The sequence below is a fragment of the Ovis canadensis genome, chromosome 21 (genome assembly GCF_042477335.2).
Source record: "Ovis canadensis isolate MfBH-ARS-UI-01 breed Bighorn chromosome 21, ARS-UI_OviCan_v2, whole genome shotgun sequence".
Lineage (NCBI taxonomy): Eukaryota > Metazoa > Chordata > Mammalia > Artiodactyla > Bovidae > Ovis > Ovis canadensis.
Window position 1 is genome coordinate 57,053,711 of NC_091265.1, and position 113,811 is coordinate 57,167,521.

A 113,811-nucleotide genomic window follows, 5' to 3' on the forward strand; every position below is an offset into this window, starting at 1 on the left:
AAAGCAAAATAAACCATGAGGCTGTCCGTGACTGCCCTGCTGGTTACTCTGGCCCTTTGCTACTACGAGGGTGAGTATCCTTTCTAAAAGTTCTTGGTGAGAACTTTTCCCTTGGTATTTTCACTGGGTGAACTTATCTGGGGAGTTGGGGAGCAACATATCAGAATCCAAACCTCTTCCTCTACTTAACAGTGAGTCCTCCACAAGCCCAGGCCCCATTTGATCAATTTCCAATATATTCTAGAACTCTTACCAAAAACTCATTGCAGGCAAATTTTAAAAGCTTTCTACCCAAAGTCTCACTCCTCATCTGTGATCTGTGTTTCAGAAGCAGTGTGACATAGTAAGATTTGGATGTGAATCACAGCGCTTTGACCTTGAACAAAATGCTTAGTCTCTCCAGATAATCCTCTTATCATTCCGTTTTTCAGGGTCCACCAAGAGTAGTTTACGACAATAAAGTCAGATTAAATGTGTCAAGAGTCTAGATATTTAGTAGTTACTGCTGTTCTTGTTCCTAGAGTTTCTTAGGTGACAGCTGAGTTGACAGTCTTTTTAACGAATATCCTCAGACTCAGAAAACGTTACAGCTGGAAGGGTTTGGGGGAGAGATTTTTACTTCAAGAAGAGTCAGCGTTCTCTGAATCTCTGAATATAAGATCTTCAAATGGGGTCTGCAAATAAGCAGCACTCAGTATATCTACAAATGCCACTTGTTTCCTAGGAGTCTTTCCACTAACGGTGGTAGAACTACTGTGCTCATTAGAGTCAGACTTCATTTTTCTATGATTAATTCCAGCCATTTGTTCATCCATACTTTTGCTCTGCTTCATGCCCTCAATACTGATGCAAGTCTCTTTTGAGTGTTTCTCTTTTATTGAACTTTCTAAACATCCTTCTCTTTCCCTCTGCTACCCTTTCAAATTCCCTGCACAATTTGATGTCTGACCAGGGGGCAGATCAGAGCCTTGACAGAATACATCCCAGGCTGCCAGTGGTTCAAGAGTTGGTGGGGATGGACAATCCAGACCAGGAAAAGGTGATCACTTCTGGCCTCAGCACCCTTCTGGTGGGGTCAGGAATAAGCACCCATTGCCACCTCTCAGCTTCTCTAGGAATTCTGTACATCACTACAGAATACAAGAATCAATCATCACTTTGTGTATAAGCTTCAAATGTGTTCAAATTGATTAGATTTTTTTTAGCTATATCTGCATCCAATGATAGAAACCTATGCTTTAATTTAGTCTCAAAATAACATATAGTTTACATGCACTTCTCCAGGTTTATTCTTCCCCCCTGCTGTGATCTCTCGTAAGATCTGATTCTACCATTCACTTGAAAACTCAATTCCTAAAATCTCCTCTTCCCCAGTATCCAAGACAAAATACAGTGTCACTCAACTGATAGGCAAAACTTGATTTTTTTTTTTTTTAATCAAAGGAAAGTGAATTTCAGCAAAGCGAGGGAGCTTTGGAAAGTTGTGGGTATGCATTAAAAAGGAAAAAACTGAACTCAGGGAAACTGATTTCTAGTCCTGACTCAGCCGCTTGCTCTGGGGTCTTGAGGAAGTCACAGCCCTAGGGTCCTGCCCTGTTATTGGTGCAATTACCAGATGAGATTGTAAAACCCTTGGGGTTCCTGTCTAGTTCTAATTCAGAGAACCACCGGGGAAAGTGACTTTCCCCACATCAATTGTGTCTCTTTTCCTTCTGCTCCAGCCAATGCAGTTGTCTGTCCAACATTTGCTCTGGATCTGAAAGAGTACTTCTATAGTCCTGACCCATTGTACAAGCTGTCACTCGCGAAGTACATTGCACCTCGAGAAGCCGTGGCTGCCAAGATGCAAGTGAAGCAATGCACGAATGAATTCTCAGTCCAAAACAGACTAGTCATTACAAAGATACTGGTAATGTCTTTCTTCTTGCTGCACAGAAGCTTCTGCTCAGCTGCACATGCCAGGAGCGGGGTCAGCGGGCTGCTCCGAAGGGGCAGCTGTCACTGCTAACTTCTAACCCTCGGCCACTGGCTGGATGGTGACATCCCACCTGCCGAGCTCCCCTAGGGTAGATTGCACAGGGCCTCTGGACATGTTCCTCCTTCTGGGGTCACTTCCCTGGGTGCCAGGTGGTCCAGAGTGTCCTAAGGAGGAGGACGTGTGCTGTCCTGGCCCCATCGTAAGGCTGAGAGCAGCAGGAAATTGTCCTACTTCACCTCACTCCTGCCCCTATCCTGTAACCCTTGTCCCTTTTGGACTGAATGTGTGGAGTTCCTGGGAGATCAGAGAAAAGAATGCCTGGACTGCCCCCTCCAAACTTCATCCTCCTCCTTCCTTTGGAAACCTGCCCATGATGACCACCTCACGGTTTATCTGCTTGTCTATGGAAAGGATTCTTTCCTGACTTGCATGGTTTGTTGTGATTGTACCAGGCCTATGTCATTGAGCGTACACTCTGGCTTCCTGCTGTGGGCCCTCCCGCTTGCCTTTGGCTGGTCGAAATTTCATCGACCACGTAGTTGTGAATGAGAGTCTGTGTTAATGTGTCATCTCCAGCAGCAAGAATGATTCCTCCTTTGTTTCTTTTTCTGTTTCAGGGGAAAATACTGGTGAATTGTACTGCTACAGATGTGAAAGGTTTACTAGATCCTTCTGCGTGATCACCTGATCGTCCGTGGAAAATGTAGAGGTTTCAACATCTTGCTCAATAAATGATTTGCCCTGCACTTCTCTCCTTGTCCTGTTATTATTCAGCTGTTTCTGGCTTTGAGTAGGGGTGGTTTTCATCATGAAGTGACCACTGGGTGTCATCACTAGTAAATTTTAGAGGCCCAATATCCAGTTATCCACAGAAACCTGAGGTGCAGGGCTCTCAAGAAGAAATATTTGGTTATGTATCAGCCTGCATTTCTCTACAGGTTTTCCACTCATGGTGCCATGATGAAGTCTCTCAGTCTTGTCTGACTCTTTGCGACCTCATGGACTATAGCCCACCAGGCTTCTCTGCCCATGGGATTTCGCAGGCAAGAATACTGGAATGCATTACCATTTCCTTCTCCAGGGGATCTTCCCAACCCAGGGATCAAACCCACGGCTCCTCCATTGGCAGGCATATTCTTCACCACTGAGCCACCAGAGGATGAAGGCATACTTAAGGGTAAAAAGCAGTTAAACATTCCTGTTACTGGTCTTGATTTGAGGGATATCACTTCATGGCAACCCACTCCAGTGTTCTTGCCTAGAGAATCCCGAGGATGGGGGAGCCCCGTGGGCTGCTCTCTATGGGGTCGCACAGAGTTGGACATGACTGAAGCGACTTAGTAGCAGCAGCAGCAGCAGCAGCAGCAGCAGCAGCAGCAGCAGCACATCATATCTGGGGCTTCCCAGTGGCTCAGGGGTAAAGAATAGCCTGCAGTGCAGGAGATACAGGAGATGTGGGTTTGATCCCTGGGTCAGGAAGATCCCCTACAGAAGGGCATGGCAACCCACTCCAGTATTCTTGCCTGGTGATCCCATGGACAGAGGAGCCTGGAGGGCTACAGTCCATGGGATCGCAAAGAATCAGACACGACTGAAGTGGCTGAGCACGCACGCAGTGTGCGCAACATAACTGGCCAGTCATGTGACCTCCAACCAGCAGCATCATTCATGCTTTGTCCTCATATTAACCATAACCAAACTGCTTGGTCCTTTTACCTTCAATGTGGTTTCAAACCTATGATTTGTCCAGTGCAATTTGTTCTCCATTTTCTTCTCAATTTTTAGTGAACACTCAGGGCTCAGCCATCGGTTAACTCCTTCTCATTCTGCACAACCACACTGATCATCTCTACCCTCACCAACATCTTGAGTTAATGCTTCCTCTCTCCAGTTGTCCCAAGAACTCCAGAAGCAAGCATCCAGCTGCCACCTGGACAACACCTTTCAAGGACTCCACAGTCACAGCTGAAGGAAAGTATAAAATTGAAAACACCATCTGCCCATAACCTACTCCTCTTCCAGGTGCCCTTACCCTCTCCCGGCTACTGGACCCACTATCTAGTGAAAACCGGCAGATACCATAGGCTTCTGGACCAGTTTCCAGTGGCTGCTGTAACACACGATCCTACACGTGGTGACTTCAGTCAAATTCTTTTCTAAAATTGGGATGCGAATCTGAGACCACTTCTGTAAATCCAAGATACTAGAGGGCATGTGTTTCCAAATGCTTCAAGTAACAGAACTTATTATTCATCTGAAAACACTCAAATTACATGGGGTATATTTATACAATCACTTAATTGAGAAACAGAAGACAATGATTATCTACCATTATCAATGAATAACAATGTTTTTATAAGTGTATTTTTAATCACATCAGGAAATACATGTGCTTAATTTAGTCCCTATTTTGTGAAATACATTACATATTCAGTCCACACACAATGCTTCATGGACACAGGGATTCATGGAGCTCTTGCAACACTCTGAGAAACCCAAATTGGAATCATTGCTGGGAGGATCAGGCCCACCTTGGACATTACACATGAGGACTTCCACAACTCAGTCCCTGGGTGTCAATCCAAGAAACCCAACTAGTAGAATTCCAGAATGGAAGAGATCATGATGATAAGGAAATCTCCAAAGAAATACTGTGAGAAAATTTCCTATAAATGAAGAATATGAAATTAATAACCCACTCACTCCCCACAACCAAACACATTTTGTGACTTTCTGTGACTTTAACTTACTCTAAAGAAAGATGCTGTTTTCAGAAAGAAACACTAAGTCATACCTTAAGATAGAAAATAAAAACGGAATCAGCTCAAGAGGGAAGGGATAGATGCATACTGATAACGTGTTCACGTTGGTGTACAGCAGAAACTAACACAATATATAAAACAGTTATCCTCCAATTAACAATAAGCTGCAAAAAAATGGAGTCCACACAAGACTAGAAGACACAGAAGTAAAACTAAAAATTCAAAGGCTCTAACCTACAGCTATCAGTTCAGTCGCTCAGTCATGTCCAACTTTTTGCAACCCTGTGGACTGCAGTACACCAGGCCTTCTGGTCCATCACCAATTCCTGGAGGTTGCTCAAACTCATGTCCATCAAGTCGGTGATGCCATCCAACCATCTCATCCTCTGTCATCCCCTTCTTCTCTGGTCTTCGATCCCTCCCAGCATCAGGGTCTTTTCCAACAAGTCAGTTCTTCACCTCGGGTGGCCAAAGTATTGGAGTTTTGGCTTCAGCATCAGTCCTTCCAATGAATATTCAGAACTGATTTCCTTTAGGATGGACTGGTTTGATCTCCTTGCAGTCCAAGGGACTCTCAAGAGTCTTGTTCAACACCACAGTTCAAAAATGTCAGTTCTTTGGCACTCAGCTTTCTTTATCTGAAGCTAAAGACAGATATAATTCTATATGCAATCAACTAGCATTTAAACATGAAAATAAAAATATTTCAGAAGTATAAGTCTTCAAAAGTTTTGTCTCCAATGAGCTTTTTGTCAAAAGGTATTAGAGGGTGTGCGTTACAAAAAAGAGGAAATAGATGAAGAAAGAAACATGCTGCTGTTTAGTCATGTCTGACCCTTTTGCAACCCCATGGACTGTAGCCCACCAGGCTCCTCTGTCCCCGGGACCTTCCAAGCAAACATACTGGAATGGTTTGCCATTACCTTCTCCAGGGTATCTTCCGGACCCAGGGACCAAACCCACATCTTCTGCATTGGAAGGCGTATTCTTCCCCACTGAGCCACCAGGGAAGCCTGTAGAAAGAAGCATGCAATCCCATATATACAGGAAATGACACGGATTTTTATATATTAACCAGTGGAGAACAGAAAAAATATTGAGAACGTGTCGATACCAGGAGACAGTGAAGAAAGTGGTAGATGAGAATGAGAGTACACGGTGACGATGGGAATGGAAGGTGTCTAGTGCTCTTCCTTGGGAACTGTTTTTCTCTTTAAGTTTTAAATATTCTTTTTCTTTTCTTTTGCCCTGTTGTGCAAATTTCAGAATCTTCGTTTCCTGACCAGGGATTGAACCAGTGCCAAAACAGTGAAAATGCTGATTCCCAACCACCGCACCACCAGGGAATTCACTCTTGTTTTTTACATTGAAGTATAATTGATTTACAATGTTGTGTTAGTGTCTTGTATACAGCAAAGCGATTCAATTATCTATCTATATCTATTCTTTTTCAGATCGTTTTCCATTATAGTTCATTATAAGATACTGAATACAGTTTCCTGTGCTATGCAGTGAGGCCTTGTTATTTATCTCTTTTTTTGCATCATAGTTTGTATCTGCTAATCCTAAACTCCTAATTCATTCCTCCCCCATCCTCTTCACCCCCTTTTCCCCTTGGTAACCATAACTCTGCTCTCTGTATCTGTGAATCTGTTTCTGTTTTGTAAAGGAGTTTATTTGTATCATTCATTAGATTCTGAATAGAAGTGATTGTCTTTCCCTGTCTGACTTACCTCTCATAGTATGATAATCTCTTGGTCCATCATGTTGCTATAATTGGCATTATAGCATTCTTTCTTATGGCTCAGTAATATTCCTTTGTGCGTATATATCACACCTTCTTTATCGATTTATCTGTGGGTGGACATTTAGATTGCTTCCATGTCTTGGCTACTATAAATAGTGCTGCTATGAACATCGGAGTGCACGTACTTTTCAAATTAGAGTTTTCTTCAGATATACGCTCAGGAGTGGGATCGCGGGATCATATGGCAACTCTATTTTTAGTTTTTTTAAGGAACCTCCCTACTGTTTCCACAGTGGCTGCACCAATTTACACTCCCACCGACAGTGTAGAAGAGTTCCTTTTATTCCACAGCCTCTTCAGTGTATGTTATTTGTAGACTTTTTGATGATAGCCATTCTGACCAGTGTGAAGTGGTGCCTCATTGTAGTTTTGATTTGTACTTCTTTCATAATAAGCAATATTAATCATCTTTCCGCTTGCCTATTGGCCATCTGTATGTCTTCTTTGGAAAGATATCTATTTAGGCCTTCTGCCTATTTATTTTTATTGGATTGCTTGTGTTTTCTGAATATTGAGTTGTATGTTTATATATTTTGGAAATTAAGCCTTTGCTGAATGCACTGTTCACAAATACTTTCTCCCAGCCCATAGACTATCTTTTAATTTAGTTTATGGTTTCCTTTACTGTGCAAAAGCTTTTAAGTTTAATTAGGTCCCATTAGTTTTGTTGTTGTTGAGTCCCTAAGCTGTATCTGACCAAGTTTTTTGCAACACTGTGGACTGTAGCCCACCAGACTCCTCTGTCCATGGGATTTTCCCAGGCAAGAATATTGAAGTGGGTTGCCCTTCCCTTCTCCAGGGGATCTTCCTGACCCAGGGATTGAACTTGCACTTCCTGCGTTGGCAGGCAGATTCTTTACCATCAAGCAGCCAGAGAAGCTCCCCCATTAGTTTACTTCATTTTTATTCCTCTTGTCTTGGGAGATGACCTAAGAAGACATTGCTATGATTTATGTCAGAGATTGTTACACCTGTGTTCTCATCTAGGAATTTCATGGTGTCATGTCTACATTTAACCTTTAAGCCATTTGGAGTCTATTTTTCTGGCTAGCGTAAGGGTGTGCTCTAACTTCATCAGTTTACATACAGCTGTCCAGCTTCCCCAACATCACTTGCTGAAGAAGTCATCTCTTCTCCATCATATATCCTTCCCTCCTTTGTTGAAGATGAATTGATTGTAGGAGTGTGGGTTTTTTCCTGGGCTCTCTATTCTGTGAAAACTGTTTTTCAATGTTTTTGTTATTGAACAATCTTCCTATATTGTTATTTTAAACAAAAATTCTGTAAACTACAGGAAGGTGTAAGACAAATGAAAAACACAGCCTAGATAGAAGAAAGGGGGCTGAAAAAAATGGTTTGCAGCAAAGTCTGACCCCAAAAGTTGGTTACGATGCTTGAAAGTATCTCTGGTCAACTTGGAATCTATGCTACACCAAACTTAGGAGAAACTGGATGTGTTCTATTGAAAGAATTACTGAATTTCCTTAAGGAATTATCATTAAGTGACAAGACATGAGTGAGAACTGAAGAAAACTAGGAAGTATATCACTGAGAATGAGAGTCAATTATAGAAATGAGCAGCCTCTAGATATTCAAGGATGAACAAAGCTCCTAAGAGTTTGCATCCTCTGGGAAGAAAGACTTGCTTAGGGAGGTGGTGGCTGAGTCAGATCTTGAAAGACAAAGTGGATGAGGATAACAAAGGAGAAAGGAACCCCAGCCCCACCCCTCCCACCCCCCGCCCCACCCCTCCCACCCCCCGCCCCCCAGGAGTGAGGACAAGCCTGGGAAAAGGCATGGATATGAAACTGAACATCCCTGTACTGGAGGCTACAGATGCCCACACTCCTGCCAGCATCTGTCTGCCCTGAGGCTGCACTTACAGCCCCGGAGTAGGTAGCTACCTCCTCACAAGGACAAACAACTTCGATGTTTCCCTATTCTTGAATTTCTCAACCGTGGCTTTACTGACAGTTGAGGCTGAAGAAGTCTTCTTTGAGTAGATGCCCGGGCATTGCAGGTTGTCCAGCAGCATCCCTGGTCTCTACCCACTTGATACAAACAGCATGCCACCCACCCTGTGCAGGCACCCAAAACATCTCCAGACACTGACAAATGTCCACAGTGTTGGAGGAAGGAGCATGGATACCAGCCGTAGTAGAGAATCACTGTTCTAGCAATGGAAATACTTCATTCAAGTTCTTCCATATACCCTTCATAATGTCCCTAAGGACCGGAGGTTCACAACCGCGGATGTCAATGATTATCAACAAAAAGTGGCCATGAAGTGAGGGAAAAGTTACCAACTGAACAGAGAAGAGAATGGCGTAAATATCTAATTAGCCATGTAGCTGTCACATGGGTATGGGGATTAAAAGCTTAACCACATAGTTTTTGGAAATGTCAGTTGTGTAAAGTGCAGGATTTTGGTGGATGAGCCAAAGAGAATTAGCAGGAGGTGACTCTTGACCCTGGCTCAGCTTCCAAATCCGGCTCACCACTCTAAGTCAGTGGATGGATCCAGGTTAGATTGGATCAAGATAATGCTTACTTCTTGGAAACAGGAGGTGACACAGTCCTCTGATGGCTTGGGTTCCAACTTCCTTCTCTCTTGACCTGTCCTCTCCTTATTTTGACTCCAAAGTCCTCATCCAGAGCATAAAGAAGATAGTGTTAGCACCAGGATGTCAGGCTAATGCCTGCTTTTAATGTTGGGTTTGATCCTTTAGTAGAGAGTCAAGTTTAAATAAGCTTCTCTTTCTAAATAGACTTAGTAGTAAAAGTAGGTATTATCATCAATGAAGTCTTTTTATCAATTCAAGATCTATCTCAAAGAAAACACTGACACAATGATTATTTAAGCACTTACCATAGTTCCCTTCACACAAAGATCAGAGGTGCACCAGCCATGCCCTCAAGGAACAGAACAGGGAGGAAAGGGCCACCGATTCAGGTTCTGCAGACATCAAAAGAGAGCTCACCATGGAGTGCCAAAAGGACCTTGGAAGGGAGATCTCCATAGATTGAGGGGCCAGGAAAGGGCATGAAAACACGCGGCTGTCCTTGATGTGGCCTCAGGAATGAATAAGGATTTTCAACTCAGATGGACTGAGACAAGAACAGTGAGGAAGGAGGGCTCACAGGCAGCAAAGGGCTGGAGAAGAAAATTACCAGACCCCCATGGGGGTCAGTCTGGAGTTCACACGAGGCAGTTGTGTAAGTCCAGGTCACAAGAATCCCTCTGACTTACTTCACTTAGTAAAATAATCTCCAGGTCCATCCATGTTGCCACAAATGGCATAATTTCATTCTTTGTAATGTCTTTGCTTTGAGAACCCCATGAACACAATGAACAGGCAAAAAGATATGACCCCAGAAGATGAGTCCTCCAGGTCAGTAGGTGTCCAATATGCTACAGAGGAAGGAAGGAGAGACAGCTCCATAAAGAAAGAAGAGGCTGGGCTAAAGCAGAAGTGTCACTCAGTCTGGTGATGAAAATAAAGTCCAATGCTGTAAAACAATGCGTAGGATTGATGCTAAAGCCGAAGCTCCGATACTTTGGCCACCTGATGTGAAGAGCTGACTCACTGGGAAAGACCCTGATGCTGGGAAAGATGGCAGGCAAGAGGAGAAGGGTACGACAGATGAAATCCTTGGATGGCATCACTGACTCCATGCACATGAGTTTGAGCAAACTCTGGGAGAGAGTGAAGGACAGGGAAGCTTGTTGTGCTGCAGTCCACGGGGTTGCAAAGAGTCAGACACGACTGAGCAACTGAACTAAACTGAACTAACTCTGGAGCGCAGTACGGAGATTTCTTAAAAAATTAAAAAGAGTTGTATTATCAGCTAGCAATCCCATTCCTGGGCATATAACCAGACAAAACCGTAATTCATTCCTTCCGATGAATATCCAATACTGATTTCCTTTAGGATGGACTGATCTCCTTGCAGTCCAACATTCCTACACTGTTGGTGAGAATGTAAATTCGTGTAGCCACTGTGGAATGTTGGGATCAAGATAGAGTGCATTAGGAACTTCCCTGGTATTGGCGTGCTTAGTTGCTCAGTCGTGACTGACTCTTACGACCCCAAAGACTGTAGCCTGCCAGGCTCCTCTGTCCATGGGATTCTCCAGGCAAGAACACTGGAGTGGGTTGCCATCTGGTGGTAGATCCAGTGGCTAAAACTGTGTTCTCAATGCAGGCCGACCAGGTTCAATCCCTGGTCAGGGAATTAGATCCCACATGCCCGACTAAAGATCCTATGCGCCGCAACTAAGACCCAGTGCAGCCAAATAAAAAAGCAAAAGGGATTGTAGTTAATTCATTGCTAAGTCGTATCCTACTCTTTTGTGACACCATGGACTGTAGCCCACCAGGCTCCTTTGTTCCTGAAATTTCCCAGGCAAGAATACTAGGGTGGGTTGCCATGTCCTTCTCCAGGGAATCTTCCTGACCCAGGGATTGAACCCACATGTCCTGCTTTAGCAGGCAGGTTCTTTACCACTGAGCGACCAGGGAAGTCCAATTAAAAAAGGTACAATGCTTTATTTTCAAACTCATTACCTTTCACCTCGGATCTGACCATAAGGCTTCCGTGGGTATTTTAGAGAAGGTAAAGTTGAAGCAGAGAGTTCAGTAGTCTCGAAAGGTCCTAGTAGTCTTTCCAAGCTGATCATAACGCATTTCTCCACTTTATAAAATTAATCACTAGCAGCTGACATGTAGGCTCTTCCTGCTCTGTGCCCAGTCCTATTCTAAGCACTTACACGTTGTAACATGCTAGGACCGCACAACATTCCTAAGACTATTCCCATCGTGCACAGAGGCACAGCTGTGAAATCCTGACAGTGGGCTGAGCCCAAGGCAAGGTGGGGGCATCCGGTCTAGGAAAGGCCTGATGACTTGAACAACAGACAACTCACTGACAACAAAAATGTCTCCCAAACCAGGGCCTCTCCTGAAGTTTCTGGCTTGGTTCAGTGTGTCTCCACCAGAAAAACATCCTTGTTTACTGACATGACAGGTGACATTTTAGTTCTCAAGACTTTTAGACTTTGGCATGATCTTAAGGAGGAAGAGACTCACCTCCAAAGAACATGCCCCGGGTTAATGTTCCCACAGCCCTGGAGGTGGGAGGCAGAACCAGTTTTACCGAAGGAATGAAAATAAAGAAATAGGGGTGTTATCTTGTCCCCAGAATATTGTGGAGCTGATTCATCTGGGTCACTTACAATTAAAAAAAAAAAACTTTATGATCATCTAAATTTTAAAACGTGGTGCAGTGGTGAAAAATCCACCTGCCAGTGCAGGAGACATAAGAGATGTGGGTTTGATCCCTGGGTCAGGAAGATCCCCTGGAGTAGGATATGACAACCCACTCCAGTATTCTTGCCTGGAGAATCCCATGGACAGAGGAGCCTGGCGGGCTACAGTCCATGAGGTCACAAGAGTCAGACACACCTGAGCATAGAGCACACAAACTTCAAAATAATTTTGGTACACTTTTGGATCAATGGATGAATCCCTGAGAGGGGACAAAATGGTTGTCACTAAATGTTATTACTTGCATTAAATATGTCGTGGCCTCCAATATGACCAAAATATGAGTATGAGCATATCTCAGGTCTTCTGTGAGTTCAATACCAGACCAAATATAGTACTCCCTTACCAAATGCTTTCTTCCCCCAAACACAAGGTAGTCAGGGAAAAAGTGTGTGTTAGTTGCTCAGTCGTGTCTGACTCTTTTCGACCCTTTGGACTATAGCCCATCAGGCTCCTCAGTCCATGGAATTTCCCAGGCAAGGATGCTAGAGTGGATTGCCATGCCCTCCTCCAGGGGATCTTTCTGACCCAAAAATCGAACCCACATCTCCTGTGTCTCCTGCAGTCAGGGTAAAATTTGTGAATAATTCACCCCTACCCTGGGGTTTATCATAGTAGGTGGCCAATAAATGTCACTCAAACACAGAAACTGAAGGTCCCTCACGCCTCTAGTGTCAGGACTTAATTTGGGGACCTGAGTCAAACTCCCTTTGGGAAAGAAAACAAAATCAAGCCAAGAACACAAGCATCCTGACCTTTTGATTTTTTCTATTTCTCCTTGTAAATGCTGGCTTGCAAAGTAGTCTTTTGCAAGGCAAGCTGTTATTTAATTCACCTAAGAACAATCATACCTTGCTATGGAGAACACCCCTCTTTATTGTGGGAACCACATACATGATGTGGGATTTGTTTCAGAGTAATAAACATCTGAGGGGGGCCAGGGTCCCTGCAGGTAACAGGCAGGTCCAAACAACTGGGTGACCAGCCAGAGTCTCCATTAAGTCCTGGTCAGGGATACCATCTCCTATTTCATTACCAATGTCCTTCACTTGCCTTTGGAAAGCAGATCACCAGCAATGGTCACCTGAGGGAAAATGCATATGTAAGAACATAGCCTTCTTCCTTATTTCTTACCTCTTGCTAAATCAGTAGTGTTCTTGGCAACTGTTCCAAACTGAATGATGGAAAGGGATGAGTTCCAAATAATCCAGAGAGCAAATAATACATTCATGGGTAGTTAACTATTGACTCTTTTCTCTGACTCTCTAGTCCTTGAACCTAAGCTGACCTTGTTTCCCTTGTTCCTATTCCCTTTCTATCACCCCTATTTCAACTGGTGTGTGTTCTCTCTTAGGAGGCTAGCCTGTCCCCGCTGTGACATCAAGAGATACACTTTCCTTGCTTTCCTTGTCATGACAAGCACAATCTGCTCCTCAGGGCCTCTGTACTTGCTGTTCCCTCCGCATAGAACACTCTTCCCAGAACTTCCCTTGGATGTCATTGTCCACTCATCCAAGCTTAAAAGGCCTTCTTCCTACAACTCGCCTGGACCTCCCTGCAGGACGCTGTGTCCTTAGTGGTTGTTTAGTCTTTAGAGCTGTTGCTTTGTGATATCACTCATTCAGTTGAAGGCTTGTCTGTTGCCTGCCCCGTAAGCACCACAAGGGCAAGGTCCGGGTCTAATTTATCCTTGCAAATGGGTGTGTGACGCATAGCAGAGGGCCCGTCAGAGCAGAAGCTCCTGGTACTGCTAAATGATGAGTGGATGGATGGGTGGTCGGATAGATAAATGAAGTGGATGGATGGGTGGACGGATGGATGGAAAGATGAATGGGTGGGTGCATAGATAAATGAAGTGGATGGATGGGTGGACGGATGGATGAATGAAGTGGATGGATGGTGTGGACGGATGGATAAATGAAGTGGATGGATGGGTGGACGGTTGGATGGAAAGATGAATGGGTGGTTGGATGGATGGATAGATGAATGGATGGGTGCATGGATGAATCAACCTCCCACTAATCCATGATACCCTGTTTTAAGCCCTGTGATAGGCTCTTTACATAGAGTCTCATCTTGACAAAACCAAGCATGGCATCATTTATGCCCCTTTTAGCAGTGAAGAAAAGGAAGCTCAGAATGACCACGAGTTTGTCCAAGGACCCTTCATGATTAGGTGTTGCCTCCATGCTTCAAATCCACATCTGTATGAACCCAGATCCCATCGCCATTCCACCATTCAGCTTTGCCTCCCCTAAGCAATCAGCTTTTCTACTTCACAACATCCTTTGTGTCAGTGGAAGAAAAACCCTCAAAACCTAACAAAAAGTAGATGAAAATTCATTCATAGATTTATAATAGAAGAAATTGATGAAACTGAATGAACTAAGTGAGATAGTCTTTGATAAAACAAACTTCACAGAGGTGGGACATTTTTAATTTTTCAGTTCAGTTCAGTCTCTCAGCCATGTTTTACTCTTTACCACCCCATGGACTGCAGCATGCCACACTTCCCTGTCCATCACCAACTCCTGCAGCTTGCTCAAACTCATGTCCAACCAGACGGTGATGCTATCCAACCATCTCATCCTCTGTCGTCCTCTTCTCTTCCTGTCTTCAATCTTTCCCAGCATCAGGGTCTTTTCCAGTGAATGAGTTCTTCGCATCAGTCCTTCCAATGAATATTCAGGACTGATTTCCTTTAGGATTGACTGGTTTGATCTCCTTGTAGATTTTTAGTTTTTTTAATTTTTAACATTTCCCAAATTTTAAACACCTTACTGAAAAAAAGCTTCTATAGGCAAGAGAACTCTGCCTCCCAGAGGAGGTATGTGGTATCACACTCAGCTCTTGTGCTTGGTAAACCTGCAGAACAGACCCACAGCATATGCTACTTGCACTTTGAAGAAGAAGAGAGTAGAAACAAGAGGAGGAGGAAGGGGAGGAGGAGGAAGAAGAGATAATGATGATCACAATAATAATAAAAAACAAGGAGGACAACACAGGCTTGCAATGCTGGGCTTTGCTTCATTCAGAAAGCAGACTTGCATTCATTTTACTTAAAAAGTCATATAATGTGGCCGTGAAATTGAAAGAGGCTTGCTCCTTGGAAGAAAAGTTATGACCAACCTAGACAGCATATTAAAAAGCAGAGACATTACTTTGCCAATAAAGGTCTGTCTGGTCAAAGCTATGGTTTTTCCAGTAGTCATGTATGGATGTGAGAGTTGGACTATAAAGAAAGCTGAGCACCGAAGAACTGATGCTTTTGAACTGTGGTGTTGGAGAAGACTCTTGAGAGTCCCTTGGACTGCAAGGAGATCCAACCAGTCCATCCTAAAGGAAATCAGTCCTGAATATTTATTGGAAGGACTGATGCTGAAGCTGTAAGTCTAATACTCTGGCCACCTGATGCGAAGAACTAACTCATTTATAAAGACCCTGATACTGGGAAAGATTGAAGGTGAGAGGAGAAGGGAATGACAGAGGATGAGATGGTTGGATGGCATCACTGACTCAATGGACGTGAGTTTGAGTAGACTCTGGGAGTTGGTGATGGACAGGGAGGCCTGGCGTGCTGCAGTCCATCGGGTAGCAAAGAGTCGGACACGGCTGAGTGGCTGAACTGAACTAAAAGTCATATATCATGATGGCAGTTACGAAATTGTTTGGGGCCCCAAAGACTCTGTCTCCTCAGTTTTCTACCAACAGAAACACAGGCTGTCTGGGTTCTTGTTGGTTCCTGCTGTTGTTTCCTGGTCCAATGCCAGGTTTATCCTGTGACTCATTTCCTCATTTGTGGGAAGGATTAGCGTGGTGACCTGGAGAATAAAAGGAGGTGTTCTGGGCACTCACCTCTAAAGTGAGTTCCTTCTTCTCTGACACATTAGACTGACTTGTCAGCAGCAGCTGCCTCCAACATGAAGCTGGTGACGGTCCTCATGCTGGTCGCCCTCCCCCTGTACTGCTATGCAGGTGAGTACTGACGGGTACACAGATGTGGGGCTAAGGTTGCTGTCTGGTTCCCTGTGCAAGAGCTCCCAACCCCCAAGCACCAGTACAGGACAGGCCTGCCCACCAGAGACGTAAGCATCATCACTCATTCCAGAACATCTGAAAGAAGGCCCTTTGTAAGCTTTGCCTCTGCCCTGGGGCTGCACAAGTGTCTCACGACATGCAGGGTGTCCCACCATTGTCACAGGTGCCATGAAATCGGGATGAGGCTAGTGACTGACTACTAGAATTAGGCATTTCAGCAGGGCAAGGGGAAGAGATGCTCTGATGATTCCTGATTTTATACCAGATGGGTTTCCTGAAAAATGCACCCTTGGAGTCTCCTTAAATATGAAAAGAAACAGGAAATCTTCCAGGAGGTGAAGTTCAGGCTGTGGTGGGCGACCCAGCGTCCTGCACCCAGTTGGGGGTTCCAACTCTTCACAAGTTTTCACAGCTGATTTGAGCCCTTCTGGAATGCCTTTCCTCCCAGTCCCTCCCTGCTCAGTGTTGCCTGAAGAGGGGAGCTCACACCTCCTTGGAGGTCTCCTTCCCCAGTGAAGATCCAGTTAGAGACTAATGCCCTGGCAGCTAGTCTAGTCTTCGGTCATAAGTCACAGACACAGTTTACTTTATTCAACTTACAAAGCTCTTTTCTTCTTTTTTCATTTCTGTTTATTTATTCCTAGTTGCGCTATGTCTTTGTTACTTTGCCCAGGCTTTCTCCAGTTGTGGCGAGTGGGGGCAACTCTTCACTGGGGTATGAGGGCCTCTCCTTGCGATGGCTTCTCTTGTTGCAAAGCAAGGGCTGTAGAGCGTGGGCACAGCAGCTGTAGCACGTAGGGTTAGCTCCCCTAAGGCTTGTGGAATCTTCCCCAATAGAGGTCGAACTCACGTCCCCCACATTGGCAGGCGGATTCTTATCTGCTGTGCCTCCAAAGAAGTCCTACAGAGCTCTTTTAAATATCCTCCCCTCGTTTGTTCCTCAAGTACTTGCAGATGTGTTCAAGGTGACAGGCTCAAGGTCAACTAAACAAAAAATTACAGACCCAAGAATAAAAGCCAGTTCTCTCTAATCCAGTTCCAGAGCTCTTTCTCCTACCCAACCGAGGTCGCCACAACAGGTCACTTCACAAACAAGAATTTCATTTGTACATTATTTTGTTTGTTTTTGTTTGTTTCAGAAAATCATGAACACCAACAGAGCTAATGGACAACATTCTAGAACCAGTACATGTACAATCCTGGGAAATTTTACTTGTTACTTGAAATGATAATGGTGAAGCATCATATGACTCTGAACAAAGAAAGACCAGATAAAGTTTAATATGTTGCCCTGAGTCAGAACGTCTCACTTCCTCAACGCCCTCCTTAGTCAAGGTTACGTAAGGTTTGGCTTCTAGAGGCTAGCAAGAGGAAGCACAGGTGTTTTAGGTCTTAGAAAAATCCCAGGTCCCAAGTTTACTCTCGTAGAATAGAGAACTGAAGACCATTTGCCACAATCTTTCTGAATAGACATCTCTGCAGGGATGTGAACGAATGACAACCATCATGGTTCTGCCCTCCAAAGACGTTCATGTGCACACAATGGAGCCCATTGTTTGCTTCTTTCTTCCCAGGGTCTTCTGGCTGCTCCCTTCTTGACAATGTGATCGATAAAGCAGTTGATCCCACTGTGTCCAAGGATGAATACAGAGCATATCTTAAAGATTTCCTACACACTGAAAATGAGGAAAATGCTGTAGATGAATTAAAGCAATGTTTTCTCCAGCAGTCAAATGAAACTCTGGCCAATTTCAAACAGATGTTGGTAATTTCAGCTTATTCTGATGTGCTTTTACAACCAAGGGACAGGGACAAATAGACTCTACGTTTGTTATTCGTTACACCAAAGCAAGTGATGAATGTGGTATATTTCCGTTTATTTCATTGTGTGGTGAGTCTGATGAGTTTGACATCAGGAAAGATGTCCAAGGCTACAGGGCTGAAATCTTTAGTGAATAATAAATTTAAAAGACAATAGAGGGAAAAGCAAAGGGTCTACCTAACCCTCAATTCCCCAGTAGGCACAGAGGCACACACACACACACACACACACACATTATGGTCAGTGAAATAAACCAGTCACAAAAAGACAAAGGTAGCCTAACTCTTACACCAGGTTTCAGGAGTAGCCAATCTCATAGAGACACAGGGTGGAATAGTGGCTTTCAGAAGTCGGATATTGAGGGAAAATGGGAGTTATTTGACAGGTATTTAGTTTCATTTTTGTAACCTGAAGACAGTCTGGAGATTGGTCGTACTGACTGCAGAGGGAATATGGTGTTAGGTATATTTGAAACAGTGAAAATGGTAAATTACATCATTTACTATGATCCTTACAATGCAGGATGCTAGGCTTTTTTTCTTGAAAAGCCTAACTCAGATGGCTCTTTCTGAGTCACAGCCTCAAGATTTTGTGGGCTACAAAGTCAAAGATAAAGGTCCAGGCTATTTTCTATATTTCTGACAGAAAGTCTGCACAAGAATTCAAAAATGTCTTGGGTCCTTGTATTGAAGCTGAGATTGTCACGATTCTATGGAAAACTGATAATATACGTAGCATCATTATAGATAAGTTATTACAGCAAGAAATGTGCAGAAAAGAACTTACTCAAGGGACCTCTTGTGGGGATTAGATCTGGAAGCACCAGCAGTTCTTTGGGATTAATAAATGTCTCCTGAATGATAGGATAAATGGGATCATTCTGATTTAACTTCCAGCACTAATTCTCTTGAATGTCAGATGTGTGTGAATGCATTCAAGATAACAATTAGAAGAAACGTTTATTGTGCAAGATTTTATTTTGCAAGAGGGAGCTAAAAATCTAAGTGATTTTTGTTTGTTTGTTTTTCAGGAAGTCATGTACAACAGTATATACTGTAAAGCATTCTAACTTTCTGCAAGAACTTTGGCTCAGAAATGTCGACTGGCGATGAGTATATACCACAAGCTGTCTGTCTTTTTTGTCTTTTAATCTACACACTGCAAGACAATTGTTGAAACCTCAAATACATTTTCATTTCAATAAAGTATCTGCATATCAGAAGTTCTTTTTTATTATCTGATTCAAATGGATACTTTAGAGAGCTCTGCATATAACACACACAGAGAATTATTCAGTAAATAACTTAGGGGTGAAGGATAGAGGTGTCTGAAAGGCACTTTGTCCCTTACCGTTTCTAAGCCCAACATTAATTGTCTCTCTGGAAAAGCGGGTTTTCCTCCCCTCCTCATCCCCATCTCCCCAGGAACTAGAGGGGAGTTTCTGGTGACTGGGTCATACACAAGTTCCCTGACCTGTGTCAGTCTTCATCTTCATTCTGAACCCTGCTGGCCATGGGGGGGGGGGTGCCTTTCTCAGCTCTCCCTGTCTCTGCCCCAAGTGTGCAGGGCTGGGAACAGAGCCACTGAGAGAGATGATTCAGGCAAAGCCAGGGTGAATCCTGTCCTGATTTTAAAATCTGATATATGGCACTAATCTTAACTTTTAACATTAGTGCACAAAAATATTATTTACTCTAATTCCTGAGATGTTTGAGTGAGTGTAAGCCTCTTGGTCCTGAGCGACTCTTTGCAATCCAGTGGACTGTAGCCCGCCAGGCTCCTCTGTCCGTGGAATCCTCCAGGCAAGAATACTAGAGTGGGTAGCCACTCCGTTCAGAGAAGGCAATGGCACCCCACTCCAGTACTCTTGCCTGGAAAATCCCATGGACGGAGGAGCCTGGTGGGCTGCAGTCCATGGGGTCGTTAGGAGTCGAACACGACTGAGCGACTTCACTTTCACTTTTCACTTTCATGCATTGGCAAAGGAAATGGCAGCCCACTCCAGTGTTCTTGCCTGGAGAATCCCAGGGACGAGGGAGCCTGGTGGGCTGCCGTCTCTGGGTTCGCACAGAGTCGCACACGACTGAAGCGACTTAGCAGCAGCAGCAGCCGCCACTCCATTCTCCAGGGGAATCTTCCCAACCCAGGGGTCCACCCCGGGTCTCCTGCATTACAAGGAGATTCTTTACTGTCTGAGCCACTGGATGTTTGATGCTGCCTCATAGAACTGGAGGACTCTCCCCAAATGTGTCCCTTGAGTGGCAGCGTAACTCATCCCCTCATTCACACAACGACCTACGAAGTCAGGAAAATCAGGGGGAAGTGTGCACTACATTGGAACAAAGCAAAACAAGAGATTTTAAAATCGAGCCCTAGCTCCCCTTACTTCTACCAGTCCCCACAATCCTCTCACCAAAGGTAAGTTACTGCCCCTCTGCTCACACCTTCCAGGGTCCTGTTTCCTTCCGGGACCATCCTTTCTACCAGGAAGACCTCTGGCCCTTTCTTGGGACAATTCAGCTCCCCGAAGTTTTGACTCTTCCCTCCTGTATAATGTATACAGGAAAGAGGCACAAGATGGGGGTCCTGCGATGGGGAGCCATTCTCTGGTCAGACCAGTCTCAGCCTCGAAGGGAGGTGGTCTCAGGATTGCAAGTAAGGGCAGCTCCTAGCTGCAAGCAAGTCTCTCCTCAGCCCCAGTCTCAGCACTCAGACAGCTTTGGCCTCCATCTGCCCCAGGACATCATAGAGCTGTCCCAGCGGAGTGAAGGTTCCCATTCAACACAGTCACGCGTTTGCCAGGCACACCACCCGGCCAAGGATACAACCAAACAATGTCTGCTGGAGGGGCTAATGCCTGCAAAGCCGTGCAGAGCCCAAGAGGATTACGGAGGCCCTTGCTGGCAACACCAGCAACTGTCAGACATCCAGCAGATGGGAGTGTTGGAAGAAACACCAAAGTTTGGAACAAATGGAAGCAGCTTTCTGGAATGTCCATGTCAGCACGTCGCTCAACTGACTCTGGCCACAGCAAAAGACACAGTATGCTTTCTGACCACCGTGGAATCAAACTGAAAACCGAGAACAGAATGATCATAGGAAAACCTCTAACCACTTGGCTAAAAGAAACACACAAACACACACACTCCTTTAAAAATCAATAAATCATCAAATACTTCCTAAATATTTTTTTAAAGTGTCTGTCCCCAGCACTGACCTGTCACTCTCTGGTGGAAAAGAGTGGTCTAGTTCAAACCGCAGTCTTCATTACCTAACATGTAGCATCAGCACTAAGGGGATAAGGAACGGGGAGCAGATGGTAGGTACATAAGAGCTAAATTCCTACAGAAAATGCACTGGTAACAAACTCTGGTGGAAACAGGAATCCTGGAGACCAGTGAGGAGGCTGGAATCATGAGTGTCATGGTCAAGATTTATGGCAAGGTAAACATACAGAAGGCAATGGCATCCACTCCAGTACCCTTGCCTGGAAAATCCCATGGATGGAGGAGCCTGGTAGGCTGCAGTCCATGGGGTCGCTAAGAGTCGGACATGACTGAGCAACTTCATTTTGACTTTTCACTTTCATGCACTGGAGAAGGAAATGGCAACCCACTCCAGTGTTCTTGCCTAGAGAATCCCAGGGATGGGGGAGCCTGGTGGGCTGCCGTCTATGGGGTCGCACAGAGCCGGACACAACTGAAGCGACTTAGCAGCAGCAGCAGCAAACGTACAGAAAACACCTCGCAGAACTGTTTCTCCTATTTTTTCTTCTAACTACACTCTGTAGGACTCTTACTGCCTAGAGTTGGAGACAGGACAGTGACATCTGTCCAGGCAGAAATGCATCATTCTTGCTATACTTCTAACACATGTCTTGGACTTAAGCAAATATTACATCTCTTGGAAGTTAACACTCAAGTTAAACCACTTCTCACAAAATGCATGGACAGCATTGAAAATCATCTGAGATAGATAGATAGATACAGATATGAATCACTTTTCTGTACACCTGAAACAAACACAACATTATAAATCAACTATATTTCAGTAAAAAAAAAAAAATACACAAACCGGATGGCAATTGCCTGGGAATGGTAATAAAAATAAATGTGCTTTATGAGTTTCTGTCTAAAAGGGCTCAGTGAAGACTAAGATCGATGAAAAAGACTCACAGCTGAATAAATCCTAGTTTCCATGAATAAAATTCAGGGTTGAAAAGAGAAACCTACATGTTTCCCACAAAATAAGTAAAACTCACACCAGGCTTTTCAACAGCAGCGTGAAAAGAGAATGGAAACAGAAAGCTGAGTGTGTGCGTGTGTGCTCTGGTGCTCATTCGTGCCTGACTCTTTGAGACCCCATGACTGTAGCCTGCCAGGCTCCCCTGTCCATGGGATTTTCCAAGCAAGAATACTGGAGCAGGTTGCCATTTCCTTTTCCAGGGGATCTTCCCAACCCACGGACTGAACCCACATCTCCTGTGTCTCCTGCATTGGTAGGCAGATTCCTTACCACTGAGTCACCTGGGAAGCCCAGAAAGTTGATCACTTACTGCCTAAGGCTGAAGGGGTCATGGGAATGGGGAATGACTGCTGTCTGGAAGGTTCTTTTTGGGGGGTGATGAAAATGTTCTACAATGGACTGTGGGGATGATTGCACAACTCTGAATATATTTTAAAACCACTGAAGGGTACCCTTTAAGTGCATGCATTCTGTGATGTGTGAGTTACATCTCAATAAAGCTGTTGAAAAAAAAATGTGCTTTTGTTAACAGGTCTTCCTGAGGGTGACGGGATTAGAAATGAAACATAGGGATTTTCATGGTGGTCCTGTCATTAAGACTCATCTTCTGGAGGGGATGTGCGTTCCATCCCTGGTGAGGGAACTAGGATCTCTCATGCAGCGGGGCATGGTCAACAAATTTTAAACATAATAATAATTTTTAAAGTTATTTTTCTAAAAAGGAATAAAGAAATTAAATACAGTGTTTGCCTACCAGGATCAACGACTTACAAAGTAGTTTATGCTCTTTTTTTGTTGCTCAGCCACTCAGTCGTGTCCAACTCTTTGCCACCCCATGGACTGCAATGCATCAGGCTTCCCCGTCCATCACTATCTCCCGGAGCTTGCTCAAATTCATGTCCATTAAGTCGGTGATGCCATCCAGCCATCTCATCCTCTGTCGTCCCCTTCTCCTCCTGCCCTCAATCTTGCCCAGCATCAGGGTCTTTTCCAACAAGTCAGCTCTTCACATCAGGTGGCCAAAGTATTGGAGCTTCAGCCTCAGCATCAGTACCTCCAATGAATATTTAGGACTGATTTCCCTTAGGATGGACTGGTTGGATCTCCTTGCAGTCCAAGGGACTCTCAAGAGTCTTCTCCAACACCACAGTTCAAAAGCATCAATTCTTTGCTGCTCAGACTTCTTTACGGTCCAGCTCTCACATCCATACATGACCACTGAAAAAACCATAGCTTTGACTATCAACAATTTACAAAATAGTTTGTGCTCTAAATAGTAACGATATTAAAAACAGATATTAGAGAGCTATTTACCAAGCCATTCTCCTCTGGAGCAAGGACACATGGCTGATCTTCTTTTCCCAAGATGGTGCTATGTCACTAAGTTCAGGCCAGTGGAATATGGGGGTCATGAGAAACATCTCCTGCAGGCCTGTCCCAGAAAGCTCCCCTCCTTATTCCCTCATCTTCCACCAAGATCCAGGAGAGTCCTAAGGCTCTATCAGATGCTCCAGTGGTAAAACCTGGGTGCCTGAATGACTGCATGAAGTTGGGAGAGTTTCAAGGACAGGGTGCTAGGAGTGATCTGCTCCAGGGCAAAGGAACATTGAACAAGTATTGAACCTACACCTATAGCTCTTCAGGGAGGTGTACTTTATGCGATTTAGAAAAGTAGGTTCCAGGGTGGTTCACTTCTACCCATCACTTTCAAATGCTCCACAGGCACAGCATCTCTGTATGCCCACACACCCAGGGCAAATACTCCCACTGCCCTACCTCAGCACCCACTGGGTTCTGAGGAGCATCCATTTGTCTGTTAGTGTCCAATCAAGAAACAGAAAACCTTCTAGGTATATTGAGCAGAGCAAATTTCATACAGGAGTTGATAATGAAGGTGAAAGGCTGGAATACGGATACGGGAGCATAAAGGATCCATAAGGATTGATAATTACAGAAGATAATACTGCCTCTCAAACTGGAGTTGAAAACTAAAAGGTCTTGCCCATCCCATGGGTGCAGGTGACGGTGAAGTTGCTGTTGTCGAAACTGAGCTACCTGAGCAAGAACCAAAGGACCAAGGACCAAGACATGAAGCCACCGCTGTAAACACTGCCACAGCTGGGCTGCTGGTCTACTGTACCCACTGCTGCCACAACCGCTGCAAGAGGCGACATCAGAAGCTCAGAACACACAACTGCTGTCCCCTACACCCTTCCGATCTTCATCAGTGCCCTTCCCTGGAGAGCCTAACGAGAAGGCGGCTGGCAAGAGAGCCTGGGATGTGTCGCACACGAGTCTTCAGTTCCGGCAGATGAGAGATGGGTAGGAAAAAGGAACTAACTCAGCAACTAAATAAAAAGAGACCCTACCAGGCACACAGTGATTGCAATCTACAGTCTTGGCCTCATCTTTGATACAGTGAAGGCGACCATCTGACCTATAACAAAATTAACAGCTTGTAAGTTTTTGCCCATGACATGACAAAAAGGCTTAATTCGCATAGGAAGTGTATCAACTAACCAACACATATGCTCAAAATTCCTGTAAGATCTGTTTTAAATTTTTAATTCTTTGTTCACTTAGTTTCCTTTGCACTGGTCTTCGCTGCTGCACACAGGCTTGCTCTGGTTTGGTGAGCGGGGCTACTCTTCATCGTGGTGCGTGGCCTTCTCATTGCAGTGGCTCCTCTTTTGCAGAGCGCAGGCTCTAGGGCACTCGGGTTTCGGTAGTCGCAGCACTTGGGCTCAGTGGCTGTGGCACACGAGCTCAGTTGCTCCACAGCGTGCGGGATCTTCCTGGACCAGGCCCTGAACTTGTGTCCCCTGCATTCACTGGTGGATTCTTATCCATTGAGCCACCAGGGAAGCCCCTGTAAGATCTTATGTCTTTTGTCTTACACCCAAAGAGTAGCCCTGGAGAAGGCAATGGCACCCCACTCCAGTACTCTTGCCTGGAAAATCCCATGGACGGAGGAGCCTGGTAGGCTACAGTCCTTGGGGTCACGAAGAGTCGAACATGACTGCTCGACTCCACTTTTACTTTTCTCTTTCGTGCATTGGAGAAGGAAATGGCAACCCACTCCAGCATTCTTGCCTGGAGAATCCCAGGGACAGAGGAGCCTGGTGGGCTGCCATCTATGGGGTCACACAGAGTCGGACACGACTGAAGCAACTAGGCAGCAGCAGCAGCAAAAAGTAGCAAATCTACAATGAGAAGCATTTGGGGAAGGACGCGAAGGCTACACGTATGTAAGTGTTAGATGATAATGGAGATGAATGAGGGCCAAGAAACAAGAAACAAAAAACTTTCAATATCCCCTCCACTACAAAAGACTGCTGGGAGCAGAAAGTCCTGCCAGCGATCAAAGCCAACAGCCTTGGGGCTCCTACGGTGACTGTGGGCTCAACAGTTCCCTGGTCCTGAGGTTGTTTGGCTTCCTTCTCCACACTGTTCTTTCAGAACTCATTAAAAAAAATATATATACTTTCAACATGTCATGAATGCCACAGCATTATTCTTTTTATTTCCTCAAAGGGAAAGATTGAAAAAAAATGCTAGTTTCATCATCATAAATGGCACCTGTGTTTGCAGAGGACTCAGACTCCCCTATTTGGAAGGGACCTGTGATGGGGTTGGGATTTGCTGTCCCCAGAGGCCTCCTGCACCTGTAGGGCTGACCTACAATGACGAGCATGTACCTCGAGGACCTGGCAGCTCACCTTATCAACTGTGGAAGGGGCAGGAAGAGTCTTTAGCACCTGGCTCCACTCCTGCAAGGCAGCTTGCCCTCTGGAATTGCTTCAGGTGACATCCGATCCCCAGGAAGAACAGACGTATTTGAGCAGTGCCTCACGTTGGTCTGGTAATCCTGACTTCTGCAGAAAACAGCTTAGAATGGAGGGAGAGTCCTTGACATTCAAGTGTCCTCTACTTGGTAGAGGAAACTTCTGGAACTCTGCCTGGAAATCAAGAGCCCTTGATAGTTTCAATATGCCCCACTCCTCAGATCTTTCTAAATGCAGCCTACATGTTCTTGACCTGGGAGGGTTCACAGCCACACAAGATCTGCTTATTGTAGTTTCTTTAGCCCTTACTTTGTCCCTGGTTTTATGTATGTACAGCCCTGCTACAGCTCTGGGGTAGATGGAATATATGGGTATAATTTCATATTTGAAGCTGGGCATGTCTGTTGGAATTTTCAGCCCATGTATTGAAAGCTTAGGACTGTGTCTTTGTGAGAAGTCTCCAAAAGAATAAAGTAAATGAAGTCGTACATCAACAGTAAGTGCATCTGGTATATATCTATATAATGGAATTATACTCAGCCATAGAAAAGAAGGAACTTTTGCCATCTGCAACCCCATGTATGGACTTGGAGGGCATTATGCTAAGTGAAAGGTCAGACAGAGAAATTCAAATACTGTGTGATATCACTTATATGTGGAATCTAAAAAATACAAAGAAACAAATTAGTGAATATAACAAAAAAGAAATATTCACAGGTATAGAAAACAGGCTAGTGTTTACCAGTGAGGAGGGGGAGAGCAGGAGGGGCAAAGTAGGGGTAGGGGATTAAAAGGCACAAATTACGAGGTATAAAATAAGCTACAAGGGATATATTGTACAACACAGTGAATATAGCCAAAGTATTATAATAACTATAAATGGGATAAAAACCTTTAAAAATTGCGAATCCACTATATCATATACTTGCAACTTAAAAAATGGTGCACATCAACTATATTTCAATTTTTAAAAAAATGTGTCTGGGTAATGGTATGCCGGTATTCTACTATACATATCATTACAATGTTTCTGCATGTTTGAAGCTAATTCCAAATACAAAATGTACTGTGATAAACGCAGCTTCTGCCTTCTCAGGAAAGGAGGTCTTACGGCATCCGAAGAGTGTACCTGATATCCCTGGGTCATGGGGGTACCCCACTGATGCTTCATGGTGTATGATGTCAATTTACAGGTGGACAAATGGTCCCCAAAGTCTAGGCAGTGTCTCAACTGACACCTGGCTGGATACCCAGCTATGTGAACAGCACAGTAGCTCGGGGCGCACAATGAGTAGGTGTTACAGGGAATTCAGGAGCAAATCAAGCACTTCTAATATTCTCCATCTCCTTCTGCCTAGGGTATGACGCAGACGAGAGATTCAGACATCACAGGACCATCACTACATGGCAGGAGTTGATGAACAAGGAGACGGCAACAATCTCTGGTGCTCCACGGCCTTTCCCACGTCACACACCTCTGCAGCTCACAGCCGTGGCCCCAACTCTGAGCTGCTTTAGGCGTAGGAGAGCGGTCGACAGGTGGTCTGCAGGAGTAGGAAGGAGTGACTACCTCACTCACCTGTTTCCCTGGGGAACCTCAGGATATACATCTCATAGTTTCCACAGTGCAGAAGCGCAAGGGAAGCAGGAATCAAATGGCTTCGAGGAGTTTGTAAGACAAGGTGCATCGGCGATTTGGGGACCAGCCAAGATGTTTGCAGCTTTGGACAAAGACCAGATATTTATTTCAATTGTTGATACTTTTTAAATGCATGAAGTGAAATGTTATTGATAAATATATCTCTTCATGAGCTGAATGAGGACTCTTTTTGATTTTATATATGCATAGATATTGTGGAAAAAGAAAGCAAAACGGAGTCACTCAGTCACGTGCGACTCTTTGCGACCCCATGGACTGTAGCCCTGACAGTTTCCTCGGTCCATGGAATTTTCCAGGCAAGAATACTGGAGTAGGTTGCCATTTCCTTCCCCAAGGGGATCTTCCCATCCCAGGGATTGAACCTGGGTCTCTCACATTGCAGGCAGACTCTCTTTACCGTCTGAGCCACCAGGGAATTATTGCCAAAGTGAGGCACTTTCATTCATGTATTTCATCTTCATGGATGTAAACTCTGAAAACACTTGTCGCATGATTTGCAGTTGTAGAATAAATGATTTTTGTGATAGCAATGCTGTTTACATCTTTAAGTCATTCTGAGCTACAGTCTAAAAATGGTGTGGTAATTTATCACTCAAAATGATTTTTAATAATTTTATCAGTCACAGCTAAATTAAGTCCTCTTTGGATTTTATTAAGGCAAAGAAGTAGAAATCACTTGATAGAGACAATTTTTCCTTGGAGAAGGAAATAGCAACCCACTCCAGTATTTTTGCCTGGGAAATCACATGGATGGAGGAGCCTGGCAGGCTACAGCCCAAAGGGTTGCAAAGAGTCCAACACTACTTAGCCACTAAATTACAACAGCAGCACTTTGTTATGTTGTAATGTATTTCATTTTTGTTTCCCTACTGTAGTATAGCGTCAGGAATATTAAATGTTATTATTGTTATTTTGGTGAGTGATATTTGAGTTGGAGATCTAGAGATCTGGACTTCTAGAATCCTGACTTATGTTATCAGCACTTTTACTAGCAAAAGGTCCAGTGAATAGTTTTGAAGTTTCTCTCTCTCCTCTCTCTATAGCATTTATTCAGCCAAATTCCAACACAATTATTCAAATCATCCAATAAAAATATATATTGGCATTTAAAAAAAATTTTTGTTCTGTATCACCAAATAGGACTTTAAACTGTTTCTTTGAGGTCTAGGAATTTCTAAAGGCAGGGTCAAGGCTCCGTGTTAAGATTCTGGTGGATGATGCAGAGACCTACTGTCTTTGGTAAGTTGGAACAAGAGGGATTGTGAAAGGGGAGATGGGAGGTATATTCATCAGTTTCAAGATGTGGAATTAAAAAAAAGCACAATGTGAGAGTTGTGAGTTAAGTTTTATTTGGGACAAAATGAGCACTATAACCCAGGAGACAGCACCTCAGAGAGCTCTGAGACATTGCTCCAAAAAGGCAGGTGGGGGAAGGTCAGCATACATGTAATTTTGGTGAAGGAGGAATACATGCAATCAAGCACATACTTTTTCAGAAGGTTTCTACTAGTCATAAGGAGCAGTCGTCACCATGAAGGATTTTGGTGCCTTTCTAGATATGCAAAGATATAAGAATTGGGCTCACAAAATCCTGAAAGCATCTAACTATCCGAAGACTGCCAGGTCCCCCCCTCCCCCCAACCCCAAGCACAGAATGCCTCGTTTCTGCTCTCCACCCTAAACTCTTTTTAGGGGGTGTTGAAAATCATAAGCTGCGCAGCATACCACTCAATCCTTGTAGAGGCAGATGGCAAGTGCCAATTTGTAGTTGACAGAATCCCTGGGATTTCAACCTCAGCCAAAAGGATGTGAGTGCCCAGAACATTCTGTTGAGGACTTGAGTCCCAGAGTCCCTGTGTGTCTTGGGATAAATAATCTTTCTCCACCTACCACTTCCTATAACCTTCCTTCCCATAGTCAGTATTAAGGATATTAAAACCACAGTGACAGGTACTTGGAACTGGCCATAAAAAAGTAAATAAAAGTGATTGAAAAGTAATGGCCTTTTCTTTACTGAGAGAAATCCTAATGGAACCAGAGACAAATTCTGAAGCACACTTTGCTAGCATTTAGGATAAATAAACATTTTTCATTGGCAGAGTCAGGTAAACTCGCCTTGACACTGGGCTTTGGAAATGCGGTGATTTATTTTGTTTGACTTAGTAGTTAGATTCTTTTCCCCCTTTGTTATGGAAGTGTCATAGCTGACATTTACCACCAGATACTGTGCTGGACATTTCACCCCTATTAATTTATTTATCTTAAAATAAATCCCATGAGGCAGGCAATATTTTATTGACTTATTTTACAGATGCGGAAACTGAGGCTGGGAGGGTGAGCACCTTTGCTGGCGTCCCCACAAGTAGAAAGTGCCAGAGCTGGACTTGAACCCAGGGAGTCTGGGACCAAAATCAGGCCCTCCTCTCAACTTAGCAAGTGAGTCCATGCTGAATTTTGAGACATTCAAACAGCACTTTAGATCTCAAAACCAACCCACAGCTATCCCATGAAGATTCTAATGGGGGCTGCATTGAATTTGCAGAGCAATTGGAAAGCAGTTGACATCATTAGATGTTTTCTCATTTCCTTGAAAACAAGGTGGGTATTTATTAGGTCCTTTTTGGGCCACAACTAGAAACAAAATTATGAAATGGAAAAGCTCACCAGTAAAGACAAACATACATTAGAAGTGGGAAACCATCCACATACAAAGCTAGGAGAGAGGGTAAAAGACAAAAGTAGTCAACTCATCTGTATCCGCAGTAAGTAGGTAGGGGATACACAAACAGTTAGATGCAAAATATGATGTCAAAAACAGTAATTACTGGGAATTCCCTGGTGGTCCAGGGGTCAGGACTCCGTTCTTTCACTGCTGTGGGCCCAGGTTCAATTCCAGGTCAGGGAACTAAGATCCCACATGCTGTGTGCAACCAAAAAAAACGAAACAAAACAAAACAGTCATTGCAATGGGAGGGGAATACAAATGCAGGGCTTTTAAAAGACCAGCTGCTTAAAATAGCCATATATAAATATGTATAATACACACACATATATAAAAATATCTGTTTAGACTACTGCACAAAACCTCAAGGCAGACCCCTTTTTAATCCAGAAGTAGAGTTTCATGACATTATCTTTAAAGGTCTGCTCATTTCCGATTAAATGTATTTCAGCACATTTTTGCTGTTGCTATCGTTACCTTTGTCCATTTATCATTATTTCCACTGAGTTATATGCCCATAGCAGTTGGTTTATCAATTGTGCTTGATGTTTGTATGCTGATCTTGATCTTGTATTCAGCTAATCTGATGAATTCTCATGAGTTCTAATAGTGTTTTCAATAGGAAGTCTTTAATTCCCTGGTAGTTTTGATCAGCTGTCTGTAAGGGGCAACAGATTCCTTGATTTTTCTTTTCCCATGGATTTTTTCCACCCCCCTTGTTTGAAGAGAGTATTTTAACAACACATTGTCCCTCTTTTTTTTTTTTAAAGTAGACGTTATTTATTGGAGCAATTTTAGGTCCACAGCAAAACTGAGTAGCAAGTTTCAATATAGTCCCTGCCCCCACACAGGCACAGCCTCTCCCACTATCAACAGATCTCATCAGATGGTTCAACTGTTCCGATGATGAATCTACATTTATAACTTGTGTGTGTGTGTGTGTGCACGCGTGTGCTGCACTCAGTCACATCTGACTCTGTGCAACCCCTTGGACTGTAGCCCACCAGGCTCCTCTGTCCATGGAATTTTCCAGACAAGAATACTGCAGTGGGTTGCCATTTGCTATAGGAAAGATTAAATCTGACTCCACATTGGACCTGCTTCTTTTACTTTAACCTTTGTATTCTGTTGCTTTTGCTCCAGGTTGTCATAAAGGGATATTGCCTACAAGCTTAAATTATACATAACGGTCCATCTCTGGGAACACAGCCTCCCATGTCATGAGAATTAAGCTAAAATACCTTTCATTGTTAGAGGAGGACTGACGTATATACACCGTCAAGTGTAAAATAGAGAGTTAGTGGGAAGCGGCTATGTAGCATAGAGAGCTCACCTCCGTGCTCTGTGATGACCTAGAGGGCTGGGATGGCACCCCGCTCCAGTACTCTTGCCTGGAAGATCCCATGGACGGAGGGTCCTGGTAGGCTACCGTCCATGGAGTCACAAAGAGCTGGACACAACTGAGCGACTCCACTTTCCCTTTTCACTTTCAGAGAGATGGGATGGGGGTGGGTGGGAGGGAGGCTAAAGAGGGAGGGGATGTATGTATACATACAGCTGATTCACCTGGTTGTACAGCAAAAACTAACGCAACACGGTGAAGCAATTATCCTCCAGTAAAGAAAAATAAAAGCTAAAATACCTTTGTTTAGCTCCCGAGAAACCTTCTGAGAAAGCCCACCCGTGAACGGCTACAGGAAGGAAGAAATTAACCCATCCCCTTCGGAGTCTGACTGGAGCCGGGGAATGCTTGCCTTTTCCACCCCGCTCTCCGCCTTAGCGTAAAGGAAGCCTGTATTCTAACTCAGGGAAGACGGTTCTTTGAGACAGGAGCTCACCATCTTCTCAACCTGCTGGTTTGCTAAGTAAAGTCACTATGCTTTGTCCCAACAACTCCTCTCTCAATTGATTGGCCTGTCGTACAGCGAGCAGTATTGGTAGTCAATTCCAAAAGGATGGGAAAACTGATAAAGGAAAACAACCCCGAATATTCACTGGAAGTACTGATGCTGAAGCTCCGATACTTTGGCTACCTAATGCAAAGAGCCGACTCATTGGAAAAGACCCTGATGCTGGGAAAAATTGAAAGCAAAAAGAGAAGAGGGTGGCACAGGATGAGATGGTTGTTAGATAGCATCACCGACTCAGTGGACATGAATCTGAGCAAACTCCAGGAGACAGTGGAGGACAGAGGAGCCTGGCGTGAGGCAGTCCATGGGCTCTCAAGTCAGCTAAGCAGAGAGGAAGACAGACATGAAAAAAACATAAACTATGCACTTTAAAAATAAAAAGTCCTTAGCAAGTGGCAAGAGCTTGCGGAGTAATAAAATGTATGTGTCAACAATCTTCTCTGAGAGCTACCCACCCTCGTGACGGAATACACCTGTGCCTACACCAGCCCTGTTCTTGGATACAGAGATTTCCTCACAGCTCCACGGGCTATAAGAGAGCTGCCTAGATGTCCACTGGCAGATGAATGGATAAGAAAGCTGTGGTACATAAACACAGTGGAGTATTACTCAGCCATTAAAAATAATGCGTTTGAATCAGTTCTAATGAGGTGGATGAAACTGGAGCCTATTATACAGAGTGAAGTAAGTCAGAAAGAAAAACACCAATACAGTATACTAACGCATATATATGGAATTTAGAAAGATAGTAACAATAACCCTGTATGCAAGACAGCAAGAGACACAGATGTATAGAACAGACTTTTGGACTCTGCGGGAGAGGGCGAGGGTGGGATGATTTGAGAGAATAGCACTGAAACACGTATATTACCATATGTGAAACAGATCGCCAGTGCAGGTTTGATGTATGAGACAGGGTGCTCAGGGCTGGTGCACTGGGATGACCCTGAGGGATGGGATGGGCAGGGAGGTGGGAGGGGGGTTCAGGATGGGGAACACAGGTACACCCATGGCTGATTCATGTCAGTGTATGACAAAAACCACTACAATATTGTAAAGTAATTAGCCTTCGATTAAAATAAATAAATAAAATTTTAAAAAAGAGGGCAGGAAACAAGAATATGCTTTTTGAACAAAACACAAAAAAGGAATAAAAAATTTTGCTTGATTAGCATATGTTAATGAAAAAAATTCAGTGTTCTCTCACAGAAGATATCTCAAATGAGATTGCATATATATCTCCAAAATAAAACATTAAAAATTTGCAACTTATACTTTTTTTATCAAAACAACGTATGAGACATGATGATAGCCTCCTTCTATTTTGGAAATGAAGAATGGGATCTGTAACTCCATTTATATCCATATACTTTGTGTTTTCTTTAATAGCTTTAAAAAGTCCAAACAATTTGTTCTTTGCTGTGTTTCCATAATAAAGGGAAACAGTTCTCGGAAAAAAAAGAGAGAGAGAGCCCTGACTACCTACCCGGGACCCTGGATCTACAGACTCAGAGACCATGAGGTGGGTTTCCTTCTCCGTCTATTTTAGACACAGGAAGTGAATCTAGGTTTCCTTTCTAGTTCTAAAAATTGGTGATTATATGGTTTTCACTGGTGCTCTAAACCAGGAACTGTTGACAACCTATGACTCATTTGACAGAGAGGACAGGAAAATAGTGGTCAGTGTTTATTGAGAGTTTAGTTTGTGTCAGACCCTGGTAAATGTTACACACACACACGAGTATACACCCATACATTTATTCATCATATAAAACCTATGATGTGGCAGTTTTATTAGCCGCCTTTTACAAATGAGAAAATTGCATTAAATTATAACAGAGTAATTATCCTAAGATCTGAGACCCTAAGATCTGAGAGTGCAAACTATCTGAACCCCAGGCTCCGTGATCCTCATCACGGTGCCCCTGGCTCCTTGGGGACAAAAGCAGAGCTAGTTAAAGGATCTCCTCAACCATCCTGCGGGAGTAAGGGAGTACCACGGTTGCCTCCAATTGGGATTTATCCAAACCCTGCTAATGTGCTCACTGATAACACAGCTCATAAATGTGTCTCTCATTAGTTAAGGATTTTCGTGTTGGTTCTCAGCCCTGCTGCCCCCATAGAGTCACTGGTGGGGTTTAAATATTAATGAATGGAATTTATCTGGAATTTATCTCAAATTTACTGAGCCAAAATCTCCAGAGAGGGGAGCATGGGGAATTTTTTAAAAGCTCCCACCTGATTTGATTGCATGAGCAAGTGGGCAAACCTCTGGCCAGAACTCTCAAATAGACGTTCATTTCAGGGGATCAGTTGTGATTCTAAAAAAGTGTCTCACTCACACAGAGCAGTGTTAACAAAGACAGACAAAGAGTGTTGCTCACCACCCAGTCTCACAAGGATTAAGTTGTAACCCGGTTCATTGCGGCATTATTCACAGTAGCCAAGATATGCGAACAACCTAAGTGCCCATCAGTGGACGACTGGATAAAGAAGATGAGGGGTGTGTGTGTGTGTGTGTGTGTGTGTGTGTGTGTGTGTGTATGAAGTGAAGTGAAAGTCGCTCAGTCGTGTCCGACTCTTTGCAACCCCACAGACTGTACAGTCCATGGGATTCTCCAGGCCAGAATACTGGAGTGGGTAGCCTATTCTTTCTCCAGGGGATCTTTCTGACCCAGGACTTGAACCGGTGTCTCCTGCATTGCAGGCGGATTCTTTACCATCTGAGCTATCAGGGAAGTCCTATATATATAAAACACAGAATATTACCCTCCCATGAGAAAGGACATCCTGTCATTGTGACAATATAGATGACGACCTTGGGGACACTACGCTAAGTGAGGTAAGTCAGACAGAGAAAGACAAATGCTGTATGATATCCTCATATGTTAAATCTAAAAAAGCCAAACTTGTAGAATCAGAAAGTAAATGGTGGCTAGCAGGGGATGGTGCTGAACGGTATAACACGACGTTGTTTACAGATACAAACCTGCGGCTAATAGTAAATAAGTCCTGGTGAACTGAGGCACCGTGTAGGGAAGATAGACCACAGTGTTCTGTGATAATATTGCTAAGAGGCTGGAGACGAGAACGCACCCATTCCAGCCACTAAGAAGAAATGATAAGGGCTTCCCTGGTGGCTCAGTGGGAAAGAACCTGCCTGCCAGTACAGGAGACACAGATTCATCCTTGATTCAGGAAGATCCCACGTGCCTGCCGGGCAGTTAAGCCCGGGCACCACAACTACTGCACCTGCGCTCCAGAGCCCAGGAGCCGAACCTGCCGAGCCCGTGCTTTCTGGAGCCCGCGCTCCACGAGAAGGACCACCGCAACGAGAAGCTTGAGCCCTGCAGCTAGACCGTGGCCCTGCTGGCTGCAACTAGAGAAAAGCCCATGCAAGACAAAGACCCCACACAGCCACAGCTATATCAATAAATAAAAATAAATACTAAAAAAATGATAATTGTGTGGTGTGACAGAGGTGCTAATTCTTACTATCCTGGCCATCATACTACAGCCTATAAATGGATCAAATCAGCCTGTTGTACACCTTAACTTTACATAAGGTCAGGAAGATCCCCTGGAGGAGGGCATGGCGACCCACTCCAGTATTCCCTCTGAGGAAATTTCATGGACAGAGGAGGCTGGGGGGCTGTGGTACACAGGGGCGCAGAGTCCAACGTGACTGAAGCAGCTGAGCATGCACACACAAACATATGTCAACGTGCTACATTTTTTCAATAAAAATAATGTTTCTAAGATAAAAATATATACTAATATTCTTCCTTTGATCTTTTTCAATAATATAAAAGCATAAAATCCATTCTTAGCTTTCAAGCCATGCAAAAACAGGTGGAAGGCCAGATTTGACCCATGGGCCATAGTTTCCTGACCCCTGACCTAACTCACAAAAAGCCCCCAGCCCAAATGGATTTACTAAATGATTTTCACTAACCTGCAAGAATCAGATAATGTCTATGACATTTAAACTGTTTTTGAGCATAGGTCAAACTAATGAACATTTACAGAGCATCCAATGTGTCAAGAAATGTATCAAGCTCACTATACCCACTATTTAAACAGCTCCAATTAGTATGCTTCCCATGTTCTAGATGAGTAAACTGAGGTTCAGAGAGAGTAACTTGCCAAAGATCACAAAGCTAGGGAATGAAAGGACTGGTTTTTGAGCCTGGATCTCCTGTCTCTGGACTCCATACTGTTGTTTGTGAGAGTGTTGAATAATTACATCCCTTTGTGATTCATTCCGAGCTCTGAATCAAATGAAAAATATCCACAGGCGTAAAATATCAATAGCTGTCAAAAGATCAGCTCCAGAAAGCTGAATTCTAGGGCAAAATGAACTTTCCCAAGCATAACTGAGTAGCTTCTGTCTTCTGGCTCCATCCCCTGGCCTGCCCCAGTGAGCTTAAACACAAGGTGGGAGCAGAAAGAAAAAAGAAAACAATCGAAGAAAGAGAAAAGAAAGAAAAAATAAACAAAAAAGATGGCAGAAGCAGAGCAGCAATGAACAAACAAGGAGAATGATCAACACCTACATTCCAGAGCGTTGTAAGAACTGCAGACAATTATACCCCAGAACAGGGCTTCCCTGGTGGTTCAGACGGTAAAGAAACTGCCTGCAATGTGGGAGACCCAGGTTCCATCCCTGTATGGAGAAGGTCCCCTGGAGAAGGAAATGGCAACCCACTTCGATATTCTTGTCTGGAGAATTCCATGGATACGAGAGCCTGGTGGTTTATATTCCGACTCTCGCAGAGAGTTGGACAAGACTGAGCAGCTAACACACACACACACACACACACACACACACACACACACACACACACACACACAGCCCAGAATAACCTCCAAGCGAAGGAACGAGTAGAGGTGAGAAAAGAGCCTGCAGCCAGACTGGATCCTAAAGGAGCCAAGGAGGGTTGTGGCTCACAAACTCAACAATCCATTGCCCAATTTCACAGCCAGCTCTTGCGAGGACTTCCCTGGTGGCTCAGACGGTAAAGCGTCTGCCTACAATGAGAGAGACCCGGGTTCGATCCCTAAGATGTGGAGAAGGAAATAGCAACCCGCTCCAGTACTCTTGCCTGGAAAATCCCATGGACGGAGGAGTGTGGTAGGCTACAGTCCATGCGGTCGCAAAGAGTCGGACACGACTGAGCGACTTCACTTTCACTTTCTCCGTGCGGGAGGATGAAGACCTCCTTCCTACAGGTAGACAAAGAGTGGGGTTATAAGCAGCTCTATTCCAAACAATGTATGGACCATAAGGATCATGGAAATTATGTTTACAGTCGCCAAGAGCTATAAACAATGTAAACAACCACCTACTGCTATCCATACGCTGATACAGGGTAGGGTCCAAGATGCAGTACTGAGTGAGAAGAGGAAGCTAGGGAACTCTACGCAGGACATGATTTTATCCGCTAGCAGAGTGGCTGCAGATGGAGGAGGCGCCCTCCAGTGGCCAGCATTATAATCACAAGTCTTCCACCAGCCGACTCTTAAGGGAATACTGCCGCCTTGTGGTCCGCGCACTGTAACTGCGTCCCGTGCCTCTGGTCTGAAGCGGATGACTGAGGCGGGGCCTGGAAGACACCGGCTTAATTTCATCCACGCCTGGGAAGGGCAGTAAGAAATGACGCCTTTCTGAAAGAAGTCCCTTTAGCCTAGTTTAAATTTCCAAAAGAAAAGACTGTCTCGTTTATCCCTTTAGAAAAAGGCTGAGATTCAAACCCTGCTATCACCAGGCTTCTCATCCTCATCCATCAGTCACAGCAAAGAAATTATTAATAACTTGCCTGGCAAAAAGCTCTTGCCAAAGAGACCAGGGAGTGCCAGACACAACCTCTGCCCCAGGAGACCTACAGTCTAGGATGAGAAGATGATGATAGATGGAAAGATATTGATATTGGAAAATGCAAAGCAGGGAGTTAATAATACATTAATAGAACAAACAGGATTTTACTTATTTATGATTTACAGATCAGTTCTTTCCAAAAACTATTTAAGTGAGTTACAGTATTAGAAGGGAAGGAGGTGCTGAATCATTTAAGACAGAGAGATCCCAAGACTTGAAGATGGAAGAACAGTCATTAATGCAAACATGAATTATTGACCTTCAACTTTCAGAGTCAATCTGTAGTCAAAGCACTTAATTTATGACAAAGGAGGCAAGACTATACAATAGAGGGAAGACAGTCTCTCCAATAAATGGTGCTGGGGAAACTGGACAACTGCATATAAAAAATGAAATTAGCACAAACTTTAACACCATGCCGTTGTTCAGTAGCTAAGTCATTTCTGAGTCTTCGTGACCCCGTGGACTGCAGCGTGCCAGACTCCTCTGTTCTCCACTATCTCCTGGAGTTTGCTCAAATTTATGTCCACTGAATCAGTGATGCTATCTAACCATCTCATCCTCTGCTACCCCCTTCTCCTTTTGCCCCAGTCTTTTCTAGCATCAAGGTCTCTTCCAAAGAGGATGCTCTTTGCATCAGGTGGCCAAAGTATTGGAACTTCAGGATCAGTCCTTCCAATGAATATTCAGGGTTGATTTCCTTTAGGATTGGCTGGTTTGATCTCCTTGCTGTCCGAGGGAATCTCAAGAGTCTTCTCCAGCACCACAATTCAAAAATATCTAAGACATACACAAAAATAAACTAAAAATGGATTAAAGACCTAAATGTAAGACTGGACACTATAAAACTCTTAGAGGAAAACAAAGAACATGCTCTGACATAAATCGCAGCAGTATCTTTTTTGAGTCTTCTCCCAGAGTAATGGAAATAAAAACAAAAATAAACAAATGGGACCTAGTTAACTCAAAAGGTTTTGCACGGCAAAGCAACTGGTAAACAAACCAAAAAGACAACCCAAAGAATGGGAGAAAATATTTGCAAATGATGCAACTGACAAGGGATTAATCTCCAAATTTACAGTTCATGCAGCTTAATATTATAGGAGCAAACAATCCAATCAGTAGATGGGCAGAAGATCTAAATAGACATTTCTCAAAAAACATTCAGATGGCAAGAGGTGCCGGGGTCCAGCCCCGGTGGATCCAGGGAATTCGAAGGGTGGACGGCGTCGGTGTGGAAAGACTTGTTTATTTATTAATGAAAGATTAGATTAAGAAACTATAGTGTAGTAAGAAGATTAAGTGGAGGAAGAGGGCTGAATAGCTTGGTTTACGCGGAAGGCCAATAAAATTCCAGACAAGGAATTTGCACCATCTACGTTGGGCCACCGGCGCCCGCTTGAATATCTAAGGGTGCCTCGCCTTAAGCTCCCTTTCTCGCGGGTCTTAACAGCCGGGGCAAGTAAGTAGACCTGGCGAGCCTCCGCGCTCCAGGTGGAGATTCAGCCTGAAGTTAAAGTAAAGAGCAGAGAGAGGGAAAGAGAGAGAAGAAGAAAGAGAGAGAGAGACACGGGGGGAGCCAGAGCCCCAAGAAACCAGGCCGGGAGACTAGTTAGAGAAGCTGGTCCAAGAAGCTGGCCCCGAGAAGCTGGCCCCTGGCCCCTGGCCCCAGAAACTGGCCCCTGGCCCCTGGCCCCTGGCCCCATCCTTTATTGTTCAGAAGGCCTTTTATACTTTTGATAAAACACAGAGATCAATGGGTAACACAAGATTATGTAGTGTTCGCAGCTCAGGCTCTTTCTATACATCATTTTGTATACAAAAGGTCTCAGGTGATTTACATTATCTTCTGGCCAAGAGGCTTGTTAACACTTTTTGGCTCTCTTCCTTAACGAATGTTAATCTTGTTTCCCCTGAAGTGTTTTTCTTTAATCTACATCTCCTTAAAGCATTAACATTAAAGTTACATCTCTATAGAACAAAGGTGCAGTGGGATATAACAAAGAAGGTACTTAACTCAAAGATCTAATGTTGCTAACACAAGGTCTACTACTTGTTTTTCTAACTATATCTACAACTAAAGGATGTGAAAATTTGGCAGCAAATATTGACTCAACAAATGAAACCTTTAATCAGTCCTAAAAAGATTTTGACTCCTCGGAAGCTCCTACATTCCTAGGATGTTTTAAGCTTCCTGTGCCTCCTGCGGTCAGGAGGCCTCAAACAATCACACGCGCAGCTGTACGAGTCCTGCAGGCAGGCTAGAAAGCCATCAGAGGGTTTTTTGGATTGAAACACTCTTTCAAATGCAGAAGACTAAAGCCCTGAATTGACTTTTTCCAGAAAATGTCAGAAGAGTGGAAAAGCAGAGCACAAAAGCCGGCAGATTTTTGTTGGGGTACATGCTTAGGAATTTCCAGAGGGGTCCCTGAAGTCTGAGCACGCCTTGCGTATGTCAGCTTCCTTCCTCATGACCTTGTCACGGGTGGGATTCCTCACACTGGCTCCCGGCAAAGAGGCACATGAAAAGATGTTCAACCTCCCTGGTTGTTAGAGAAATGCAAGTCAAACTATAATGAGCCATTCAGTCAGAATGGCTATCATCAAAAAAAAATCTACAAACAATAAATGCTAGAGAGAGTGTGGAGGAAGGGAGCCCTCCTCCACTGCTGGAGGGACTGTAAATTGGTACAACCACTGTGGAGAAGAGTATGGAGGTTCCTTCAAAGACTGAAACTAGAATTACCATATGATCCTGCAACCCCACTCCTGGGCATATGTCTGGATAAAAACACTGCAGCACTGTTTATAATAGTCAAAGCTTGGAAGCAACCGAAATGTCCATCAGCAGAGGAGTGATTCAAGGGGATGTGGTGCATTTACATATACAATGGAGTATTACTCAGTCACAAAAAAGCATGAAACTGTGCCATTTGCAACAATGTAGATGGACCTAGAGATTATCTTGTTAAGTCAGAGAAAGACAAATATCAGATGATATCACTAATATGTGATATCTACAGCATGATACAAGTGAGTGAAAGCCACTCAGTTGTGTCCAACTCTTTGTGACCCCATGGACTATACAGTCCCTGGAATTCTCCAGGCCAGAATATTGGAGTGGGTAGCCACTCCCTTCTCCAGAGGATCTTCCCAACTCAGGTATCAAACCCTGGTCTCCTGCATTGCAGGCAGATTCTTTACCAGCTGAACCTCCAGGGAAGCCCTGATACAAGTGAACTTATTTACAAAATAGAAACAGACTCACAGACATGGAAAACAATTCATGGTTCAAATTTATGGTTACCAAAGGTGGAAGGGAGGAGAAGGATAAATTAGGAGTAAGGGGTTAACAACCCTAATGGCAGAAAGTGAAGAGGAACTAAAGGTGAAAGAGGAGAGTGAAAAAGGTGGCTTAAAACTCAGCATTCCGAAAACTAAGATCATGGCATCTCGTCCCATCACTTCATGGCAAATAGATGGGGAATCAGTGGAAACAGTGACAGACTTTATTTTCTTGGGTTCCAAAATCACTGTGGATGGTGACTGCAGCCATGAAATTAAAAGATGTTTGCTACTTGTAAGAAAAGTTATGACAAACCTAGACAGCATATTAAAAAGCAGAGACATTACTTTGCTGACAAAGGTCCAATTAGTCAAAGCTATGGTTTTTCCAGTAGTCAGGTACGGATGTGAGAGTTGGACCCTAAGGAAGGCTGAACGCTGAAGAACTGATCGTTTCAAATATGTGCTGCTGGATAAGACCCTTGAGAGTCCTTTGGACAGCAAGGAAATCAAACCAGTCAATCCTAAAGGAAATCAATGCTGAATGTTCATTGGAAGGACTGGTGCCGAAGCTGAAGCTCCAATACTTTGGTCACCCATTGAGAAAAGCCAATTCATTGGAAAAGACCCTGATGCTGGGAAAGATTGAGGGCAGGAGGAGAAGGGAGTGACAGAGGATGAGATGGTTGAATGACATCAGCGACTCAATGGACATGAGTTTGAACAAACTCCAGGAGATAGTGAAGGACAGAGAAGTTTGGCATGCTGCAGTCCATGGGGTTGCAAAGAGTTGGACACAACCAAGCGACTGAACAGCAACAAATGGGATTAACAGATACAAAACAGATGTCAAATAAACAACAGGGAACTATATTCAATATCTTGTAATAATTTATAGTGGAAAAGAATCTGGAAAAGAGTTTATAGATATGGGCTTCGCTGGTGGCTAAGCCAGTAAAGAATCCGCCTGCAATGCAGGAGGCCCAAGTTTGATCCCTGGGTCAGGAAGATCCCCTGGAGAAGTGAATGGCTACCCACTTCAGTGTTCTTGCCTGGAGAATTCCATGGACAGAGGAGCCTAGCAGGCTGCAGTCCATGGGGTCGCAAGGAGTTGGACACGACTGAGCAACTAAGTACACACGTATGTGTAAATATATGAATCAGTTTACTATATGCCTGAAACTAGCACAATATTTTAAATCAACTATAGTGCAATAAAATAATAAAGAAATTTTAAGAGTGGCCTCTAGGCAGTAGTGCCAGGGACTGGGGGAGTGGGGCGGGGTAGGGGGGTGTAGACAGAAGACTGTTACTTTTCACTTCAAATTCTTTTATATCATTTGGGTTTTTTTAAGCTGTACAGTAAGCAATAAAATTATGCACTTTCTTTTCCCTTCCCATATTTCTCTTTATATCATGATTCCACTACCAATGAGATTTCCAAACCTCAACCACAGTCCAGATATAAATAAAGACTATTTCTAGGAATTGGACCACAAGCAGAATCTATTTGTACTCACACATTTCCTACCCTGATTAAAAATTCTCTGGTCAGTAGGAAGGAGGAGAAAGCTGGACCTCTCTAAGATCTTCTAAGAACAGTCATGGGAAATGCTTACATGGGCGTCCTAAAAAACACCTTGAGACTTGTTTCTCAACAAATTCTTCTCCTGGAGACAGGGCTACTAGAACTCTTGAATGAACTTGGAGATCTCAGAATAGAGGGGTCTGGGTTCCAGTTCTTGTCCTGGGGAGGGATGGGTAGCAAGCCCCAAGACTTTTGCACACCCTAGAAGGGCTGGAAGGAACTTGCAGATCCCCACTGTGGCGCTGGTGGCAGCTGCTGAACACCTGTTCTCCCTATGGCTGAGAGGGACGGGGTTGGGAGGTTGCTAGGCTGTGGCCCTAGGAGCCCCTAAAGACTTAGACAAGATGATGGAGCAGATGCACTCTGACCACTGTGGTCAAAGGGCAGGGGCCTTGGGTTGTCCGCAGGGTGGTTGAGGTTAATAGAGATGAAGGTTATGCTGCGTCGCTGGCGGCTCCTCCTCGAGAGCCTCCTTTCCATCTCTTCCTCCTTCCCTCCGGCCCCCTCGCTCTCTTGCTCTGTCCCTGGCCCCCGCCTGCCCCTCCCACTCTCTCCTGCTCTGGTCCCCCTCCTCACTCTGCCCTGGCAACCCTCCCACGTCTTCCCCTAGAAAGCCCAGAGCCACTGTATTTAGAATCACCTCTTTGGAGCTTTAACCAACTTCTGATTTTAAATGGTGTATCAATCCTTCGAAATCTCACTGAAATGATGTTGTTGAAAGTGAAAGTCACTCAGTCATGATCTGGGTCTGATCCTGATTCCTGATCTGAGTCTCCTGCATTGCAGGCAGATTCTTTACCATCTGAGCCACCAGGGTAGCCCATGGGAAGGGCTACAGGGTGTCCTGCTGAAAATAAAAAGGTAAAGAATCTGCTTGCAATGCCGGGTTCAATCCCTAGGTCAGGAAGATCCTCTGGAGGAGGAAATGGCACCCCACTCCAGTATTCTTGCCTGGACAGAGGAGCCTGGCGGGCTACAGTCCAGGGGACTGCAGAGTCGTTTGCAACTCACTTACCTCCCAGACTCTCTTGCCACGAGAGGTAGCCATGGAACCCTGTTTTGGCCAATGTAAAGTCCACTTGGGGACTTCCAAGGACACTTTCTCGAATTAAGGAGGCAAAGTAAACAGGCATGAGCTTCCCGCTTTGCCCTTCCCCATTCCTCCTGCCCAGCAGTGATCTAAGGGCCCAGAAGGACGCCAGAACATGAAAGCCACAGGGTGAGAATGCAGGAAAGACAGAGGGAAACGGGGTGTCAGAGTCTACCATAGACCATTCCCACTGGATTTCTTGTTACACTTTAAAGAAAAATCAATACTTCCCCGGTTAAACCACTTGATCAGGTTTTGTCAGGGGCCTTTGAACCCAATCTGTAATCCATGCAATTGCTGTTGGTTGAATATTATATACGGAGTTAAACAGCTACATCCCTTCCCCCATCCCACAGTCAGACACAGAGACCTTTCCCCTTCAGAGGCCAGAGTTTTATCTTTACAAGAAAAGAAATGAGCATAAGACTTTGGACTGGAGCTGGGGATGTGAGGCCCATCAGAAAGCTAAGTAAATGCAGGGGTGGGGGCTAAGATGAGGCGAGCAAATAGAAACCACACACCAACCCCTGGGACCATCAGCCGCCTTCCCCAGTTCTCCACCAGACTGCTAAATCAGGGAGAGTGGTGCTTGGTTGGGTTTGAGTTAGGGTCAGGGACAGAGTGGAACTCAGCTCACTACCTCTAGCAGAACCCAAACAATTGTAAGCTGCGTTCTGATGGAAACAGGCACACGGCCAACGTGAGTAAAAACAGTCACATTCAAAGCATGCGTTTGAGAGACAGAGATATGGACTTTAAGAAGGAGAGATTACCCTGGATTGTCCAAGAGGGGCCAGTTTAATCACAAGGGACTTCACAAGAAGGAGACAGGAGGGTCAGAGTCCAGCAGGCAATGAGATGATGGCAGGAAAGAGAAAAAGGTGAAGTAACAACAGAAGCAGAAGTGAGAGAGGGGGAGAGAGATTTAAAGATGCGAGGCTGTCAGCTTTGAAAATGGAGGGATGGGGCTTCCCAGGTGGTCTCCAGTGCCTAAAACTCCACACTCCCAATGCAGGTGGCACGAGTTCGATCCCTGGTCAGGAAACTAAGATCCCACATGTAGCAAAGACTTCCCATGCCGCAACTAAGATCCAGCCCAGCCAAAATAAATAAATGTTTTTAAAAAGAAAAAATATGGAGGGAGAGGCCATGAGTCAGGAATAAAGTGTTAAGTGTTAGTTGCTCAGTCATGTCTGACTCTCTGCAACCCCGTTGGACTGTAGCCTGCCAGGTTCCTCTGTCTGTGGAATTCCCCAGGCAAGAATACTGGAGTGGGTTGCCATTCCCTTCTCCAGGGGATCCTCCCGACCCAGGGGTCAGCCTCTTCCTGCACTGCAGACAGATTCTTTACCATCTGAGCCACCTGGCCTCTAGACACTAGATAAGACAAGAAAATGGATTTTTTTCTAGACCCTCCATATAGGACACAATCCTCCAGCCCATTTTGGACTTCTGACCTCGAGAATTATAAGATAATAAATTTGTCTTGTTTTAAGCCACCAAATTTGTGATAATTTGTTATGGCAGCAATATGAAACTCATACAGTTGGGGAGTGATTTACGCTGTGCAGTGGGGTGGGGGATCAGAGGGGAAGTCTTCACAGAGGGTTGTATTTAAACTGGGTTTTAAAGTACAGAAAGGAGGGGACTTCCCTGGGGATCCCGTGGTTAAGTCTCTGAGTTCCCCATGCAGGGGGCACAGGTTCGATCCCTGGTCGGGGAACTAAGATCCCACATGCCACCTGGTATGGCAAAATAATAATAATAATTTGAATTGGGAGAGGAGAAGGAAACAGAGAAGGACATTTCGGGCAGGAGACCCAGCCTGGAGGAGGAGGGGGCTGGATAATATGCTGCCCAGACCAGCCTGCTTAAGGGTGGAAATGTAACCAGGCAGGACCCTGTGGAGCCTTCCCAGGACAGATCCCCACATGTTCTGTGCTGGCTCTTGTCCTGCAATTTAACTCCGTTCCATCTGCCTGGAGATAGTGTCAGATCCCAGAGGTTAAGGGTTCAGTCCCACAACGGCTCCCAATCCACTTTCAATACCAATTGTAGCTATAGGTCCCGGATTACTCACAACTGTCCAGATTGAGGGCAAATCAGCGGCTCCCATGATCTCTGCCTCAGGGTCTATTAATTTGTTAGAGCAGCTCCCAGAACTCAGGGAAACGCTTATGTTCACCAGTTTATTACAGGATATGATAAAAGATACGGATGAAGAACCAGATGAAGGGTGCATGGGGTGAGGTTTGGGGGGCCCTGAGTGCAGGAGCTTCAGTCCTCATGGAGTTGGGGTGTGCCACCGTCCTGGAATGTGGATGTACGCACCAACCTGAAAGCTTAACCTGAACCGCATACTATTGGGGTTTTATGGAGGCTTCCTATCGTGTTTGACTCTTTTGCAGCCCCATGGGCTGTAGCCCAGCAGGCTCCTCTGTCCGTGGGATTTCCCCAGGCAAGAATACTGGAGTGAGTTGCCACTTCCTACTCCAGGGGATCTTCCCAACCCAGGGATCAAAACCTGCAACCCCTGCATCGGCAGGCGGGTTCTTTACCACTAAGCCAACCAGGGAAGCCCTTCCTCTTCCAGGCACGATCAATTATTATCTCCATTTCCAGCCCCTCTCCCCTCTCTGAAGGAATAGATGGGGCTGAAAAGTCTACACTTCAACTCACAGCCTGGTCTTCCTGGTGACACCCAGGAGCCCACCCAGAATCACTTGACTAGAACAAAACATTCTCCTAGTGTTCTTATCACTTAGGGATCTACACCTCTTTTAGAAGCTTTGAGTCAGGAATCAGGGACAGAGACCAATATTTACATAGACTGCCTTTTATATCACAACTTGCATCTAGGCAGATGGGTACCATTGTTTGCAACCAGAAACTGTGACTAACACAAATGGTCTGGTCTCTACAGCTAGTTACTAATTTCCCTACAGTCAGTGTGGATCTTTGAGAGCTTTCATATCCCTCTAAGCGCAGACCATGCAGACCATGCTATATCAGGTCTGTGCCCAGCGGAATTAGGGAAACACAGTCAGGGGAGGGTCCTGAAGCCTGAAGTGTGGTGTTGTAGCTCTTTGCCAAGCCCAGCGGCAAACAGTGAACAAACAGCCCAAAGACAGAAGCCCAACAGACCCCAGCTGAATTCCAATGAGGCACCAAAGCTTTTGGCTGCTTGCCGCCTATGTGCTTTCTCCACTTCTCCCCAAATGGGGGCCAAGCAGGGTCCCTTACTGTCCCTAGGAAAACAATTTAGCAGCTTGTCATCTTGAGAATTTACCCAGCCTGCCTTGCAGAGTTGCCTAATGCCAGCAAGTAGTGTGAGGTGTGCTTGGTTCCTTAAAGGGTCTTACATTTCAGAAGCATATTTATTTGCTGTGTCCTTCCTGGACTTGGCAATTTGGATGCTATGTGCATTTGGCACAGGGAAACATTCCAAAGAGACCAATGACTGGATTCTTGTCCAAGGCAGTAACACAGCTATAAACTCCATTTAAAATCTATGGCTCCCCAAAACTATTTAGAAACAATTCTCATAAATTTTTGTGAACTCTTGGTAGAAAGAAAGTCATAATTCATGGATACTCCTGCAACATAACTTATTTCCTGCTTCACCTCCCACATGTATCATAACCTTTGACCCCAAAAACCTATTTTATGGATTTTTCTTAGAGGATTAATCAAAATGCACCTGAGGATTTAAGTATAAAGATGTTCATTGAGTATTATTGCTAATAGCACAACATAGAAAACATTTAATAGCATGGAAATGCTCACAAATAATGCTACCGGGATGAAAAAAAGTGTGAAATATAGCATTCTAATAGAGAGAGAATACACCAAAAAATTTAACTGTGAGTAGCTCCAGGGGTCGGAGAAGGCAATGACACCCCACTCCAGCACTCTTACCTGGAAAATCCCATGGATGGAGGAGCCTGGTGGGCCGCAGTCCATGGGGTTGCTAAGAGTTGGACACGACTGAGTGACTTCACTTTCACTTTTCACTTTCATGCATTGGAGAAGGAAATGGCAACCCACTCCAGGGTTCTTGCCTGGAGAATCCCAGGGACGGGGGAGCCTGGTGGGCTGCCGTCTATGGGGTCGCACAGAGTCGAACACGACTGAAACGACTTAGCAGCAGCAGCAGCGTCTCCAGGGGTCAGAATTATAGCCATTTTCATTTGGTTCTTTTTACTTTATCATTCTCTGTCTATAATAAATACACCCCTTACCTGAAAATGTATTTTTGCGTCCAATTTAGTATTTCCATGGTTGATTAGTCTAAAGAAGAATCTTCCGTTGTGCAAGTAAAATAAGTATGTTCTTTTATTCAAATGTTGAGTTTAAATTATAATTACCATCCATCAGAATCCTCAGGACTCCAAATCTCAGCCCAACCGCTGTCCAATGCTGAAGAACCACTCATCTGAATGAAGTTGGCCCATTTTTTATTCAGTAAACATTTGAGCAGTTACCGTGTGCCAGGCTCTGTGCCAGGCCCACGGAGGTGCTGGGAATTGCTCCAAGGAATATAAAAGTTCTCAAAGATCCACACTGACTGTAGGAAAATTATCACCTAGCTGTAGAGACCAGATCGATTATATTAGTCAAAGTTTCTGGTTGTGTACGATGCTATCCATCTGCCTAGAGGAAGGCTATGATATGAAAATTTATATCTATATATATATATATATAAAGCACTGAATACAGCAACCCAGATGTTGCCCATTATGGAGCTGTCACTACCTCTAGGACACAGCCCCCAAGTGGGCACCGATATGACTCTACCCAGAAAGTGGATTCCGGCCACCTCCATCTGAAGCCCAGTGTTTTTCTTCCATGGCAATAAGTCATGCTCACTGATCAGTTCACAAATACCCAGACCATGCCAGTTTCATTCTTCCCAAGACCTGCTGTCTCAGACTTCTGGGAATTTGCTCTTTTGAGTTTCTGAACCAGTTATTTTTTTATCCAACAAATGTTCTTGAAGACCTTCAGAGAGCAAGGCACTGTTCTGGCCTCATTTAACAAATATAACTATTCATAAGATGTCCATAGCTTAGTCTGTGGCAGAAAAGTCCACCAAGGACTATACTCAGTGCTGGGAACTTCCGTGGAAAAGTGGCAATGCCACGGCAGGAAGCTTAACAGATAGACCCCTCTTCAGATAGCTGCCTGTTCATTGGGAACTGCTATGAGAGCTACAGATTTATTTGGGGGGGCCTAATTTTAATCATTCCCAACCAATTTCAATTCCCCCCAGCCTACCCACCCAGATGAACTGAACTGAGCACTCTGACTCTGGGCTCTTAAGAAACAAATGCTCATTCATCATTCATGGAACGCTTGAAGAAAAAGGAAAACCAAAAACGGCACAAATCTCCCAGTCTCCTAATTCCGCACTCTAGATCCCATGAAGAAGACTGTCACCAGTCCCAGTCTGGATGAGTTTACAAAGGACAAGATGTCAATGGCTCCTTCCAGATAGTGGTAATGCCCAGATCAGCAACAGCAGCATCACCTAAGAACTCATTAGAAATGCAAATTACTGGCTTCCACCCCCTCACCCCCCGCCCCCACCTCCCTACCTTACCCCTCACCCCACACTCCACACTCCACTCCCCGAAAGACCTACTGAGTCAGAAGCATTGGAGTGGGGGCCAGCAATCTATATTTCACCTCCAAGTGACTCTGACGGTCAGTAAGATGAGGCCATGGCTCAGCCATATGACTCGCACCCTTTCCATCATGGGGAGCGGCCCAGGGTCAGGGTTTGGAATTAGGGGCAACATCCTCCAAGATAGATCTAACATTGACTTTCACAAAATTCCTCCTACCCTGTCTATCAGAGCAGAAGCGATTGCTTATTGCTTTCAAGGCTGACACAGCAGAAAACAAGGGACCTGTATTCAGTGCCCTGTTTCCTTCTCAGACCTCTTGAGACTATCGTTGACACAGCCAGCTTGTCTTCTTGGAGAGGCCAGTATAAAAAATCATTACATGGGGTGTAATGATTCCCTGGTGGTCCAGTGGCTAAGATTCTGAGCTCCCAATGCTGGGTGCCCAAGTTCAATCCCTGCACAGCCAAATGAATAATCTTTAGGTTAGTGAAAAAGTAATTGCGGATTCAGATCATGAATGTTAAATCATTATAACTAGGTTCAAACACATCTGTATTAATCAAATGAGGAACCATTACAATCAACACATTTTTGCCAATGAGAAATGTTTGTTTATTCCTGTAACATAAAAATCCATGCTTCATACTTACAGGGCAGCAATGAAGAAACAGACATAGAGAATAGACTTACGGACACGGAGAGAGAGGAGGAGAGGGTGAGATGTACGGAAAGAGCAACGTGGAAACTTACATTCCCATATGTAAAATAGATAGCCAAGGGGAATTTGCTGTGTGGCTCAGGAAACTCAAACAGGGGCTCTGTATCAACTTGGAGAGGTGGGATGGGGAGGGAGATGGGAGGGAGTTGCAAGAGGGAGGAGATATATGTATACCTATGGCTGGTTCATATTGAGGTTTGACAGAAAACAAAATTCTGTAAAGAAATTATCCTTCAATAGAAAAATAAATTCAAAAAATAAAAATCCATGCTTCAGGATTTGACGAGTTCTTGGAAAGCTTTTTTTTTTTTTTTGCCTCCTGCTGCTTGTGAAAGCATTTTCCCTGCAAAAAGTTTCGAGGCACTTGAAGAAGTGGTAATCAGTTGGCAAGAGGTCGGGTGAATATGGCGGTTGAGGCAAAACTTCATAGCCCAATTCATCCAGCTTTTGAAGCGCTGGTTGTGCAACACCCAGTTAGAAATTGTCGTGAAGAAGAATTGGGTCATTCCGTCCATCAGTGCTGGCTGCAGGCCTTGAGGTTTGCGGTGCATCTCATTGATTTGCTGAACATACTTCTCAGATGTAATGGTTTCCCTGGCATTCAGAAAGCTGTAGTGGATCGGACAGGCAGCAGACCACCAAATAGTGATCACGACCTTTTTCTGATGCAACTTTGGTTTTGGAAAGTGCTTTGGAGCTTCTTCTCAGTTCAACCACTGAGCTAGTCATCACTGGTTGCATAAAATCCGCTTTTCAGCACATATCACAATTCGATTGAGAAATAGTTCGCTGTTGTTTCATACAATAAGAGAAGATGATACTTCAAAACGATGATTTATTTGATTTTCAGTCAGCTCATGAGGCACCCACTTATCAAGCTTTTTCACCTTTCCAATTTTCTTCAAATGCTGAGCAACAGTAGAATGGTTGACACTGAGTTCTTTAGCAAGTTCTTGGGCAGCTGTAAGAAAATCAGCTTCGACGATCCTGTCGATTGGTCATTGGCAATTTCTGACGGCCGGCCACTGCACTCCGCATCTTCAAGGCTCTCGTCTCCTTTACAAAACTTCTTGAACCACCACCGTACTGTATGCTTGTTAGCAGTTCCTGGGCCAAATGCCTTGTTGATGTTGCAAGTTATCTCTGCTGCTTTATAACCCATTTTGAATTTGATTAAGAAAATTGCCCAAATTTGCTTTTTGTCTAACATCATTTCCCTAGTCTAAAACAAATAGATATAAACAGCAAGTGATGTCATTGGCAAAAAACTGCGTGAGAAATGCTCATTAAAATGGTGTATAAAAAAAATAAATAAAATAAAATGGTGTATAATATAACCATATTTATTTAAGACTGTAGTCCAATATCAAACAACAAAGTTCACAAATGCAAAACTGTGATGACTTTTGCACCAACCTAATCAATAAATACATAGTTTTTAAAAAAGAAAGAAATTATTATATGTATGACTGGGTCTTGCTGACCCACACGCTTTGATTCACACTGCATTTTCAGCCAAAATGCATTCACTATTTGAACCATCTATCCTCCATGGATGAAGAAGGCGATGGCGCCCCACTCCAGAACTCTTGCCTGGAAAATCCCATGGACGGAGGAGCCTTGTAGGCTGCAGTCCATGGGGTCGCGAAGAGTCGGACAGGACTGAGCGATTTCACTTTCATGCATTGGAGAAGGAAATGGCAACCCACTCCAGTGTTCTTGCCTGGAGAATCCCAAGGACGGTGGAGGCTGGTGGGCTGCCGTCTATGGGATCGCACAGAGTCAGACACGACTAAAGCGACTTAGCAGCAGTAGCATCCTCCATGGAAGGGGAAAAAAGCAACTATAGAGTTAGGTTGTTCTAGCATACTGAAGCCTTAACTTCTTTTCTCAAGAAGGGAAGTTAGGCAAATTACAATTGTAGCAGGAAGAACTGAAGGTTTCCTGGTCAAGGTTATGGCATAGCACATTTATGGCTGAAGCAGGCTTCCTTTCCACATCCTTGGCCTTTACCTGGTATTGAATTCATCCCCTGGTTTGTGCTGGCAAACTGGATCCCCAAGAGGTACCCCAGTGATAGAGCGACGTAGGCTGGGATTCAACATAGCTGTAGATAAGACACAGTTGAGTATGACACAGATTCTACTACCCAGAGAAGAGACGGGAAGATGCTTCTAGAGTGCCTTGTGTGTAAAACAGCAGGGTAGTGAGAGAACTCTCAGCTTAATAGCTGCCTAGGGGGAACTGCATAAATAACAATCGCCAGATGTGGGGTTGAGTTAGCCACAGTGGTCAGAAAGTCAATAACAAAACTTTGGTTGTTGACACCTTCTGGCCTGGATCTCTGCAGACTCCCGAGAAAAACCAGGACTTAGAAAAGAACTGAGTTCTCTCTGCACAATGTCCCCCACCCCGCCATAGTTCTTCTTCTAATTCAAAGCTTCGGGCCCTGTGAGCTTTTGCCACTATTTTACACAATAATATAGTGGTTCATGGCACTAATCTATCAGTATCTTGCAGTTGTTTTGCTGGATAGAAACGTAAACATTTTTTTTGAAGGTCACTATTGTTGTTCATTGTTCAGTCCGGTCCGCTCTTTGCACCAGATGGCCAAAGTATTGGAGCTTCAGCATCAGTCCTTCCAATGAATATTCGGGGTTGATTTCCTTTAGGACTGACTGGTTTGATCTCCTTGCTTTCCAAGGAACTCTGAAGAGTCTTCTTCAGCACCACAGTTCAAAAGCATCAAATTTTCAGAGCTCAGCCTTCTTGATTGCCCAACTTTCACATTCATACTTGACTATTGGGAAAACCATAGCTTTGACTATACAGATCTTTGTGGGCAAAGTAGGTTTGTCATAGCTTTTCTTCCCAGGAGCAAGCATCTCTTAATTTCATGGCTGCAGTCACCTTCCGCAGTGATTTTGGAGCCCAAGAAAATAAAATCTGTCACTGTTTCCACTTTTTCCCCTTTTATTGCCGTAAAGTGATGGGACCGGATGCCATGATCTCAATTTCTATTTGGATAAAATGCAAACTTCTATTTGAATGTGGCTATGGTAACAGTAATCTAGGGAGGCTGGGTAGTGGGGAATACAGGTGATTGGTTCAATCATCTGGATGGAGGTGGGGGTGTCAGAAACTTTAAGGCTCTGGGACAAAGAGGAGTATAAATGTCAAACACACACACAAAATTGTACTTATGGTTGAAGGAATTTAAGAGCTGGGATCCTGAGGCTCAGAGGAAGGGTTTCAGACTCTTTAGTGAACCGCAGGCAGAGAACCAGACCAATTACAGAGATTATCTTTCTGATCTCTATCAAATGTTAAAGGGTGAGACAATTAAAGGGAAGAAAATAACTAGCAAGTCTGCGAAACATCCCAGGCAGAGGAAGGACTTCACTGCGTGCACTGGGGCTTTTCAATTTTCAGTTACAAAATCTCGGCACATCACTTCTCGCCACTCACTCCACCAGCGGGCCTCACACCGAGGAGCAGGAATTCCCCGCATCCCAAGAGGAAGCTCGGGCGGCGGGAGTCGAGCGCGCGGTGGCAACGAGGGCAGGAGTGCTTGCTCCCCCGCCGCGCGTTGAGGCTTTACGGTAATTCCGCGGGGCTCGCTGCCCCGCCCTCGTGCGCAGGCGCAGAGCCGTTGCCCGCCGAGCGGTTGCCGGCGGAGCGGTTTCCAGAGCGGCTTTGCAGTGAAACCGCTTGTGCAGGACCCGCCAGGGCGGCTCGGCCGAGCCTGAATCCCCGGCGTCCGCCTCCTGCGGCGTCCTCGGTAAGTCGACGGGCCCTGCGGGAAGCCGCCTCCCCAGACCCGAGAAGGCACCCTCGCGGGAGCCGGGGCCGATAGCGGGAGAGCGCTGGCGAGTTCTAGCCCCCAGGCCTCCCCCTGGCCCCGCGGCGCGGGTGGGAGCGCGGACAGGCCCCCGGGAAACCGAGGCTCGACGTGGGGCCCGGGAGGAAGGCTGGAGCTGCGGCCCCGGGGCGGGGTAGGTCGGGGTGGGTGGAAGGGGCGCCATCTCCGCCCCTTCCCGACTCGGGCCTTGAGCCCGGGTTCCCCGGGGAAACTGAGGCCGGATGTCAGCGGGCAAGGAGGGGGCGCGGAGCATCGCATCGCTGCTGCGAGGCGGGCAGGCGCCCCGGCCGGGCAGGGAAGGGCACCCTGGGCTTTTCGTGCAAAGTTCACTCCCAGCTCTCACACCCCGTTCACACCTCTGCTCGCCGGACTCCCTGGGTCTCGGGAATTCGTCTGAGGCTGTAAAAACTGCCCCCGTTCAGCAATGGAAACTGGACTTGTCCCCAGCGGGAGACGTAAGCCCCATGCGGTTCTCTTGGACCCGCCTGAAAGGACGTTTTCGTCTTCTAACCCCTAGGATCCTTCGCCATGAACCCCATAGTCGTCGTGGTCCACGGTGGCGGAGCCAGCAGTATCTCCAAGGACCGGAAAGAGCGGGTGCGCCAGGGCATCCTTAGAGCCGCCACCGTGGGTTACAACATCCTCAAGCAGGGAGGGAGCGCCGTTGACGCGGTGGAAGGAGCCGTGACAGTGCTGGAAGACGATCCCGACTTCAACGCAGGTAAATGTGCGCTGCGGCTAGTGACCAGCGCCACACCGGGTTCAGCTTCCCCCGCCAGATAAACAGAACCTTTCTAAAGTGTCGCTGGATCTCTTACCTAATATGCTGAAAAGGCTTAGTTTTTCTACCTGTTGACCCAGGTTGCTTTGGGGCTTGCCTGGCACAGGGGTAAGGAATCCACCTGCCAATGCAAAAGACGCCGGTTCCATCCCTGGGTGGGGAAGATCCCCTGAAGAAGGAAATGGCAACCCTCTCCAGTACTCTCCCCTCGAAAGTCCCACGGACAGAGGAGCCTGCTGGGCTCCTCTGGGGAGTCCATGGGGTCACAAGAGAGTCAGACAAGACTTAGTGACTGAACAAGTTGCTTTAAAAGAATTTTAAAATTCGTTATTCACCCTTTCTTCTTTAATCTGCTTTCTGGAATTCACATACCAAGAGGCTGTTTTATTACATCATTTTATGGGGTAAGGGAATAGACTGCTTACCCCACAAAACATGGCAACCTTGGAGCTTCAGGGGGTCATTTGAATGGAGGGAGTGAGGGCACAGAGAGACTGCAGGAAAAGGCAGATCACTCCAGATTGGTAGGTGGCAGATGTAATAAGCATGGGAACGTACACTAGAGGCTTGTCTTGCTGGATAAGTAGCCCTCTGTTCATGCCCATCAAAATCTGAAAAGTTTATTTAGAGGCCTTATCTAGGTTCAGCCATGCATACCACCCAGATGATCTCAATACCACATCTCAAGGCTATGTCTTTGGGCAGCTGCTGGTGCAGGAAGGCAATGGAGGGCGCCTTCCAAGGAAAGAGGAAGGGGTAAGGGCCTCTGGTTGCCTCATCACTCCACCCGTCGTGACCAGCTCTTACAGTCCCACACACTGTCTCTTCTGCAATGTCCCCTGAGCAATTGTTTGGGTGGCTTTTTTGGCGGCTGTCTGCCTGCGTTGGAGGCAGATGCCACAGCAACAGGCACATACAAAAGAAAACACAGGTTAAGACAGTTTATCAGATCCCAGATACCTTTTTCCACCAAGAGTCTCATGCTTCAAACCGTTGTTCCTAAGTCTTATAGGCTGGGAGCCAAACCACTCAGAGCATTCACCTGTGTCCTGTGATTTAATAAAAGTGACGTGTTAACAGACTTATCAGGTATGAGCACACAGCATTCTGTTTGGATAACGGCAGAGCTGCCTCCTTGCAGGGCAGTAACAATGGCCAAGGCTATTCTGTTTTGGAGGAGAGCTTGTCTCACTGGAGACTTTTCAATGTGCAGGAAGGACAGGCTTTGTTGACCATCATTCCGGGCTTGATGAGGGAAGCCCTGCGTGTGCCGTCGTGTCTTCCAGCCCAGGGCGCAGAGATGGCAGCTGAATGATCTTTCCAGTGGGAAACACAACATGCCCACCTGGCCTTGAGGAGAGGGAGGTCGGCAGCCTTAGAAACTTGATCTGGTTGTAAATACCATATGCGTTAGCCAGGGGACGGGGTGCTGTCAGGCTTGAGGAGACGGCCTGGGGGCAGGATGCCCCAGACCAGAGCCCTCCCCTTCTTTTTCAGTGCGGCACCTTCCGTTGCAGGTTTGATGCATCTCAACAAGCCCAGCTTGCAGCAGGACAGCAGGAGTGGAGATTGAGTGGTCCCTCCTCCCCCATCCGGGTAGAATGTTCAGTTGCAAATCCCAGCAGCTGATCCCCTCACCCAGGTGTGACGGGGCTTGGTATCCTCAGAACCATAGCATGTTGATCCATGGTGAGAGGGCAGTGGCTGTTTCCCGAAGCCCCGTTTTGGTATCAGGCGCTTCCTTGGGGGTCCCCAGTCTGGCATATGAGACAGCAGTTCTCCTGGTTGGTCATTCAGATGTTTCAAAACCTTGGACAGTACTTGTGTCGACCCAGCCACGGTGGTTTTATCTGTTAGTGATTTAAGGTACTGCCTTACTGTTCCATTTTTCCTTTCTCTCAGCCCTGCTGCTTGTGGGGGTTATAGAGGAGATAGAACCTCCATTCGGAGCCACATTCTTTTGTCCAGTTTTGCGTATCACAATCCACAACCTTTGAAATGTGACCCCAGTCATTGTCTGTTTTATGAAGGTACTCCTGCTTGGTACTCAGCTTCTCTGATCTCCTAACAGTGGTACCTGGTTTGCATGGGGACAAGGGAGAGTTTGAGTTACGCCAGATGCGGAATCCACACAAACCAGCATATGTTAGAACCCTCTCTCAGAGGATGGAGGCCAGTGTAATCCGTTTGCCTGTCCCTCATCAGTTAGGAGCTCTGGTGGGTGGCCTCAGACCCCTTTGGCAGTTGCCATGGGCATTGTTGAGAGCACACAGGACATGCCATTACTGCATTAACCAAGTCACTGTGTTTGGAGGACAATCCGGCATCCGTGATATAGTGGCCATTCTTTCCATCCCTCACATTCTTGCAGGCAAGCCCAGATGACCCCTCCACACATCCTGACCCCACAGAGGCCCACTTCTGTTGTTTCACATAAATGCATTCACAAAGAGTGATTCTTTTGTGTTTGGCTTCTTTCAGATCAATCCTTTTTTAGAGTAATAATCATCATAACTACTATGAGTGTCTACTGTGTACCAAACTATAGTCTAAGAAACTTGCCTGATTAGCTCACTTAATCTGCACTAAGATCCTGTGGTTCAGTTCAGTTCAGTCGCTCAGTCGTGTCCGACTCTTTGCGCCCCCATGAATCGCAACACACCAGGCCTCCCTTTCCATCACCAACTCCCGGAGTTCACTCACACTCACATCTATCGAGTCAGTGATGCCATCCAGCCATCTCATCCTGGGTCGTCCCCTTCTCCTCCTGCCCCCAATCCCTCCCAGCATCAGAGTCTTTTCCAATGAGTCAACTGTTCACATGAGGTGGCCAAAGTACTGGAGTTTCAGCTTTAGCATCATTCCTTCCAAAGAAATCCCATGGCTGATCTCCTTCAGAATGGACTGGTTGGATCTCCTTGCAGTCCAAGGGACTCTCAAGAGTCTTCTCCAACACCACAGTTCAAAAGCATCAATTCTTCAGTGCTCAGCCTTTTTTCAGATGAGGAAGCTAAGGCACAAAGAGATTAAGAAACTTGCTAGAGATTAAGTAATTTGTCAGATTAAGTAATTTGCTAGAGATTAAGTAACTTGTCAGATTAAGTAATTTGCTAGAGATTAAGGAACTTGCTAGAGATTAAGGAACTTGTCAGTGTCTTCTACTGAAATAGAAAACCTAAAATCTCGGGATTGAAATACTTCTTAGAATTGTACCACCCATCCACCTGACATCTGTCACAGAAAAGAATTTCAGGAAATCTAACCAGTCATCAGATACTGAGTAATGGTCTGTCCCCTAGCCTCTGTCCTGTACTCTTTAACCCATAGAATGAGACATAACTGCATTCTGTGGCTGTTTGTTGAGCCAGAGTTTACTAGATGCCCTTCCATCCCTTGCCAGCAGCAGCCCGTGGGGGACTCATTAAGCTCTATGCCTGTTAGCAGTCAGGACCCTGTTGGCTGACAGTCCCCACTTCTTCACAGGAGACCTTCATTTGGAGCAAGGCATTCTGGTCTCCCACCCTCTCTAAACCAACAGGGTGCATTGGCGAGCTAGGGACTAGGGAGCTGCATCTGTTGGTTCTCATTTCTCTGCTCTGAATCCAGAGCCTGCATTCTGAGTGGCTCCCTTCTCATTTCCCAGTTGTCCACTCTGCACATTGAGGAAAAAGAGAGCTGGCTGAAAAGAAGGAAATCAAAAATCTGAGGGTAAAGGTGGAACTTTTAATAGCATACTCTCCACCTCGAGCTCTGTTTTCTGTTTGTCTTTCCCAGCTCTTTTCAGCAACCTCTACTATAATCCTCTAGAGGAACTATTTGGGAACTGCATACAAAAAGCTGAGCCCTGGCAGTTACTGAGTTTAGTTCAGTTCAGTCGCTCAGTGGTGTCCGACTCTTTGCGCCCCCATGAATCGCAGCACACCAGGCCTCCCTGTCCATCACCAACTCCCGGAGTTCACTTAGACTCAAGTCCATCGAGTCAGTGATGCCATCCAGCCATCTCATCCTCTGTCGTCCCCTTCTCCTGCCCCTAATCCCTCCCAGCATCAGAGTCTTTTCCAGTGAGTCAACTCTTCCAATGAGGTGGCCAAAGTACTGGACTTTCAGCTTTAGCATCATTCCTTCCAAAGAAATCCCAGGGCTGATCTTCAGAATGGATTGGTTGGATCTTCTTGCAGTCCAAGGGACTCTCAAGAGTCTTCTCCAACACCACAGTTCAAAAGCATCAATTCTTCGGCGCTCAGCCTTCTTCACAGTCCAACTCTCACATCCATACATGACCACAGGAAAAACCATAGTTACTGAGTTAGGTGGCAATAATTTGCATTCATGACAAGTTTATCTGAATGTCTGTTAAAGCATTGTTTACATTGTATTGATCTTTCAATATAGGTTTCATTTTATGTTTGAAGCTTGTTTCACAACACTTTGTTTATTAAAAAGTAGTTTATCTGTTAGACACCACCAGTTTAAATTTGAATGCTAGGAATATTCTTTAGTGACTCAGATTGGCACCCAAACAGGGACGTTTTGCTTTCACTGGAATTGAGCAGTATTTACACAAAACTTTAGTTCATTTATTTGCCCTACAGTCTTCTCTACAGACTTTTCCCTGCAGACTCTGTCTAGTTGCCACGAGTAGGGGCTACTCTTCACCTCGGTGTGCAGGCTTCTCGTCTCTGGGGCTTCTTTTGTTGCAGAGCACACGCTCTAGGCGTGGGGGCTTCAGCAGTTGCAGCCCATGGGGCTCAGTAGTTGCGGCCCATGGGCTTAGTTGCTCTGAAGCATGTGGGATCTTCCCAGACTAGGAATCAAACCCGTGTCCCTTTCATTGCAAGGTAGATTCTTAACCACTGGACCACCAGGGAAGTCCCACCTTATTCTTAGTTTTTTGAGATTTTTAATCATGTGTGGATGTTGAATTTTATCCAGTCCTTTTTCTGCATCTGTTGAGATGATCATATGGTTTTGTTTTGTCTATTGATATGGTGAAGATTGATTGATTTTTGAATGTTGAACCAGGTTTTCTTCTCTGGGATTAACACCACTTTGTTGTGATATATGTACATATATATATGTGTGTGTGTGTGTATGTATATATATCTCACATTACATATATACATAAAATGCTGGGTTTGATTTGGTGGTGTTTTCTTAAGATTTTGCATCTATGTTCATGAGACATACTGGTCTATAGTTTGATTTTCTTATAACATCTGTCTGGTTTTGAAATGAGGATGATGCTGGCTCCATATGATGAATTGAGAAGTGTTCCCTTCTCAACTGTTTTTCTCGAAGAATTTATATAAAGTTGGCATTATTTCTTTGTAATATTTTGTAGATTGGTTTTTGGTAGATTGGTAGATTGATTTTTGTTTGTTTTGATGGAAAGTTTTTATCTAAGAAATCAAATTCTTTAATAGGCACGACACTGTTCAGGTTATCTATTTCTTCTTTGAGAGAGTTTTGTCAGTTGTCTTTCAAAAAATGTTTATATTTCATGTAAGTTGCTGAATTTGCAACATTTCTGTGTTATGCTTTTGATACCTGTGTGGTCTGTAGAGAGGTTCCTTCTTTCGTTCCTAATATCTGTAATTATGTCTTTTTTTTTCCTTTGTCAGTCTAGAGTTTATCAAGTTTATTGTTCTTTTCAAAGAACTAGCTTTTGTTTCAGGGGGATGGATTTTGTGAATTTTTCTGTTGTTTTTTTTGTTTTGTTTTGCTCTTTTTCTGTTCTGAATTTCATTGATTTATCTTTTTATTTCTTCTATTCATTCAGTTTGCATTGGAAATAATTTTCTTTTTCCTGTTAGATCATTAATTTGAGACTATTCTTTGCTGATATAAGCATTTCATGTTTTAAATTTTACCCTAGCACTGCTTTGATTTTTTTTTAACCTGTTTTTTACCTGTCTTGATTTTCATTCCACTCAAAATGTGTTCTAATTTTCCTTGTGACTTCCTCATTATATCATGAATTATTTAGAAATATAATACTTAATTTCCAAATATTTGTGGATTTTCCAAATATCTGTTACTGATTTTTAGTTTAATTCTGTTACAGTCAGAGGATATGCTTTGTGTGATTTGCATTCTTATTAAATTTCCTAAGGTTTGGTTTTTGGCTCAGAATGTGTTCGACCGTGCCCATTTGCACTTGAAAAGAATGTACTCTGCTGCTGTTGTATAGAGCAATAAGGTCAAGTTCATTGGTAATGTTGTTCTTACCTTCTGTATCTTGATTGTTTCTTTCTACCGATTACTGAGACAGGCGTATTGAAGTCTTTAATTGTAATGGTGGGTTTGTCTTCTTCTCCTTTGAGTTCGATCAGTGTTCACTTCAGGTGTTTTGAAACTGTTAGCTGGTGTATAGATGGTTGTCTTCTCAGTGAACTGACCCCCTGTATCATTGCTTGGTGTCCTTATTCTTATTTAATGCTCCTTATTGTGAAGTATGCTTTGCCTGATGTTAGTATAGTTGCTCCAATTTTCATTTGATTCATTTTGGCATGGTATATGATTTGTCCATTCTTTTACTTTTAAACTATTTGCATCTTTATATTTAAAGTAGACTTTTCATTGGCAGCATATAATTATGTCCTATCTTTTCATACAATTTGACAATCTCTGCTTTTTACTGGGGCTTCCTTGATGGCTCAGATGGTAAAGAATTCACCTGCAAAGCAGGAGACCTGGGTTCGATCCCTGGGTTGGGAAGATCCCCTGGAGAAGGGCATAGCAACCCACTCCATTATTCTTGCCTGGACATTCCCCGTGGACAGAGGAGCCTGGCAGGCTTTTAATATGAGATGTTTAGACCATTTCCATTTAATGTGATCACTGATATGGTTAGGCACAAATCTGTCATCTTGCTATTTGTCTGCTCTTTATCCAGTCTATTCATTGTTACCCTTTTCCTCTTTTTCTACTTTTTTCTGCCTCCTTTGGAACAATGGAATGTTTATAATTCCATGTTACCTCCTTTGTTGGCCTAGTAACTAAACTTCTTTTTTAAAGGTTGGTTTAGAGTTTATAGTATACATCTCTCACTTATCACAGTCTACCTTAGGTGATATCAAACTTCACGCATAACAGAACTTTATGCAGCATACGCCTGTTTCTCCTTTCCTTGCCTTTGTGCTAATGCTTTCATATGTTTCATAAGTGATAAGTTACCCAATGGCATCATTATTATTTTTACTTTAAACGGTTATATTTTAAAAATAGTACAGAAGTAAAGGGAAGAGAGATTTCTGCTTATCCACCTGTTAGCCGTTTGCAGTGTTCTTCATTCTTTGGGGGAATCCTGATTGCTGCCTGCGGTCATTTTGCTTCTGCTTGAAAGACTTCCTTTAAACATGTCTTGTGTTGCACAACTGCTGTTGATGACTTTTTTTTGTTGTTAGCTTTTGTATGTCTATAAAAGTTTTTGTTTGGGGTTTTTTAAAGATACTGTCCCTGTATGTAGAATTCCAACTTGACTTTTTTTTTTCCTTTCAGAGCTTTAAAGATGTTGCTCCTCTGTCTTCTGGTTTGCATTGTTTCTGGCAAGAAATAGACTATCATTTTTCCTTTTCCTTCTATGCCTAACGTGTCTTTCTCTGGCTGCGTTTAACATTTTCTCTTCTCGTTAGCACTAAGCTGTTTGATCATGGTGTGCCTGTGTGTAGTTCCCTTCAAGTTTCTCTTCCTTGGACTTTGTTGAGCTTCTCTGATCTGTGAATTTATAGTGTTCACCAAGTTTGAAAATTCACCATTTCCTTAAAACATTTTTTGTCCCTCTGTCTCACCTCTCCTTTGGGGATTCCAAATTACACATATGCTGGACTGCTTGAAACTGTCCCTGAGCTCAGTGATAAACTCTATCCAAGTTTTTTTTCAATCATTTGCTGTGTCTTAAGTTCATTGGTCTTTTCTGTAGTGTCTAAGTTGGTATTGATCCTATCCGGTGTATTTTTCATTTCAAACTTCTTCATTTTTAGAAGTTCTCTTTGGGTCCTTTTCATATTTTCTCCCACGTTCTGGTACATATGGAATAGTTACAACAGCTGTTTTAATGTTCTTGTCTAATAATGCCCTGATTTATGCCATTTCCGAGTCTGTTGTTATTGATTGATTTTGTTGTTGCTGTTCCTCATTATGGGTCTTAATTTCCTGTTTCTTTTTGTGCCTGGTGATTTCTTATCAGATACCAAACACTTCTTAGGTGCTGGATATTTTTGTACTCCTTTAAATATTCTTGAGCTTTGTTCTTATCCCTCTGAGGAAACAGAGCCACATAGAGGTTAAGAACAACTACCCTTACAGGTGTTATCTAGGTAGAGAACGTTGGAGAAAAGCTGCTAATGGTAAAGAAAACAGAGTAACGAGACCTGATGGTTTTAATACATTCAAGGAAACCTGATGTTGCCGTAAAATGTTGCCATGGAGAGGAGATGAAGCTAGAAAAGTAAGTCAAGAGGCCAGATCAGGAAGGGCTTCATACCTTTTATTTTGTAGGTCATGGGGGTACCAAGTCAGATTTGGGTTTTTAGAAATGTTCCTTTGACAGAGAGGTTGAGGATGAATTAAAGTAGGCAGCTTAGAGAGCAAGCCCGGAAGCTGTTTCTAAATTCTTAACGCTTGCTTTTCGGCTTCTCTTTGGTTTTAGGTTGTGGATCTGTCTTGAACGAAAACGGGGAGGTTGAAATGGATGCCAGTATCATGAATGGGAAAGACCTGTCTGCAGGGGCGGTGTCTGCAGTCCGCTGTATCGCAAATCCCATTAAACTCGCACGACTTGTTATGGACAAGGTATGTGGGACCCAACCACCCTTTCCTAAGGAATTGTCCCTGCTGCACTTCAGCAGCCAAAAGGGGTCTGACTGTGGGGAAACGCTTGAGATCACTGTTCTCCTGAAGTTGTATGAAAGAGCAAAAGCAATGTTACTATTTAAGTTTCTCAAGGAGACCAAGGTTCTGACTCAGGATCACTTGACCAGGTATTGCATGTTATCTTCCTGTATTTTCTTCAGCCTGTTCTCAACACATGGTAACATAACATATTCAGACTGAAGAGACCAGCTATGTAAATAGCATGTATGGGAGAATTCCCTGGTGGTCCAGTGGTTAGGACACTGCATTTCCACCACCAGGAGCTGGGGTCAGTCCTTGGTCAGGGAACTAAGACCTCAGAAACTGTGCAGCATAGCAAATAAATAAATAGCATACATAAAATAAAAATGGATTAAAGTTTAAAATCATATGTAAGTTGAATTCCTGATATTCCATCATTTGGTGGTTTTTGAAAATACAAAAACTCAGAGAGATAGGCTTTTTTCAACATTCAGAAAATTATGCCAGTGGAATTTGCATTCCTGAAGCTTTTACCCAAAGAAAACAATTATTTCCACACAGTTGAAACAATTAAAAAGAGTTTAACTTTTTCAAGAAACTAACTATTTTCCCATTTCTTTCTGGCTCAAGACACCTCACTGCTTTCTGACTGACCAAGGCGCAGCAAAATTTGCAGCAGCCAATGGGATTCCAACAATTCCTGGACAACAGCTGGTAACAGAAAGAAACAGGAAACGCCTGGAAAAAGAAAAGCTTGAGAAAGATGCTCAGAAAGCAGACTGTCAGAAGTAAGTGTCAGCTGTGGCCCACATTTGGGGGAGTTACCCAGATGTGGAAGTTGGACACGTCTGATTATCCATATTTCTTAAAAAAGTCCAATATCACAAGGTAGTTTCAGTTTTTGTATAGAATAGTTCACACTGAAAAATGAAAAAGCTGCTCTTTTGATTCTGAAATTTAACCTCATTTTTTACTCCTATGAATAGTTTATTCATAGTCAGCTGCTGCTGCTGCTAAGTCGCTTCAGTCGTGTCCGACTCTGTGCAACCCCGTAGACGGCAGCCCACCAGGCTCCCCCGTCCCTGGGATTCTCCAGGCAAGAACACTGGAGTGGGTTGCCATTGCCTTCTCCAAAGTCAGCTGAGAGTTCCTTTTCCAGCATGATTTGACAGATGAATGCTGGGTGTCGCTGTATTCGTTACATGCAAGCTTCTTGAGCAGTTTGTCGTGTTCAGTACACTGCACAGGCCCGCTGTGATCTACACCACCCTGTGAACTGAGGCACCTTCCACGGGTACCTGAATTAATGATTTTGAATTAATGTGTTCTGAATTAATGTTTTCCGTGTTACCCATTCAAAAGTGCCAAATAAAAGTCCCCCTGTTTAAAGCAAAACTTGAAAAATACAATTTGAATGTGGCCCAGAATAAGGAATATAATGGAATGTAATCTATTAATTCTACATACCCTTTTAGATTTGTAATGTTTAATCGGAGGTATACTTTAGTATCATCTTAAGAGCTTTTTCAAAATATCCATGTCTGAGCTCCTTTCCTACAGAATCTGATTTAGTGGAGCTGAGGTGGAGAGGCCACACAGGTCCATTAGAAAAAAAGCTTTCCAGGTGATTACGACATGTCCCCAGGTTAAGCATCTGCTTCACAAGATTGGCCATATTTTGGTAGCTGTTGATAGACTTGACCAAAGGTGCTATTGTGTCTGGGGCTGCTTTATCAGCGGCTAATGTCCATTTTAATAGAGATTGCCACATTGTTTCCAAAAATTCTGCAACAACACCATCTCTGCCAGCCTGCCCTGTCCTTCCATATAAGCAAGAGGGGCTCCTGCCCTGGGCCCTGCACTTAGAAGACCCTCACATCACAAATGGGCTTCCCCGATGGCTCAGTGGGTAAAGAAACCACCTACAGTGCAAGAGACACAGAGATGCAGCTTTGATCCCTGGGTTGGGAAGATCCCCTGGAGGAGGAAAATGGCAGCCCACTCCAGTATTCTTGCCTGGAGAATCCCATGGACAGAGAAGCCTGGCGGGCCGCAGGAGTTGCAAGTTGCAAGTCCATAGAGTTGCAAAGAGTCGGACACAATTAAGCAACTTAGCACACAAGCAACAGCGTAGCGCAAATACACAAAACAGTTGGTTTGTTGCAGGCCCATGGGGCACTTCTGTCACTCAGCCGTGGCACATTGTTGCCGGTCGCCCTCAACATCCGCTCTTGGGACTGATAGCATTCAGCCCCCAGGGAAGTGCTTCTCTGCATCTCTTGCTCTGTGTCTTGCAAGTAAAGGCCACCTGAGTCTAAAAGCTTGTGGATTATACCACTGCTGATATCAGAAATAGACCCTGCTTTGGAGTGTGGGAGAAGAACTGAACAGCAGAAGGACTTAGGTAAGAAAAAAAGACAATGTGTTTTGAAACAAATTCTTGTATAACGAAGTGTTGTTTCCCAGGAGTGCCAAGTGTCCTCTTCCTTTCTACATGGTTCACTTTGCAATTCTGGAGTTATCCACGGATTAGTATGATATCTGCAAGATTTGCACTGAGGGCTGATTCCCACTACACTTAGATTTGGGAATATAGGTCTAAACCCGCAGTGTCCAATAGGAAAAATGAGAGCCATATATGTAATTTAACCTTTAGCCACATTAAAAAGGCAAAAAAAAAGAAAGAGTGAAATTAATCATATTTGTATCATGAAAAAGGCAAGAGAATTCCAGAAAAATATCTATTTCTGCTTTATTGACTATGCCAAAGCCTTGGACTGTGTGGATCACAATAAACTGTGGAAAATTCTGAAAGAGATGGGAATACCAAACCACCTGACCTGCCTCTTGAGAAACCTTCATGCAGGTCAGGAAGCAACCGTTAGAACTAGACATGGAACAACAGACTGGTTCCAGTAGGAAAAGGAGTACGTCAAGGCTGTATATTGTCACCCTGCTTATTTAACTTATATGCAGAGTACATCATGAAAAACGCTGGGCTGGAAGAAGCACAAGCTGGAATCAGGATTGCCGGGAGAAATATTAATAACCTCAGATACGCAGATGACACCAGCCTTATGGCAGAAAGTGAAGAGGAACTAAAAAGCCTCTTGATGAAAGTGAAAGAGGAGAGTGAAAAAGTTGGCTTAAAGCTCAACATTCAGAAAATGAAGATCATGGCATCCGGTCCCATCACTTCATGGCAAATAGATGGGGAAACAGGGGAAACAGTGTCAGACTTTATTTTGGGGGGCTCCAAAATCACTGCAGATGGTGATTGCAGCCATGAAATTAAAAGACACTTACTCCTTGGAAGGAAAGTTATAACCAACCTAGATAACATATTCAAAAGCAGAGACATTACTTTGCCAACAAAGGTCTGTCTAGTCAAGGCTATGGTATTTCCAGTGGTCATGTATGGATGTGAGAATTGGACTGAAGAAAGCTGAGTGCCGAAGAATTGATGCTTTTGAACTGTGGTGTTGGAGAAGACTCTTGAGAGTCCCTTGGACTGCAAGGAGATCCAGCCAGTCCATTCTAAAGGAGATCCATCCTGGGATTTCTTTGGAAGGAAAGATGCTAAAGCTGAAACTCCAGTACTTTGGCCATCTCATGCGAAGAGTTGACTCATTGGAAAAGACCCTGATGCTGGGAGGAGAAGGGGACGACCGAGGATGAGATGGCTGGATGGCATCACTGATTCGATGGACATGAGTCTGAGTGAACTCGGGGAGTTGGTCATGGACAGGGAGGCCTGGCATGCTGCAAAGAGTCAGGCACGACTGAGTGACTGAACTGAACTGATAGTTAACTCATTATACCCCAAATATTATCATTTCAACATGTAATCCAAACCAATATTGTAAAGCAGTTATCCTTCAATTAAAGATAAATGAGTTTTTTAAAAAACATGCAATCAACGTGAGAAATTATCTCTGAGACATTCTATATGCTTCCGTGCCAAATCTTTCAGATCTGCCGTGCAGCTGCACTGGCAGCGTGTCTTACCGGGGACTGCCCGCATCTCTGGTGCTCCGCAGCCAGCGGTGCTGTGTGGGGCATTGCAGGTCTAGACAGAACCTGCACGAGGAACCAGCTCTTCATGCTGGCAGCTAAATGGGTACTGAATATTAGAACTATGAATGGTTTTATTCTCATAAAGATACTTAAGTTTGAGGGACTTCCTTGGTGGCCCAGTGGTTGAGACTCTGTGCTCCCAATGCAGGGGGCCTGGGTATAATCCCTGGTCATGGAACTAGATCCCACACACAGCAAATAAGACCCAGGGCAGCACCCCCCCACCAAAAAAACAATAGTACTTAAGGTTGAATTTAATTTTTTAAAATGTTGAAATGTTCAACTTTTAGATAATTTTTATTTTAAATGGTTCTATTCATTAATTATAATAAATGTTTGCTGCTGCTAAGTCGCTTCAGTCTTGTCCGACTCTGCGCGACCCCATTAAGGGCAGCCCACCAGGCTCCACCGTCCCTGGGATTCTCCAGGCAAGAACACTGGAGTGGGTTGCCATTTCCTTCTCCAATGCATGAAAGTGAAAAGCGAAAGTGAAGTCGCTCAGTCCTGTCCGACTCTTCGCAACCCCATGGACTGCAGCCTACCAGGCTCCATCCATGGAAGTTTCCAGGCAAGAGTACTGGAGTGGGTTGCCATTACCTTCTCTGATAATAAATGTTTAGACCTTAATAATTTTGTGAATTTTAGAAAAAACTAACTTTTGAAATTATATCTACAAATTACATTTATTCTCTTTTTTTGGATTTGCCCTTAATTTTGATGAAAATATATACTGATGTTGTACACTGTCAGTATAGTTACATTTCATTTTCTAATTCCTAGATTATTGAAAACATGTACAAGTCAAGATTTTGATAGAAAAAGAATACTAAAATGGAGCTCATGAAAGAAAACTAAAAGGAAAAAAGGAATAAAAAAAATCTTTAAAGAAATGGTCTGCTTTAAAAGTAAGCAGTCTTCCAGGATGACCCACGTAAAATTCACAGAGAACATTACAGATTCTTTGTTCAATGAAGATTTAATTAAATGTATCAAAACAATGAAAATTAGAAATATTCTCGCCAAATCCACAACTTGAACAGTTCAGATAAATCCTGACAACTTCATGTTCTTTACTAAAGGAAGATTTAATTGCTAATCACTAAGAATAACACCAGAAGACGTATGCAGTTATTGGAATTGGAGGGGAAAGGCCGAATAAACAGTAGACAGTTGTTAACCAGAGAAGGCAAAGATGAAAAACATAGATGTAATATACTTGAAAGCATAATATAATATTTGGGACTTCTCTGGTGGTCCGGTGGTTAAGACTTCACCTTCCAATGCAGCCAAAAAGCCAAAGCGTAAAGCAGAAGCAGTGTTGTGATAAATTCAATAAAACTTTAAAAACGGTCCACATCAAGAAAAGTCTTTAGAAAACTAATAATATTTGGCCAAGTATAATGGTGCTTTTTATGACCTCATCACATAGTGTGTATAAAACACAACGGGAGGGCTTCCCTGGTGGCTCAGCGGTAATGAATCCGCCTGCCCACGCAGGAGACATGAGTTCGATTCCTGATCTGGGACAGTTCCACATACCATGGAACAACTTAGACCGGGCCCCACAGCTAGAGCCTGTGCTCTAGAACCTGGGAGCCACGGCTATTCAACCCGCGTGCCCTGAAGGCCATGCTCTGCAACAGGAGAAGTCAGCGCAGTGAGAAGCCGTGGCAGCGCAGGAAAGAGCACCGCCCCGGCCCCGCCCCTGCCCCACCCGGCCCCGCCCCCCGCCCCTCCACCACCGGAGAAGAGCCTGTGCAGCAACACAGACCCCGCACAGCCAAAATAAATAAATACAATTTCTTAATGGGACATTTCTAGGCTTAGTAAACATTATTTCAAAATTTGATAAAATGCCAAACATAATTCGGGGGAAAAAACTAATGATGAGTATCTAGGAGAGAGAATTCAGATAGGTTCGTTTAATGGGTAATAAAGCGAGAGATGAAACCATGTATGAAATTTAAAAAAACTCAGTTCCACCAGAATGTACCATGATCAGAAGACATGTTGAAAAAACAAGGCAAGCCTGTAATAATGGAGCTAACAGGGTAGGTACATAAAAGGTGTGTACGCGCGAAGTTTGGCCAAGAGTCCAGAAGTGTTCTGTGTGGCACGTCCAGCCCACAGTGAATTTGCTTCTAAGAGACGAGCCCTCAGCTGCTCCAGTACTGAAAGTGATGTGGGACAGTAGAGGGTCCACTGCGAGATATTCTAGATGCGGCCAAAGCTGGAATGGCTTGATTAGACTCACGTCTGACCTTACAACAGCCTTTTATACCAACTAAATGCTGTTAAAGTAATTAAGTAAGAAGAGTTCAGCAAAAATTACAGAAGTTCCTCAAAGAACAAATCATGGACTTTAACAGAATATGAAATGAATTTTGAATTTTCATGATCTAGTTATTTAGTCCAAACTGTTCCTCTCTGTTGATAAGCTTAACAGAAGCTTAAAAAATTTTTTGTTTGACTCTTACAGTTATTAAAGGGTTGGAAATCTTTTTTAAAGTTTAGAGAAACAAAGCCAAAAGTGCATGTGAGATATGGAAGAAAAATGACATCCTTATAAAATATAACGAAATTGAAATAAGGGAAAATATTTGCCTAACTTGAAGAAAATGCATGTACAAATGATCCTGAAACCAGTTTCTATGGAGACTGTTCCTCTGTTCATTGTAAATTGAAGTGTAAGCATCACTTGAAGAGAGAGTTGAAGAAAATTAAGCAACATACTGCAATTTTCAATTTTCTTTTCAATACCAGCATTGAAATTTGAAAGAAGAATTTAAGATAGTCTGCATGGATTGAGACACTGCTTAAGAGATGAAAAAAGTGACTGTAATAAAGTGATTATGATTTAAATGTTCAAATTAAAATATTTAGTGACATCTTGTTAACAGTGTATCATTCTCAGCCTCATAGAGCATTTGAATGCAGTAATGTAAAACTCAGGATTCATTTCCAAAGCTAAGTATTGCTTGAAGAGTTTTGTATATAATTTCAGTGCTACTGCCTCAGCAGAGTGAAGCTTCTCCAAGTTAAAATTAATTAAAAGCTTGTTAAAGAGTTATTAATGCACTGAGTCAAGAGAAGTTGTGTTATTTGGGGCTTTGTCAACATAATACATGTTACGTGAAAATGTCGATCATAGGAACATGGTCCATGCCCCCTGAGATGAAAGCAAGGAAAATCAATTTTATGGAATAAATGCATTATAATTTATGATTGCGTATGTGCCTGTGGGGCGTTTTCCCCACTCGTCCTGCCATCTCAGCTGATCAGCAGAGGGTGCACGACCGTAGTTAAGCTGTCATCATCAGTAGTTTGTCAGCTTTCAGTCAAATGAAAACCGTAGCTTTACAGTATTTTTCAAGATACATTTATCATGGTAAGAGGATAGAACATACTTATTATTTCTAAGTATTAAACCTGTGTGGGCATCCATTTGCCTTTGCATTTTTGCCTCGACCCCTTGCACGTGTTGGGGGGCTGCCACCAGCCGTGACAGATCCAGCCTCCTTCCCACCCTCTCCTCCTGAAGCTCCCCGACAGAAACCGCTCCCTCTACGCCTCCCAAGCGGTCTGTTTCCTCTCTGGGCTCCCTCAGTCCACACACAGTAGCCAGAGCAGTTCTCCTAAGATGACTTTTATAGAAAAATAGCACAGAGTCTTGAGCGCATAGATCATCTACAGAGCTCTGGACGAGTTTTCACAGGGTGGACAGTGTAATCAGCGCCCAGAGCCAGACATGACCTGCAGCCGAGTGGTCCCCCTCCATCACCGCCCCCTCGGCTCCCAACTGCGGGGGCTGCTGGTGCCAGTGTCTGAACTTTATCTGAGAGAGCATGTGGTTTGGTCTTCTGCTGGGCGCCTTCTCTCCTTAAGTTCCTGAGACCCATCCCTTTGTCGCGTGCAGCAGGGTCCACCCTCGCTGTGGCCGTGTGCCCTCTCTTTTCTGTGTCACAGGTTATTTACTAGGGTGGGCGCTTGTGTAATTTACAGTTTGCCGATATTACAAATGGTGCTGCTGTGGACCTTCTGTCTGCTTTCCTGGTGAACTTACTCTGTGTTTCTGTTGGATAGAAATGTAGGGATAGAATGACTGAGGCAGGGACTTCCCTGGCGGTCCAGTGGTTAAGACTCGGTGCTTACACTGCAGGGGTTGTGGGTTTAGTCCCTGCTTGGGGAATTAAGATCCCACATGCCGTGAGGCGCCGTCAAAACATAGGGGAAAAAAGGAAGGGCTCAGTCTCTTTTCCTCCCAAAGTGTCAGTCCATGTCCTTGGCGGTGGTGATTGAGGTCCCCAGTCCCTGCAGTCTGTGCCCAGACTTGATGCCGCATCTCCTTTCGTTTTAGCCATGCAAGAAACCTTGGTTCGGTTCCTGGGTCAGAAGATCCGCTGGAGAAGGGATAGGCTACCCACTCCAGTATTCTTGGGCTTCCCTTGTGGCTCAGCTGGTAAAGAATCCGCCTGCAATGTGGGAGACCTGGGTTTAATCCCTGGGTTGGGAAGATCCCCTGGAGAAGGGAAAGGCTACCCACTCCGGTATTCTGGCCTAGAGAATTCCATGGACTACACAGTCCATGGGGTCGCAAAGAGTCGGACACGACTGAGCCACTTTCACTTTCAGTGGAAAACTTAATGGGTGTGGTGGTTAAGAGCACTTGTTTTTAAAACTTAACTTGTATCATGACACCTCTCAGCTCAAACTCTCCAGCATCTTCTCACCTCGCTCAAACTGAAAGCCCTTCCTATGGCCTGTAAACGGGATGACCATGTGATTCAGTGTTCAACCTGGCACTTAGTTGTGAGAGTGAAAGGGAGGGGCAGTATTGATTAAGGCGGGACAACTGGCATAAACAGGACGGACCTGGGAAACCCGGATGTACCGTCACCCCCCATCAGAGCCTCACAGTCTGCCTGCTGGCCGTCTCTTTGACCCTGCCGCGCGCTCCTTGCTTTGTTGGCTCCAGCCACAGGGGCCTCCTCGAATTTCCATGAACTTGGAAAGCATGTCCTGCTTCAGGAATGTTTTTCACGAGCAATCAGCATGACTTACCCTCACTTCCTTGAGAGAGGCCTTTAAACCACCTCTCCACCATCACGTGCCCCATGGGCTGCTCTAGGCTATTGTTTATTTCTGTTGAGTAAAACCTGACGTATTTCACTGCTGTCGCCCTGTGCCCCGAAGGGAGAAGGGACTTTGTCCACTTGTGTGTCCGAGCACTTAGAATGTTGCCTCCAGTATAGTTCACTATAGAATCAGGGTGGTGGGTTTGTGGTTGTTAGTGTATAATTTCCTTCAACTTTTGTACTTCAAGATTTATAATAAAACGTTAGAGTATATGGCGAATTCATGTGGATGTATGGCAGAAACCAATACAATATTGTAAAGCAATTATCCTCCAATTAAAAATAAATATAAATTTAAAAAAAGAAATGTGAGGGTAAAACTGGCTTATTTCATCTTCATAGCAAACCCCATGACACAGGCGGAGTGAGGTGTGTGGACAGTTAGTATCAGTGTCACCTGGGCGGTTGTCCCATCTCATACCTGCAAACTCAGGGCCTCTGGACTGGGATGGGGAGCTGAGGATCCAAAGGGTGCTGGTGTCTAAGTAGTGCTCAATTAATTGTGTCCCCATTTTATAGGTGGGGAAAATGAGACTCGGTCACCAAGCTAGAAAGTGATGGTGCCAGGACTGCACGGACCCTTTAAAGTTGAGGTCTAAAGGTGCGTCCAGCAGTCTGACTGGTGTGTGGAATGTAAACCAAACAGGCTTTCTTCGCTGTCACCATGAGTGGGGGATGCTGGAATCAAAGCATGTCGCGTGTGCCATTAACACAGAAGTGTATTAAGCCGTGTTGTCACCTGTGGGAGTGTCTCACGTCCAGCCTGTTACTCTCTGTTTTTTGGCAGCAACTTGGGGACTGTGGGTGCTGTTGCCGTGGACTGCCAAGGAAACCTGGCTTACGCAACCTCCACGGGAGGCATCGTCAACAAGATGCCGGGCCGCGTCGGGGACACACCATGTATAGGTGAGCTGGACGGGTGACCCCTGCCCCTGCCTTCCCCCTGTCGTCTTGTCCACATTCTCCGGTCTCTGTCCCCCGCCCCATTTCTTTCTTCCTTCATCTCTTCCTCTTCCTGTGGCAGCTGTAGAATTTCTGGGGGTGGCCTGAGTTGGGGACGGTTGTCCAGGGACGTGGAGAAGATGGCCTGTCCAGCAGGTACCTGATTCCTAGATGCTGTGTTTTGGGAATAACTTTGGAGACAGGGTGCTGAAGTCACCCCAGCACCCCCGCTGCCTCTTTCTTCCCTGTAACCCGCTTCACAATCTGCAGACTTAATTATGCCCAAAGGGTTACGTACGTGAAACCTCTTCCCAGGAATGGGCTCAAATGAGCAGACTAGGAAAGCTGACAGTTTGCGTCTGCGGTTATCAGACTGGAGTGGCGTAAGAGCAGCACAGCACCACTCAATATGACAGGGACTTCCCTGGTGGCCTGGGGGTAAGGCTACCCACGCCCAGTGCAGGGGGCACAGGTTTGATCCCTGGTCAGGGAGGATTCTGTATGCTGCACAGCCAAAAAAAAAGATATTACACATCGAAGTGTTCTTTGCATTAACCCTGGAGCACATTATCTAATTCCCAGGAGTGTGTGTGTTTGGGAGAGGGTGCATGGAGGGTGTGTATATGTTTCATCCTGTGAGGGCTGCCCCAGGGCAAAGGGGGAGTTGCCCTGGCACAGCTGCTCCAGGAAAGGTCAGGCCCGCCTCCCCGAGGCTCCCCCTGCCCCGATTTCAGGGTATTCGCATGGTGGTCCCTGGAGCACCTTGGCATGACGCCCTGGCTCTCTTGGGATTTAATTTTCGTGTAGCTTTAGACCTGTAATATGTGTTTGACTTTCCTGACTGTTGCTGCCCAGTTAGAACCAATCCCCTTCCTTGAGCAGGATCTGGAGGTTACGCTGACAATGACATCGGCGCCGTCTCGACGACGGGGCACGGTGAGAGCATCCTGAAGGTGAATCTGGCCAGACTCGCGCTCTTCCACGTTGAACAGGGTATGTGGAACCGGGAAGCTGCTTATAAATAGAGGGAGAGGGATGGGAAACCCTTGCTTTGCTTTCAGGTTGGTTGAGTCCCTATCTGTTAGGGTGCAGAAAGAAGAGAATTTCGAATACCATTCGCCTTCCGCCTCCAGGGGGCAGAAGAGAGACTCAGCCTGGGTTCCTCCCAGTGGAGCGGAGGGGCCTTGTAGAGAGAATTAAGGGTCCTTGTTTGAGACATTAAGTAGTAATCGCTTACCAATAATCTTTGTTAACACGCTTTGCTTTTTCCATACTGTAAATAATTTCCCCATCAGATTCCTTTCAGTAACTTTTGCTGTTCTCAACCTCTCATTGTTTTTTCAGGAAAATCACTAGAAGAAGCTGCCAACGCATCATTGGGTCATATGAAGTCAAAGGTCAAAGGCGTAGGTGGTATCATCATGGTCAACAAAGCAGGAGAGTGGGCGGTGAAGTGGACCTCCACATCCATGCCCTGGGGAGCTGCAAAGGACGGCAAGCTGCACTCGGGAATTGACTTCGGCGACACGAGCATCATCAACCTGTCCTAAGCCCCCAGAAGCTGTATTCTAGAAGCTAGCTTGGAGGCGACGCGCGGTCTCCTGGTGTGGAGACCTAGCTTCATCAATTAGATCTAGAAATGGAAAAATGCTGCAGTCTGTCACTCGTTTTGTTGCCTTGATAAGTGTCTGGTTGGGGGCGGATTCCAAAGTGTACGAGAAATGCCCATGTTAAGGTAAAAATAAGACCAGTGAAGATGGCAAACTCCACGGAGCCCTCCTCATGAATAGTCCCTGTTGTCTGAGGCTAGAAAGAGGAAACAGCAAGATCTTTACAGAAAGGGCCTCGATGCAGGGACCGGCTTCTGGAGTTGGGGGACCTACAGCAGTGACAGAGGCTGTAGGTTCAAGGGTGCGGGGGGTTCGGAGGAGAGGGCTCTGGGGCAGGATCCAGTGCAGGGCGAGGCGGGCAGGAAGGAGCCAGTGGAAGCGGTGAAGGGGAGACGGCCGCAGAGTTAATGGAAGGCTGAATGTCGCAGAGCTCATTCGGAGCCAGAAGAACATTAGGCAAAAGAAACAGAAAAACTGGTTTTGTTAAGAAAGTGCAGATCTCTGACTTACCAATACAGACGTGTTTCCAGATGCTGTAAAAGGACCCTCTGCTGACCCCTGGCTCTCAGCTGCAGCTGAGAAGAGTCGTCATGGGCACCCTGGAGCCCCTCCCAAGATTAAGAGCTTTCTCGGGCTCACTCCTGAGCCTGCTCACCTTGTTTCCCCGCCCCCAGCCAGCTTCCGCCTCCCAGACCCTGGTTCTTCACAGTGAACCGTGGGGCTATTGACCTCTCTGCCTCTCCTACAACAGGAAGAGCCAGTCAGTGTCCAGATGACCCCGACTTAACAGTGTCCGTGACTGTCCAGTGCTGCGGGTTCCCCCAGCTGAACTGGGTGTCCACTGTGGTCAGCATGGTAGAGAAAGGCATTTCCTTGGTGGAGAGTATTCCTATTAGCCTCTTTACACTGGAGACAGTATTTTTGCTATGACATATCTGCTCATTTTTTTATAACCTGTCAGGGCTTGCTTTCTCTCTGAAAAGAAATTGCTTCACTTTAAATTCCATATGCCACTAATAAAATGCATTTTGAAAGAATAACAGTGTGGTCAGGAGTCACTGTTGACGAAGACCAGAATGTATATGACCTCCCTTGGTCTGTCAGTTCAGACAGGTGAACTTGTTAGACCTCTCAGCCTAAGGGTGGTGTGTGGATGTGATAAGACCACCTGCCTTGAGGAGATTATTTGAGAGTTTCCAGAAGAATGGAGTTTTGAGGGGATGGGCTGAGGAAGAGGCCCCGCCACCGCTGCAGTAATCAGCAGGGCTTACGGATCCGTCTTCTTGCCAGTTGCCGACCTTCAGGCCAGATGGTCTCACAGGCCAAGCCCCTGTCCCCTGACCTTCCCGGCACCCGTGTCCTCTGCTCTGAGCCTGAGAGAGAGAGAGATGGAGGCCGGCCGAGTTTGAATCTTGCTTCTCCCCACAACCTGGGTGACCCTGGGCAGGATAACTTCTGAGAATATGGTCATCTATAAAGTAGGTCACTCTGATGATTAAATGAAAATAGAGGCCAGCTGCTCAGTGTTTTATCTCCAGAGCCTCTAGACAAACAGAACGTGTGGCCAGGCCCCAGGGGAAGTCCATGTGGTTGTGTCCTTTAAGCCTCAGAGGCAACCTCCGCCCTTTAGAGATGGCACTCTGTCAACAGGCGTGTTCACTCACTGGGGCTGCCAGCATCCAAACACTGCAGGCGAAGGCTCACGACAGACATTCCAGAGGCGGGAAGGCCCAGGTCCAGGCATCAGCAGGGTGGCTCCTCCAGAGGCCCTGTCCTTGGCCTTATCTCTTCCTCGTCCAAGGACACCAGTCAGGTGGGTCAGGGCCACCTAACGGCCTGCTTTCCACCTCTTCACAGACCCTGTCTCCAAAACCCTGAGTGGCGGGGCTTCAGCACAAGGATTCTGAGCGTCCCGGTTCAGCCCCAACAGGAGGCAGAGCAGGACCATTCAGGAGCTGGGAAGGGAGAGACTTCTGCAGAAGAAACCATCACTGAGTAGAGAAGGAAGGAGCAGGGAGCGAGGCCTGGTTTCACACATCTCGTTTCTGTTCACAAGGGACGCGGCTCTGGTCACAGGTTTCCCTAGGGCCTCAGGTCTGGCCGCCCAGTGAGGGAAGGGTCCCCCAGCTCCTCTGTGGCGGCCAAGGTGTGTGATGTTGGCCTCAGACCTCACTTCTGCAAACAGTCACTGGACTAGTCAGAATCTTGTATGCAGAGACCAGGGGGGAGGTCTCCTGGCCCACAGGCTGCCCAGCGGCAGCTCCCCAACTGTCCCAACACATGGGGGCTGGAGGCCACGTCTGGGGGAATGCCAGCCCCGGATCCCTTCTCTGCCACAAGAGGGCAGCAAACCACACGGTCCACAGTCTTCAGCCCTAAAGGAAGATAACTCACCTCCACTCAGCAAAACAATATACTCAGAAATTTTGGGACCAAAAGAGGTTTTCCTGTTCCTGACCTTCATCTAAATACTACAATTTGTTTTAGAGCACAGTTGTGGGGGAAAAAATTGGTAGCAAATGCCCCACAAAATCAAAATCAGCCACGTCTCTGTCTTTTAAATCACTGAAGCCTGCTCTGCACCGACCGCCACAGCCCAGGGGTGAGCTCGGCCAGGCAGCCACTTCCAGCCAGGAAGAGGCTCACACCACATTTGGCCCAAATGTGGGGACCCAGAGCCCAGTGGGCACGGGTGTCTGCCGGGTGCGGCTCGGCCCACCTGCTGATCTGGACAAACAGTCCCAGGAAGGAAGGGCCGTAACCTTGTAGTTGTTGGACAATAAGTTTCTCCCCGCCCCCAAATAATGTCCTTTTTAGACATGTTCCTCTCTTGCAGGAGAAATTACAGACTCTGAGGGCAAAAGGAGGAGGGAATGGTTTCCCTACTCATCAGAAGTGGAAGTGTGGGGAAGCCCGGGGGGACACTGTGTGCCCCACCGCACCTCCGCTTTCAGCCGCCCACACCCGGGAATCAGGGAGTGTGCCCGAAGAGTGGCTCCTCCTGGGCAGTGTAGGAGAGACCCAGGAAGGAATGGGGCTGGGCAGAAGGGCAGAGGCAGAGCCAGGTCCAGGAATGGGGCCGGGAGGGGGCCAGGCCGGTGGTGGGTGTGGGTGCCCAGGGGTGGCTCCATCCAGAGCACAGGTGCCATTAGATGGGCAGACCACCCGTCCACTCACCTGTCCCGCACACAAGACCTGGAGCAGCTGAGCCACAGCCTTGTGAGAGGCGAGCTTGCCAGGGGAGGCCCAGGATGATACGGCCCTTCTGAAGGATGAAATAAGGCCCAGAGAAATGGGTTTTCCAGGGCACTCATTGCATTCCAGTTAAACTGTGGTTTATCTCGGCCTCCCTAGTCCCAAACCCTCTATCTCTGAGTGATGGTCTTATCACGTCATGCATGGTACCCAGTCTGGCATCACTAGTGGTGCCCAGACATACCTGGGACAGTCCCACAAGTGCTGCCGGTGACTAGCGGGAAAGGATAGCACACTTAGCAACTTTATCCTTCAAATCCTGCTTTTTGATTTCCTCAACCCACTATTAAAATACAGTTGGATTTTCATACAAAGAGAAGTTTGGGACCGCCCTGGCCTGGGTTGGTTGAGGAGGCCAGGCTGAGATTTATTATTATTTTTTTTAATCACTCACTAATCACTCGTCATCTCAGAGTCAAGTCTGTTTTTTGCTCTGCAATAATTAGCTCTATCTGGACCTTGTGCCAAACTCAGGGCTTCCCAGATGGCGCTAGTGGTAAAGAAACTGCCTGCCAATGCAGGAGACATAAGCAATGTAGGTTCAATTCCGGGGTCAGGAACATCCCCTGGAGGAGGAAATGGCAACCCACCGCAGTATTCTTGCCTGGGAAATCCCATGGACAGCGGAGCCTGGTGGGCTACAGTGCATAGGGTCACAAAGAGTTGGACACAACTGAAGCAGCTCAGCACGGGTCAAACTCAGGTGGAGTTTGTGTTCTAAGCTGTGGCTGGGAGCAAAGGAGCAGAGAAGTTAGTTCTTCCTGTCCCATAGGACCATGGTTCCATCCATGACTCAAGCTGCTCTCTTGCAGAGGAGCAATTTTTAGCAAATGTTTTTTAGTTAAAAACAACCTTTTAATATAACAAAAGAGGTGTATGTTCATCGTAGCAGTTGAAGACAATGACCAAAAAAACTTAAGTGAGAAAACACAGAGCCACAAAAATAAGAAAAAATAAGGGGGAAAAGATTTTTAGCACCCAATCGATATCACTATTAACACCTACGGTACGTATTCATTATTATTTTGTCCAAAATGAGATCACACCATATATGCCTTTTTAAACTTTTTTTCAGTTAACAATCCAGCTTTCCAGGTCAGGCAAGTTTCACCTGTTGTAACACTTAGTCGGCATTCAGATTTCTCCAGCGTTCTCAAAAAAAACGTCACCAATAGCAGGTTTGTGCAGCTCCTCGGCCTTGCGGGGATGGGTGGGTGCCTCTCAGTCCCCCCTCTCGGTTCCTGCCCTGCTTTACCGGCTCTGACCTGTTGGGTGGTCAGGCCAGGGGCCCCACAGCACCGTGCCTGCCCGGCCACTCAGGCTGCCTCCTCTGGTTCCGCAGCGCAAGCCTGCCGAGCTGGGCTGTGGGAACAGCACCGGGCTTAAGGTTTGGAAAGGGAAACATGGGTTGTGCCAGAGCACACGGCCTCACCCAGAAGCTTGGCAAGGCGCGAGCTAGAGTGGGACGAGCAGGTGGGGAGCAGGTTCACCTCATGCACCATCCAGGAAAGGCCTCGAACCGCCCTTCCTGCTGGGGCCTCCTCGCTGCCTCTCCCCGGGGTCACTCACTGCCTTCCCAGCTCCGCTCACCTTTCAACCTCTCCTACGGCCGGCTGGCCACACAGTAAGCAAGAGTTTTCGCCAAGTGCCTCCTGGGCAAAGGGCATTTCCAGAAGTATCTACAAATTGGCATAGGCGGATGCCAATCTCACCAAATCCAGGACTGTTTCTGTGGGATGAGAACAAAGGCTGAGCTTCTCTCCCCTTCCAGAACAACATTCCCTTGTCCACGGGCGCCAGATCCCTAGGGCTTTGAACTCCTGAACTCTCTCCCCCAGTGCTCTATTCAGACACCAAGTATTTAAATCTTTCAAAAAGAAAGTCCAAGGCGAGTTCCTCCCTTCCTCCCACCTCTCCCCTGCCTTCCCCTGCCTTCCCCTAGGCCCCCTCAGCCCCCCCCCTCCCCTGCCTTCCCCTGCCTTCCCCTGGGCTCCCTCAACCCCCCTGTGCTGAGTGGCTCACTGCAGCCCTTGCTTCTCCGGTGACCTCACCCCAGATCCGGCCTGTCAGCCTCGTGCTTCCCAATCGCCCCAGCCATCTCTGCGCATCTTATCTCTGGCTCTTGCACAGACATCACACCCTGGATTCCTCATGACTCAAAACTCCACCACTCCCCCCGCAGGCCCTTTTCCTACCCCATCCCTGTCTTTGTTGGAAATTCCTGCCTGTTTGTCAATGGTGATGGAGGCTCAAGCAGACGGTCAGGACGCAGGGCGGGTCACCCTGCACAGCCAATGCCCCTGCACACTCCCCAGTCCCAGCCCCAAGGCCTTGCTCAGCAGTGAACCACTGCCGTCCTGGGAGGGGACGTGCCTGCCTGCTTGCGCGCCAGGTCTCAGACCAGGGCCCGCACCGTGGTGCTCCAGGGTGGCCTCCCTGGGAAAGGGTTTCATTGTCTTTGAGAGGAAAGTGTCCAGGGTGGTTTCCTCTCTCTGGTCACTGGGGCCATAGCGTGATCACTCCTTCCCCAGCTGGGCCAGTGCCCTGATCGGGCTGCACCAGCAGGATGGCCCAGAGCGGGAAGAATGTCCCTGGCTGCTCTAAAACTCGGCAGGCGGGCTGCCCTGCCCTTCCGGGAGTCCGCTTCCCAGGATGGGGTGCGGCCTGGCGCCCACAGTCCCCTTGGCCCCCACGCTAGCCCACCCAGCTCTGAGACCTCAGCCCTCTGCACCGACACCACCCAGCTCCTCGGCGCTTCTCGGAGTCGAGGATTCCCGGAGGGCCGCCTGGGTGGCAGCTGGGCCTGTGCTCAAGTTTGAAGACAGAGGAATGAGGAAGCCCAACGGCCAGTCCTCCCAGGAGCCCACCCTCAAGGTTAGGTCCCCCAAGAGCCTCCGAGGGCTCTCACTGCTGCTGTGTGAGACCCCCAAGCCCTGGGCCAGCTCCTCCCACTGCACCCCCAAGCGAGGGGCTCCCCAGGCCTCTGCACACCCCATGCCCTCTCCCGTAATGCCTTTCCACCCTTGAAGGGTTGGCAGGGGGAGTAATGGGAACCTCTCTCAGAAGGGAGTTGTGAGGATCAATCACAGAAAATTCCTAAAAGTGTGTCGGGCACATAGCGAGCGCGGATGAAGCGTTAGCTCTCATTAGTGTGTTGTTTTGTCCCCAGGCCACACCAACCAGAGCGAACTCTTCCTTTTCTGAGCCCCTGCCATTCTCAGGGTCCCCAGCCAGGCCCTCTAAAACGGGCCTCCATCCCATGGACCCCGAAGTTGCTTTACCCATACAGACATGCAGACCTCAGGGCTTGGCCAACAGGCCTGGCTACCCCATGTGGGGCAAGGTCCTTGGGCAGGACCCCATCCACGATGATGCCAGCACAAAGGGGAAGTGTCTTCTTTTTGCAGGTTACAAAGCACGTTCCCATCTTTCTCTACTTTAGGGAACAGACAGGGCAGAAATCATTATTCCCATTTTCCGAATGGGGCCCTTGATACCGAGGGGCAGTGAACACCTCGCAAACCCTGACTACGCTCCAGTGAGTGGCCCAGTTAGGCCCTGGATCCAGCTCTGTTTGCTGGAAGCCCAGCGCTTCCTCAGCACCGTGCTGGGTCACAATCATTTAAGTGCATCTTCCTCCTTCTGAAAAGCAGCTCAGATGCCAAAGGAATTAGAGATGGCTGCCAATGAGAACCAGATGCCCTGCCCCCATCTCTGGGCCAGCTCCCAGGAAAGGGAGGACAGCGGACGTGTGGCCCCCGAGGCCCGGCCCACCCTGTGAGCTCAGCTCCTGGCAGAGGGAGCCTCCCTAAGAAAGGCCAGGAGCCCTCCGAGCCTGGAAAAGCCTCTCCCCAGAGCTGGACCAGACCACCAGCCTGCTCATCTCCGGGGTCAGAACAAGGAGTGTCCAAGGCCAACCGTGCAGTCATTCACCCTCCCTAAACCCAACAACCCAGCTAACCTGGTGCTGTACCCATTTTTCAGATGGGAAAAGTGAGGCCTCGAGAGATGTGACTCCCTGAGCAAGCAAGGAAAGCTGGATGACAGCCCATGCCTCAGCCCTGCTCACAACAGAGCTCAGCGGGGAAAAACCCACCCAAGACCTGGGGCAACACAGCCAGCCCTGCCCAGCACCCCCTGTAACCCCCACCCAGAGGCTGGGCCCACCAGGAGGCCCCAGGCCCCACTGTCCACTGGGTCACTGGTAGGGGAGCAAAGTCAGCTCCCAGTTGAGGTGAAGGCTCACTCACCAGAGGTTCCAGCAGGTCAGGGCCTTGGGTGGGGAAGGGAGGCTGGGCTCCCTGAGAACATGAGTGGATCAGGGAACAGGCAGAACTCAAGTCCACAGCCAGGGCGCCCAAGGTCACTGGCCAGGAATCGCTCCCGGGGGCCGTTTCTACCGCCAACTCCCCACCTGGATCCCAGGAGAGCTGGTGGGGCCGAGGTAGGCTCGCCAGGCTCAGCCCCAGGCCTGGTGGGTGTGCATGTGTGGGCGGTGTCCCTGTCTGAGTCCAAGTTCAGGAGCCCAGCCAGGAGGATTGTTCACATTCGTTTAACAAACAGAACAGCCTTGACCACAAGGTCAAAATAACAATGAATTCAAACTCCACTCCAGTCCCAGCCCACCCTCCAGCGCGGTGCTGCTAGAGGACTCAGGGAACTGAGCAGTGCCCACCTCCCGTCCCCACCCCAGCGAGCCCGTTTGTCCTCCATCCACCAAATGCGTGTCCCCTCCCTTGCCCCTTGCCCCCACTGCCCCTGCTCCAGCCTGACTTCCACCCCACTTTAGTACCTTTCAAGCGGTCCTGTGACTAAGTTAAAGGCAAACGCCCCTTTATCACTCAAGGCTCTGTGTGGATGGGGCACACGGGCCTCATCCAGCTCGTGGGCCTCGGCCACGTCGGCTTCTCACGGGGCCCTGCTCCCTCCGGCTCCAAGCTTCACGCACTCCCTTCTGCCAAGAGCCCCCCTCTCCTACCCAGCACTGGACGGCGCCTGCTGATCTCAGAGCCCACCCAAGGGACACTTCCTCCAACACCCAGGCCCGGTGAGCCCTCTAACACCCCCAAATCTCTTCTTCATGGAAACCATCACCATTGCAATCAGCATGTGTCTCCCACCCTAAACGATGTCCCCAGTACCAGCCCCAGGCCTGGCACATGGCAGAACCTGAACTTCTGAGTCCTGAATGACAGAACAGCCAGTGGAGGGGCCAGACACTCCCAGCTCTGACCTCGCTTCCTTCCAGCTTCCTCCCTGCCACCCTCAATTCAGAGACACCTCCTCCAGAAAGTCTTTCTGTCTTTCCCTTCCCTGAGTAGCTCCTCGTAGACAACCCGTGAGCCACGGTCCCCTTGTCCGTCTGCCTTCCCATATGCTTGTGAGACCCTCAAGGCAGCACGAAGCCCCAGGCTCCAGCCAACCATAGTCTCTTCCCCACCCACTACCCTTGCCCCGCTCAAGCCGGGGTCTCTGGAAAGCATGGACTTCCTCCCATCAGTCCCTGAACCCTGACAGCCCCTCTTAGAGGGGCAGCCTCCACTAGTCCCAGTTTACAGATGACATCCCTGAGGCTAAGAGGAAAAAGGCTAAATGCTCTGCATTGCTCCGAACATCCGCGTGATGGGTACCATGTCGCCTGTTAGGAAGGCGGCCAGCCTCTGGTCTTGGACCTTTTCTTGGAGAGCCCCAGCCTTCCAGAGGGGGAGAGACAGACAGACAAAGAGAGAAAGAAAGAGAGGGAGAAAGGGTTTAGTTGCTTCGGTCAGGGTTGTATTTTAAAACTGACTCTTGAGCAGTTTGGACCACATAGAAGTATGTAACTACACAAAAATGTTAAGACACGATTTACAGTAATTGTCTTTGGTTTGCCAAGTTCTGTCAGGCCCTTCCCAACACATGATCATCTTGTCCTTCAAATTTTTCTATGGAAAAAAAAAAATTCTATGGAATTTCTCGACAACAATAAGTTTTTAAAAAGCAGGCACATGGGACGGGGGATGAAAGGCCAGAATTAGGTTCAATCCCTGCCCTCAGCGATGGCCCAGGTTCCAGGCACAGCAAGGAGGACACAGGGCTGGAGACAGGATGGTCAAAGGGCTCTGAGCTCCCTGGGCAGCAGAGACCACAAGGACCAGAGGTGCAAGGGGGTGGGGGGCGGTTAGTGGGCCAGGCGGGCTCAGCGTAGGGCCTGTAGCTATAGACCCTATAGATGGATTGTAGATCAGTCGCAGCTGGGTCAGCCTCCCAGGGTTTAGATCCTCCTCCTTCTACTTATTTGGGGGTTTTTTGGTTTGTTTGTTTATTGTGATTTTTTTGTTTAATTTTATTGGAGCATAGTTGATTTGCCATATTGTGTTAACTTTCAGATGTACAGTAAACTAAGTCAGTTACACACATATCACTCTTTTTTAGATTATATTCCCATAGAGGGCATTACAAAGTATTGAGCAGAGTTCCTGTAGTATACAGTAGTTCCTTATTCGTCATCTATTTTTTTATATATAGTTGTGTGTATATGTCAATCCCAATTTTCCAGTTTATCACCTCCCCCCCCCACCCTCTGGTAACTATAAGTTTATTTTCTGCCTCTGTAACTCTATTTCTGTCTTGTAGATAAGTTCAGTTGTACCCTGCTTTTTGGATTCCATAAAGTGATACCAAACGATATTTGTCTTTCTCTGTCTGGCTTACCCCCTCCACTACTTGTGACTGTGAGAGCTTGGGCAACTTCCTGAGCCTCAGTTTCCCCACCTGTGAAATGGGGTCAGGAGCAGAACCTCCCTCACAGGACTGTCGTAAGGCCTAAGTGAGAGATCCGGTGGCGTGCAGTGCCGGGCAGAGGGTGGGTGGCCATGGCTAAGGCCGTACTCTCCCTGAAGAGGTGACGGAGTCTTAATGGAAAGTTGGCTCTGATCTGAGTCTTGAAGGTGAGAAGGGTTTCAACAAGTGTAGATGGGAGTAGAAGGTTGGTGCACTCAAGGGGATTTCAGTAACTGAAGATGAGGAAGGGCAGGTGAGCGCATCTCAGGAAACGGAAGAATTACTGAGGATAAGCCCCAGGGCCTGGGGGCAATAAATGTCACAGAAAACACTGAGTTTGGGGGGTTTGTTTATTTGTTTGGGCTGCTCTGGGTCTTCGTTGCAGCATGTGGGATCTAATTTCCTGACTAGGGATCAAACCCGGGCCCTTTGAATTGGGAGTGTGGAGTCTTAGCCACTGGACCACCAAGGAGGTCCCAACACTGAGGATTTTAGTATTTAGTATCTGCCAGGGGCTTCCCTGGTGGCTCAATGGTAAAGAATCCCCCTGCAAATGGATTCTATCCCTGAGTCAGGAAGATCCCCTGGAGAAAGAAGTGGCAACCCACTCCAGTATTGTTGCCTGGGAAATCCCATGGACAGAGCAGCCTGGCAGGCTACAGTCCATGGGGGTCACAAAAGAGTCAGACATGACTTAGCAACTAAACAACCAGGCACGCGGCGTGCTCTGAGTGCCATCTTTGTTCCGCTCCCTCCCCACCCATGATCACAGAACACCTGGCAGTGACAAGGGGGGATAACATGCTCCGAGCTCCATCTGTTCATTCAGCAGATATTTCATAAGCATCTACTATGTGCCGGGCCCGGGCTTCCCAGGTGGTGCTAGTGTAAGGAACCCACCCGCCAATGCAGGACACATAAGAGATCCGGGTTCAATCCCTGGGTCGAGAAGATCCCCTGGAGGAGGGTACAACAACCCACTCCAGTATTCTTGCCTGGTGCATCCCATGGACAGAGGAGCCTGTCCAGCTACAGTCCATGAAGTCACAAAGAGTCGGACACGACTGAAGAGATTTAGCAGGCACACGCCCGTGTGCAGGGTCCTGGAGAATTATAGGTGAGCATGGAGCTTAGTTCTAGGGGGTAGATAGATAATAGACAAACAGGTAAAGGAGATCATTTCAGGTGGTGATAAAGGCTCTAAAGGAAAGAAAGCTGAATTCTGAAATCCAGAGTGACTGGGGAGAGGGGATGCGGTGATCAGGGAAGGCTTATCCACAGACGGGCTGTGAGAGTTGCAATCAAGAAATAATCTGGAATGGAGCATCCAGGCAGAGGGAGGTGGGCCCGCCCTCTGTATGCCCTGCAGGGAGGATGGCCACCGTGCCCACAGGGTACTGAGCCAGGGGGAGGGTGAGGTGACCCAACATGGGACTGGAGAGACAGCTGAGGATAGGTCACACCAAGTCGTGTGGACCAGGTGAGACTTGGGATTTTATTCTGAGTGTTGCGGGAATGGCTTATACAGAGAAGCGACAAGACCGGATTTATTTTTCAAAGATCTCAATAGCTGCTCTGGGGAGAACTGACCTCAAGGGGCACTGTGGGGACATGACATGGGATCCATGCTCCACCAGAGCCTCAAGCAGGAGCCCCCACACTGTCCTCCCAGGCCAGGCCTCTCCAGGGCCACTGTGGAACAGGCTGCTCCCAGCTGGCCCCTGCCTGGCCAGTGGGTCTGTCTCTAGCCTCTGCAACCCAGGAACGCCTGCTCTCTAGTTATCACATCTCCTGGCATTCTGAATCCACTGGGGAAAGACCACCAGTGAGTTTAGAGGAAAGTAAATAACAGCATCAGAGGTTGTTTTTCAGCATTTTTCCAGGCCCAAAGGGCCCATGAGGTTCACAGCATCATTGAACTGTTTGTCCCTGAGACGCTGGCTGTGGTCTCGGCGAGGCAGTGGTGAGCAGTGGTGTGAAGTGAGATTTTAGTTCCCTGTCCAGGAACTGAACCGGGGTGGCCTGGATAAGAACCAGGAATCCCAGCCATCAGACCAGCAAGGGCTAGAGGCTAGAAACTATTTTTCCCTGGATCTTTGCCACCAGTGAAAAAATACATTTATCATGGAAGCTAAAACTGTAAATGCAGGTACAACGCACAGCACAGTAACAAGTTGGGGAGCACACAGAGAAACAGTTTGCCAATTTGCTTAGTTAAGATGGAAGCAAGGCAGAGATGCATAACCAGAAAGACTGTGCGTGTCCCCGTTAGTAAGAAGGACCTCAAAAAAGAGCCGCTGAAGTCATTTATTTAGGGCCGTTCTTCCCCATCTTTGTTTACCTGGCTTCTTTCTCCACGTCTGACCTGCCCTAAGCCTCCTCCCAGCATGCAAGTGCAACTTTTTGCCAAGATGGATTTCAATGCAAAGGCATTTGGAAGAAGCAAGACTCATTATGGCCTGACATCCCTGACTTTTGACCCCCAAGGAGGCTTTCTGCACGTGGGTAGTGTCTCCCTTGCCCCAAGAAGGGGAAATATGTGACCTCTTAATCCTTTGCTCAAACACAGTTCAGCCCCTCTTTGTTCCTGACATGACTTAAGGCGTCCACAAGAGACAAAGCCTGGCTAGTGCCCCGTTTCAGTTGTTACTTCCATTGATGACAGCAAACAGGAGGCTGATTTGTAAGTGCTTAACCTGGAGCCTGGGCTTCCTTGGTGGCTCGGCAGTAAAGAATACCCCTGCAATGCAGGAGACTCGGGTTCAATCCCTGAGTCAGGAAGATCCCCTGGAGGAGAACATGGCATCCCACCCCAGTATTCTAGCCTGGAGAATCCCAGGGACAGAGGAGCCTGGCAGGATACAGTCCAGAGGGGCACAAGGACTCGGACCCGACTAAAGTGACTTAACATGCCCACCTATCTCCTGTCTCAGGAAATGCAAACAGCAGGCTAGTGTAAGTGTCCGACCTGAAGTCCATCTTTTTCTCACCCCAAGAAGTGTAAACAGAAGGCCGGTTGTAAATGCCTAGCCTGGAGCCCATCTATCTCCTGCCTCAGTTGCAGCTCGAGCTGAGCAATAAGCAGCCCTCTGAGCTGTGCTCTGCAGATCAGACCTGCAAGAAGACGCTCAGTTCAAGAACTGTTTCTGCCCCAACTCTCTGTGCAACCTCTCATGACTTATGGCATCTCGCTGGGCCTGAGACCCCTTCTCCAGAACAGAGGGTGGAGCTGATGTTCCCTTCAGCCCTTCCAGACTCCAGAGGCAGAACCTCCCAGAGTTCAAGCCGGAGGCAAGCCATCTGCAGAGAGCCACGCAGTGCAGTCATCTGGAGGCCGGGACCTGGGCAGTCTGACCTCTTCCGTGCTATCTTGGCTAGAGAGATAGCAAGGATGTCACTGGGGTCCCACCACCTTGAGGGATGGGGTGAGCAGCAGCCCTGTGCCCGCCGGCTCCCAAGCTATTCACTCATGCTGGGAAGTTCTTGAAACATGAACCTATGTTATTTTTCCTCTTATTTATTTTGCTCTCTTGGCTCTTGCCCTGATCCAGGTGGCCCAAGGGAAGGGCTGTCACAGAGGAAGGCAGAGAAAGGGGCAGTCTTTTTCTGGCTTCTGCAGCTCAAAAGCTTCCCCTTTCAGAGGCATGGAAAGACCTCCAGGCACTCGTTTGTGTAAGAGTCAGGCTTCCTGAGCCCCCACCACACCCCCAGACTAGAAAAGGATTCCCAGGGCAGCTGGGAGGCACAGAGTAAGTATAGACACACCTCAGAGATACATGTGGGTTCAGTTCCAGGCCACCACAATGAAGTGAGTCCCATGAATTTTTTGGTTTCCCAATGCATATAAAAGTTGTGTGTACACTACACTGTAACCTATTGAGTGTGCAATAGCACAATGTTAAAAAAAATGTACAACTGTCCACCTGAAAGTGAGGCAACAGTGTAAATCAACTATATTTCAGTTTAAAGAAAATAAGCAAAAAACCTACATACCTTAATCAAGAAATACTTTATTGGTTAAAAATGCTAACCACCGGAGAGCCTTCAGAGAGTCATAAACTTTTTGCAATAGTGACACCAAAGATCACTGATCAGAGATCACCATAACAAATAATAATGAAAAAGTTTGAAACACTGCAAGACTTGCCAACATGTGACATAGAAACATGAAGTGAGCAAATGCGGTTGGAAAAATTGGTACCAAGAGATTTGCTCAACACAGGGCTGCCGCAAATCTTCAATTTCCAGAAAACACCATCTCGTGAAGCACGTCTGGATTACCATAGATGGGTGGTCTCTGCTGAAACAAGTGCAGGCAGTAAGAGGGTTTAAAACCAGTAAGACTCACTAAATGCCTATGTGTTTTTTAATATCACCATGCACCAGCAATTCTTAACAATGTCAGTGATAAAATACTCCTACCTGGAATGTTCTCCTAAGTCCAAGTTGAAAGCATCTGATATGGGTAACGTTGAGTTTTCATAGTATATATGTAAGCTCCAAATTAGCACACGTTTACTGCTTATCTTTCAACAGACATTATATTCTACATGGAAATTATTTCTAAGGACTCTCAGTCTCCAGCAGGTTCATGTCAAGAATAAGTTTGTCATGAAGACAAGAACACAAAGCTACTAATAACAACCTTTGTAAACCCATGCAGGAAATTAGGAGGGCTTACAGGACTAGCAGGTGGGAAAAATGGATATTAAAAAGTTTATACAAGGACTTCCCTGGCGGTCCAGTGGTTAAGAATCCACCTGGCAATGCAGGGGACACAGGTTCAATCCCCGATCGGGGAAGATCCCACAAGCTGCAGAGCAACCAAGCACATGTGCCACAACCACTGAGCTTCTGCTCTGGAACTTGTGCGGCACAACAGAGGAGCCACTGCAGTGAAAATCCCGAGCAACACGGCCAGAGAGTAGCCCCACTCGCTGCCACCAGGGAAAGCCCTCTCACCACATCGAGCACCCAGATCAGCCAAAGCTTAATAATTATCTTTTTTAAGTTTATACAAAACCTTTCTTTTGTTTTCCGGTCACACCACGCGGCATGCAGGATCTTAGTTCCCCAACCAGGGACCCAAACTGTACGCCCTGCAGTGGAACCACAGGGTCATAACCACTGCACCTCCAGGGAAGTCCCTGGACAGACTTAAATGAAGTCTCCTAAGGTGGAGAAAGCAGATATGATAATGGCTTTCCAGCATAGAAAGGATGGCCACACGGAAGAAGAGCTTCATTTATGTCATATTGCTCAAAAAGGCAGAACAAGAACTAACAGGTATACATCTGCGCATAGGTAAATAGAAAACTGACGGCTAAAGCTATTTAACAAAAGACCAGTCTAAGCAGAATGATGGTCTAGAGGAGTGGGATGGCAAGATGGGAGAGTTGCCAGAGGGAGAGGATATATGTACACAGATAGCTGATTCCCTTCGTTGTACAGCACAAACTAACACCACATTGTAAAGCAGCTATATCCCAATAAAGGAAATAAGGAAATACAAACAAAAATTTTAAATAAATAGATAAAAACAACAGGCTAAGTACAAAGTAGAAAGCTTGCCATCTTGAAAGTTTTCATATAGAAACCACTCCCTATCCACTTAGATTGCTGTGAAAATTAAATTTGTTCACTTATAGAAAGCACTTCGTACTGTCTGGAACACAGAAACAGCTCACTACATATTACCTATTATAACTATTTACTATTATTATTACCTGAAAGTTTAGTAAAACTTCTCTGTAAAACCATCTGAACCTTCTGGTTCTTAGTTACTGTGCTAGTCAGATTGTTAAGTTTACTTGGGTCCGTTTTACAGTTTGTTTTCTCCCATTTATCTATTGTTTTTTAAATATTGTTCTGTTATAAACTTGTATACTATATTTTGTTGTAATGAAGAATTTTATTTTATCAGTGGCTTACAAAAAAGAGTAAGTTTTTTCAAAGGTGCAGAATCCTTGGAGCTGACTTCAGATTCAGTTCTAGCCTCTAGCTCCTGCTTGCTACATAGCCCTGTGCCCAAACAGCAAGTCCAAAGTGATCTACCAACATGTTGGGCTTGTAAAGAGCAAGGAAGAAAACTTGAGTTGCTTCATTTCTGTCATCTCAGACCACTTGAAACTTCTCTTTGGGCTTAAAATTTTAAATAGTAAAAGAGTGTAAAGTATAATATTTTTGTTTCAGATGAAGATTTTAGTTCATATGTGAAATGTTGGACTGAATTTTAATATCTTTAAAGTTGAAATGTATTCTTTTTCCATTGCTGGTTGTTTTAAAACTAAAGAGCAAATCAAATAAATAAAAGAGTGCATCAGTGGTACAATTTAGCAGTTGACTAAATTGACCTTTAAATTTAGTCATTGCAGGTATGTAATTCAATTTTATAAAAATTCACTTCTGGGTAAATTTTAATTGAATAATTATTTACATAAGATATTAATATAGCAGACTGTAACCAAAGAATCAGAGTCCATTAGGTAAATATACAAGCTATTGAATAAATTGCTATGTTTTGTGTATGTGTATGTTTTATTGAAGTGTAATTGATTTACAATGTTGTATTAGTTTCAGGTGTAGAGCAAAGTGATTCAGTTATACATACGTATATATTTTTAGACTCTTTCCCTTGTGAAAGTGAAAGCTGCTCAGTCGTGTCCGACTCTTTGCAACCCCATGGGCTATACAGTCCATGGAATTCTCCAGGCCAGAATACTGGAGTGGGTAGCCTTTCCCTTCTCCAGGGGATCTTCCCAACCCAGGGATCAAACCCAGGTCTCCCGCACTGCAGGCGGACTTTACCAGCGGAGCCACAGGACAGTTCCCTGTGCTACACCGTAAGCCCTTGTTGGTTATCTACTTTATATCTATAGTAGTAGGTGTGTATTGATCCCAGACTCCTAATATATCCCCACACCCTCTTTCCTTTTGGTAACCATAAGCTTGTTTTCTATGTTTGAGGATCTATGTTTGCTTTGTATAGAAGTCCATTTGTACCATTTTCTTTTTAGATTTCACGTCTTAGTAATATCATATGACATTTGCCCAGTTTACTTACTTCACTAGATTATTTACTAGTATGATAATCTCTAGGTCCTTCCTTGTTGCTTCAAGTGGCATTATTTCATTCTTTTCATGATTGAGAAGTATTTCATTGTAGATATGTACACATCTTCTTTATCCAGTCATCTGTCAATGGACATTCAGGTTGCATCCTTGTCCTATGGCAAATAGGACTAAATAGGTGTGTTTTAACGTGTGAAAATGGTGTTCTCTGATATTTTTGCCAGCAGGGTGTGTGTATTTCAATAAAAGAAAATGATCTTGATGGATAATTAAATCATTGACCACTGTCTGCCTTTCTTTTCTGACCTTTATTCTTCATTTCATTTCACAGTTGTACTGAGAATAAGTTTTGTTGTCTAGAGCAGGGAGGCATTAAAAAGGGATCCTCTCTGGGTATCAAATCCAGCAGGGAAGCCATGGAGAGATCAAGCCTTAGTGAGGTGGCAGAGCCTCCAGATGGGTCTGAAGAATCTGAGAGCAGACAGCAGAAGCCCCCCAAAGAAGAAATGGGTGAATGATAACATCTTAGGTGGGATGACAGCAGAATCTCCCAGCCTCAGCACCACTTGGGAGCAGCAGCAAGATTCCTGGGCCCCCAGGAGTGGCTCCAAGGTGGCAGAGAAAGCCAGTGAGCCTGAGGCCTGCACAGGCTGATGACCAACAGCAAGAGCTGAGCTGGTGACGGGTGACAGCAACCAGCACTGATGTCCCCACTGCACAAAGTCCACCAGAGTCTTGGTTCTGAACAAGGCCCCTGGAAGTTAGTACAACTCTGGACGGGAGAGGCCCAGGAGGGCTGAGGCTAAATTCCCATCCCCTTAGCAGAGTGAAGGCTTGAGGCTGAAATTGCATTTCATTTTAGTTATCATAGAAACGTTATATACTATTATTAAATGCATTGCTCAGTCATGTCTGACTGTCTGTGACTCCATGGACTGTAGCCGTCAAACTCCTCTGTCCATGGGGTTTTTCAGGCAAGAATACTGGAATGCGTTGCCATTTCCTCTTCCAGGGGATCTTCCCAGCTCAGGGATCAAACCCATATCTCCTGCATTTCCTGCATTACAGGCGGATTCTTTACCACTGAGCCATGGGGAAGCCCATTATATGTGTTATGTATGCTTATATATGTATATGAGACAAAATACATTACGTAGTATATTACATGTATAAATATAAACTTAACTATTGTAGTTATAAAAATAGAGATAGAGGATAAAGTTCTCGTTCATGTTGGAGGATGCTGCATCACCCTGATAGAGTGACGTGGTACCCAGGAGGGATAATGCAGGCCATGTGAGGGGCACACAGGCCAGGGGCTCACCCGGCTCCTCTGCCTGAGACATCGCTGGGTCTCAGACTAACAGCCGGAAGGAGCCCGTGGTGGTCTTCCCTCCTGCTCCCTGTTCGTGTGGGACCACCACAGTTCCACAGAGCCCCTCGGCCAGCCAGCAACAGAGCTGGGCCCTGACCCACGTCTGCTGACCCCAAGGGCTCACGTCACTGTGATGGCCACAGGCAGAGTCGTACAACCCACCCAAGGCACCAGGCACAGGGGCCTCGGCGGTGACCTGCCAAGTCCACGGCGGGGAGGAAGCTCAGGGCAGGGGAGACGGGAGAGGACCGTCGCGGAGGGCTGAACCTGGTGACTCATGGCAGAACAAAAAGGCTGCAGGATTCAGCCGGCAAGTGAAAGCTCCCTGGGAAAGGTCAGGAAGTGAATTGTCACGCGCTGTCAACCCAAATCTGCTGCCCAAATCCCCAGAGCCGCCAGTAAGATGAAGGGAACCAGTTTCTACCCTGCAAGACGGGGCCTTCTATCACCTTCACAGTTCCCACCCTCAGAGGAAGCTTCCCCCAGAGCCAAGAACCTGCTGGTTCTGCCAGGCGTCCGGGTCTCAGGGAAAGCCCAACCCCAGCTCCCAGCCCATCCCCACCCTCCCACCTCGCCCCCAAGTTTCAGCTCCAGCAGCAGAGAGGGCTCAGATCCTCAGCGGATTGAAGCCTGCCGCACCCCCATCCCTCCCCGAAACTCCAGAAAGAGCAAAAGCCAGGTCGCTTTGTACCTGGGTCCAACCCACAACAGGGAGTGGGTGAAGCGTGTCCACAGGATGCCACTAGGGAGCCCATGAGAGCGTCTTGGCTGGCCACTCCCCTTACTCTGAGAGCTAAGGGACGTCTTGCCCTGGGAAGGTGAGATCCCCATGGAAATCAGAACCGCGGACACCCACCCCAACACCCTCCCGCTCCCGCCTCCCAGCCCTGTCATTCCCCACCATCACCCCCTCCACAGAGAATGTTAACACCAGAGAGGAGGGCAGTGCACCCAGAGCCAGGCGTCTGCGCAGGAGCTGCGTCGTTACCGTGCGGCTGGTAGCGGCAGAAAAGCTGGAAACAAACTTTAGGTCCGTCAAAAAGGTGCTGGTAATGGAAATTATATTACATCTTGCAAACACATAGTCTACAGCATGAGAAAAGTAAAAATCTGTAAGTGCCAAGGTTTGGAAAGTTATCCCAGATGTAACATTAAGTGGAAAAGGCAAGCTCCAGAGCTGTGTAAGTAGAATGATACTCTTATGGGCTGGTTTTTCTATATTTGACGTTCATTCCCCTCCTGGTGGCTCAGGCAGTAAAGAATCTGCCTGCAGTGTAGAAGACATGGGTTCAATCCTAGGGTCAGGGAGATCCCCTGGAGAAGGGAATGGCAACCCACTCTAGTATTCTTTCCTGGAGAATCCCACGGACAGAGGAGCCTGGCGGGCCCCAGTCCATGGGGTCGCGAGGAGTCAGACACAACTGAGTGACTAACACCTTTCACTTTCCCCTCCCACTCATTCTCTGACCTTTCTATGATCTGCTCTGTGTCCCTGGAGGCTGATCTCTAAGGACCACAAAACCCAGGCTTCCTTGCTGCTGAATACCAGTTGGGTAGGCCAAGGGAAGGCTCTGGCTATAAATCAGAGAGGATGGGAAGAGGCAGAAGCTGAGGTATTCCCTCCGGTCCCTCCTTGCCTGCTCTGATGCTGGCTGTGTTCTGCTATGGCCACTCCTACAGATATTGTGAAATCCTACTGGTTTTGATGTTTCTACCCCATATCATAGCAGACACATTACAATATATATTCTTCTCCCAATATAATTTTGCCTATCAAGTTTCAAAAGGAGCTTGTATAAATTTAATAATTCTGCTCCTAAGACTAGATTATACATTTGGTTCATACAACTTAAAGTTTATTGCACCTGGTGGTTGGTAGTTTAGTCACTAAGTTGTGTCCGACTCTTGAGACCCCATGGACTGTAGCCCACCAGGCTCGTCTGTCCATGGGGTTTCCCATGCAAGAATACTGGAGTGGGTAGCCATTTCCTTCTCCAGAGGATCTTCCTGATCCAGGGTTTGAACTTGGGTCTCCTGCATTGCAGGCGGATTCTTTACTGACTGAGACACCAGGGGAGCCCTACGTATAACTATATCATGGTTGAACTGAGTCCCATCAAGCTAGTGGAAATATTGTTACCTAGATAAATATCCATTGATTACAATTTTAAATTTTTCTTTTTATACTTGGAAGCCAAGACATACATGACAATTTTTTAGGCCCTCTGAAAGCTCACAGGCCTTAGGCATCAGGGCCAGTGGACAGTTTTGTCTGTTCTGGCTGGAATGTCCAGACTCCGCCTGCGAGAGCTGGGTCAGTGCAGGAGTCATTCTCAGGAGCCACTGAGACAGAATAGAATGGACCAGAACCACAAGCAAAATTCTGCTCTCTCAGGGACTATTTCCTGAACAAGCCCAGAGTCAGAAACCCAGAGTGGAGGGAGGAGGCTGAAGTCTAAAGCTTGCCCCATGAGCTGACCCCACAAGCTTGTAGCCTGACCAGCCCTGTTCTAGCAGCCAGGCAGGATGGATAGGATCAGAATGGCCCTCCCACAGCCTCCAACCTATTTTCTGGGCCAGGCTGGGACTTGCCATAGGCCAGATGCCAGCCCAGGCTGCACCCCAGCTTCCGGTTCAGAGGATACAGCAAGCATCAAGCCCAGGAGGGAACAGCTGGTCTCAGTCAATGCCTTTGCTGGGCTGCTGCTGGGCTGAGCCCTCCCCACAAGACCTCTAAGTGGGCACCTGGGCGGACTCCCCAAGGGGCACTGCTCAGAGCTCACAAAGCTGGCAGCCACGTGTGCACACGCGCAGTCCACATGCAGAGTGGAGGGACTGGCAGACCTTAAAATCCAGAACCCCAAGCAAGCTTTCCAGACAGCCTGGGTCCCTCACACCCTCTGGCCCCGGTGTAAGCTGGAGCCAGGCACAAGGCACCCTCGGCCTCCGAGATGGAGCCCAGGGAAGGGTGGACCCAGGGCAGGCTCTTTGGCCACTGCCCTAGCTGCAGCCAGGCCTCATCTCTGTAGGTCCAGAGCCAAGCCCCGCCCACATGGGCTAAGGTTTTGGTTGGGGGGACCCAGCAGGAACTGTGCCAACACACCGCCACACCCATGGTGCTAATAACCCAGAGCCTTGTCTTCCTGCAGGCACTTGTCTTCTTGGCACAGTGACCAGGCGACTGCCCATATGTGGCCAGAAATGGTGGTTCCCGGCCATCACCATGTGCTAGGGCGGGCTGCAAGCTCTGGTCTGGAATTCACTGTGGTGTGTGTGTGTGTGTGTGTGTGTGTGTGTGTGTGTTACTCACTCAGTCATGTCTGACTCTTTGCAACCCCACAGACTGTAGCCTGCCAGGCTGCTCAGTCCATGGGATTCTCCAGGGCAAGATTACTGGAGTGAGTTGCCATTTGCTTTTCCAGGGGATCTTCCCAACCCAGGGCTCGAACCCGGGTCTCCCACATCGCAGGCAGATTCATTACCATCTGAGCTACCAGGGAAGCCCAAAGTCGCTCAGTCATGTCTGACTCTTTGCAACCCCATGGACTGTCCATGGAATTCTCTAGGCCAGAATACTGGAGTGGGTAGCCTTCCCCTTCTCCAGGGGATCTTCCCGACTCAGGAATCGAATCCGGGTCTTCTGCATGGGCAGACAGATTCTTTACTGCCTGAACCACCAGGAAAGCCCAAAGTGAAAGTGCTAGTTTCTTATTAATGTCCTACTCTTTACCACCCAAAGGACTCTAGCCTGCCAGGCTTCTCTGTCCATGGAGTTTTCCAGGCAAGAATACTGGAGTGGGTAGCCATTCCCTTCTCCAGGGGATCTTCCCAACTCAGGAATCGAACCTAAATCTCCCGCACTACAAGCAGATTCTTTACCATCTGAGCTACTAAGCTTCTTTACATGGCTCACTTATATGGGGAGCTCAGAACTTCTCTTTATTCACATAGCCTTGCCTATCAACCCCTGCCCTGGGGTCAGGTCAGGAAAGTGGGCAGCATGCTTTACCCAGGGTCTTCTGCGTCCCCCAGAGTCATGTGTGTAGACTTGAACAAGGAAACTCAAGCTGATGGACTTCTTCTTGTGACTTCAGCATGGAGACCGGCCAGTACAGTACTTGCCAACCTTCACAGAGCATTGTCTCCATGCTGCTGCTGCTAAGTGTCTCCATGCTAGGCAGCCCTTAATGTGAATCGTGCATGCATGCACAGTTGCTTCAGTCGTGTCTGACTCTTTTGAGACCCCAGGGACTATAGCCTGCCAGGCTTCTCTGTCCATGGGATTCTCCTGGCAAGAATACTGGAGTGGGTTGCTGTGCCCTTCTCCAGCAGCTCTTCCCACCCAAGAATCAAACCAGGGTCTCCTGCATTGCAGGCCGATTCTTCACCTGCAATGCAAAAGGAATGTTCATCCTACAGACAAGGAAATGGAGGCAGAGAGGAGTGAGATACGTTGCCCAAGATAATAAAGTTGGTAAGCCATGTGTCTGGGAGTCAACTCAGACAGGCTCATTCTGGATCCTGTTCTCTCCCTTTTTATTATTATTTTTTTTAATTGTGGCAAAACACATATAACACGAACTTTGCTATCTTGACCATTTGTAAGCATAGAGTTCAGTAGAATTAGACACACTATCTTAACTATTTGTAAGCACAGAGTTCAGTAGAATTGGACACACTATCTTAACTATTTGTAAGCACAGAGTTCAGTAGAATTGGACACACTCACATTGTTGTGTATTCGTTACCCCATCTACCTCCAGTTCGACATCCCAAACTGAGACTCTGTCCCCATCAAACAAAATCAGCTCTCAGTCCCCCTCCCCTGAGCCCCTAGCACCCAGCATTCTTCTTTCTGTCTCTGTGTATCTGACTCTTCTCCATACCTTGTCTAAGTGGACTCACATAGTATGTATCTTTCTGTAACTGACTTATTTCACTTAGCGCCACATCCTCAAGGTTCACCCACATCATAGCAAGTGTCAGACCCAGTCTTCCCTTTTTAAAAAATTGTTTTGTATTAATAATATCTTTATGTAATTCCAGATTCAAAGGGCACCAAAGTGCTTATAAATGAAGTCTCATTCTCTGGGTTCCCTCATCCACTTTGTGGAAACAGCCAGCACCGCCCACTTGCACAGACGTCCTCTGCACATACAAGCAACGACCTTTGTGGATTGTTTTGCTCTTATTTTCTGCTTTTCACTCTGTTCTGCCTTGTTTGTGGTTTGTGGTTTGTGTTTCTGCCTTTGTTTGCCTGTTTGATTTTCTGCTTTGTAGCCTGCCTCAGAGATCATTTCATGATCAGTTCAGAAAACCTTTCTCTCCTGATCTTTCAACTGCACAGTAATTTACTCCGTGAGTCCCCGTGGTGGCTACTTCAGAACCTGTGCTTGTAACAGTATTAAGGCACCTCTGAGCCTCTCTACCTCTCACAAACTGACAAGGACTCATTCATCAGTTCATGCCACACGGATTCTTGTTTAGCAAACATTCTGTACGAGGTTAGAACGAGTAAAGAACCGCAAAGTTAAAGCCCTCGGCAGTGGGCACAAAACAGAGGGCTGTAGAGGCTGAGAGCAAGAGTGATGGCTGACAGGCACCGCTGGTTCGAGCAGGCTTCCCACTGATCCCCTCCTGTATCTTATTCCTCCCAAGTCTCCTCTAGATCAGGAAATAGCCCCCGGGGACTCAGTGCCCCAGCCAGAAACCAGCCAGGCTCACCCAGATGCATCCCTCTCCCACCCATTTTAATCTGTCCAGCATCAAGCCTGTCCCTGTGTTTCTCACATCCTCACCCCACTGCCATCAGCTGGTCCAAACCCACCATCCCTTTTGCTGAGCTGCTCCATCACTCCATCACTCCATCCCTCCCTCTCAGGGCAGTAGTCAGCGACATCTCTTCAGAAAGGAAATCAGGGACTTTCCTGGTGATCCGGTGGCTTAGACTCCACACTCTCAATACAGGGGACCTGAGTTTGATCCCTGGTTAGGAAACTAGATCCCTCATGCTGCAACTAAGAGTTCACAAGCTGCAACTAAAGATCCTGAATGCTGCAACAAAGGCCTGGCTCAACCAAACAAATAAATAAAAATTTTTGATAACAGAAAAGGGAAATCAAACCCTGCTACTCCCTATAAACACCTTCCAGATTGTACACCCATGTTCATAGCAGCATTGGGATAATTAAAATGAAGCCACAACCCAAGAGTCCACTGATGGATGAACAGATAAGCAAAATGTGATCCAGACATAAAATGGAATCATATTCCCCTCCAAGAAGAAATAAAAATCTGCAATAAGCCACAGTGGATGAACCTTGAGGATGTTCTCCTGCGTGAAATAAGCCAGTCACAGAAAGACAAATATTTCGTGATTCCACTTTTATGAGGTACTTAGGCTTGTCGCTCAACATTCAGAAAATGAAGATCATGGCTTCTGGTCCCATCACTGCATGGGAAATAGATGGGGAAACAGTAGAAACAGTGTCAGACTTTATTTTTCTCGGCTCCAAAATCGTTGCAGATGGTGACTGCAGCCATGAAATTAAAAGACGCTTACTCCTTGGAAGAAAAGTTATGACCAACCTAGACAGTATATTCAAAAGCAGAGACATTACTTTACCGACTAAGGTCCGTCTAGTCAAGGCTATGGTGTTTCCTGTGGTCATGTATGGATGTGAGAGTTGGGCTGTGAAGAAGGCTGAGCGCCGAAGAATTGATGCGTTTGAACTGTGGTGTTGGAGAAGACTCTTGAGGGTCCCTTGGACTGCAAGGAGATCAACCCTGGGATTTCTTTGGAAGGAATGATGCTAAAGCTGAAACTCCAGTACTTTGGCCACCTCATGCGAAGAGTTGACTCATTGGAAAAGACTCTGATGCTGGGAGAGATTGGGGGCAGGAGGAGAAGGGGACGACAGAGGATGAGATGGCTGGATGGCATCACGGACTTGATGGACGTGAGTCTGAGTGAACTCCAGGAGATGGTGATGGACAGGGAGGCCTGGCGTGCTGCGATTCATGGGGTAGCAAAGAGTCGGACACGACTGAACAGCTGAACTACGCTTGTCGAAATCATCGAGACAGACAGTAGAACGGTGGTCGCCAGGGGCTGGGAGAGGTGAGGTGGGCAGTTGTTGTTTAGCAGGTACAGAGTTTCGGCTTCACAAGATACAAGGAGGCATGGGGGTGGACACTGGTGAAGGCTCATCGATGTGAAGGTATTTAATACCAGTGAAAAGAACATTTACAGATGCCTCAGCCGCTGCCCAGACGCTCTCCCCCTGCAGGTCTCACCTGCTCAGAGAGGACCGCCCCATCCCCCTACAAAGCGGTCTCCCTCGCCTTTTCCACCATGGTGTCCACTTCATTCTCCCCCGTGCTTAGCACATCTGTGAGTGTCTCATTTGTTTCACCGTCTGCTTGCTGTCTGTCCTCCCACCAGAGTGAAGCTCCACAATGGCCCCCGCCGACCTGGGCCCGCTCAGTTTATGCTTGCTTCCCTACCGAGGATTAATACTGTCCTGACAGCAGACACTGAGGTGGAGTTTGGGGTACGAGGTTATTACTAGGGACCAATAACTGTGAAGGGAAGCAAGCTGGGCTGGGCTGCAGGGGAAGCTGGCCTGCACGCCCTGCAGACCTGGCAAAGGCTGGGCCAGCCAGGCGGGTGCTCTGGAGTAAGCACCACCTGCAGGAGCTGTCCAACATGGCACCGACGTGCCCTCGTTGTTTGCACCCCAGGGAGGGTGTGACCTTGGGCTCAGCAACTCCCTGCAGCTGGGGAAGACCCCCAGGGGCTGGGCAGACCCCCAGGGACTGGCCACTGGCTGCTCTCGACCTCACTCCTCACAGCTCGGTGGCAAATTCATCTTGAAGGGGCTCCTGGCAGGGCTGCTCCATGTCTATGCCAACTCCCAACTCCTAGCACAGTGCCTGGAACACAGCAGATGTTCGGGAATGAATGAACGAACATTTGATTGAATTCTTGAAATACAGATAGGATTTGGAGAAGACAAGGCAGAAGTGTGTCCCAGGCAAGAAGCACAGCTTGTACAAAGGTAAAAAGGCATGGAGAAAGACAAGGACTGTTTCCAAATCAGCCACATACTAAGAGTTAAATTTCCACGCAGGAGTGTTGTATGAAAGGAGAGAAGGTTAGCACTCCCCTTGACAAGGATAGAAGAGGTTCTCCAGCCTGACCACACGAATACGGTTAAGGCATGGCCACCAACTTCGTGGCATCTAACCACTTTTTTCAAAGTGGGGCTCTGTAATAACCTAGAGGGGTGGGAATGGGTGAGAGGTAGGAGGGAGAGTCAAGAAGGAGGGGACATATGTACACCTATGGTTAATTCATGTTGATGTATGATAGAAATCAAACCAATACTGTAAAGTATTGATCAATCAATTAAAACTAAATTTAAAACAGAAACTCAAATGAAAACTAAATGAAGTTTAGGATAGTGATGTGGAGATTTTATAAATTATGTAAAATTAAATTTTTTAGTAGTTTGATAAGTCAACTGAAAAGTCCACAATTCTGTTATCAAATTGATTTCTGAAGAAAAAAAAAAAAAAGATTCCACGCAGAAGAGCAGAGGAATGAGATTCAAATGGTAAGCAAGGGCCAGTGGACAAGGGCCTCATAAGTTGCACTTGAATTTTATCGCATCCGCCCAAGGCAGCTTTAAAAGGGTTTCAAGAAGGAGAAGAATATGATAAGCAGGCTTAAGAAAAATCATTCTAGTGGCCTTTCCCAGGATGGCCGAGGAGGAAGAGCTAGGAGGCAGAAGGCCATTTAGGAGGTGACTCTGAGTCGGGGAGGTCTGTGTTCTAAGGCACAGGCTTTGGAGAAGAAAGGAGGCCGCCACTGACATGGTGTCAGAAGGGGCCAGGGTCACAGCCTGGAGCCATCAACACGGAAGCTCGGTCAGTAAAGAATCAACATCCAAAGAATAAGGATGGCCAGGGAGGAAAACAGGAAAGCAGAGAGTCGTGGGAACATAGGAGAGAGAACAATTCAAGAGGGAAATGGTGAGAGGTTAAGGCCATGAAGAGGTCAAGTGCTATGAGGCCTGCAGTGCCCATGGGTTTGTCATCAGGTAGGCAGGACTCCAGACCTGGCTGGCACAGTGCATCCTCCAACCCGACCTGAGCATTAGGTTTCTGGAGAACTTAATCTGTCAACATGCTTCGGTCCAGGGTCTCGCCCAAGTCTGACCACAAGACGCTCTGGACCGCGTGACTCTGGAGGCTTGAAGTCCAGCCACTTCCTTGGAGCAGAGCCCGCTGGAGTATCAGGAAACCCAAGTCTTAGTCCTATCACTGCCACTGGTACGGGGCCTTGGGCCTCAGTTTCTCCTGGGGTGATAGGATCAGGTGGACTATGCTGTCTGTCCATCTGCACTGCCCAGCGCTCAGGTCCGAAGGGAGTAGCAAAGGCGGCCAGCTCTCCAAACCCTCTGACTCAGGCACTCTCACTGCCTCCACATTGGACTCTGGGTTCCCCTCGCCCAAGTGGCCCATTGTGTGAGCTCTGTTTCACTGGGGACAGAAACTGGGTTGAGAAATGAGAATATTTACTTTTTCCACCGAGTGGATGCCCAAGTAAACAATGTGATCCCGTAAGTGGATCCCATGCCCTGCCCTCCTCACTGCAGGAGAGTATAAGAAGGTATCCCAGTGGGCACATCACCCATGAGACCACCAGATCCAGAGACAGGGCCAGAGCCTCCCCCACCAGCCTCCTGCCACCATGAAGCTCACCATTGCCTTCGCCCTGGTCACCCTGACTCTCTTCTGCAGACCTGGTAAGTATCCCATCCCAAGCCAGCCTCAGCAACTCTCCCAGCGCTGCCCAGGAAAGGGGGCAGCTGTCCACGTCCTCTGCGCGGCTGCTGGGAGAGCCTGGGAATACTGACTTCCAGCCAGGAAGCCGGGTCTGGCAAACAAGCCCATCTTAGGAATTTACGCAGAGCCCTGAGGCTGTGATGAAACTTGTAAAGGACCCCATCTTCCATATCCAACAACCTCAGAAGTGCAGAGATGGAGAAGATCCCACCTAGACGCAGTGACCAGCAGAACAGGAGTAACTAACAAGCTCCCCAAAGCCCAGGCCTGGACAGACCCCGAGACGCCGAGAAACCTCCAGGTTTGGGGTCAGCACATCACCCTGGCAGCCAAAGGGGCTGGAAGGAGCCTCATGGCTTCTTCAGGCAAGGTCTCCCATTCTGGGCAGAGAGGAATATTCTAGATAGGGTTCTTCCCTTTGGGAAACTGCCAACTCAGAATGGAGATTTCTAAACATTTTTTTGTCCTCTGCAAAAAGGATTAGGAGTCTCTGAAGAGTTGCAGCTGTTATGAAGAGGAGAGTGACGGGGCAGGGGATGTGAATCCCATCTTCCTCGAAGCCCCTGATCTTTTGGGAACTGGGTTACTTAGCTGCTTTTTACTCCCTACCAGTCTCTTCTATTCCTTCTACAATAACAACCAAAAAATGTAAACAAATTCCAACTCCCTCACTTTCAAAGTTCCCTAAGAAAAATAGAGAGAAGTTTTATGACCTTGGGGAGTGGCGGGGGAGTTAGAAAACAGAGAGCAAGAGGCGGCAGGAGCAACCATGGTGCAGAGATGCCTGTTTTAAAGGGGAAGTAACATCATTTGGACTGAAATGTACGTTAATTAGAAGATCTTAGTGCCAGGTACAACCCAGCAAGACAGGGTGAAATACGTAGGTGGTGGGTCTGGGATGTGTTTGTATGTCTGTGTGTGTGCACATATAATAATCCCTGTGCTGAATCCCATTCACATATTATCTCTTTTCATTCTTACAACAACTCTATGAAGTGGGGACATTATCCCCCATTTTTCAGATGAAAAAACTGAGCTACAGAAAGATAAAGTAACTTGCCTGATGACATAGTAAGTTGCAAAGCAGGGATCTAAGTTCTGGAGAGGGTCTGACTTGGAGTGACCCATTTGGGTGGAACCCCGGAGTTCAGGAAAGGGAGTTTGCACACAAGGTGGTGAAGTCAAGGACAGGGATTTAAGACTCAATGGGAAGACAGGGCAAACAGGGAGTGGGGCATGGTGATTCTCCCCATGATCCCGGGAGTGTTGTTGTTTAGACGCTAAGTCCTATCTGACTCTTTGCAACCCCATAGACTGTAGCCCCTGGGCTCCTCTGTCCAGGGGATTTCCCAAGCAAGAATACTAGAGTGGATTGCCATTTCCTTCTCCAGGGGATCTTCCAGACCCAAGGATCAAACCTGCAATTTCCTGCATTGCAGGCAGATTCTTCACCACTAAGCCACCTGGGAAGCCCCATGATCCTGGGGGCAGGGACCTAAAAAGAGAGCACGAGGGGGGCGCCCTCAGATGAAGGGAACACGGGAGGGGGGCTGGGGATGGGGCAGAGGCGTGTCTGCGGTGGAGGAGCCCACAGGCCTGGCGCCCACGGCAGATGTCCCTTCTGAGCCAGGCTCGGGGGCTCGTGCTTGGCGGGTGCGAGTGCCTCTTCCTGCCAGAGCCTAACTTTGTCACGGGGACTCCGACCATCACTAACCATCAGTAAGAGGTATGTTTCCGGTAGGAGCCTAAACCCTTTGCGGCCTCTCCCCAGCCCCCACACACCACACCAAAAAAAAAAAAAAAAAGTCAGATCAGCAGCTTCTATTCTCAGAGCTCCGCCTGGAAAGAGCTGGTAGCACCTTGTCCGTTGCAACCCAGGAAGCACAAGGAAGGCTCAGGCAAGCTACAAAAAGCTGGCCACAACCCAGAAAGCATCCACTTGGCGCCAAAGAGCCAATTGCTTGGAGCATCACCCTCCAGGGTGGGGGTGAGAGGGCCCCTAGCTCTTGTGGACAGGCTCAGCTGTGTGCATCTGGGCCAGGTGCCAGCAGGGAGCTGGCCAGTCTAGACACGGGCCCAGATACAGGGGATCCCTCCTCTCTGTTCTCCAGCATCCACAGAGGTGTGCCCCAGCCTTCTGTATGCCTTGGGAAACCTCCTCATAGGCACGCCTTCCAGCTACGAGGCTGCCCTGGAACCTTTCAGCCCTGACGAAGACATGAAAGAAGCAACAAGACAGCTGAAGGAGCTGATAGACACCCTCTCCCCGAAGGCCAAGGACAGCGTGTTACAGCTCATGGTACACGGCTCCCTCCACACCCGCTGCCCGCGTCCTGGGCTGCAGTGTCACCCACTTCGGGGCATGCGTGCATGCTCAGTCCATCAGTCGTGTCCAGCCCTGCAACTCCATGGACTGTAGCCCGCCAGGCTCCTCTGCCCACACAATTTTCCAAGCAAGCATACTGGTGCTGTGCTGTGCCTAGTCGCTCAGTCACGTCCACCTCTTTGTGACCCCATGGGCTGTAACCCACCAGCCTCCTCTGTCCATGGGGATTCTCCAGGCAAGAATACTGGAGTGGGTTGCCATGCCCTCCTCCAGGGGATCTTCCCAACCCAGGGATCGAACCCAGGTCTCCCGCATTGAAGGCAGATTCTTTACCATCTGAGCCACCAGGGAAGCCCCAAGAATACTGGAGTGGGTAGCCTATTCCTTCTCCAGGGGATCTTCCAAACCCAGGGATCAAACCCACATCTCTTCCATCTCCTGCATTGGCAGGCAGATTCTTTACCACTACGTCACCTGAGAAGTCCCTACTTTGGGGACACTTTTCTAATCCAGAGAGAAGAGTCACAGTGTAAATGTCCCTGGGGAAGCAGGCACAGTCATCTTATCTTTTTTAAAGAAGCTCCTGAGGTACCGTCCTGGCAGCCCAGTGGTTAAGACTCCCAGCTTCCACTGCAAGGGGCATGGGTTCAATCCCTAGTCAGGGTGGCAAAATTTTTAATTAAAAAAATTAAAACTAGAGAAGCTTCTGAGAAATAATCCAAGCTTAGCTCCTTCCACAAATACTGAATCTCTTAGGTGACATTAAAGTTTCTGGGTCTGGCTTTGACATTTTCATTCACTATTGTATTGGGGATTTTGTTTGTTTGTTTTAGGGGAAAATAGTACAAAGCCCAGAGTGTGCTTAGGATTTAGAAGCTGAAGATCTCCACCTGCCGAGGCCCCTGCCACTCCCCGGATGCTCCTTTCACTCCGTCCCCACCAGCCCCACCTGACTCCTGCAATAAAGTACAAGCAAGCATCTCATCTGTGTCCCCGCCTTTTTTATTCACCTGCTAGAATGAAAGGTGTGCTGCTGCTGGGGTAAGATTAGAGCAAAAAGAAAGGCAGTGGCCGTGGAAACACATCCCCAAGGGTCCAGGCCTCGTCTCACTTCCAGTCCACAGATGGGCAGACCAGCTTCTAGCACATACTCCCTTCCACGGGCAGAGAGCCAGCCTGGAAACATTCCCAGGGCCTTGCTCAAACCTGACCTACAGGGAACAGTGGGGGCAGGGGGGCTGTCGGCAGGGGGAATGTTAGACATGTTGGCAGCTGACCTCAGGCTGACCTTCCAACCCCCATCCATTTAGTAATGAAATTCAGCGTTCTGTTTCTTCCAAGCCCTTTGGGATCCCTCTCTCGGTTTGAAAAAGAAATATTTAAGGTGATTATGCTACCCAGACATAACTGCAAACAATGATGGCGTTTTCCAGAGAGGTCCATCTCCCAAAGATAAATGGGGGATCTCTGAAGCATTTTGACAGAGTAGTGCGGTGCTCTGAGGGGCTGGCTGGCCCTGTGACAGTCTGCAATCACTTCCAGCGCAGATGGTCTCTTCCCACCTATGGAAGGATCCGATTCCTGTAAGAAACTTAGAAAACAAAGGCTGGAGGGAGGAGCAGGTTCAATCCCTTGATTAGGGATGCAGGGTCCTTGAGGGGGACTTTGAGGACAGACAGGGTCTGGGGGGCATCCCCAGAGAGGGTCGGTTAAGTGTTTCGCTTACTTCACATTTGCCGCATGGAATTATTCTCAAACTATTTTTTCAAGCAAAACCCCTCCTCTTGTGCATTTTCCACATCCTTTATCAGCCATCCTGATGAGGACATCCTATTTCCAGGCTGAAGGTGCAGGGGGTTATGGGTCAAGCCGTCCATTCACGTCACTCTCTGTCCCCAAGAGGCTAGTGGAGAGTGGGTGGGAGGGGGTCAGGCTGGTCAGCACCTGGTGACTGCTGCCCACGGGCGATGGTGCTCTTATTTGACCCCAAAGCCCTTCTCTGACTTGCCCCTGCCCGCCCCGCCCCCCGCCATCCCTTGAGTCACATCCAGCCAACTTTCACTCAAAAAGTGAATCAGCCACCCCCTTCCTTCTTGCATGAAATCAATCCCCAGGTATTTACTGGCACTTGCCACATGTTCATGGTGGCGCTCGGGGCTCTGAGGAAGCCAGGAGCAGATTTCACAACCCAGCAAATATGCATGAAGCGATTTCTCAGTGTACAACCGCACTGAGGCCCAAGTAGAGCAGAGTGAAGACGACGGCGGCCTCTGGTCTCAGGGAGCTAGTGACCTGGTGGAGAAGATCGCCAGCCCCCCAAAAATCAACAAAGAAGCAGACAGACAGATAGGTAAACCCGTGCTAAAAGCATGAAAGAAATAAAGGGAGGAGGCTCCCCTGGTGGCTCAGTGGTAAAGAATCTGCCCGTCAATGCAGGAGACATGGGTTCAACCCCTGATCCCGAAAGATCCCACATGCTGCAAGGTAACTAAGCCCATGCATCCCAACTGTTGAACGCGTGCTCTAGAGCCCAGGAGCCACAACTACCAAGCCCACGTGCCCTAGAGCCTGCACTCTGTAACAAGAGGAGCCACCGCAACGAGAAATCCAAGCTCCACAGCTAGAGCCAAACCCTCGCAGCAACGAAGATCTAGGGCAGACAAAAATAAATACATAGGTAAAATTCGTTTGGAAAAAAGGAAAAAAGGGAATGATGTAAGCAAGAGGAGCTTGGACATGGGATTTCCTGGTGGTCCAGTGGTTAAGAATCTGCCTTGCAAAGCAGGGGATGCAGGGTCCATCCCTGGTCAGGGAACCAAGATCTCAAAGGCTGCAGAGCAACTAAGATCTGAGGCAGCCAAATAAATATTAAAAAAAAAAAAAAGAGTAGCGTGGACAGGCCAGCCCAGGAATCCCCGGGCTCAAGGTCTGAGCAGAGACAGGAGGGACTGGAGGAGATGGGGGAGGCAGCCAGAGGCAGAGGGGAAACGGGAGGACGATCAGGCAGGGGCACGGAGGGGACCGTGGGAAGGCTGCCCAGGCTCCTTCCCGTACCCTTGCCCTCCCTGAGGCACCCTGGAGCCCTGCCCTTGGGCCCCAGGAGAAAATGTAGAACCTTCTGAAGAACCTTAGCTCTAGGTATCTTTCACCTGCCAGCAAACAGGCCAGACCTCCTCCCCTTATGTCCTACCATCCACCCAACCTCTCAGTCTCCTCTTGTCCAAGAGAAATCTGATTCCCCCTTCCCTCCTCTCTTTCCAGCCTCTGTAAATTCCATCTTTAGCCTCCCAGCTGCTCTGGCCTGAAGCCAAGGGGCAGCCTCGACCCGTCCCTCTCCAGCACTGTCATGCCCAGCCAAGCAAGTCAGCCGCAAACACCTCTGAGAAACGCCTGCCTGCCCACAGAGCCACCCTGGGCCCCACCCGCCCCCTCACCTGCACAACCTGGGGGAGGAGGGCTCCTAACTGCCTCCCAGCTCACACTCAAGTACCCTGCAGTCTGCTCTCTACAGTAAGGACAGATCCAGTTATCAAATGAAAACCCCCTTTCACGGCCGCTCCCCCACTCCAATCAAGTCCAGCTCTTGGAAGCTTCCCCACACTCTTCTCATCAACTGCAAATCCAGAATGCACCCCTCACGGGTTCTCATCTCCCATCCTCCCCACTGCTCACTCCCTGTCTGCAGTCCACCCTGCTGGCCTGCAGTTCTTTTTGTTTTTTGAAGAACCAAGCCACGAAGCCTGTTCCTACCTCAGGGCCTTTGCACAGGCCACACAGCATTAACTGCTGGAAACTGTTGACAGTTGCTGTAAAAATTCACCCTAAGGACTTCCCTGGTGGTTCAGTGGCTAAAACTCTGAGCTCCCAATGCAGGTGGCCTGGGTTCCATCCTTGGTTAGGGAACTATCTAGACCCCCACATGCCACATCTAAAAGTTTGCATGCCACAGATAAAAGAGTCCACACGCCATAGCAAGGACCAAAGATCCCACGTGCCACCACTAAGACCTGCACAGCCAAATAAATATATTTATTAAAATAAATAAATATTTATTTATTAAAAAAAAAGAAGACTTGATGCCTCCAATGCGGGGGACACCGGTTCCATTCCTGGTCGGGAAACTAAGATCCCACATGCCCTCTGGTGAGCCCCCCCCACAAAAAAGAAGGAAAAAAAATCGCCCTAGAGCAAAATAGGCAAAGACTAGAACTCATCCGAAACGTGGGTCCCATGTGGATATAAACACCCTCCAAACACCCCCTTGTCCCGGGGCAATCGGTCCCTGACCCGGCCACAGCATCCCCAGATATTGAATGAAAGGGGAGGACGCGCACAGGGAAAGCGGGAATGGAGAGGGCATCCGCAGAGGTCACAGAACCAGAGGGTTGCAGAGAGAAACCTCTTCGGTTCAGATTTTTCCAAGAAGCTACGTGGTCCCTCGGGGACGCGCCTTCAGCAGCCGGCGCCACCATGGCCACTAGGGGGCAGTGTCGACCAAGGTGTCCAGGTCGGGGCTTCTGAGCCCTGCAGCTCCACGCAGCCTGGCTCAATCCGCGGGACGCATGATGAAATACAGTTCCTTTCTAGGTTTGGTGTTTGGGGTTTTTTTTGGTATCATCTGTGATTGCTTTAACTTGATTTTTCAGGGTTGGTTTTTTTTTTTTTTTCTTAATAAGAATTCTGAGGAAAAACAGGGGCAGTCTTACAAAATTGCTGCCCGCTGAACCCTGCCAGGCATGTGTCAGCTCTTTTGGAATTAGTAATAATTCCCTTCCCGAACAATTGCGAGGGCCAGTCCAGCAGAATCTAGAACGTGAGATGGTCCGGAAGGTACAGAGGAGCCTCGGGCGCTAGTGGAGCGCGTCCTCTGACCTCCGTCCACCTTTGTTAACATCTCAAGTAACCTAATAATTAATTTTATTGATTGCTTACTCCTTGGCAAGCATTTCTGCAATTTCTTATTTCTTCCTCACACAATCCAGATTCAAAGCCAGACCCCCAACCCCTGCCCTACAGTAGAGAGTAGGATCCCAAAGGCAGGAATTTCCTGAGCTATTAACTGAAATGACGCTGATGAAAAATGTCCACCTACCCCCCCAAAATATGCACCTACGTGCCCGCTTATGCAGACACACACACACACACCCGGACTATAGCCATCCCACCCCTCCCTATCTGCCATAAAGGAGGGCCTGTGATTGTAAAAATTCCAGAGACAGTCAGGGGAACTGACAATTCCAGAAGAGATTCTTGGTAGAGGGTGGGGCCTCCTTGGGGCTAGTGAGCCTCTTGCCTCCCCTCTCCCCCACTGCTGAGTCCCCTGGGTTCCTTTGCATCCAGGTCATCTTTAACTCACATACCTTGGCCATCCACCTAGGTGAGTGTTGTTCAAACAGATAAGGATCCAGGGCCATAAAACGTTCAGAATTTTAATTACCTATTCAGAACTAGGGAAATATTTACCTAGGGCAAATACAGCAGGTATCTAGGGACAAAAGGAAGTCCAATTATATGGCAGGGAGAGTCTCCACCTCAGAGGAGCTGCAAATGTAGGCGATCCCAAGAATGCGAGCTGTCAGCACACAGAGTACATTCAGTTTTAAAAGAGCAGAATGCAAGATGAACTGATCACAGCCACAGAAAAAGCACATATCTGTGTGACTCATGTTTGGGGAAAGCAGAAAAAAATTAGAGAAATGAAAGAATGTCATGGGATTCTTTTTTGTCTTTTTTTCCTTTTCTGCCTGACCACACTAGGGCCATGGCTTATCTTTGAACAGACCTCAAGCTAAGAAGGATTTTTATGTTTGAAGAAGGAGGATGAGGAGAAGTGCGTCCAGCCCTAGTTATATAAATATATAATTATATGATCAGCCTTTTTCACTGTGAAAATACTAAACTCTAAAACGCAAGGAGGCCAATGTAATGAATAGAAGCTTCCCGGGTTTGAGAAGCATTATGCACAGACTATGTAAAGTGACAATGTAATACATGTGGGACTTTTCTGGTGGTCCACTGGCTAACACTCCACCCTCCAAACGCAGGGGACCCAGGTTCAATCCCTGGTCAGGAAACTAGATCCCACATGCCACAGCTAAAGATTGTGCATACTACAGCTAAGATCTCTCGGCGGCCAAATAAATAAATAGGTTTTTTAAATTAAAAACAGTAAAAAAAAAAATTTTTTTTAACAAGAAATGTAAAATGTATCTCAATAAAGCCAAAAAAGTTAAAAGCAAGAAATGTATTGTTAGCACTGTATTACTTTTAGCATTCATACTTTTGAAGAGCCCAGAGGAAAGACCCCATTTCTTGATCATGTTATAAACTAAACTGTGAATCTGGGAGAATTTTTTTTTTTAATATATTACTCCCACAACCTGCAACCAAAAGAACAATGACTATTTATTTAATTTTTGGCCACCCCATGTGACTTGCAAGATCTTAGTTTCTGGACCAGGTATCGAACCCCTGCCCCCAGCATTGGGAGTGTGGAATCTTAATTACTGCACCACCAGATAAATCCCAGTTAGATTTATTCTTAAAGGAAGCTGAAGAGGAGTCGTCATTACTAAACATGGCCGTCATAGCAGAATCATTGCAACACTGCAAAATCCAAGGACTTGCCCTTGCTATGTCAATATATAACCTAAACTGATGGATCTGAAGGAAAGCTGCAGTTTTACACCCTCAACACGTGAGTGGATTGAAGTTAGCCTGGCAGGAAAATCTATAAATGATTCATAAAGCAGGAAGAGGAACCAAAACCAACCCTCATCAACTTTATCAAGATGATATGGATAAAATAATGTCTAGTTTACAGCTAATGCAAGCAAGCTGTTTGCAAATGCCAGGGGTTTTGTGGGTAGTCATTCACCATAGGGTGGTTGTTGTTCAGAGTGGCTTCAGATAAATGAAAAAGAAAACATCAATTGATGATGAAAGGGCCACACAAACAATGCCTTCTGCAGCGTGTAATTAGGGAGCGTTCCTCCCCAGGCACTTATGGAACACACCAGCGGGCACCTGGACACAATGTGAGAATGAATCATTAAGAGTTAGCCACCCAACATATTTCCATGAGCAAACCCAAATTATGAACCTTTAGTATATGCAGAAATAAATCTGAAAATAGATTCAGCTAAGCATGCACAGTTGCTAGCATCAGAATGGGTCAACCGGGGCCTTGAAACTCAGACTTGTCCCCCATCAAATGAATGGATTCCAAGCCCGTGAGAAGAATCTAGTTAACTCCTAAAATAGCTGAAGCTGTGTCTGCAGCACCCAAGCATCCTGAGTGTCTGCAAGGGATTCAGCTCAAAGTGTCCTTTAGAATTCCCTCTTACAACGCTGATGACTCACGTGGATACTCCTTCAGCCCTAGGACAGGTTGGAGATGCTCGAAGTCAGCGGCTCCCAGGGACAGAGCCTGGGCCCTCTTCTTGTCTCATGGGTAGTGAGGCGATGAGGACTGACCTCAGGGCACTGGGGCCAGAAGAAGGATCTGACCATATGCATCCATAGGTCTCTGAGTCCACCGCTTTCTCAGTTTACCTTGAATGTGCCCCCTTCTCTACTCCCATCCCAGTACCATGCCTTTGCTGTCTGTGGCCTGGGATACTGCAAATAACCTCTGAACTAGTTTCCTATGACTACCACAACCTTAATGTTTTGTTTTGTTTT

General features: G+C 46.6%; 4 protein-coding genes, 2 long non-coding RNA genes and 2 other non-coding genes across 8 annotated transcripts in view; 7 read left to right on the forward strand and 1 right to left on the reverse strand.

Annotated features, from left to right (window-relative positions):
• Positions 1-2,724, forward strand: part of LOC138426530 (secretoglobin family 1D member-like) — a 3,530-nt gene extending 806 nt beyond the window's left edge. Inside the window, exons 1-3 of the mRNA XM_069565138.1 lie at positions 1-70; positions 1,722-1,909; positions 2,596-2,724. The exon at positions 1-70 is cut by the window's left edge and continues 806 nt beyond it. Coding sequence (XP_069421239.1) covers positions 16-70; positions 1,722-1,909; positions 2,596-2,658 — 306 coding nt within the window. The 5' untranslated portion in view covers positions 1-15 and the 3' untranslated portion in view covers positions 2,659-2,724. The remainder of the gene's footprint in view (positions 71-1,721; positions 1,910-2,595) is intronic.
• Positions 2,725-4,309: 1,585 nt separating this feature from the next.
• Positions 4,310-44,013, reverse strand: LOC138426928 (uncharacterized). The gene is made up of 3 exons (XR_011251839.1): positions 43,823-44,013; positions 5,664-5,753; positions 4,310-4,644 (listed from the first exon to the last, which is right to left on the reverse strand). It is a non-coding gene; the product is annotated as an uncharacterized lncRNA (long non-coding RNA).
• On the forward strand, positions 15,725-18,956 carry SCGB2A2 (secretoglobin family 2A member 2). Its single transcript, XM_069565133.1, has 3 exons — positions 15,725-15,849; positions 17,487-17,677; positions 18,765-18,956. The coding sequence occupies exons 1-3, from the start codon at positions 15,795-15,797 to the stop codon at positions 18,801-18,803; spliced, it is 285 nt and encodes a 94-aa protein (XP_069421234.1). The 5' UTR covers positions 15,725-15,794; the 3' UTR covers positions 18,804-18,956.
• Positions 26,065-27,578, forward strand: LOC138427130 (uncharacterized). Its single transcript, XR_011251921.1, has 2 exons — positions 26,065-26,260; positions 27,123-27,578. It is a non-coding gene; the product is annotated as an uncharacterized lncRNA (long non-coding RNA).
• Positions 30,257-30,329, forward strand: TRNAE-UUC (transfer RNA glutamic acid (anticodon UUC)). Its single transcript has one exon. It is a non-coding gene; the product is annotated as a tRNA-Glu (tRNA).
• Positions 44,014-53,431: 9,418 nt separating the features above from the next.
• Positions 53,432-76,524, forward strand: ASRGL1 (asparaginase and isoaspartyl peptidase 1). Its single transcript, XM_069565957.1, has 7 exons — positions 53,432-54,026; positions 54,625-54,828; positions 63,539-63,681; positions 64,354-64,511; positions 73,723-73,841; positions 74,760-74,870; positions 75,222-76,524. The coding sequence occupies exons 2-7, from the start codon at positions 54,636-54,638 to the stop codon at positions 75,425-75,427; spliced, it is 930 nt and encodes a 309-aa protein (XP_069422058.1). The 5' UTR covers positions 53,432-54,026; positions 54,625-54,635; the 3' UTR covers positions 75,428-76,524.
• A 25,560-nt stretch (positions 76,525-102,084) lies between these two features.
• On the forward strand, positions 102,085-102,210 carry LOC138427386 (U6atac minor spliceosomal RNA). Its single transcript, XR_011251990.1, has one exon. It is a non-coding gene; the product is annotated as a U6atac minor spliceosomal RNA (small nuclear RNA).
• A 1,063-nt stretch (positions 102,211-103,273) lies between these two features.
• Positions 103,274-107,112, forward strand: SCGB1A1 (secretoglobin family 1A member 1). The gene is made up of 3 exons (XM_069565680.1): positions 103,274-103,762; positions 105,914-106,101; positions 106,962-107,112. The coding sequence occupies exons 1-3, from the start codon at positions 103,708-103,710 to the stop codon at positions 106,992-106,994; spliced, it is 276 nt and encodes a 91-aa protein (XP_069421781.1). The 5' UTR covers positions 103,274-103,707; the 3' UTR covers positions 106,995-107,112.
• Positions 107,113-113,811: the final 6,699 nt, after the last annotated feature.

Coding starts and splice junctions, on each gene's coding strand:
- ASRGL1 (XM_069565957.1), top strand. CDS start 54,636: ATGAACCCCATAGTCGTCGTGGTCCACGGTGGCGGAGCCAGCAGTATC. Junction 54,829..63,538: donor CGATCCCGACTTCAACGCAG/GTAAATGTGCGC, acceptor CTTTGGTTTTAG/GTTGTGGATCTGTCTTGAAC. Junction 63,682..64,353: donor CACGACTTGTTATGGACAAG/GTATGTGGGACC, acceptor TTCTGGCTCAAG/ACACCTCACTGCTTTCTGAC.
- SCGB2A2 (XM_069565133.1), top strand. CDS start 15,795: ATGAAGCTGGTGACGGTCCTCATGCTGGTCGCCCTCCCCCTGTACTGC. Junction 15,850..17,486: donor CCCCCTGTACTGCTATGCAG/GTGAGTACTGAC, acceptor CTTTCTTCCCAG/GGTCTTCTGGCTGCTCCCTT. Junction 17,678..18,764: donor CCAATTTCAAACAGATGTTG/GTAATTTCAGCT, acceptor TTTGTTTTTCAG/GAAGTCATGTACAACAGTAT.
- SCGB1A1 (XM_069565680.1), top strand. CDS start 103,708: ATGAAGCTCACCATTGCCTTCGCCCTGGTCACCCTGACTCTCTTCTGC. Junction 103,763..105,913: donor GACTCTCTTCTGCAGACCTG/GTAAGTATCCCA, acceptor TCTGTTCTCCAG/CATCCACAGAGGTGTGCCCC. Junction 106,102..106,961: donor ACAGCGTGTTACAGCTCATG/GTACACGGCTCC, acceptor TGTTTGTTTTAG/GGGAAAATAGTACAAAGCCC.